Source organism: Dermochelys coriacea, chromosome 7, assembly GCF_009764565.3.
Source record: "Dermochelys coriacea isolate rDerCor1 chromosome 7, rDerCor1.pri.v4, whole genome shotgun sequence".
Taxonomy (NCBI): Eukaryota; Metazoa; Chordata; order Testudines; family Dermochelyidae; genus Dermochelys; species Dermochelys coriacea.
Window position 1 is genome coordinate 97,470,512 of NC_050074.1, and position 126,500 is coordinate 97,597,011.

At 40.1% G+C, this 126,500-nt stretch overlaps 1 protein-coding gene across 1 annotated transcript; it reads right to left on the reverse strand.

Moving 5' to 3' along the window:
• Positions 1 to 15,233: 15,233 nt before the first annotated feature.
• LOC119859252 (gamma-aminobutyric acid receptor subunit pi-like) lies at positions 15,234 to 83,556 on the reverse strand. The gene is made up of 10 exons (XM_038411119.2): positions 83,273 to 83,556; positions 67,422 to 67,507; positions 58,096 to 58,199; positions 40,490 to 40,557; positions 37,372 to 37,589; positions 34,919 to 35,001; positions 33,115 to 33,252; positions 21,662 to 21,814; positions 20,073 to 20,266; positions 15,234 to 15,688 (listed from the first exon to the last, which is right to left on the reverse strand). Exons 2-10 carry the CDS (start codon positions 67,472 to 67,474, stop codon positions 15,377 to 15,379), a joined length of 1,323 nt encoding a protein of 440 aa, XP_038267047.1. The 5' UTR covers positions 67,475 to 67,507; positions 83,273 to 83,556; the 3' UTR covers positions 15,234 to 15,376.
• Between the last annotated feature and the right edge of the window lie 42,944 nt (positions 83,557 to 126,500).

The window sequence follows — 126,500 nt, forward strand, 5'->3', positions numbered from 1 at the left end:
AAGGAGAATGCAGTAATTTCATTTCCACTGCAAACCCCCATCTAAATTTAGGCTTTAATTTTTATAAGAAGAGGGAAGCTTTTTCCAATCACTTCTAGGTATAGACCTTTTACTATACCCGTGGTCAGTTGTGATGCTTATTATTCTTGCAAAATATTCCGCTTCTAGCTAAGAACTCTGCACCCAGAGACTTTCCTGTGATTTCTCCATTTTATTCTGCTTTTCCTAGCCCCACAAAGTGAAAGGCTGCCTTATGCAGGCTTTACTCTGATCTTCCCTTTCCAGGTTGTATTCCTGGGATCTCTCTCTGGAACAGGGAACTGCTAATACTCTCTCCTACATCTTCTTGGAAACAATCTGTTTAGCTGATTCACGGTAGAATTTGGGTCCATCGGTATGTCGCTCTCTCAGTTCAAAGCTGCAGCAGCTGTGTCCCCTACTGGTGAAGGACAATAATCATGTTTATAAAGCCCATTACAGTAATAATTGCCTAGCACAAAGATAGGGAAAAGAGATAAGGAAATGAGAGAGAATTAAGATGAATAATGCCATGATGGAACTAGTGTCAATAGAATAACTTAACTGTGTGTCATAGACCTTATATTACTAAGCTCAAATGGAGGTTCTCCTCTAGCTCAAGTGTCCCAGTTCTGTGCTTTTGAAGCAGAAAAGTCTGTGTTCTATCCCAAATGCAGCAGTGGTAGGTGTCTGATCTCATGAGCATTTATCTCTATGTCCATCTCTTCACATGTACTTCAGGAACATCCACCATCTCCTCACTGCAACTGCCTTTTCGAAAGCTCCAGCAGAAAAACCTTCCTTGCTGAACAAGAAAAGCAAATGGAACATTTATCCTGGCCTCCATTTAAAATAACTGCTTAGAAATGACATCATCACTAAATTTCCGTTAGGAAACTATGAAAATTTTCTAGGATGCTATGGTAGATTGATCTGTACTTCTGCAATATACCTGTGCTCTATAACATAACCCACAAGGACTTTTGAAATCGCCCATAATCTGCTGATTCTGGTATTTGTTCCAGGATCTAAGCCTGTGAGGGCTTGCAAATTAGAGGCAGGCTCACATTAAAATGCTTTCTTGGCTACTCCCAATGCCCTTGTACTTTAATCTGATGCATTTTTTTTATTATGAAGGTCACTTTCTTTTGACAGGCCAAAGCAACAGACACTCACATTATGTTAAAGAAAACCAAACCAAACCCACAATTGTGGGGTGACAAGGCAAGTCATAGTGCTATAAGAGTGTGGGGAAGCTGGGATTGGTTCTGTCAAAGCAGTACATGCAGACTGGCTTTGTGAGGAGGTTGCTGGTGCCAGGCCACTCTTTCTTCACAGGGAAGGTAGTTACCTCAGAAAAGCAAGAGTCCATTTGTGGTAATATCAAAGGCGTTGTTGATCCCATTTGTTCAGGATTGGAGTGGTTACATCCACAGCACAGCTTGGAACAGGAGCCCAACAGCTTCCGGCTAACAATGGGGGTATCTGAATGCATACAAGGGTACAGAGGCCCCTGTTGGGAGGGATAATCCAGTGGTATACATGTGCTACACTCTTCCTGCTTATCACTTCCTTCAGGATCAAGAGAACGAGTCAGAGGCATTGGTGACTAGATGCGTGGGCGCAGTACTGTGCATTTGGCCCACAGATGCGTAGCCAGTTCTGGAAATTCACAGCTGGACTTCGGTGGTGAGGGAGCTCGGAGTTGGCATGAATGGAGGGACACAGTCTGCAGTCAGTGGATGATGCTCTTGCATTCTTTGGTCAGGGAGGGGCCATGTGAAGGGATCAGTGTATACCTGAATTATTAAATTAAAATTAAATTAAATATTAAATTAAATCCCAGGGTGGGAATTAGTAAAGGGGTGGAGTTAAGGATTAGGACAAGGAGTGATGGGGTAGTGGTGGAGCTTGATCTTTTTCCCAAGGGTAATTTTAACCTGGCCTGAGATGCTGCCGCAGAGGTTTCTGACAGGCCTGCCTGGCATTTGCAGGTGGAAAAGGCCATGAGAGGGTAGATCAGCTGGTGGGTAAATTGTGTGAACGGAAAAGGTTAACGTTTGCCTATTGTGAAATTGCATATCCTAATACTGGAGTTATTCAATGAAGGGCAGTACCCCTCTCTGAATGGGGTGTGGATAGGATTCTGGCTGCTATTCGGGAAGGAATTGTTAACATTGTGGGAATTTGGCAGGGGTGTTATGGTGACAGCCAACTAAATTACTACCATCGCTGGTGGCAGGTGCCCAGAGCAGGTAATCACTCAAAAGGGAGGGGTCTGGTAACCAGATAAACCAGAACATTAGGACACGGCCCCTCCTAAAGAAGGTGTAGAATGGAATCTGGGCACCTAATGTCTGGTACAATGAGGAGACAAACCCCTCTTTGCCACCCTTTTAACACTCATAAGAGGTCCCAGCAATGGTGGGGTTGAGGTGGATGGTAGCCCTCCAGTGGAATGGATTACAATAGGAAGGATGACCTGCACTGGATAAAGTTATTGCCTAGTAGTTCTCATAGAGTTTCGGCCTAGTTAGACCACATTCCTGGTGTCTTTTATCTCTTCCTGAGGTGTCTGGGACAAAAGGAGAGATGGGTGTGAGGGCCTGCTGTAATGTGCGTGGGGAGAAGTGTGACATGGCCAAATCTGAGCCAGGTTATCCAAAATGACAAACAATGAGCATGGGATCATCCATCTCCACTCTGGCATATTTTCTTGCAAGTTTGCTGCTATTTCTGAAACACAATGGATGCTGAAAGTAATAACATTATTAATACAAATGCAGGGGCTTGGGACATGTGTGCAGGAAATGACATTAATGTGCATTTCTGGCTGCAAATAAATCTTATAGATTCATCTTGTTGTGTTTTCTCTCTCTCTCTCTCTCTCTCTCTCTCTTTTTTTTTTTTCCTTCCAACTGGTGCAAGTGTCAGGATTGCCAAACCAAATTAGAGGTCAATGCTATGTCAGCTTGTGCTCTGACTCCCTCCCAAGACTCTTCGCCTTGGACTCCTATTTAGAATTCAGACCCTTCCATCACCCTTCAAAGGAAGCTATACCAATTGAATGCCCATGATTTAAAAATATTGTTATGGATGAGTATAGGCTGAATTTGGATTGTTTCATTTGAGAATAGGGCTTAATATTGAATCAGGCTATGGTTTGTGTTCAAATTTGATTATGCTAAAATCTCATGTGTTTTTTTTTTCTTCTAAGATTTTGGCTACATTTGAACTGGATGGTCACAATTGACCCCTTCCAGTCTGGAATCTCACACAGATCCCAAATCAGGAGCAAGTTCTTATCCAGGGATTCAAATACCAACAAATAGCCCCCACCCCTGCTGTCACCAGGTTGGAAAGATAGTCTGTACAATGGAAGTTGGGGAAGAAAAATGACTCCAGACGGAAACAGATGAAAAGTTGAATTTGGCAGTATTATTAAAGTGGAACCTGTTTCTTAATTATAAAAAAAAACAAGTAATGGTAAATACCTTACAGAGGCTTCAAATTCAGTATCAAGCCTATATGGCAATGTAGGATTGATCAGATGGAAAAGAGAACCTCTTGAATCAGATGTGAGTAACAAAACTGTTGGTGCTTTTTCCTTGTAAAAATTGCTGTAAACATCAGCAAAGACATTAAAGAATAACAATTTAGAGGGAACTAACATGAGTACTTGCAGGCATTTACAGCAGAGTTCATTCTAGTGTTCATCAGCCAGGTTGGGATAAGTTGTTCATGCAGTGATCTGTTTAATCAGCCTAATAGAATCCTGCTGGTCACACTCCCAGTGTTTCAGTAAGCTCTTCAAGTAGGGAAACGTTTCCAAAAAAATGTTGTTGTCTTTTAAAATTATGTTGATCCCAGTAGTGTGACTTGTTAGCTGTGATGCAGTGAATTACTTGAAAAAGTTTATTCGGGATTATTAAATCTTTATAGGAAAAACAGTATTGCCTGTAATGCAGCTACCAGACTGAACTGGAGAGGCTATAATAATAGTGGAGGCATATTGACAACCCATGGGAACAATTAGCCATGTTCAGAGTGATAGGGATAAAGAAAATGTCATGTTCACATCAGTAAATCACTAACTGTTATGGTTACGATGTCAGTTTATACTCGGGCAAATAGTGGTGAGCATATAGGTGCTTTAAACAATCCATACCTAGGTAGGGTAGTCTGGATTTGTAAGGAGGACCAAAACATCTGAATTCTGGAATAGAAAAAAGAGGCCCCAGTAGTCCACCTGACAATGTTACTTTGTTTGCTTTTAATTAATCTGTCACTGCAAACATGACCAAGTTGCCATAGTACAGATGTCAGCTTGCAACAACCTACCCCTAGAGTAATCCATAACTAGGATTTGACATTTATATCTGCTCATCCAGTCATGAAGAGTAGTTAATTAGCTCCATCTACTACTGCATGAAGTGAATTGTACCAACAGTAGTAAGTTCTTTAGTGGTCTCCTTGCGTTGCTTTCTTCACTATAATTCTAGTGAATTCTGCTTCACAACTGGCAAAACATTTTAGTGGGCAGAAGTGAGGGAACAGTTTAATTAGTTTTCTGTTTCTTGCAATCCCTTTTGGTTTGTATAATGTATCTTTTCCTCTGTGTGTGGCTTTTTTGATTGCTTGTTTTGAGTTTTTGGGTGATGTTTGTTTTTTCTTGGCTTTTCTTTGGCTTGCTTTTCCCCTAGTTTGAGAGTGATGATGGTGCTTCAATAGTAATTCTTGGGAACAGTGTACAGAAGAACAAAGATAAGTGAGATACTCAAGCTACTAGTGTCTTGAATGAAGCTGGTCCAACAGTTCTGTTTCATGAAAAATTTTGAGGTTTCAAAATTTGTTTTCCTTCTGCATCAGAACAAAAATGAAATTCTGGAATTTTTCAACAAAAAACAAGACCAAGAGGGTGACTCACCCTAGAATAGCCAATAGCCTAGGGGTTGGGGCCCTCACCTAGGATGTGGGAGACTCAGGTTCAAGTTCCTGCTCTGAATCACGCAGAGTAGGAACTTGAATCTGGGTCTCTCACATCCCTGTGTGTGCCCCAACCACCAGGCTATAGGTTATTTGGGGAGTGGCTCTCTTGATCTCTCCTCTTGCAGCTGTTCAATTTTGTATAGATCATTAAATAGTTATTGGGCAACAGAAAGAGAGCAATATTGACTCACTCCATAGGCTGGTGGTGCTCAGCTGGGCTGTGGGAAATCAAGGATCAGAACATACTGTGAATCAGCTATTGGCTATTCTGGGGTGTCAGTGTCTCTCTGACCAAAAATTCTATCCTGGATTTGAGAAGGCTTTGACTAATTGGCATTTTCCAATAAAAAATCATTTCATCAAAACATTTCCAGCCACCAGCTCTAGTTCTGAATACAAATGGGCTGTAACTGGACACCAGAATGCTGCATTTCGGTACTCATGCCAACTCCTAAGTAGATAGATGCCTGGGTTATACACCTATAATATGTGCCAATTTGAACATCCAAATGTGGATTTCAGCAACTGATACAGTTGCATTAAGTCACACTTGAAAATAAGTCTCCTTATACATATAGTTCCTCATATTGATTGTAAATATACACTTTGATTTATTAGAGAGATAATGAATGTCTGTTCTAAGACTCCTTCCTTCTTAGTATTACCTTTCTGAATTCTGATGAATATTCCAGGTACATCTAACAGAACACATCTGCTATACCAGTGACTGGACCGTATTATGTACTCCTTAACATTCCAGTGAATGTCAATCGAATGGCAGCAACTAAGCGGCTAATATGGAAAACTAGCAGAGAAAGGACTAATACTCCAAATGCCTGACATACACAGGAAAATTCATTGGTATAATGAAATGTAAAGATGACCTAGCAATTAGAGTATTTTAATAGTACACAGGAATGGGACCTTGTTAATGTCAGAGTTGTGTATCTAATGTATGTGATTAAGCAACCGTAGGGAGCTTGATACACCAGAAAAAAGGAATTGTGGCTCAATACCTTTCAAAATGTATGTGTGCGGGGAGTCATGTTTATTGCACTAAATGCTACCCACATGAAACCCATGGTCAGCTCCCATGAAAATCAATCGGAGTTATGCATAACTACCAAGGCAGAATTTTGCAATATGAATGTATACGGCAGGTTCAGTGCTACTATTATGTATGATTTTCACATTTGGTGTCCCTCATTATTTAGTCATCTGAAATACAGTAGCTCCCCAAATATGCTAGGTGCTTTCCAAATACTTAGTAAGAAACAGCCTCCTGTCCTGAAGAGATTACAATCAAAATACAGAATGCCACAATAAACAGACAGACAGACATATGAGCAAAATATCTCAGGTGGATCTTAGGTATATATCAAGATAGAACCTTCCTCCTTTACATCCCAGCACCTGTGAAAATCAGGCCATTTTTGTTTCTCTGCCTTAGACACCTGAGCTTGTATTGTGGCCTCTGGTCTTAGTACCAGCAGAGGCTTATCCCTCTCTACTCTAGACCTCATATCTTATCTTAAAAACTTCTTCCATATATTTTGTATATTTAGAGTTGCAGCCATTTAGCCAGGAACCGGAGCTCGTCACTTGTCACTGTAGGATAAATGCTGTGTGTGAGAGAGGGCTCATACAAGTTTTGCTACTAATTCTTCATGCAATGCACTGAAATCCAGTCCCATATCCTAGAAGATTACAACTGCTTCTACTTAAGATGCATTCATGCCAAATCAAGTTTTGTTTTTATGAATTCATCATTAATACAGAATTATGCAAATTATAATTATACATAAGATGGCTTTTCAGTTTATTCTTTCATGAATGCATGGGGAATTTCCATGTCTAACTCCCATTACTATTAGCACATCAGTGGGAGAGAAGATCCCATTATAGGATTTTGCACTTCAAATAAAGTCACTTTGACCGAAGACAGCTTTCAAAAAAGTACATTTACTGTTAATCGTCTCTAAATTAATTAAATTAAAGTTATATTACCCAAAGGGGTAACCTTGTGCTTCTAGCAAAAATACCCCCCCATATACAATTTACTATGTTAATGTAACCAATTTGCCAAATACAAATGGCTATTCAAAAAGATATAAGATGAATTTAAGCTATAGATTTGAAAATCCAAATACAGAGCTTTATTTTATACTTTCTGCTGAAATACAAGAAGGGAAACAAACCTGGAAGTGGATCCCAAATAAAGCCCAGTCCCATAGCTTATGCTCAAGTGCAGCTTTCTTGGAATCCATTGCATGAGTAAAGACTGGAGGGTCAGGTCCATAAATTCAGTATATTAAAGGAAAAAACAGTTACTTTCTTGTAACTGTTGTTCTTCGAGATGTGTTGTTCACGTCCATTCCACATTAGGTGTGCGCACGCCATGTGCACAAGCGTCAGAAACCTTTTCCCTTAGCGGCTCCCATTGGGCTGGTAGGCCCCCCGAGAGGCACCACTACACCCCGCATATATACCCCCACCAGCCCAACCCACTCCAGTTCCTTCTTGCCAGTGACTCCGACAGAGGGTAGGAGGGTGGGTGGTAGAATGGACGTGAACAACACATCGCGAAGAACAACAGTTATGAGAAAGTAACCGTTTTTTCTTCTTCGAGTGCTTGTTCACGTCCATTCCACATTAGGTGAATTACAAGCTTACCTCTGGAGGAGGGTAGGAGTCACGGAACAACTGCTCGAAGGACCGCTCTGCCAACTGCCGCATCCTCTCTGGTTTGCTGGTTGACCGCATAGTGGGTCGTGAAGGTATGCACTGAGGACCAGGTGGCTGCTCTGCAGATCTCCTGGATCAGGACCTGTGACAGGAACGCTGTGGAAGTCGCCTGCGCCCTGGTCGAGTGGGCCGTGACCGCTGGGGTCGGAACATCTGCGAGCTCATAGAATGCCCGGATGTAGCTTGTAATCCAAGACGAAATCTGCTGCGCCAACACTGGGAGGCCTTTTAACCTCTTGGCCACAGCCACAAACAGCTGCGTGGACTTGCGAAAGGGCTTGGTGCACTCCAAATAGAATGCCAGCACTTGACGCACATCCAAGGTGTGCAAGCTGCGGTGACTCGGGTCCATATGGGGTTTCGGGAAGAACATTGGCAGACAAATGTCCTGGCCCAGATGGAATTGGGACACCACCTTAGGGAGGAACTTGGGGTGCAGCCGGAGTTGCACCTTGTCCTTGTGAAATACTGTGTATGGTGACTCAGAGGTGAGGGCCCTCAGTTCAGACACCCTTCTGGCTGAGGTAATGGCAACCAGAAATGCCACCTTCCAGGAAAGGTGGAGGAGAGAACAGGTAGTAAGGGGCTCGAAAGGGGGTCCCATGAGTTTAGAAAGGACCAGGTTAAGGTTCCATGGAGAGACTGGGGGGGTGGGAGTATGGGAACACCCTCTCCAACCATTTAAGGAACTGCCCCACCATTGGGTGGGAAAACACCGAGCCCCCCGAGAACCCTGGATGGAAGGCAGAGATGGCTGCCAGGTGCACTCTGAGTGAGGACGGGGCTAGCCCTTGCTGCTTGAGGTGCAGGAGGTACTCCAGAATGGCCTGCACCAGGGCCTGGCCTTGCTGCACCTGTCGGGGTTCACACCAACATGAGAACCTTTTCCACTTGGCCATATAGGCTGCCCTGGTAGAGGGCTTTCTACTGCCAAGCAGAATCTGCCCCACAGGATGGGGACACTGGCTCTCCAGGGTGTTTAGCCACAGAGTCTCCACACCGTCAGGTGCAGTGACTGCAGGTCGGGGTGGAGAAGCCGCCCACCATCCTGTGTAATGAAATCCCAGTGTAGGGGCAGGACTACTGGGTATCCACCGACAGCTCTAGGAGCTATGTGTACCAGTGTTGGCAGGCCCAGGCTGGAGCGATGAGGGTCACCGCCGCCCTGTCCTTGTGCACCTTGAGCAGGACCTTGTGCATACATCAAGCCCCCTCTCCACGGGATCACAAACATGTTCGTGAGTGAACCACAGGCACTGGGCTTTGGCCCTGGTGGCAAACAGTTCTACCCGGGGAAACCACCACCTGCGGAAGAGCAAAAGAATGATGTCCGCCCTGAGCATCCACTCGTGCATGCAGTACGACCTGCTAGGGCAGTCCGCCAGCTCGTTCCACACCCCTGGGAGATAGGACGCCTCGAGGTGGATCGCATGGGCTATGCAAAGGTCCCAGAGGAGGAGTGGCGAGGAATAAGCCCCACCCTGCTTGCTTATATAAAAAATGGCAGTAGTGTTGTCTGGCGTGAAAGGTCTGGCAGGCGAGACGAACCACCCGAGCTCCTTAACGTTGATATGGAGAGACCGCTCTGCCACAGACCACAACCCCTGCGTTATGAGGTCCCCCAGGTGAGCCCCTCATCCATGGTCTGATACGTCCGTCACCAGCGTCAGGTCTGGAAGTGGGGTGGCAAAGGGGATGCCCTCGCAAACCACAGGCTGGGACTGCCACCGCAGCAGGGAGTCCAGCACATCCCTTGGGGCAGTCACTACCAAGTCCAGGGGGTCCCTGCATGGGCGGTACACCCCAGCGAGCCATGCCTGCAGAGTCCTGAGTCTCAGTCTGGCATGCCTGACCACATGCATGCATGCTGTCATGTGGCCCAGCAGCCGCAGGCAGCTCCTGGCCATTGTTGTTGGAAACTGGCTCAGGGAGGCCACTGCTTGTTGGATAGCCTGGAATCGGGATACCTGAAGGCTTGCCCTGGCCTGCACCACATCCAGGACTGCCCCTATGAATTACACTCTCTGCGTGGGTACAAGCGTGGACTTGGGGATATTGACCAGGAGCCCTAGCTCGCAGAACAATCTCAGGGCCACCTCCACATGGCCCCGCACCTCCGCCTCGGATTGGCCTGCCAGGAGCCTGTCATTGAGGTACGGGTACACCGGATTCTCTGCCTCCATAAGAAGGCTGCCACCACCACCCTTTGTGAACACCCTTGGGGCGACGGCTAGACCAAATGGGAGAACTGCAAACTGATAATGTTCTCAGCCCACGGTGAAGCGTAGGAACTGCCGATGTGCTGGGAAAATGGCGATATGAAAGTACGTATCCTTCATGTTGAGGGCGGCGTACCAGTTCCCTGGATCCAGGGAAGGGATGATGGTGCCCAGAGAGACCATACAGAACCGGGCCTTGACCAGGAATTTGTTGAGCCCACGCAGTTTTAGGATTGGGTGAAGGCCCCCTTTGACCTTGGTAATAAGGAAGTACTGGGAGTAGAACCCTTTTCCCCTTAGGCCATGAGGCACCGCTTCTACCACCCCCGCCCGTAGCAGCGAGCAGACTTCCTCTTCTAGGAGATGCTCGTGAGAGGGGTCCCTGAAGAGGGACGGGGAAGTGCAAGTGACAGGGGGGGAGGGAGACGAACTGCAGCGAGTACCCATTCCGCACCGTGCGTAAGACCCAACGGTCCGACGTAATGGTGGGCCACACACGGGAGAAACGAGACAGGTGGTTCAGGAAACAAAGGGACAGATCCAGTGACTGGTCTGGTACGCTGTCCTCGAGCGCACCTTCAAAAGCCTGGCTTAGTGCCCTGCTGGGGTTTGTGCTGGCCTTGGTTCTGGCCCGGCACATTATTGTTATTATTTTTGTTGCGCAATCACCCATTATCCCTGCCTCGCCTACGGTAAGGCTCATATCTATGGCGAGGCTGGTACTGGCATTGGGGGGGGGGCTGCAGCTTAAAGGGCTTCCTCTGGGTCACCGGGGTGTGCATACCCAGCGACTTGAGCATAGCCCGTGAGTCCTTGAGGCTTTGCAGCCTCGCATCTGTGATCCAAGAAGAGCTCGGACTCTTCAAAGGGGAGGTCCTGGAGCGTATTCTGGACCTCGGGGGGCAGGCCTGACCCCTGAAGCCATGCTGAGCACCTCATGACCACCCCTGACATGATTGTTCTAGCGCTGTGTCTGCCCAATCCAAGGAGGCCTGGAGAGAGGTCTTGGCTACTGCCTTGCCCTCGTCCACCAGAGCCGTGAACTCCTGTTGGGAACCTTGCGGGAGGTTGTCCTTAAACTTTCCCACCGCCACCCAGGAGTTGAAATTGTGCCTGTTGAGAATGGCCTGCTGGTTAGCAATCCTCAGCTGAAGGCTCCCAGATGAGTACACCTTTCTACCGAAAAGGTCCAGGCAGTTCGCATCCTTGGCCTTAGGGGCCGGAGCCTGCTGTCCATGGTGCTCCCATTGTTCATCGCCAAAACCACTAGGGAGCATGGACTCGGGTGGCAGAATAGGAAGTCATAGCCCTTAGATGGGGCAAAGTATTTATGCTCCACTCCTTTAGCCGTTGGGGCGCTGGAGGCTGGGGTCTGCCATATAGTCTTATAGTTAGACTGAATGGTCTTAATGAGTGTGAGCGCTATTCTGGATGGCCCTTCAGGGCTCAAAATGTCCAACATGGGGTCCTCCTGCTCAACCATCTCCTTGGCCTGCAACCCCAAATTTTGGGCAACTGCACAGCAGTTCCTGGTGGACTCTATGGTCTATTGGCGGAGGGCTGGATACCTCTGTACCCACCACCGCCTCATTGAGGGAAGACAAGGAGGTTAGCTGCTGCTCGACCCCCTCTGGTTGGTCCTCCTGCTCCCCATCTCTCATGGCAGGGGCCCCCAGCTCAGGCTGGGGCAAGAATTTCCTGGACCAGGACTGTCTGCAGGAGACCTCTGGCAAGGGACGTCTCAACTCCTCCCAGTGCCGGTCTCTGGGCGGTGCCAGAGAGCGGTGTGTCCTTCCTGGCACTTCTTCGCATCAATCCACTGCCAGTGCAGCAACTTCCTTCTGGGCCACTGGCAAGTGCAAGTCGGAGCTCGACCGGGACGGTGTCTTTGAGCAACACACCATTGCTGGCTTACCCTTCAACGGCGCTCGAGGCATGGGTGCTGGAGAGTCCTCCCCATACGGGAGGGGGCTCGCCGCCAACAGCTCAATGAGATCCTTAGCAGCCTCAAAGGTGCCAGGCATAGAGGGCTGATCCATTATGCCCTCGAGCCCATCATCCGCACTGAGCTCACTTAGGTCTGGGCTCGGTGGGGCTTGTGCCGCCAGGACTGCCTGTGTCAGCGCCCGTACCGAGGCCTTCCCGCTCTTGTCAGTGCTCGGTGCCTTGGGAGGCGCCAGCCTCCTGTGCGGGGAACGACCACGCCTTCCTTTAGGCTGCACCGTGGGCCGCACCGGGGAGGATGATCAGTGCTGGGGCCTAGCCTGGCACTCTGGGGCTGACAGTTTAAGGTGCTTCGCCAGTGCCAGGTCTCCTGACGGCTCTGGGACACTATGCACCGAGGAAGCCTGAGCCGGCATTGGGCGCTCCGGGCCCAGCAGCTGCAACGCGGCCTCCATCAACAGTTGCTTCAGGCAAAAGTCTCTTTTTCTCTTTCTTGTCCTTGGCTTGAACGCCTTGCAAATCCTACACCTTTCAGTTTGATGTCTGTCCCCCAGGCAACGTAGACACGAGCCATGGGGGTCACTAACAGGCATAGGTTTGCGGCACGTGGTGCAAGCCTTGAAGCTGTGGGCCTGCGGCATGCCCCGTGGCCTGGGGCTGGTGCTGGAGGCCTCCAAGCACCTAATCACTTAAGTGTTCACAATCTATATGTAAATGAACTGATAACAGCTACTCTAAGATGGTAAGAAGGAATTGGAGGGGGTCAGGCCAGCAGGGGTATATATGCGGGGTGCAGTGGCGCCACTCGGGGGGCCCGCCGGCCTGACAGGAGCTGCTAAGGGAAAAAGTTTCCAAAGCTCATGCACGCAGCGTGTGCACACCTAATGTGGAATGGATGTGAACAAGCACTCGAAGAAGAAAAATTGTTCTAGTCGACATTATCATAATATATAATTATTGAGACTATTCTACTGATAGACATCCCAGAACATGAATTAGAGGTCTTCTTTTTCTTGTCCTTAATGCAAGTGCTTGTACCTTGGTTTATCATTTCCTCATTCTTTTATATGAATGGCAGGAGAGGTCATGCTGAATTCAGAAACCCTCAGACCAGAGGTAGGCATTCCCTATTCCTTCAAAAGGGTTGGGAGGAGGAGAATCTGGAGTTGCCCTTCTGCAGTCCCTGTTGACACAAAAGCCTCTGAGGCCTTAGAAATCAGGCACTAAGGCCAAGATCCTCAAATGTACTTAGGGGCCCAACTGATTGTCTTTTTCATTGGCTTGTTTTTTAAACAAGCTCCATGCTATACATGGAACTATATCAAATATGTTCTAAATAACAGCTTACACCTGCTGCTATTGAACTGATGGTATCAGTCCCATTGACTTAACAGGGGTGCGGAAAACCAGTGCCATATTAAGAACATGGGAATTTTCCTCCATAATATGTAGTGATGTCTTCCCTCACAAGTAGAAAACAGATGGGTGGATATGATCCCATCAGTGTCAGTATTCTGCACAGGTACATATATGTGTGCATTATAATGTAAAATACTTGTCAGATCACTGCACTTTCTGTGATATACAGTATACACACATGTGAGCTGCTCAATGAATTCTAGTTAGCTGATGAGAAACACTATTTCTGAACTTTTGTGTAGCAATATAAAAATGGGTCATATACCCAATAATTTCCATAATATTACTAGTTTCAGAGTAGCAGCCATGTTAGTCAGTATCCGCAAAAAGAACAAGAGTACTTGTGGCACCTTAGAGACTAACAAATTTATTAGAGCATAAGCTTTCATGGGCTACAGCCCATTTCATCGGATGCATAGAATGGAACATATAGTAAGAAGATATATATATACATATAGATGAGTTGGAAGTTGCCATACAAACTGTGAGAGGCTAATTAGTTAAGATAAGCTATTATCAGCAGGAGAAAAAAACTTTTGTAGTGATAATCAAGATGGCCCATTTAGACAGTTGACAAGAAGGTGTAAACGGCAGTATAAATGGCCATGTTCTGTTAGAGACTGGCCAACACCTAAACACCACATCTAAACATCTCTTCACTTGGGAAGAGTACAGATCTGGATCCAAGCTCTTTGGCTTTGGGAGTTCTATGTGTTTTTAGGGGCCAGTGTTGCTAATTATTTGCGATGTTGCAAAGTCTTAAATGTGGTTTTGGATTGTGTTAATAGTTCAATCTCTCAAACCTCTTATTTGCTATTAAGCAAAAAAATTTTACCCTCCAGTGATAAAAGTGTTGTTACATAATATTCTTGGAGATGTATGCATTATTGACAAAGCCACAGGGAACATAATGTTGGAAACATAACAGAAAAATAACTTTACTGATTTTATTTTTAAATGTATTCGATACAGTGCAGAAATTAGTGTTATATAACTCTCTCATTTTACAAAATTTAACATGTAAAGTTTAAAAACAGAACTTTTTGGCTTTCGATTAATAGTACACAGAGGGATAGGCATGCTAAAAATTAGGTCAATTTTGGACTATAGTAACTTACAGTAACAGATCTTATACTACAGTAATTTAACAGATGGACAGTAATTTAACCTGAAACTCAACAGAAGTACTATTTGATAAAATGGCAAGCTTTTACCATAATTAGGGCCCTACCAAATGCATGGTCCATTTTGGTCAATTTCACAGTCACTGGATTTTAAAAATAGTTAATTTCAGGGTTTCAGATGTTTATATCTGAAATTTCACAGTATTGTAACCTTGGGGGGCTGACCCAAAAGGCTGTCATGGGGAATTCCCAAGGCTATTGTAGGGTGGTCGTGGGATTGCCACCCGTACTGCTTACCCACCAGAGCTGGTTAGCCAGAGAGCTGCAGCTGCTGGCCAGGTGCCCAGCTCTAAAGCCAATGCCACCACCAACAGCAGCACAGAAGTGAGGGTTGCAGGATATGGAGGATGGGTTACCATACGTCCGGGTTTTCCTAGCAGCTTCTCAGCCCAGGTTTGGGGCTGACAGCTGGGGCCCCAGCCTCTCCGCCCGGGTCGGGGACAGAGAGCCACCTTCCCTTTTGCGCTGCCTTCAGAGATAGGCTCACAGCTAGCAGCTGTGGAGCTTCCCAGAGATGGGTCTGACCTGCCTCCAGGACCAGCCCCTGCAGGGGAAGAAGAAGTCAAGTCCTTCACCAGCCTAGGCCAGGACTAGCAGCTGGAGCCTGGCGCATGGTAGGAGCCCCGAAGCTGGGGAGCCTCCACCTCTGCTCCTCTCCTATAATAGCCAGATTTCACAGAGAAGATCAGATTTCATGGTCTGTGATGCATTTTTCATGGCCATGAATTTGGTAGGGCCCTAACCATAATGCATTGTAGAATAAAAACGTTACTCTGACAAAACCAATGCAACTTTCCCAACTTTACTCATTATGTCTCACCTAAGTTTACATGATGACTGTTTTATAGTTTAAAATACTTAGAAATACAAATAATACACCCAATAAAATACATTTATTATGATAAATGATAATGGGAAAGAGAGTCTGGCATAGTTGTCTATGTGGTATGGGTTTTTAACATAGAAGCAGTCAGAGATACAGAAGAGTCTTTTCATCACTGTCATTGGTGAACTACACCCACTGTGTTTACTTTTGTCGTCTTTTCTGTTACTGCTGGTATTGATGTTTTTCTTTGAATCAACCTTGTTAATCTTGTCAGAGACATTACAATTGTTTGCAATTCTTGCCAGTACTTCATTAATCTCTTCTTCAACCTCTTCATCCTCATCCTGACAGGAAACAAGACAGCAGGAGAGAGGCACTTAAGCATATGTTTCATTGCATATATTTACATTTGCACTAAACTGAATGATTAGGTTTCTCTATGACTCCTCTTTGTAGTTCACACCTGATTTTAGTGGGTATAAACATACATGGGAGCAACTACTGTCAGTTTTCAAAGTCTCCAAATACAGGACAACACAAGGACTTACATGGCAGCTTTTGGCAAAAGTTCAAATCTGACTATAAAGGAAAACTAGATTTGTACAGAAATGTTCCATCAAACATTGAAGTGAGCATGAAATCTGTTGAATGTATCAAAGGGGATAAACAATCTTTTTGTTGGAAAGATCAAGTTAATTGTCAGCAGCTAGGAATTGTTTAGGGATATATCATTATTTTAGCAGAAGATCAGTGGAGACGCAGCTACCCTTAGGCCTAGTTAGCTAGTTCAAGCACCTCAGAATTTGAGAGTTTCTTACTCTTTGTACAGTAGGCAGACTATTCTTCAGCCTTTTAGGCTCACGATGAAGGTTGATCTATCCTGACAAGGATGAGGAAGAGAAACGAACCCCACCGCTAAATTAATACCTCATTATTTCATAATCCCTTATTTCAGTTCCTGGTCCAGCAAAGCACTTGAAACACATGCTTAAAGTTCAGTAGGTTAAAGTTAAGCACATGCTTAAGAGTTTTGCCGAAACAGAGCTTTGTTAGCCCTACACAAATATTTCAAGGGTTTTTCCTTTGCTTTGATTGGAGAGAGCATTGAGCCAGAAAGTTCATGGCTAAAGTCCTGACCCTTTGAAATATGGAAGTTCTGCTGTTGACTTCAGTGGAGTCAGAATTCTACCTCAGATTTAGAAGTAAAATGCAGTGAGTCAGTGAAACAGAATAGAAGGAATTGGAAAAATTATCATATTTGTTTTTCAGTTTGCTTGAAAAATCTAGTCTCTTCCATCTGACAGAGATAAACCATGCACAACACGGTGGGTCTTCCCAGAAAATGCACTTGATGGGAAATATTCCTTTTGTCTGCAGTATAGCTTCTTGCAGCAATGTCAGTAATTTGAAATCAAAAACTGAGATTAAAAATATGTTTATAAACTACAGATAAGATTAAGCCATAAAATTCCAGTCTGGATTTTAAGCATTGCCTGAGGAAATGCTAGCTATTGAGTTCTACTTGAACCTATCTACTACACTTTTCAATTTCTGAGCTAGTTGACTTTAAAAACTGTACTCAGCACAACATCGTTCTCATGATGCCAGAGAAAATCCTTCTCAGCGGTGTCTCTGCCACTTTAAACAAAGCATCAATGCTGAGTCATAATGATTGTAACTGGCACTTCAAAAGTTAATAAAATCAAGAAACCTGCCAGAAGAAATCTGACTATTCCCAGGTTCTCATTTATTAGAAAGAGAAAAGGAGCAGAACAACATCTGTGTTTTAAAAATGGTGGGAGTTAGTGCATTGTTCAGTTTAAAATTTGATTTCTCACCCAAGTAAAGTCAAATAAAACTTGTACAGAATTACGGTTTTATTGCACAGCAGGAAAGGACACTGCCTATGTGCCATTTTTCTTTTCACACAGCTGCACGGGAATGATTCACAGGTGGCTTATACTTTATTAGGCTATTCTTAACTTATTTATTTTCCCTAGGAAGCCCTTAAAACGTGAGTGGAAAATGCTGCCAATGGCATGGTGCACGTCTCACTCCTGTTGCTGCATTACAAGCCACTCTTTTTTCACAGAACATAAAAAGATGCATTTACAGCACAAGTTTGATTATCCTATTGCACCTGTGAAAAGAAGAAAGAGAATCTACAACAGAACTACAAATAGCTATCTGCCTTACAAATCAGGGATGTTGGGGGACTTCAGAAAAAGAGGGGCTTTGGGGAACTGTATGAGAAGAATAATTATGCTGCTTTACATTATGAAAACCTTGTATTTCAAGAGAGAGTTCAACTGCAGCTGTATTTTTTAAAGGTGATACCATTTACTCTTCTCTCACTCTCCACTCTTAATGAGAGAATAGCAGATGGCACGATAAAGGGATTTGTTTGAATACAAAAAATCAGCAGCATCCATGAAAAGGTACTGTATGAGAGCTGAAAAGTACTGTATATGTTATCTGCTTTTGCTGTCTATATAAACTGAAGTATTTGACCTCCAGCAGCTGACAGGAGGAAAGGTGTCATTTCTGCTGAAAATTATAGATTTTTCAAGATTAAGTGTTTCATCCAAGAGTGTCCTGGTATCTGGTGCAGCTGGTATCTGGAGATTCCTTTGCCAAGCCAATTTAAAATGTTTGTAAAGGCAACATGATGCTGTGCATTGTAGCTGCAGCAGGTGTGACCAGTAGGTATAAGAAAGAGTGTTTCCACTACTACCTCATTTTCAATTTGTGGCACTTTCCCCTTTCAGGATGAAAATTTCCAGGCTTTCTCTAGCCAAATTTCTCTAGCCAAAGGTGAATTTAAAAAAATATGCTAAAGGAGGATCCCTTTCTTTTATGCAGGAGAAAGAGTCAAAAGGGTTTCTTTAGTCATAAGGGTGGGTTCTGTTCTTCATACAGAAGAAAGTAAGGTGTAAGGCTTTTGAAAGGTAACCTGTTGGTTTATTCAGACTGTTATGCAGTGGGCTAATTGAACTGAAATGAATGGGATATCGTGTTTGAATTCCCATGCAGCAGGTGACTCATCAGTTTTTGTCATCGACTTTGATGTTGTCTGTGCTGATCATGGCTCACGTGGAGCTTGCTAGTGCAGGTGTCTGTATATGGCTAGCTATTTCACAGTTCATATTATAAACCGTAAATCCCCAGTGCATTAAAGAACTAAAATGTGCCAATTTAACCAATACTGGCTCTTGAACAAACCCATTTAAATACCAAAACAGAGTGTAACACAGATCATTCTTACTCATTGTTTAAGGCTACCACTACAAAATGGTTTCTACTTTGTCTTCTGAATTTTGATTCTGGAATTTTGTATGCAAAATTTCTCTACTCAAAATCAAATTTGTGCACAAAGCCCTATTTTCCTGAAATTTCCTTGCTCACAATTTCTAAGTCTGGTCCTTCAGTCATTTCTGTGTCCAAGGAGCTCTATCTTTGCTCCATGCTCACGACTGCTTCTCTCACTTTCAGATGGCTTTCTCTTGGCTTTATGCCTCTCTCTCACCCACACCCAGCTTGCCAAACAAATCCTTAGCCACTGCATTTGCAACCATTTCCAGAGAATACCCTCAGACTACATGTCTTAGCCTTGCTCAGGCCTTGTCTATACTACAAAATTAAGTCAACCTAAGTTAGGTTGACATACTGCCATCACAGTAATTACTGTGATTTTTCATGTCCATACTAGCTTTTTCTCTTGGTGTGCATGTCCTCACCAGGAGCACTTCCACCGATGTAACCAACAGTGTGGGGCATTGAATTGTGAATGTAGTGATTGCAACTGCTGCTAAGAATGGGGTTGTATGGGAAACAGACACTTTGAACTAGAGACCATAAAAAGGTCAGGATATCATGTAACATGTGTCCCGGACAGGTTCAAGGGATGGAGTAGATATCACGCTTAATACCTGGGCAAGCAAGTGGAAGACAAGAAGTTACAAAAATAATTTCCTAAGCTATAAGAGGAAATGCTAGCATGTGATTGTGACCCAAATATGCTGCCCTTGGTTACATCTAAACAGTACTGAGAGTTTTGTGGTCATGGCAAGAGTCAGATTATGAGTGGCCTTTGTAGAGACAGCTCAGAGGATTGCCCAACTCTTGGGTAGTTATGTAAGGGCCTCCTGTAGTAGCAGTCCCTTCATTTAAAACAGGGTAAGGCGGAGTCAGAGCTATGACCCTGCCCCACTCACTCCATGCCACTCTGCAGAGCAAGGAGTATTCATTCGGGGAAGTAATTTTCTCCATCTTAATGGATACGACAGATTGCTTATCCCCTTCTGTGCATGGAACAGCCCCAAACTCTGCCTTTCCTCCTCCAGGGGTAGACAATTCCATGCCTTCTCCCACATACACCTGCAATATAAATGCCACAGTAATAGTGCCAAAGACTTCAGTGATTCATGAACTATTTTTTGTTACTGTCATTGGGTTGTGTGGATATAACTGAGAGACATAAAGTGTCCTCTAGTAAAGAGGGCCTGAGCTGCAAAATTCAGAGCTGGCTTTCTAATACCCCAAAGTTCAAGGGATATTAGAAATCCTAGTTTTTGTCAGACCCATAGTGCCTTTTAGTGTCTTTATTGTAAGAAATGTTTCCATTAAATGTATGTATAATTCCAATTAGTGCTAATGCAGGTAATGTACTCTCCTGACAAGGAGTTCCTGAGGTATTTGTTCTACTCAAATATTTAAAAATTTAAATACCTTTGTGAGTACCCTCAAATTGGAACGATGAAGAGTGCAGAAATGAGCCACAGCATACTCCAACAAAGCCCCAAAGATGAAACTAAAACAAATACCAAGGTATACATCAATTGCCTTTATGAAGCAATTAGCATTAGGAAGTGAAGTCCTAGCTCCCATCATGAGAGTTGTCATGGTAAGCACTGTTGTGACACCTGCGGAACACAAGGAGTGAGGTAAAAAGTGGTGTTAGTTATGGCATTCTATGCAGCATTTGGAATAGCTGCAAACTAGTGTTTTCTGAGCTTTATAGTCACTGTGAACTGTTCAGTGTGTGCAACCACATTTCCCAATTTAATGCTGGGTGTTCTGGAAATAAGACTTTTAAATATATTTAAGATTTTGAATTTCTGTGTTTAAAAGAAATAGAAAAACAAGGTTAATAATCCAGAGAGTCTGTAATCTAAAATGAGAGGAACTGAAATGACTCATGCTGTGTATACTTGTGATTATTATGGTATTATGCAAACAGTCTGGATATTCCCTGACTACAAAGATGGTTCACAATGATTTTTTCAAAAAGAAAAGGAGTACTTGTGGCACCTTAGAGACTAACAAATTTATTAGAGCATAAGCTTTCGTGAGCTACAGCTCACTTCATCGGATGCATTTGGTGGAAAAAACAGAGTAGAGATTTATATACAATATTATATATATATTGTGTATATAAATTTATATATATATTAATTTATATATATATTGTGTATATAAATCTCTACTCTGTTTTTTCCACCAAATGCATCCGATGAAGTGAGCTGTAGCTCACGAAAGCTTATGCTCTAATAAATTTGTTAGTCTCTAAGGTGCCACAAGTACTCCTTTTCTTTTTGAGAATACAGACTAACACGGCTGCTACTCTGAAACCAATGATTTTTTATAACCACATTGTAATTATCTTGTATCTCTACTGTGTAGCATTGACATGAAAGTAGGTACAGTGACCATTTCTATGAAGTTACACACATAATGCTAACACCACTCCATTCAATTGTGTTCACTCTTTATGGACACCTTTCCTTCTTACAAATCCAGAAGCATGAGGCTATACATCTTATAATTGTTTCTCCTCTGCTCTGAACATTTCAGTCTTGTGGCAGCTGTTTCTTTTTCTTCCCAACTCCACATCTCTCTCTCTCTCTCTCTCTCTCTCATTTAAAATGTGTTATTTTACTCTCGTACAGTACTTTCTCTTCCGTTATTCATGTGTTAATTAGTATGTATTGTTCATCCTCACAAACACCTCATAATTCTTTCTTGTGTGCAACACATTGTACTTGAATGTTTTGAAGTGAGTTCAGGAATGACTGAATGTTCTTTGTGTTTGTCTGCCATCTAGACTCCAATGGCTTCCCAGAACATCTTATTAAATAATACACAGAAATAAAAATCTGAGGGGAATCTACATGATGTATTGCATGTATGGCAAACCAAAGAAGTAATTGCCTAAAATACAGAAGTCTTTGCACCTTTTGGAAATGAATGCTATATACCATGCAACAAGGAACACCTTTTAATGTTTTAACCTTGGTTTTGTCTTTTTAGTTACTCACCTATGCAGATTCTGGCTGGAACTGATGATTGGCTTATCCAGAATGATACCCAGGAGAGTACAACTAGCAAGATGGATGGTACATATGTCTCTAGTATGAAATACAAGATGTTCCTCTTGAGTTCAAAATGGAATACTAACTTTGGATAGCGTCCTGTGAAAAGAGCAGCAAACAACCTTTTGAAACAAATAAACAAACAATTACTTAGTATAAGGTAATGTTAGATGGTGCCGCTTACCACAATTTCTTGCAAATGTTAATTTTTAACATTAAAAATGTTTTTTCTACGTTTGTCTTGCATAAATCTGTTAACTTTCCATTTCTGATACTTTGGCAGTAAAAGCTCTAATTAGGTCCAAATTGATAAACAAATATTGTAATTCTGGTCAATTTTGTTTTGCTAAAATTCCAGCGTAGAGAGGAGAGCCTTTCTTAAAATAAACCTATATTCAGTATATGTGAGAGTCATCCATTCTATACATTAAACCTGAGTAATTAGGTTTTGTGCTGGGTATTAAATTGGGAGTAAGTGGAGTAGGAGGAGGGAACAAAACTCCTAATCTATGGGGAAATCAATTAACTAAATCAATCTACTTTCTTAAGGTTGCCTTGTGATAATTTGACTTTTGGAAACATATTTAAATGTAGCTATTTGCAGCATATTAGCAATTGGCCTCAACAAATATTATTTAAACTGACATGATAATTATATTTTTATAACATAGAATTAGCTGTAGTGGCTGCATCCATTCAGGTTCATTTGTTCATGGCTCTTTTATTTATTATTCCCCTACATGTGGGTTACAGGTACTTTCACAAATCTTGTTGGACTACAGTTTGCATTTCTTTTCAAAAACCATAACTACAGTTTCTTTGTATCTTCATGGTCCACTCTTTTTAAAAAAAAATATATATTGCATTACAATGTTTGTATTGTTTGTGGTACAACTGTTCCTCTTATGTTTACTGCCTTCAATAGTAAGACATTCAGGGTCAGATCCTCAACCACTCTAAATGATTGTAGATCTGAAGAATTCAGTGAAGTTATGCTTATTATCCAACAGGTTCTTGGAATGTATTGGAGACTTTTTTTTATTTCAGAAGTTGGAGAAAGCCACTAGAAAAAAGGCTGTTCTAGATGTGATTTTGACAAATAGGGAAGAACTGATTGAGAATTTGAAAGTGAAATGCATCTTGAGTGAAAGTGATTCTAAGGAGTGTTAGGAGTATTGATTCTAAGGAATAGTAAGAGGGAAAATAGCACAAAAAAGACAATGGATTTCAAGAAGGCAGACTTTAGCAAACTCAGGGAGTTGGTAGGTAAGATGCCATGGGAAGCAAGTCTAAGGGAAAAAACAGTTCATGAGAGTGGGTAGTTATTCAAAGAGACATTATTAAGGGCACAAGAGCAAACTATCCCACTGTGTAGGAAAGATATGAAGTATGGCAAGAGACCACCCTGGTGTAACCAGGAGACCTTCAATTATCTGAACTCAAAAAAGAGTTCTACAAAAAATGGAAACAAGGTCCAATTGCAAACTATGAATATAAATAAATAACACAAATATGTAGCGACAAAATTAGAAAGGCCAAGGCAAAAAATGAGATTAAACTAGCTAGAGACATAAAGGGTAATATTTATATACTACAAATGCATTAGAAATAAGAAGACAACCAAGGACAGGGTAGGCCCGTAACTCAATGAGCAGGATGTGTGTGTGTGGGGGGGAACAATAACAGAAAATGTGGAAATGGCAGAAGTGCTAAATGAGTTTTTTGTTTTGGTTTTCAACAAAAAGTTTAGTAGCAATTGGACATCTAACTTAATGAATGGCAGTGAAAATGAGGTAGGATCAGAGGCTAAAATAGGGAAAGATCCTGTTAAAAATAACTTAAACAGGTTAGATGTTTTCAAGTCACCAGGGCCTGATGAAATACATCTTAGAATACTCAAGGAGCTGACTGAGAAGATATCTGAGCCATTAGCGATTATCTTTGAAAAGTCATGGAAGACGGGTAAGATTCCAGGGGACTGGAAAAGGGTAAATATAGTGCCCATCTATAAAAAGGGGAATAAGGACAACCCAGGGAATTACAGACCAGGCAGCTGAACTTCAGTACTCAAAAAGATAATGGAACAAATAATTAAGAAATCCATTTCCAGACAGCTAGAAGATAATAAGGTGATAAATAACAGTCAGCATGTATTTGTCAAGAACAAATCATGTCAAACCAACCTAATAACTTTTTTTGACAGAGTAACAAGTCTTGTGGATGGGGACGGGGAGTGGAAGATGTGATATATCTTGACTTTAGTAAGGCTTTTGATACTGTCTCGCATGACCTTCTCATAAACAAACTAGGGAAATACAACCGAGATGGAACGACTATAAGGTGGGTGCATTACTGGTTGGAAAACCATTCCCAGGGAGTAGTTATCAGTGGTTCATGGTCAAGCTGGAAGGGCATATATCAAGTAGGGTCCCACAGGGATTAGTTCTAGGTCCAGTTCTGGTCAATATCTTCATCAATGAGTTAGACAATGGCATACAAAGTACACTTATTAAATACCGCCCCCCAAGATGGGAGGAGTTGCAAGTGCTTTGGAGGATAGGGTTAAAATTCAGAATGATCAGGACAAACTGGAGAAATGGTCTGAAGTAAATATGATGAAATGCAAACTATTCCACTTAGGAAGGAACAATCAGTTGCACACATACAAAACGGGAAATGACTGCCTAGGAAGAAGTTCTGTGGAAAGGGATCTGGGGATCATAGTGGATAACAAGCTAAATATGAGTTAACGGTGTAACACTGTTGCATAAAAAGCAACATCATTCTGGGATGTATTAGCAGGAGTGTTGTAAGCAAGACACAAGAAATAATTATTTTTCTCTACTCTGCGCTGATTAGGCCTCAACTGGAGGCCTAATCATGACCCATGAAGGAACATTGAAAAAATTGTATTTGTCTAATCTGGAGAAGAGAAGACTGCAGGGAGGGACACACATGATAACAGTTTTGAAGTATGTAAAAGGTTATTACAAGGAGGGAGAAAAATTGTTCCCTTTAACCTCTGAGGATAGGACAAGAAGTAATGGCCTAAAATTGCAGCAAGGGCATTAGGAAAAATTTCCTAACTGTTAGGGTGGTTAAGCACTTGATTAAATTGCTTAGGGAGGTTGTGGAATCTCCATCATTGGAGATTTTTAAGAGCAGATTAGACAAACACCTATCAGGGATTGTCTAGATAATACTTAGGGTCCTGCAATGAGTGCAGGGAACTGCACTAGAAGATCTCTTGCAGTCCCTTCCAATCCTGTGTTTCTATGATTTGCACAAGGATCTAAACCTTGAAGCCAAATGCAGACTTGGCATAAGTAGCAGAATTACACACCCTTATGCTAAGTCTGAATTTTGTCCTTCATAGTCCCAGAGTCCTAAGTGAGCTTTTGTACATCTGTGCAATTAAAGTTCAGGATGTGAATTTGCCTTTCCCTTATGTTCCCTCTTGGCTATAATGCATGAAAATAAAGAAACAATCTGATTTTTTATTAACATAACTTGATCTACAATTAATGTTCAGTACAGACTTTATTTTGAACATTACAAAATGATGATAATCTTTAACTTTTAAAAATTCCAGTTTTTCCAACCTCTGTAATTACTACTTCTACCAGAATATCAATGAAAGGGTGAAATTCAGGTATTCACTGTGGTCAGTTGGCTTGAGCTATTTTATTTGACTAAGTGAAGTTACGTGTTTGTTTCTAATATTGTGTGCCATGAGTCATGAGTGTGCTTTATAAATATGGATGCACTTTAGCTGTAAGCCACAACAGAAATATCTGCATTAATAGGCTATTTGTGCATCCCTCAGGTGCATTGTGAAGTACGAGGTTCAGAGTACTTTTTAACAGCGTGAAGTGCAACCACAGACTACGAATGCACACGCTAGTCTGTCTTATTGCTACCAGACTAGAATATGGCTGCTTACATTTAAATGTTTACAGTATTTTTAAAACATACAAAAAACTGGTCTAAAGAAAGTTATTAAGGTTACAAAAGGCTTGGCTATATTAGAAAGTTGTACTGCTTTAACTATGCCAGTATAGTTGAGAGTTCAACATCCTTAATTGGGTCAGTTATATAGTACAATAGGAGATTTATACAAAATCATAGAATATCAGGGTTGGGAGGGACCTCAGGAGGTCATCTAGTCCAACCCCCAGCTGAAAGCAGGACCAGATCCCTAAAAGGCCCCCTCAAGGGCCGTTGAACTCACAACCCTGAGTTTAGCAGGCCAATGCTCAAACCACTGAGCTATCACTCGCCCCCTCCCCCAGGTAGTAGCTATTCTTACAGGGAAAAGAAAACTACACTGACATAAATCTCCTTTATACCGATATAACTGCATTTATACTAGCGTTTTTGCCAATATAACTACATATCTTTTAAAAATCACTTCCTTAACAAAAGAGTTATTCCAATAAAATTTTCAAGGGTAGATCAGGCCAAAGTCAAGCATTCAAAATTTTAAAAATGTAAAATTTATGGTTTCTTTTGCAACACTAATTCTTCCCCTTTCTTCATCCATGTTGTGCATTTAATGAGGCAAAGGTGCTGGGGAAAAATACTGTGCAATCATGTAATGACAGACTGAAATATAAAGTATTACATTTGTGCAAACAACTGTAAATCTGGCATTTTCTAACTTACTTTTGCAACCTATATAACATTCTTCTAAGCAATGATTTCCACGCAATTTCCTAGGTTTTTTAAAAGGAAAAAGCTAAACACAAATTCTGTTATGTACATCTGTAACAATCCCCCCATCACATCATCAGAAGAGTTTGATCCCTGAAACTTCAAAATTGCAGCACAGCTTGAGCTACAGAACTAATGGTATTAGCTGACAGCAGGGGAATGCTGCTGTCCTCGAGTGTAGGGGATGGGCCACTGGCACTACATGCTGAGACTGAATGGTCTCTTCTCCAGGACACCAGGAGCTCATGCCCTATTTTGTGACCCTAGAGTTTTTTAACAGTTTGTAACTCAGAATAGTCCACATAGCAAGCCTCAGTACCCAGGTCAACAGACTTAGCTTCTGTTGAGACACTAAAAATAGCTGGGTAGATAATTGTGGCTCAGGCTGGAGCTCAGGTTCGGAAGACCCACCCCATCCCTGGGCTTTAGAACCCAAGTTCCAGCCTGAGCTGCATGTCTACACAACTATTTTTAGTGCTGCAGACCAAGCCTGAGTCTGTCACCCTGGCTCTGAGACTCACTACCACTCACTGTGTAGACCTACCCTCAGTTAATCTGCATGGAATTGCATGTCACAAAGAAAAGGCACTCTTCTAGTATGAAGGCTTTCTCCCTGACAAATTTCAAAGACCTGCTGCATACAAGGAAACAATGGAGGTGACACAGCTTTTCAAAAAAGGTCAGAAAAATCTTCTATAATGGAAAGTATTAGGCAATCTAATAAAACTGCTCTCCTGTGTATAACTGAAAGAAAAATGAGATATGAGATATAGTGATTGTCTTCATAGTAGAGTTAACATGTGCTATTTGCATGTTGTCCCTAACTTGAGTTCTTTCCATACCCACAAACCTGTAACTTGAGAGTTGTGGTACTTTAAACTTGAATTGTCTGGCCTGAGGGGGCAGAAGGTAAAGCTTGAGGTAGCACAATTTGTCAGCTGATAGCAATCACTCTGTGCAAATCAATTGTTATTTTGCAGTGACTCTCGCTCAAGCCAGGCTAACTCAAGAGGAATAATTCAAGTATGAATCACTCAAGCTAACTCTGTAGTGAAAACATAGCCTTAGACTTCCTTACACTTAGTTAGATACCCTTGCATATACTTACGTTCATAATATTGTTACATGAAAATAAACAGGTGTAACATACACAGTGAAGAGCAGAAGGTGTAAGTAAAAATGGTTCTCATTCAACATAGCTTATGCCTTTTCTGGCTCAGTGGCATATCAGCTATACCAATATAGACTCCCCTATGCAATGATAAAGCAGGTGTAAAGTCTAAGGAAGTCTGAGTGTAAGGAGATCTGGCTTACCCATTTTATAATTTGTCTCTGAATTTGGCTTTTGGAGTCCAAAACCAAATGCTAGTCTCCAACATTGATTCTGATTCTTCAAACAGACATCACTATCATAACCATGGTTTTATCAATATGGAATGTCACTGTACCACATGAGAAATATACCCAAGATTAAATAAACAGGTTTCCTTCTCAAGCTATAACATTTATCTTTGGCAGTTAATAATCATCCTGTATATCCAATTGTATAATAAAGTTCTGGTCTATAACTGACTGAAATCCTTACTGTGCGTACTTCTGGCTGATGAGAACGTGCCACATAGAACAACTTCTCCCACATCTCTGCCCCCAACAATCAGAGGCAGTGGGAGGGGCTTGGAGGGGGAACCATGCTACAGGGATGCTGCTTTTAGCTTTCTGTGTTCCCTTTCTCATTTCTGCTCAGTGTAAGTGGAGGGGAGAATCTGGCCAATGGCTATTTCCTGTATTCTTTCTGGTGAAATTTACTCTAGATAAAGTGCTACACAGAGCTCTTTATATAAGATGCACTTTTGTTATCACATGCAATTCCACAAAGAAGTGTGCATTCAGGCACAAAGAACACAATCTGCTCTCCCCCATGAAATATGTATACTAACCCCTTGGGTGCCAGTTGAGATGTATGGTGTACATCCTGCACAAAGGCATTAATACAGCTTTAGCCATGTATCCCTTGCTTCTCCTCTTGTGCCTTACAAGGTGTTGCTTTTTGCATAAATAAGGGCACAATGAGAAGAGTTAAATAAAATTTGAAAGGGTGCCTCAAACATAGCTGATTACAAAAAATTGCAGTATGTGACCAAAATGGGCTATTACTGTTTAGGATGAAAATCACCCTTCTTGAATAAATGAAATTGGGGAAGGAGTAGTTTCTCCATTCCTCTTCCTGGCAACTGGGTTGTGGGACTGCAGTGCAGCTCCTCTATGGCTGTTCCACCTATTGTCCAGAATAGCAGTAAGTACTGCTCTGTACTTCCTATGCAGAGTTTCTGGTCCTTTTGATGTGCATAATGCATGGATCTGCTCTCAAACCTCTCATTTAACAGTGTATGTGAGTTTGCTGTACTTTCCCCCTGCAAGGCATGTAATAAGTCCAGAGACTTCCCTCCACCTATGCCATTCACTACCACTCTGTCCATGGTTCCAAAAGTTTTGCATTGCCTCTCTGCCTCAAGTAGAATCAATGACGATTTTCATTCCAAACCAAAGAACATAATTGTAGAGAAATACAGCTCCTGTTTATCTAGACATTGTTACTTTTGAATTCTGTTTTAAGAGGAATACTGAATACACTGAATACAATACCTACATTTTCAAACATGTCCATTCACTTTGGATGTCTGCCCAGCCTGAGACATGCAGGGCCTGCTTTTCAAAGATGTTCAGCATCTATATTTCCTATTCAAGCCCATTGGAATTGTAGGTGGTCAGCCCATCTGTAAAGTTAGGCTCTACGTGTCTCAGGCCAAGCACTCAATGTTGAAGCCACCCTAAGTTAATGGACAATGGAGGCCTTTGACTTTTCCCCCCACATCATTACACATGTAGTTTGGCTAAGCTGAGGTATGGTTGTAACATGCTTTCACATTTAGTTTAACTGTGCTGTTGTTGAGATCTGCATGGACCTTCTACAAAGTTATTTCTTTAGTAGCCAGTCTACTGGATCATAAGAAGCCGTATGGTGTGGAAACACTAAGGTCCATGTTAAAAGAGCCTGGCTCTCCCCATGTTGACTTCCTCTTCCTGGGCAACCCCAGACACCTATACTGCCAGCTGAAAGACATCATCCTCTTCACAGCAGTGGGGTGGGCTTGTATCACCAATAGTGCAACAAGAGCATCCACTCTCTCAGTGGCAAGTCAAAGTGAGAACAGCCACAGAGCAATGGGAGAGAGCACACATCTAGTTCACTCAGTGGAGAGACCTAATAACTGTTGCTTCCCCTAGTAGCAGCCGTGTTAGTCTGTATTCGCAAAAAGAAAAGGAGTACTTGTGGCACCTTAGAGACTAACAAATTTATTTGAGCATAAGCTTTGTGAGCTACAGCTCACTTCATCAGATGAAATGCATCCGATGAAGTGAGCTGTAGCTCACGAAAGCTTATGCTCAAATAAATTTGTTAGTCTCTAAGGTGCCACAAGTACTCCTTTTCTTGTTGCTTCCCCTGTGTCACTAATACCTCAGCTTTGCCTTCTGCCCTGTTCATATGTGGGGCATTTGATGTTAGGATAGCAGGACCAAGTACAGAGTCCTGGGCTGATTCTGTAGGTGCAACCCGCTGTAGTCCGTAACTGATGTAGATCTGTGTGGATATTTTATTAAACATGTGCTTGTGCGTCCTAACCCTCAACATCCCCATCCCCACCCAAGCCAGCTAATGATAGCTGAACATGGTACTTGTGTGAAATTTCAGATGTACCAATATTAACATTTTAAAGCAGAATTGGATTTCTTCCCCAGTTTCAACTATCTCTACTATAGTTTTAAACAATTTTACATCTGGTTTAGTCTACTTTTCTTTGCATAACAGAATTTCATTCCTTGTGTTTTCTAGATGAGGAGGAACAGCTGGTATATGGGTACAGTAGGTATCAAATTAGCATTCTCTTCCATGACCTTGTTTGTTGTTCTGTGAATGTAAGAGATGTCTCTAATCAATTAAAAGAATCTAAATTAGAATAATAAAACCAAATTATGTCAAAAAGGCTAGAAATATAAATCCACCCTTCGGGCCTGATCTGGCAAACATTTACACCCATGCTTAACTTTACTCACATGACGATGGTCACAGAACTCAATGAGCCTTCAAGGTAAGCACGTGCATGTTTGCAGATTTTAAGAAGTATTGACCAAAAATCTAGCAAGTGACTGTAGCTCAGAATATTCCTATTTCCAAAATTAAACTTCTCTCCACTCCAACAAAACCAAAAAGTAAACTCCAATGCTATTAACATCCTCTTTGACTTGTTTATGTAATTTGCTTTTGTTGCTTGATATACAAATTGTTTTCCAACACTTCATATTTTGCTGCCCTTTTTCTTTCTCTCGGGGAAAACTTTTCTTGTGACAGGCTTATAGGTTTATCTCCTCCTTAACTGCACAGTTCTAATCTTGGTTTTGCCAATGACTGTCTCAGCTTATCATTGGATGATTTAGTTGGGGATTGGTCCTGCTTTAAGCAGAGGGTTAGACTAGATGACCTCCTGAGGTCCCTTCCAACCCTGATATTCTATGATTTGTAAGAAGAATTATACACAGCTTTTTGCCTACTCTCATAGAAGTCTTTATGGCACAATTAATATTTATAAGATACTTTCAAATATATGTTTGTAATTAGCTATATAAGTATTAATTTTGGTTTCTGTGTGCTCTTTTATTAATACTGTGTATATGCATCTACAATATTTTTTGCCTCTAATTTTTTAAATAGAGAATAGAGTATATATTGCAATGCTTCCATGAAACATGGTAGGGAAATTGAACAGCCTCTGTATATAACACCATATTCATAAAGGTTTAAAAGAGAATTCAGTGGGTTATGGTATTATTTCATAAGCTTTGCTGTTAGAAATATACTGCATAGCACTTCATAATGCTGTGTTCTTAAACAGAAAAATCCCAAGTACAATTAGGTATGGGAAATTCTAATAAATTTAAGATATATTTGTTAAAGTAAAGAAACAAATTTGCAAAGTCAAAGTCTGTTTTAAATGTTCTACAGCTAGCACTGAAACCAGGGGGAGAGGGTCCACAAGAGATACTAATTGAAAAGAACACGGTCCATGTGACTGTGCCTCACTTAAGTGGGAAACTGCCCTTATTCCATTTGAGGAAAAACAATGCAATCCATCTTGCTCTTCTGATACAGTTTGGACCCTCCCAACATGCGATAGGGGAAGGTGGTAAGAATTAAACAGATTTTTTTTTGAATGGTGAGCAGGTCCTGCTTCTTTTCTGGACTGAACAGCACTAAAGGATTATTCTCCTTTGACTGAGCCTGCTGCAGTTTATCTAGGGGCTGTGGAAGGGAGGAAGGGAAACAGATGCCAGTTATATAAGTAGCAAGACTCTTTGTGATCATGAAGCCTGCTATTCTGTGTTTCATCTGTATTTTTATATCCATTTGGAAGACTTTGATCCTTTAACCTGAGTTAATATTTCAGGTTAGATCATAATGTTTCCTTCTATGCTGTGTTATTCAAGAATAAAATCCCAACAATGCAATAGAGGAAAGAAGTTGCAATCTGTGTGCAACTGAGGGTCAGGAAAGCATGCTCCAGAGTCCCGAATTACAATGTAAATGGGTGCATTAGGAGTCCTTACATAAAGAAAATCCTTATGGTTGGCATGGTAGGTTGTGCATAAGACAAAAAGTATTTAATATGTATCATAAAACAGGGACAAAGAAGAGTCAATAAATAACTCAAGGAGGATAAAGCATGTCTGATAGCTCTTCTTCCCTTTGAAAGATCCTTTAGCATCTCCAGAATAGCCACCATAACTTATACAGTCAGAAAGTCAAATCTCACAGCTAAAGAAATATTTTCCACCACTTTGGTCTATGATGAATCAAAGTTGCAGAAGTCCTATGGAACTTCTAATATGATTATTTATAGTACCCTAGATATCTTAGTAGGGTAACTCGCAGTTTTGTTTATTCAAGGTTCTGCTTATCAAGGTTTGACTGAAATTGCCAAAACCAAATAGCTGTGGTTTAACTTACAAGCCCTCTGCATTTCTTGTAAGTTGTACAAGTCTTTAACACTGTGGGATAAATATTGGTTTATGTTTTCAGAAGTGACTAGTGATTTTCCCTTGCCCAATTAAAGAAACCTGAAAGATACCTGATTTTCAGTGGTCAGGTTATTTAAGGTGTCTTAAGTTGAGCACTCAAAATCACTAGTTACTTTTGAAAATTTAGATGCATATCTTTTAGAATTCCCTGTCATGTGAATGTTTCACTTTACAACCTCATTGTTACATTAAACATTTTTCCTCCTTCTCTCTCTTCTCCATGTATGGCATACAACATAAGCTTCAGCTAAGAGCTGCATTAACAGAACTTTGCCTGAAATCAGCTTCTTCAAATTGTATGCGACTTTCCGAGATGTTACCATAGAAGTCCAATAACTGTAAACGTTTGAACAGTCGAGTGCATTTTCTAAGAGGCTACAAATTCCCTAAAGAATATCATACAAGCCATATAGCTTACATGAATGAAATTGGATGAGATTTTTCATTTTTGCAAATACTAAAAGAAAGGCAAATTGTTTAGTTCCTTCACACCGTTCTACTTTCATCCCCATATTCTGAACTTCAAGAGGAAAGTTCTCAAAGGGAGTTCCTACCTGTTTCATAGACTGCTTCAGATACTGAAGTAAAATGATCTTCTACTGTATATTGTGCCAATTGGAGTGTCTCCAAGCCTCGAACTGAATCATTTCCTCTGGTCCAGTAGAACTGGACATCATTGATATTATAGCCCCCTGTAGTTATAGACAAACCGACAAGTGAATGTTTTTGTTAAATATAATAAATAGTTTGTGCAGAACATGTTTATCTATGATCCTTTGCCATTTGTAAAAAAAGTAAAATTGGATTATAAATAATGCAATTTTATGACAAAATTTGACAATTTAATCTGAGTGCATAGTCTCAAAAGAAATACTATAGGTGGTGTAGAAAAATAAAAGCTGGTATAAACTGATAAATGAAAGGATGAGTTGTATAAGACTTTTAAAGGCAAAGCCCATCAAGTCCAACAGGAAGAGGGAAAATTGCTGGAGCTTGGAAATGTAGAGTTTATAAACAACATATGCTATAAAACTGAGACTTCTTTACAGGCATACCGGTTGTGCATGCTCTAGGGAAGACTTCTCTTAACTGGCATAGATGATTGGCACCCAAGGTGGGAGAAGTATCATATAACAGGCGGCAATTGTGCTGTGTATACATTAATCAATATATGGCTTATACGTCAATAAAAGACCTTTGAAAGGTATTTTACATTAAATTAGAGGGTGTCCACTTTATACATGAATATATATGGTCCAGCTGAGAACATATTGATGTACACCTAGGTATTAAAAGCAAGCATTTGAATATCTATTTTTGCTTACATAGATCAATCTTTTTTTTTTGACAGACACTGATTCTCATTATTGCTCATTCTACAGCCCTGTGGAATAACTCAATTCCAGTTGACTGCAAAGTGACATTCACACTGATGTCCAAAATAGTTTTGAGTCACTGCTAAAATGCAGATGTTCATAATTCCAGGTTTCATCTAACTTTATGAACTGGCAGTGGATAAAAACAATTCTTGAAGCCTGAGAAAGGTATGAGCAAGCACACTACAGAAAGGAGACTTTTATTTTCTTTAATAGTCTCCATTTTTTGGAAAGGCAAATAGTTCTATTTGAGCAATTCACTGATTTAGAGCATATTTTGGTATCAAAACATACTCAAAATATCAATCTTATCCATTACCATTTATGAAAAACTTTGGGGGGGCCTTCATGAGTATCAGGAAAATTAAATTTTTCATAGAAATATTACATTGTTTCCCCACTCTAACGTTATTCTTTGCTCAGCTCTACTAAAAAGATCATCTGCTTGCAGAACTAAGTCTATGGAGTTCTGCATGTGGTGAAATGGAGGATCAGCTCATTGTCTTTTATGTTTCTCTTTATTCTTTGACCTTGTCTACACTGAAAAGGTAATTCAATCTAAATTATGCTAGTTAGGTTACATAAATTATGTAACTTAAGTCGACGTAGCTTAGCTCTATTTACAGCGGTGTCCACACCATGCTTTATCGATGGGAGACACTCTCTCATCGATTTATCACATTTTCACCAGACCTGCTAAATCGACGCCACTGCATTGATCACAGCAGCGCTGATTTAGCCAATAGTGATGACAAGCCCTTAGTGTTTCAGTGTTCTGGGGCTGGACTTTCAAATTATCCTAAACTTGAGAGGTACCCAAATCCCGTTGAAATTCAGTAGCAGTTGGTCACCCAATTCTCACTAGTCCTTCTTCGTAAATCCCAGCCCTCTTTCATAATGCTATACATTATCTAGCAGCCCTTAAAATAGATCACAAATATTGTCCTAACTATATAAAAGTAGCAGTAATAAAGTCTCTTACAGCTTTCCAGTTGCAAGGTACATGTCTGTTTGTCCATAGGGTATTTGGTCAAATCCATACTACATGCAACAGTTGTAGTTATCCTTTAAAAACCAAAAGCCAGATGGTTATTAACTATACATAATATTGTATGTACCATAATTAGAAATGGGTTGTCCTACTTTCTTCAACTGATATTTGTGGGCTATACATATGCCTAGGAGAAGGTAACTGATGCTTTATGTAAACAAGGAACAATTGAGTTTAGGTTCAATAAAATATCTCGCACTTGTTATGTAAACCTCGGCTTTGTAAGTATCTATAGTAAAATACCAACAACTAAAAGTAATGGGCCATATCCTGTGATCATTTGTAATGTGCAATGATTGGAGTTGCCCAAGGTCTAATTGCTGAATTTAGTCTCTGCACCTAAGCAAGCTGATCTACTTAGAAATCAGTTAGTTAATATGTTAATTGCATTGGCTTTTATTTTCATAGAATCAGAGTTAGAGGCCAGAAGTGACCATCAGATCGTATAGGCTGATCTCCTGTATAACACAGGTCACCAACCCCACCAAGCCACCCATGAACTAATTCCATAAACTGAAATTAGACCAAAGTACTAGAATCCACAGGAGACTACGCTATTGTGCACCACTGGCAGAGAACAGGAGGGACCAAGGTGCACCAAAGCCCAAGGCCCCTGCAATGTCAAAGAATTTATATTGATATTAATATCTACAAGTGGCGGGTACCAGTGACTGCCCTGCACCTGTATGCTGAGGAGGGGAGTGATATTTGGCTGACTGGTCAAATGAAGGGAACAGTCCTTTATGGTCGTGGGGGAAGAGATGAAAACTGTTGCAAAAAGGTCAGCGTGGTTGCTGACTCATCCCCTGGGAATGCAGGGTTTAAAAGGGATATCTCTGTGCCCAAAGCCTCCCTTTTACATGGAGCAGGCCAGTTGGCAACCAAGGTCCAGTGATGGGGTGAACCTATGTTGGCATGGAAGAAGAAGCATGTTATTGGACCAGCTGATGCCACTGCTGTGTGCCATCGAGGCCAGTCAGCAGTCACCACCATGATGTGGCACACCTTGGAAAATACTATTTGGGAATGTGTAAAGGGGTTCAATTATAGCCCCGAACAAGAAGGGACTTGATGCACCTCTGTGTTGTCAGACATGCATTAACACAGGGTTTGTCTGGGAGCCGTGGAATGCCACCCGGGTGGACAAGGCATGACAGATGCTAATGCGGGGGATGGCCAAATCCCTTGGGATCATAAAAGATTCAGCAATTTGGGCATAGTGGGGCACCAAATTATTCAGGGAGGATAGGGTTCCTCTTTAAAGCTTTAGAGCCCATTTGTTTTGACTGATATAAAAGAGAACAGTGAGACATGTCTGGAAATCCGACTGGGTGTGCGGGGGAGGCAGGCAAGCTAATTGCTGGCACCTCCTTGTGGCAGATACTCCATAGGGAAGGTATACAGTGACTAAAAAAGAACTTAAAAAGAGGTGTTCACTAAAGAAATGAATGGGGGGTCATTGGGGACTCCTATGATTGGTAAGGCAGAGAGTCAATTCCCCATTCTAGCCCACCTTAACACTCCTATGCGGGGCAGGAGGGTAGATGGTAAGGTCCCAGGCAATGGATTTGCTGGAAGGACTTGGATGGAAAAAGAGTGGGAGCTGGTGGAAGCCCCCATGGGTATGGTCAGGTCCCAGCAATGGATTTCCTGGGGGAACATAAGAATGGCCATACTGGATTAGACCAAAGGTCCATCTAACCCAGTATCCTGTCTTCAGACAGTGGCCAATGCACCAGAGGAAATGAACAGAACAGGTAATCATCAAGTGATCCATCCCCTGTTGCCCATTCCCAGCTTCTGGCAAACAGAGGCTAGGCACACCATTGCTGCCCACCCTGGCTAACAGCCATTGATGGACTTGCCTCCATAAATTTATCTACTTCTTTTTAGAACCCTGTTATAGTCTTGGCCTTCACAACATCCTCTGGCAAGGAGTTCCACAGATTGACTGTGCGTTGTGTGAAAAAAATACTTCCTTTTGTTTGTTTTAAACCTGCTGCCTATTAATTTCATTTGGTGACCCCTAATGACTCCTGACCTGGATGGAAAAAGAGGGGGAGCTGGTAAAAGCCCTCTGGGTAATTACATAGAATAAACACGTTACCTGCACTGCATACTTTTATCTGCCAGGTAGTACCAGACATCTAATAATAAAGTTGCAGCCTGATTAAACCCATGTCAGATATCTCCTGTCCTTCTTTCAGTATAGCCAGACAATACCTGCATTTATATAGAACTATAAAAATATATATATATAGTAGATGTCTACAAACAGAAAAATTTCTAAACTGGGACCAGATTAAGAGCAAATCATGCTAATCTGAATTATTTAAAATGTAAATAGAACTTATGTGTAAATATGGCTTATAAAGTATACATACCGTATGGCATAAAGGACTGTTCCATTGGCATATATTCTTATTAGACGATTTTCAACAGTGATATCATGAAGGAAAGATTTCTTTGAGTCTACTATGAAGGTGTCTGGTATCCAAAGCATTTCTACAAGACGACCATCTAAACTTAAACTCTTATTACCCTCAAAACAAAGTCGTTCATCAGTCCATCGTTGTCTAAGAAATATGGTAGCTGTGTAATCCTGAAAGAAGATACACAAGATGTCACAATGAACAAACCATTATTCTTCTGTTTTTCACAAGTAATTAGACAGAAATTTTGTCCCTTTTCTCCTTTCCTAAATGCATGGAAACAGAGCTATGGGTCACTCAAAACAGACTGTGATTCTGCAATTCTAATTCTTAATTATTGGAATTAAAGTAAGCAGTTGTACTAGCTTGCTTGTTGTTAAATTCTCCAGCATTTGAGAATTCTTGTCATTTGGTGCAAGGCTGACATCATGAATAAGTATTGTCTCTAATGGATTTAGTCTCTTATGACTGACAGACTCTTATAGCAAACATTGTGGGCCAAACTCTCTGCTGACATAGCTGCCTTTGTAATCTATGGTCTTCAGGGTAATTTATGTAAATATTACAAACATCTGTTTGCAGGGCCGGATTAATGTTTTGTGGGCCCGGCTCCAAACTTATTTGTGGGCCCCCATGGAGGCAATGGAGCATGGTGAGGGGAGGTCAGTCCCCAGAGCGAGGGGTCAGCCAGAGTCAATGGGGCATGGCATGGCAGGGGCGGCCCGCTTGTCCAGCCCAGTGCAAGCGCACTATTTACAAACCAGCAGTTGCCAGATGCACACTGGCCCGCCTGGCCCTGTACTGCCAGCATGCCCCTTCCCCTCGGGGGGCAGGCCCATGCTGTGCCACACAGCTTCTTTGCCCAACATGAACACCCCCACCCCAACTCTCTATGGCAAGAGCCCCCCCCTGGACCTACTATGTCCAGTGTCCCCAGGCCTCCTCCACAAATGCACAGCACCCTGCACAACATCACCCCTGCCCAGTGCCCCCCCTACCCACAGCCCCACCACAAGTGCCCAGGACCCTCCACAGAACCCCAACTCCCTAGTGTCCCTGCCCCCTCACAGCCCAGCACCCCACCCCAGACTCCCAGAGACCCACTCCCCCATGCCCTGCCTCCCGGCCGCACTCACCAGCTCTGCTGGGAGGCAACTGTGTCTGCCAGGCTGAACTGGCAGTGCAGCCAGGGCTGGTCCTGGGGCAGGGAATTGCTCCGGCCCCTCAGGAGTGGCCAGTCCCGGCCTGGCCCAGCCGGGCTCCCTCAGGACCCACTTGCCTGGAGGGGCCCAGCAAAGCCCCCACTCAGGCTTCTGCACTGGTCCCAGGCAGCTCAGCTCCGGGGAGACAGGTGGGACCCTGCAGGTGGTGGGAAGCAGAGACTGCCCGGAGTCGGAGGTGCACTGGGGTCTGGCCAGGGGGGCAAAGAGGAGCCGACGGGTGAGGCCAGGGGGTGGAGAAGAGCCCTTGGCCAGCCAGTGGGCAGGCCAAAAGGAGCAAGTGATGGGTGAGTGGGAGCCAGCAGGCTGTCAGGGTCTCAGGATGCAGTGCGCGTGGAACAAGCTGGGGCCCCTTCTGATCATGGGCCTGGCTCCATGGCAGCATTGGAGCCATTGTAAACTCGGGACTGCTGTTTGCTCATATAAACTACTAAAAATATTCATTTTAACATAAGGAAAGAATTGTGTACATTCAAATGTATAAGGGTCAAGGAAGAAAGTCAATACAGATTATAACAAACATACACAAAAACTTTGTCCAGCAACTGTAGTGTTTACTGATGGAAGACTTATTTACTATAGTCTTGTTTGGAGCTTTTAAAATATTGACTCATGACTGGTACTTTTACAATCATTATAGCACAAGGATAAAACTGGGTTAACAGAGGGACATGTTTGTCAAATGGAAAAAGACCTAGTTAGTGGACTAGTTAGAATAAAATTACCATCTTCATGCTTCAAGATATGGACCTCTGCTATGGCAGTTTCTATGAGTTTAGGGTTTAACACATTAGCATGCCAAGGAGATACAGATAGTACTGTAATTGGAAATCAAAGGAACTCAAGCAATCGATAGCACAACTTACACCTTCAGAATGACCAGGGTAACTTAATAATGCCAAAGACATCAAGACCTTGCATTTCATCAAGGGCTCAGCTCGCCTTTAGCCCTGATTCAAATATGTCATTTTACTTTGTATATCAGTCATGCTGGTCATTAGCCACTTTTAAAAACCAATGCTTTTGTGAATGCTTTTACCATTATATTACATTATCTTTGCATTGTTTCTAACTCTTTTGAAATACTGATACATGTAAGGAAGTGTGTACTAATACAAAAAGGATTTTGATATTTATTTTCTGTAGACAGATTCAAATCTTGAATGGTCAAGTGATAATACACAGCAGTAAAAAGTTAATTAAAAAGGTATATGTAATTTTAATTCTGATTGTGAAAAAATTAGTAAGTTCCTAACTTTGGGCCCAGACTAACTCCTTTTGAAGTTAGAAAGTTTTGCCATTTACTTCAATGGGAGCAGGATTAGACCTTTTATTAATAGATAAAGTAAAAAGGTATACTCTACTTGTCTTTATTTTTTTCAACGTTTGTAGGTTTTTTTATAATGAAATACAGCTAGAATGAATGGTTGTTTGAAACACATGGTAAGAATAATAGTATGATTTCTGCTATGGTTAAATACAAGGAGATTGGTTTCTAATGGTCATATGTGGCTAGTTTTCTCAAATGCACAGGGACTGTAATGTCTCATTCAGGAGATAACTGCTGTTATGTCTGTCATCCATTGGAATGGCAGAATATTGTGTAAAGTACACATCTAACTGATGATGATCTATGGGAGACATGATTTGCACTTGTACTTACAGAAGGCACAATCTTATCATAAGGTAACTACTGCATGTCCTTTAAATATAAGGCTCCATTTCTTAATATCCAAGGCATGAAGTCGGTTGAACAAGAAGGAAAGCCATCTGAAAAGTACACTACTGGGGTCTATAAAACAACAGGCATTAACTTAGATAAGATAAAAAATATTACAAAGCTACTATACCATGTTTATTTCTGATATTGTATCAATGCTTGCTATATCCATACTCATTCCTACTGAGACAGGACCATCTGAAAAAAATTGAAAATCAGAACATTGTTTAAATTAATTGTATTTAAATATTCAGTTTTCATCATTTACAATAGACTACAAAATTATAGTAACTTCCATTTTAATTGAAGTTGATGTTTAGCAAGGCAGCTATTTTCAATGAAAATAAATTAAACCAACAGTACAATATCAATATTGTAATTATTTAATGATACAATGATTTAATATATTTAGATTACAATTTTTGTTCTTTAGATATTTATTTCCAAAGCTTTATAAAATGTTAGGCTTTTTTAATTGTAATGAAAGCTGTAGGGAATACATGATGCAATAAGGTGCTGAGGGTACTGTTCCCACTGTATATCACACCCTTTTGCTTCCAGATGCACAGCCATGGAAAGAATTCTTCCTGTTACAGAAACCGGTTCCTCAGATTTCAGTCAGCTATGGAGTTGCTTCTTGGTCTGTCACATGATTAATCTACAGATGGCTATATGAGCTACCTTATACAGTGTCTATTTAGGAGATTACTGTCTATTCAGTGTCACTGTATCTTGACATCACTAATTGCTTTTTGATCATTAGCAATGAATCATTTGTGTAGTTGTGAATAATTATGGTAGAAAGTGAGTTGGTCATTCCATTCTTCCCCTAAAAATACTACAGCTTTAGTGAGAACCTACACATCAAGAACCCTTATATAACAATGTGATTAAGCACCTTAGAAATATATTAGTTTAGACAGAAAGAGATACAGTATTGTCATTGTTCCATAGTGATGCTTGTAGGGCTAAGCTTCTGATGCCCCAAAGGAGTCTACATTTACACAGTGTAGAGAGAGGGTGACCAGTTGTGAACTGAAGTATTCAGGATTGTGAAGGGCTCCCATGAGATCATAGTATACAGTTGTCCTGGCTGTATGTGTGCATAATGATTAAAAAAAGAGAGCACCTACTAGGAAACCAACATTGAATATATGCACAAGTTTTTAAAAATAATTATATGTTGAGCATATTTCACCTAGCAATAAGGGAAGGTTTAGATAAAATGTATCTAGTTTACATGACCCTATGCTGCTCCTTCAGCTCTTTGCAGTGCATTAATATCTCGTATACGCTACCAGAGTGACATATAGAGTCCAGAAGCAGTCCCACAGAGTATCACATTTTTTGTGTAGCACTTGAAGTTACAATATATATATAGGTTTCAGAGTAGCAGCCGTGTTAGTCTGTATTCGCAAAAAGAAAAGGAGTACTTGTGGCACCTTAGAGACTAACAAATTTATTAGAGCATAAGCTTTCGTGAGCTACAGCTCACTTCATCGGATGCATTTGGTGGAAAAAACAGAGGAGAGATTTATATACACACACACAGAGAACATGAAACAATGGGTTTATCATACACACTGTAAGGAGAGTGATCACTTAAGATAAGCCATCACCAACAGCAGGGGGGGAAGGAGGAAAACCTTCCTCTGATATTCTTGTTAACTGCTGGAATTAGCCTACCTGCTTGTCACCATGAAAGGTTTTCCTCCTTCCCCCCCCTGCTGTTGGTGATGGCTTATCTTAAGTGATCACTCTCCTTACAGTGTGTATGATAAACCCATTGTTTCATGTTCTCTGTGTGTGTGTATATAAATCTCTCCTCTGTTTTTTCCACCAAATGCATCCGATGAAGTGAGCTGTAGCTCACGAAAGCTTATGCTCTAATAAATTTGTTAGTCTCTAAGGTGCCACAAGTACTCCTTTTCTTTTTGCGAATATATATATAGTGAGCTGTCGTTCACGAAAGCTTATGCTCAAATAAATTTGTTAGTCTCTAAGGTGCCACAAGAACTCCTTTTCTTTTTGCGAATACAGACTAACACGGCTGCTACTCTGAAATATATATATGTTAGTATAACTGTAAAATGTTTTCTTGGAGTAAGATCTGGATGGAATGGCAGGGTTCTATTTTCCAGCATCCTGTACTTTTAAGAGCTGGATCTCTGCTGAAGAGGTTAGAGGAAATGTAGCTCTGTTGAATATGGTATGATCATGGCCAAGTTTGCTGCTCTTGGAAGACACTCCAGCAGTGGTTAGCTTGGGATTCTGTCAAAACTTTTAATACAATGCTCCAGTTTAAAGTAGCACACTGGTCTATCTGTGTAACATTTCTTTTCCCTGTACATTGTACACAATATTTAGGGGTGGAGGCATTGTTCCACTACTCAGACTAAACTTTTGAAGATCCAAGCAAATTTTGGAACTAAATTACTTGATTGAAGAGTTCTCAGATACATCACTGATGTCTTATCTTCCTGGTTTCTACAGGTTTCTACAGTAACTTCCATCATCTTCAGCTCCTAATAAGCCAGGAAGAGGGTAAGTTTTTACTATGTCAAATTTGCCACAAGAATTGTTCAGTTCATGTTTATACCATTTTCCATTCTTTTCTCCTGTAAATTGTCATGAAAATGGATTGCATTATTAACACTGAACAACCCCTGCATGGTCATTTATACAAACCAGAATCTCAAAGTCTAGTTATGGGATCTGGCAACTGAGTTGTCTTTGCTGCTTCTTCAAAACCTGGACTTTCATGAAATTCAATCCCTTTCCATCCAGGATGCAGCAGTGCCTACTGAAATTAGCGTACACTGATGTATCATGTGACAGAGCAATATTGCAGTTACAGTACTGTCAACCTCAAAAGTTCAAAAATCATGAATCAGACCATGCAAATCCTGAGATTTAAAAAAAAAGATTAAATCATGCTTTTTGATCTCTCTTCTCCTTTCTGAATCCCTGCCTGCATCCCAATGTGTGTGTGACAATTTAATAGTGTTGCCAGCTTTCACAAATTTAGAATGAGTATGGTGATTTTGCTCCCTCTCTGCAGCTGGATCTCTCACTCAAGGCCCTAAATGAATTTGGGGCACCGTTGTGTGCTAGGCACTGTACAAACACAAGTCAGTGTCCTGAAGAGCTTACAATGTAATGCAACGCATAGGTGTGGGTTTGTGATGTGGAAGCTGGAACTGAGGTTTACCAAACTTATCATCAAACTTCCATTAGATGGAACATCTAATCCCTGCAGAGGTAAGCAGGATTCAAATGAGTGACCTACAGGTGAAAGGCTTTATAGCTTATTAGCAACACCCTGAGACAGCCAGTCCCAATAAATGCTAATGTTACACATTCGAGAACTAGCCTGATTTTCTGGAACAATTAGTTTATGGATTGTTTGTTTGTTTAGTTGACATAGGCAGAATCTTTGACTTTCTGGGAATGCAGGCACAATCTTCCACACCTGGTTCTAAGGGCTTGTCTTAATTGCAATGTTAGCTCAGTGTATAACTCAAGTATTCCCCCTAACCTCACTCCCTCTACACATCCAAATCTCTAGCTCAAGTTAACTGATTATTTACATTTGAGCTAGTTGGCCCATCAGGGGCATGGGCTGAAATTCAACCAGTGCTGATGCTCAAGCTAGTAATACAGTAGGTTACAGCTACCCTGTGCTGCTAATCCAATCACTCTGCAGTTTAATTGCTTTTCACAGTGTGGTCAAGCTAACTCAACAGAAGTTAATTCAAGTTTATATCATTTGAGCTAACTGCAGTGAGGACAAACAGACTCTGTTAGTCACATCCTGTTCTTAAAGGGCTGAGCCCATAAACCCAACTACAAACACTAAAAATGCAATAGTAAAAACAATATTAGCACAACATCCAAATTCACTCATAAATGCTATGATTTGCAATCTGGAATTACTCCAGGATCCATCCCTACATGGGTTAATAGCTGGGTCTGAATCCACAACCTTGTAGTCTACAGCACAGACCACTTCCTCTTCAATGGTGAAGGACAGGAAATAAAGACCTATCTTTTAACAGCTATTTTGTATATCAAACCCTTATGATACAAAGCACTCCTTCTATCCTGAAAGGCTTATAATATCATAGAAATGTACGGTTGGAAGGGGCCTCAAGAGTTAATTTAGCCCATTCCCCTTGCTGAGGCAGGATTAAGTATATTGAGACCATCCCTGGCACATGTTAATCTAATCAGTTCTTAAAAACCTCCAATCCCCCAAAGTAATGTTTTGTTTTAATAATTTATTATTTTTATATTTAACACAATCATGAACGATACTTTTTAAAAATATAATTTATTCTTATTTAATGATATAATTATGTTTTCCCATCCCTGGTTTCAATCTTGTACCATATTGTGAAAGAACATAAATTTGTTAATGATCAGAGAGTTAGCCGAAACAGTGCAAACACAATCTCTTTGTTACCCTTTGGACAAATGTATACTAACACATCCAGAATAGGATAAGCTATTTTGCACTGTCTGTGTTTGCAGATGCCATAAGTTCACATCATCATGTCAAGTGAAGACTAAGGAGGCCAATTGAAAGAATATCAACTATTCCAGTAAAATATAAAATGAAAATTGGGTGTATGAAGAGGAATTTTGAAGAGCAATAGCCCTAAGATATAAAATAAACAAGTAATTCTTAAAATATATCAGAAGTGAGAAACCTGCAAGAGAATCTGTAGGTCTGTTGGCTACCAGGATGTAAAGGAAGCCATTAAGGCGGGTATGGATATTGCAGAAAAAGCTAACTGATTTTCTTGCCTCAGTGTATACCATAGAGGATATTAATAGGATACTTACCTATGGACCTACTGTTTTCTGGTGATAAAGATGAGGTACTAACAGAGTCTGAGACATAAAAAAAAAGTAATGGAACAAACTGATAAATCAAAAAACAAACAAACCCAAGTTACTAGGACAGGATGGCACACATCCAAGAGTTGTGAAGGGACTTAAGAACGAAAGGGCTGAGCCTCCTGTAAAAATATGCCATTGCTAGTTAAAATTGGCTATTGTTCAAGATGGCAGAAAATGTTGAACCTGTTTTTAAAAAGGAGTTAGGATGATCCTGGAAATTACAGACCAGTAAGATTTACCCTAGTACCAGGTGAATTGGCTAAACAAATTAAAAACAGAATTATAAAACAGCTAGGTGAATAACATGATTGGGACAAACCTGCACAGCTTCTGTAGAAGAGAACTGTGACTCTAAATTATTAAAGTTCTCTGAGAATGTCAACAAAAGAGTCGACTAAGATGAATGGGTTGACATAATTTGGATTTTCAAAAAGATTTTGACAAAGTCCCCCCACAAGAAGCTATCAAAGAAACTGAGTACTCGTGGGGTGATATGGAAAGAACTATTATGAATTGTAAACAAGGAAAAAAACGGGAAAAAAGAGTACACATAAATTGTCCATTTTCAACGTGGTAAAAGGTTAACTGTGGCATGTGTCAAGGTTCCATATTAGAACCAGTGTTTATTATATTTAGTAATGATCTGGGAAAGGGTTAAAAAGTAGAACAGTAAATTTGCAGATGACACAAAATTATTCAGATTAGTCAAGACTCAAAAAATCAGAATTTCAACTGATTTAACAAAAATGAGTGAATGGGCAGAATGATGGCAGATTAAATTCAGTGTTGACAAACACAAAGTGATGCCCACTGGAAGGAATTCCTGTTCAATGTGTAGTGGTATTCTAACACAACAACAACAACAGCAACCAAATTGCTATGGTGAATAAGGAATGGGATAGATGATAATACTGGAAATAATATGATGCTATTATATAAATTAATCCTATAACTTCAGCTGGAATGCTGTGTTAAATTCTGGTCAGTCTTTCTCAAAAAAGGTAGAGCAGAAATAAGGGGGATCAGAGCGGGAAGAGTGAAAGTGAACAGCGGCATGGAAATATTTCCTTATAAAGAAAGATTGAACAGAATAATACCGTTTCATTTAGAAACAAGATGAATAAGAGGGGACATGTTAGAATTATACAAAATAATGAATGGTATAATGACGATAAATTATGCATTCCTTGTTTTTGCATTATGAGAAAGGATACATAGGAATTATTCAATTATATTGACAGCAAATTTCCAACTGATATAAGCAGATATTTTTATAGAAAAAATAACTTATGTGTGGGACTCATTGCCACAAGGTATCATTGAAATTAAGAGCTTTGTAGGAATAAAATAAGGAATGGATATTTATATTGAGGAGAATATTCACAGTTACATATAGAATGTTTTGTGTTTGGGGAGGCAGGTTATAAATCATCAGTCCTTAGAAAATAACTGACAGAGGTTAGACAAAATGTCTACAAGGAAGTTATTCCATAATTATCCACTAAAGAGTTCCTCTAACTTTCTTCTGAAGCATCTTCTACTAGCACTATCAGAGACAGGACACTGGATTAAATGGGATGCCGGACTGATCTGATATGGCAAATTCTTAGGTGCTTTGCAAGCAGCATTAGCAAATATATGTACAACCACAGCTTGTAAATAATTTACATTTACATATATTCTGTTCTTTATTACTGCAAAAGGTATTGCTGGGAATTTATTCATAGCCCCTGGATAAAATGTTGTAAATATAGCAAAGAAATGCCAAAGAGAGTGAGTGTCTTACTGTGGTGATTTGCGCACAAATCTAGTTAACATGCATTGTTATTTTTTAATCTAAACTTTCAATAACTGTTAAAAATTTATCCCTCCGGGCAATTTTTTAAAAGCTCTAATTATGGTCATTGTTTCAGCTGATATATCCAACCATGATGTTGTTATGATGATATAGTGCACACACCATGCTTCAGCAATACAGGCATCTTGTTTGGTGGGACTACATTTACTGCAATGTAATTCTATATTTGCCGACAGGACAGACATTTTAACCTCATCTAATTTTTAGGGCAAAATTCTGTCCTGCTTTGCATAGGTTTGCTTGTTGAAAAAAAAAGATGAGGGCACTTGATGCTTCTCCCTAATCCCCCTGCTTCTAAGGCATATGTACATAACCAGCACAGAATATGAACCTGGTGCTCTCTTGAAAGCTAGGATTGGGGGTGGAGGAGTGTTCTTGGCTAATGGTGTACTCCATGTTCCATGGACATAAAGGAGCAGGCCTCTGGGCCCCCTATCCTCTTCCTGCTATTGTCACTGCATTATGGGGAAATGCACACTGATCCTTGTAAAGCAGCAAGGAGCACTGCAGAGTACATTGTTACACTAAGCAGGCAGGATGGCCAAGGATTCTCTGCTTGTCTCTTAGCACTCCATGCTTCCTCTCTCCGGTCCAACCCCAGGCACGCTACACTAATAAAGCCAGATTTATCAGTAACAGTCATTAACCTTATCTGCATTTGATTTGTCATTTTTTGCATAAAATGCAAGATTCAGAAATATAAATTGAAACTGATTATTATTGTGATTAGCCATTCTTACTTTAAACAGAGGATGAGAATTATGCAATAAAAATAACTGTCCACACGGAAACAATAATTATTGCTCATGTATAAAACTTTTACTAACCAAAGGCAGAGTGAATAAGCACTTTGAAAGCTTCAGGACTGTGTATACTAGAGAAATTAGAACATTTAATTCACAATAGAATTCTCTCTAAAGAGTTTCTAATTGAGGAACATTACATGTTATTGACATCTACATGTAGATAGTGTTGCTCTCTAGCCCAAGAACACTAATTGGATTGTGGTAACAAATGAAGAGAGAGAAACAATTCTGAGGGAGTGGATGCCTTAAGTTTATTTCTACTTTATAATAATGTAAATAAGTTGCATATTTGGATTTTCTTTGGAAAGAGGACAGACAAGAGGAAGTGAAAAGAGGAAATCAGATGATGATGAACTAAACTGAAAAACTCCCCTCACTTAGAATAGATTTATAAAAAACTTTGAGAGTGAGACTATTCCAGCCTACAAATATTTTTAAGAACACATCTTTGTAGGAAGGGGGGATAAAATACTCATCCTAGTTTAGGCTGTGGCTAACTTCAACACAGAGATTTGGAGTCACAACTTTTACCCCGAATTTGAGAGTTTGGGGAACACACAGGCCTGTATCAAGTTGAATTGGAGAGTGGGCATGGGGTTTGGGGCTAATATCTGTCTGGAATACTGGTGACTGGAGGAGTAGAGGGGTGTAAGAGTGTGAATTTAGTGTAAAAGTGTTAAGCATGTTAAATAGGAAACATACAATTATTTTTAAAAAAACACTGCATTACTCAAACAAATTAGCATAATTAGTAGGACTGTCAATTAATTGCAGTTAATTCACACAATTAACTCAAAAAATTAATTACAATTAAAAAATTAATCATGATTAATTGCTGTTTTAATTGCACCATTAAATAATAAAATACCAAATGAAATGTATTAAATATTTTTGGATGTTTTTCTACATTTTCAAATATTTATTTCTATTACAACACAAAATACAAGGCATACACTGCTCACTTTATATTATTTTTATTACAAATATTTGCACTGTAAAAATGATAAAAGATATAGTATTTTTCAGTTCCTCTCATAGAAGTACTATAGTGCAATCTCTTTATCGTGAAAGTGCAATTTACAGATGTAGACTTTTTTTTGTTACATAACTGCATTCAAAAACAAAACAATGTAGAGCAGGGGTGGGCAAACTTTTTGGCCTAAGGGCCACATTGGGGTTCCGAAACTGTATGGAGGGCCGGGTAGGGAAGGCTCTGCCTCCCCAAACAGCCTGGCCCCTGCCCCCTATCTGCCCCACCTACTTCCTGCCCCCTGACTGCCCCCACTCAGAACCCCCAACCCATCCAACCCCTACTGCTCCTTGTCCCCTGACTGCCTCCTCCTGGGACCCCCGCGCCTAACTGCCCCGCCGGGACCCCATCCCCTATCCAACCGCCCCTGCTCCCTGTCTCCTGACAGGCCTCCTGGGACTCCCACACCTATCCAACCACCCCCTGCTCCCTGTTCCCCTGACTGCCCCCCGGAACCCTCTGCCCCTTATCCAACCCCTCCACTCCCCGCCCCCTTACCATGCTGCTCTTAGCACCAGCACTGGCAGCCGCACTGCCTGGCCAGAGCCAGCCACGCTGCCAAGCAGGAGCTCACAGCCCCGCCACCTACAGTGCTGGTGGCATGGCGAGCTGAGGCTGAGGGGGAGTGGGTACAGCAGGGGAGGGGCCGGGGGCTAGCCTCCCCAGCCAGGAGCTCAAGGGCCGGGCAGGATGGTCCCGTGGGCCACAGTTTGCCCACCTCTGCTCTAGAGCCTACAAGTCCACTCAGCCACTCAGTCTTGTTCAGCCATTGTCTACTTCTTATTTACAATGTCACCTGAAAGTGAGAACAGGCGTTTGCATGGCACTTTTGTAACCGGCAAGGTATTTACATACCAGATATGCTAAACAATCGTATGCCTCTTCATGCTTCCATGCTGACAACACTTGTTAAAAAAAATGTATTAATTAAATTTATGACTGAACTCCTGGTGGACAATTGTGTTTCCTGATGTTTTACCCACATTCTGCCATATATTTCATGTTATAGCAGACCTGGATGATGACTCAGCACATGTTCGTTTTAAGAAAACTTTCACTGCAGATTTGACAAAATGAAAAGAAGGTACCAATGCTGGTAAAGATAGCTACAGCACTCGACCCAAGGTTTAAGAATCTGATGTGCCTTCCAAAATCTGAGAGGGACGAAGTGTGGAACATGCTTTCAGAAGTCTTAAAAATGCAACACTCTGATGTGGAAACTACAAAACCCGAACCACCAAAAAAGAAAATCAACCTTCTGCTGGTGGTATCTGACTCAGATGATGAAAATGAACATGCATCAGTCTGCAATGCTTTGGATCATTATCAGCATGGATGCATGTCCTCTGGAATGGTGGTTGAAGCATGAAGGGACATATGAATCTTTAGCATATCTGGCATGTAAATATATTGTGATGCTAGCTATATCAGTGCCATACGAATGCCAGTTTTCACTTTCAGATGACATTGTAAACAAGAAATGGGAAGCATTATCTCCTGCAAAGATAAACAAACTTGTTTGTCTGAGCGATTGGCTGTACGAGAAGTAGGCCTGAGTGGACTTTCTAGGCTCTAAAGTTTTACATTGCTTTATTTCTGAATGCAACTATTTTTGTACATAATTCTACATTTGTAAGTTTGTCATTAATTTTTTTAATCCTGGGATTAATCACAGTTAATTTTTTTAATCGCTTGACAGCCCTAATAATTAGAAAAAAAATCTAGATTCACACAAGACAGTGGTAATTTAAAGTGTTGTAACCATGTTGGTCCCAGGATATCAGAAAGACAATGTGGGTGAAGTAATATCTTTTATTGGACCGACTTCTATTGGTGAGAAAGGCAGGCTTTCGAGCTTACACAGAGCTTTTCTTAAGGTCTGGGAAACATACTAATTTGACTTTTTGGTGTCCAGTTCCTTTAAGAACTACAAAAAAAAAATCATGCAGACAGGTATGAAGGTTAAAACTTTCAAAAGCCCCAGTGTGATTTGGGAGCCTAAGGCCCATTTTCAAAAGCACTTAGCACAGGACTCTCAAAAGTGCCTAAGCAGATTAGATACCTAACTCCTATTGACTTTTAATAGGAGGTAGGTGCTTTTGGAAATCCCCCTATTAGGAGTGTGTCTCATTGAAAGTTAATGGAACTTAAGCTTCTAAATCACTTAGGGCTGTTGAAAATTTTACCCAAAGTTGCTATGTTGGAGCATGTGCACCAGCTGACAAAAAACTTTAGTAAAGTGTCTACTAGTTAGTTACAAAGCTAAAGAAAATGATATTTTCACAAAAAATATGGTTTTAAGGTTGAGAGTGGCCTTAATCATAGGCTTTTTCTTTCCCATCTGGAGGTAGCCATTATGTTCTTGGGGAAGGATAATTTTGTTGTTAGGGCACAAACCTAGAACTTGGGAGACCCTAGTTTAATTCCCTGCTCTGTCATAGACATCCTGTTGGACCTCAGGCAAGTCACTCTGTTCCTCAATTCCTCATCTGTAAAAATGGAGATAATACTTCAATACCTCATAAGGATGTTGTGAGTATAAATACAAGCATTGTCAAGAAGTCAGTTTACCACCAGATAGTTCAGCAAGAATGACCTGATGTAGGTGGCAGCCTACCTTTTTCATTGCATCATAGTGACATCTGTTAGCTAGCCTACTTAAAAGTCTTGATCAGTCACTTGAATACATGCTAATGCCACCCGTTGGGGAAAAGGTGAACTAATTGATTGGCTAATCTTCAAGAAAAATATTGTATGTATGTATATCTTTGTTTGTATACTGGGCAATCAATGTACATGGTGGTTTACAAAGCAAATTAAACAAGTTAAGAGATAGGTTCCCTGCCCTGACAAGTTTACAATCTAAACCAACTAGACAAACATACATAAATTAACTCAGAAGAGAGTGGGGGGAAGGAGAGGAGAGTTCGCAGTCATTAAACATGAAAAGTAAGATACATACAGGAGTCACTCTACATTAGGGAATTTGATTTTTCAGTAATATTATCACCCCACTCCCATCCTTTGAATTCATTCTGACTTGACCAATGAACTGCTGCAAAAGAAAGACATTGCAGTAGGATTGTTAGGAAATGTGAACATTATCGTTATTGTTAATAATAATAATAAAAATTAATTATATTACAGTAGCACCGTTTAGGAACAAGGTTGGTGTTCTGTTGTGTTAAATACTCTACGAACCTCTAGTAAATGAGAGGAGTAGATATGTACTTAAACAGATCTGATATAGACAAACCTAAAATCCCTTGATCAATTTTACATCTGCAAAAAGCTATGAGAGATTAGATTCTATTAACTACATGGCTACTGCACTAAACAAGAGGGATAAATTACCATTTTTCTATTGCTGGAGAAGAATGTATCCGGGTTCACTATATTCACAAGAATAAATATCTTCATAGTCTCTTCAATGGTGATTCTAGCTTGATTTTTTTTTAATTGAAAATAATTTCCAGTCATCTGTCTACCTCAGAATAAATGACACATGTAAAGGAACTGGCAAGATGGAGGCTTTGCTGAAACAAGAAATTATGCCTCCTTAAAATGTATCATTAATTAATTATAATGGTACTTGTCTCTCCCTCTTGGCAACAGCAATGGGGAATCCACAGTATCTGTCTGATGCCAATCTGTTAATAAATGATGTTCTCTTTTGGGGGTTAGAAATCCATTTGCTAAATATTAAAGAGAATTTAGTGTCAATTTTATTTGATAGTGTATCCTTGCATACTAGTATCATTCCAAGAAATTTCGTGTCCTGCCTGAAGCAAAACCTCAAATATGAACATCTCTGAACTATTGGGTTTCAAAATTCAGGATAAAATCTGTCCCATTTTTCACTAGATTAAATCATATTACTAGATCCCTTTATACCTAGTTAATACTAAACTCTAAACATTGTTGATGCCAGCAATCAGCTCATCTAAACAAGATTATCTAATCATATGACAAACTAATTCCTTTGTGGGAGCATATTTTTTCTGTAAACATCTTTCCTGGGTGTATAATTAATAGCAAATCAAACAGAGAGCAGATACAAACAAGAATATGCACACTGTGTGTTGCATTCCAATGTCAGTTTGTATAAGAAAATTAATGAAAACAGGAGATGATTTTATTAAATCTATGAACTCCTTGATAAATTGAATTATACAATCTACAGAATCTCCTGATAATGTAAGCAGCATTATGGCTCAGATTTCCAAATTCGCAAGCACACTTTTATGCGTATCCAACATACATACGTACAAGTACTTGCATGTGTTTCAGGGATTGTACAGGCATACTTTGGACTCATGCCAGTGTACATATATGCTTATGTGCATATGCTGGGGGTCTATATGTTGCACTTAGGACCAGATCCTCAGGTGGTATAAATCAGCATAGCTTCAGTGACTTCAATGAAGCTACACCCATTTAAAGCAAAACAGCCATTTGCATTTGGTCAACGCTTTGTCTTTTTCTGTATACAATTATTAAACAACTAAACAAGAAAAAATAATTGAGGTACCCATAATAATAAGACCCGAGAAGAGGTTTATGTGACTACAGTGATCCAGTGGCTTAACCCTGCATTTAGGGGTTGTGGACATAGTTGCAGCTCTGAGTAAAGTCTGTTATACTTTGGGCTTGGTCTACACTTAAAAGTCAGCATAGGTACATTGGTCGGGAGCATGGGGAAAAACAACAACAACAACAAAACCCACTAAGCTATGCCAGGAAAACCTTCAGTGTAGATGCACCTATATCAATAGAAGGAGGCTTCTGTTGACGTAGCTAATGTTATTCAGGGAAGTGGTGTTCCTGCATATACAAAAAAATGCCTTTGTCAGTGTAGGCTGTGTCTACATTAGAGAGCTATGCTGCTTCAATAACTTCCTTACTAAAACCCATCATTTGGTGCCACTGCTGCCAATATGTTATTCTCACAAAAATACATAAAACATTACATGGTGCCAAAACACTAATGCCAGTCACCTACATTACTCCCTGATAAATTTCTTCTCTCTCCCATCATGATTAATCCTGTTGTAAAAATTGCCACCTGTAAAATGCATTTCCTTTGGTCTCACCCCACCTCTTCAGCAGACTTACTATAACCAGTGAGCTGTAGCTCATGAAAGCTTATGCTCAAATAAATTTGTTAGTCTCTAAGGTGCCACAAGTACTCCTTTTCTTATAATACAACTGAGAGATAAGAAGCTCTGGCCAAACTCCAGTAGCTGAGAGCCATTGCTAAAATGTGCTCATGTGTTAGGTCTCAACTAAAGTGATTTTGCTGAGGTGCTTTAGTATTGGATCTCAACAGAAGTGCTTTGCTATTGCTCTGTGTCTGTCTCTGTGCTGAATCTCACTCAACCAAAGCACATTAACAAATGTGTACTAGTAGTGGACTAAAACTAAAGTCATTTTCTGCTGATCCAGCCACATATGTATGTAGTGGCCCCAGCAATTATTATGCCTAAAAACGAAAGCCCTAATGGTAACCACTATTAACCTCTCTTATTGTGTATTGTCCTAAATTAGATGGAATGTACTTAGCACTCCACATTTACTAACTTTGTCTGCTATTTGCTAGCAAAAGATTATCTCCCCCAACATACTACATAAACAACCCTTTAAAGCAGCTGTGTCAGCAGTTGGGGCACTTAGAATAAAAGAGAGCAACAGATGTAGGTATTTTATGCACTTTTAAATACAATAGAGTAATGGCTATTCATATTTTATAAAATTGCTCTAAAAATTACATGTGGTGTGACATGCTCTGGCTGGTAAACTGACGAATAGTCTCACCACATGTGTTCAGACATTAGGAGATAATTGCATGATCTAAGAACCACTTAAGCCAATGACTTAATGTGATTACATAAAAGGAAATAATTTTGTCAGAGAGAATGAAGCTTCTGAACTCCTAACTTTAAAATTATTGCCTCCTTTCCCTTCTGTACATTTATTTTACAATGTCATACATGACCTGCATATGTTTTAAAACTCAAGAACTTCAGTTTCAGAGTTTGCATGTTATTCAAAGAAGACAGATTTTATACATGCTGATCCATGCAAAGAACTGATCCGTTATTAAGCCTGCAGATTAATAGCTATCACATGCAAGTCAATGTACCAGAGCTTTAAAAAAAAAAGTTTAATATATAGTTGTTACTACTAAGTGTGTTATAGCTAGGACCCCATAAATCTCAGTGTCAAGTTCAGAGGCAGAAGTGAGATTTCTGTTGAGAATATTGATAGATGCAGTAACATTTCTGTTGGCAGTAATCCTGAGGGTCTATAGAAGCTACTGTTGGTTTCACAATACTAAGACACCTCATCACTTTTTATTGTCTGTGCATCTTACCTGTGTGTATGAGGAAATAAATATATTTATATTTATAAAAATATATTTAGGCCAAAGTAAGAGTAAAAAAGTCATAGCTCACTAATCCCAAGAGAAGGTTACATTTTAATACTAATCTCTTTTCTTCCGTTACTCTGTCAATTTAAGTACAAAAATTGATGCTGGTTACATGTTTCTACTAGCACTGGCTTATGATTGCATTTATTTTAAATTTATTTTAAAAGGTTAATATTTAACTTTACCAACTAGAAACCTTTAGAAATATGCAAATGACGCCGACTGTGGTGATTCTCAGGTAGCTGGCTTTCAAGCTGTTTTGTACCTGCAACACAGAAAAATTCAGCCCTGATTGCAAGGGAGAATCTGGGTCTTCGTGTCTGATGGGGGGGCCGTGGGCTTTGGAATGAACTTCCCTTAGAACTCTTAGAATGCATCCGATGAAGTGAGCTGTTATGCGCTAATAAATTTGTTAGTCTCTAAGGTGCCACAAGTACTCCTTTCCTTAGAACTCTGTCAGAGATCAAGTTCAGTGAACATTAGGGCACAAATGCAAGATTTGCTTATTTAATATTTGATTTGTTGTGACCTTAGTTTTATGTTTCAATTTCCATATTTAAAGCATCTAACTTCCTGGGTGATAAGAGCCATCAATTAATAGTAGTAACAATATTTGTCTCCACTTTTGTATAAGCAGCTTTAGAATCATTGAAATGAGATGTAAAGCTCTTCTCATTTCAAATGTTACATTCTAGTAGTCATAGATTATATTACATTGTTTTATGTAAATACACAGCTTAAATAATTACTTTAACTGATGGTCAAAGCATGACCCAATACCTGTGGGTGTCTAATATAAATAAATGAAATATTGGAAGGCTTGTTTATCATTGTTTGGTCTTTATAAACCCCACCTTGGTTCAAGAAAGCCATTAGGTTATTGGTCACATTCTGATATTATAGGCAGCATACATCTTCAAATCAATGTGCCACTGTCAAATCCAGAAAAAAAGAGGTACAGAGAATAAGGAGATCTGCTTTCAAAGCTGGGCTACGTCTTTCAGATGCTATGTTGTGTTACAGTGCACAAACGCCAACTCCGTGGGTGCTCTGGGGCTCAAGCACCCATGAAAAAAAATAAGGGGTGCTCAGCACCCACGAGACTTAGTGGTTCCTGGCCCCCCTGAGTTTTGTACTTGAGGTCTGCTCACAGGGCACGCCCTAGCCCTAGACAGAGCTTGTGTGTGGAATAAGAAAAGGAGTACTTGTGGCACCTTAGAGACTAACAAATTTATTAGAGCATAAGCTTTCGTGAGCTACAGCTCACTTCATCGGATGCATTTAGTGGAAAAACCAAATGTGTGTGGAATGTGATCAGTTCTTTACTGCTAACAGCTTCTGCCCTTGGGACAGGGAGTTTGTTTATAAACAGAAGCAGAGTGATTAAGATAACAAAAGGCTTGTCATTAAGTTAAATTAAATTAAATTAAATTAAGGATACTGACAGGATTCTGAAAGCATTACCAGGCACTCCAGTTAAAAGATAGGAAATTCAGGGCTTGTCTACACTGGCACTTTACAGTGCTGCAACTTTCTCACTCAGGGGTGTGAACCCCCCCTCCACCCGAGCTCAGCAAGTTTCAGTGCTGTAAAGCACCAGTGTAGACAGTGCACAAGTGCTGGGAGCCACACTCCCAGCACTGGTAGCTACACCCCTCATGGAGGTGGGTTTTTTAAAGCACTGGGAGCTCTGCTGCAATACACAAACCATGTTAAAGCACTGTTGTGGCAGCACTTTAATGTTGCCAGTGTAGACTAGCCCTAAGATTAGGAATAAATGGTCCATTTTCAGAATGGAGAGAGGTAAATAGCAGTGTGTCCCCCCCGGGGGCCCGTCCTGGGATCAGTGCTGTTCAACATATTCATAAATGATCTGGAAAAAGGGATAAACAGTGAGATGGCAAAATTTACAGATGATACAAATTTACTCAACATAGTTAAGTCCAAAGCTGACTGCAAAATGTTACAAAAGAATTTCAGAAAAACTTGGCAACAAAATGGCAGATGAAATTCAATGTTAAATGCAAAGTAATGCTATTGGCAAAATATAATCCTAACTATATATACAAAATGATGGAGTCTAAATTAGCTGTTACCATCAAGAAAGAGATCTTGGAGTCATTTGCAGTATTCTGAAAGCACTCTGCTTTCAGACTACTTCAAATTTATATATTTTTTTCACTGTGCTTGTACCATCCTGAACTGCAGAACACTCATTCTCCAGTTTCAGAATGCTTAAAAATCATCTCCAGTCATCAATGGGACAGGTGCAACTGAATAATGTAGCTGTCCTTAATGTGCATCAAGACCATACCAGGGAACTAGATGTAAATAAGATTGCTGACAGTTATCCAGAAAGCTACAGTGAGATACCTAATGTCTTTAAACTGGGATGCTAGTGAAGACAGTTTGTAGGTGATTGCAATTATGTTAATATACTGTAATTCATGATAATGTAATTATCAATTAATTAGTAGTTCATACAATTTAATCATTATTGAAATAATAAAGATACCAAGGATAGACACATTCAATAACTAGAATATGAAAGAAGTGTATAAATATGCTAAAAATAGCCTCCCCCCAAAACTGGCAGAGCCCCACTCCCCCACCACACACACACCTCTTCAAAAGCTCCCACCAGCAAAAACAAAAGTCAGCGCCTACATTATGGCATAAACTTGTCCAAAACAATTTATATACTTACTATCAAAAAATGGACGTAGGTACTTGTTGTATCCCTTAATGATTTTCTGAATAGTTGGAGGAAGAATTTCACCTTTTCCTTCAGCTGTGGACATTTTCATTAACCTAAAGGAAAAGAAAAACATGGAGGAAGAGTTTTATAGAGACAAAATTGAGTTTCTTGAAACTGGTACTTGTGTCAGGGCCATAAAGGACTGCTTGCCATTAATTTACATAACATGAAATGTTTGTGCTTTTGTATTTCATAAAGCACTTATCTACAGAAAAATAATATCCTAGAGAATGTCAGACTTCATGAATCTTGTTCAATCCCTAATTTACAGAAACTATCATTTTTAGCCTTAAATATTTTTTTAGACTGCACTAATAACTGAACAGCTTGAGGAAACAACTCAGTTTTCTCTAGTGCTGAATGTGTAAAACATACATTACCATATATCCTTTCTGGTTTGTTTGTTTTTTTGTTTCCTCATTTATAATGATGCTTCTTTTTATACTGCAAAATCCACTTAAAGTCCCCAGGGAAAAAAAGGCAGTTTTTTAAAAAGGAATATTTTTATACACTAAATCTCTCAAAATCCTGCTTTTACTGTACCACATTTTAAAAGAGAGAGAGAAATAAATATGTTGGATAAATCAAGTAGAATTATAGTGTACAGCTCCTATGTACACAAACTTGCTATGAGTACAATATAGGAAAGTAAAACAAATAAAACTAGTGGTATAACACGATTATTCCAGTGACTTAATAGTAGAGGTTTATGTAGAAATGGGGGTGGGAGTCCCATAGATAGGATACAGGACTGGAAATCAGGAGACTGTTGTTTTATTCCCCAGTTTGCCACTGTCCTACTGTGTGAATCTGGGCAAGTGTATTTCCCCTCACAATCTTTGTTGGGAGCTAGCTGTATTTCATTGTCAGTTGTAAAGTTCTTTCTCCTAGAATCACATAGACTATATGAATTCTTCTGTCTCTGGAAGTTGATTTATTAGGCAAAGGTATTTCATTGATTTACTCCATTTTCTTTTAAGTATGCTCTTTTAACAATACTTGGCCACAATTAGTCTGTTCACTATAAGATTAATGATCTTCTAAAGAAGAAAGAACCTTTAAGTCAAGTGTATATTTTAAATATGAATGAAATGTAGTATAATTACTTGCTGTGTAAGTATCACCTTTTAATCTGTTACATGGAGGCCATGCTTGCGGTAGTTTTTCTGTCTCTCACCCAGTAACACATAATTACAGCTAAAATGTCAGTGAGTTGCATGAATTTAACCACATAGTTTTAATGTGCTGTGGATGAATATATTTCATGTAGTTCTAAAAAAACCTGGGAAATAGCCAGAAAACATTCTTTTTCATCACATCACACAACATTGTTCTTCTGATCAATACCTGATTGCGGATTGTATTTCAGTGGTCTGGAGTGTCAACTTTGTTATAACTTACATAAGCTGTTGCATGATGTGTATGTCCATTAAGTAATTGGTGTTTTGAAACAATTTCTTTGAATCACTTTAATTATCATCCAGCTCTACGCTATTCCAAGATAATTCTGGATTTATGTAATGAGCTTCTAATGTGCAACCTCATTCCTCTTGTTTTTGATTAAATAATAACTAAGGGTCCTATTCAGTCCACAAGACCTCAATCATTTGTGCATTAGGACAACCCATTGTATTCAGGTGGCTGGAGAAGGGTACATTACACCTCTTCCATAAGCAGAATAGCACTAACTCTTCAGTTTCCAAAACGCAAGTTAAATAAGGCCCTGATTCAGCAAGATATTTAAGCATATAGCCAACCATCCAACTTAAGAGTTTAAAATTAGGCTCCTTGCTTAAGTACCATGTTTCTTTTGGGGCCAAAAATCTGAGCCTACCAAGTAGTCCTATTCTGTAATAGGGATGCTGTGTATTTCCTTCTTTACCCCACCTCAAAAGGAGCAGGAGTAATTACTGTGATAGGGCATCTTGTACAGCTATAACACAGGGAATTTTAAAAAAACAAGAACTTTTTGCTTTTCCCTTATGCATCTCCTCCACATATGTACCTGAGTTTCCTTTGCCTTGGTACTTAATTTTTAAACACATCTACCTCCTAAAGTAAGTTTTGTTCCTAAATGTTCTTAAGGAATTTGTCCAAAATGCATTAGCACTCATCAGAATACAAAATTACTTTGAAACAGCTGTCTCAGGCTACTGTCTAGAGAATGTGTTTTAGAAAAATTATGAATATGTATTTATCCAATAGACTGGAATGCCTATTTTTCTGGTCTGTCAGGTGTATAATGCATATTTTAAAACATTCTATATTTAACAAACCACAGAAGCTTCTACACAGAAAAATAATAATACTTCAAAATATACCAGCAATTGAAATGAAACTCTCTGTTACTTCAGTCTATCAATAATTTAATATGTATGTTAATTCTTTCCTTATTAAAAACCCAATGATGAAATATGGTAAATGCCCTCAAATCCAGGTGAAGGCTGTTAATATTTCACAGAAGGTGGTTGGGTCAGTTCCTGAAAACCCAATCCAACAATTTTCCTTAATCTTATAAAACTCTCATTGTAAGATACTTTGAGCCAACAATCAACAGAATAAACTCAATGGCCAAATTATTCTCAGATTTATTTGCAAAAGAGTATAAGGGTAGGATTCTATCAGGATAATCAATTATTCTCCCAATTTCTTAGAGAGATTTTATCTATAAATACATGGTATTATGAAACAAAAAGGCAAATAGAAAGGAGTTCCTGATTAAAGTCCACAACATACTAATTTCAGAGAAAATATTTGATAGTAAAATAGTGGGCATAATTAAGCAATTAAGCAGTATGGGTAAAACTTTCCATGCAACTAGCTCCAAAATAATCAAGATTCTGTATAGTGGGGTTCACTTAGGGTCCAGCAAGCATAGTCAGCAGGCCACAGAAACAATCCCCAAAGTAAAACAGCAAATAATGTTAATGGCTTATTGAGGAAATGCACACAAGCCCAAGGATTACCCCAGGAACTGTGTACAATAGAAACCTCTCAGAGACAGCACTACACACTGGGACCTGTTTGAACCAGACCACAGCAAAAGCGCTTTCCAGCAAGTGGAAAGAACATATAAAAGTAGGACAATGACATCATCATGGAACCTCACTCTCCCTGCAACAACACACCTGGAAACGCCTGAGGGGCAAGGACTGAAGGGGAAGTGAGGATCTTTAGCCTGTGGTATGAAAACCTGGGAAAGCCAAAGCAACTTGTGTCTTAAAAGTCTGCCAGCCTGTTTATCATTCAGAATGAGAATTTGCTAATTTATATCCTACTTATCTAGTGTGTTAAACTCAGTTTGCAGTTTTTGTTCATTTACTAAGGTAATCTGCTTTGATCTGTTGGCTATCCCTTACAACAACTTAAAATCTACCTCTTGTACTTAATAAACTTGTTTTTGTTTTAAACCGAATTTGTGTAATTCATAACTGGGGTGTGGAGGGGGAGGGGGGTGCAAAAAGCTGTGCATATCTCTCCACATTAAGGGAGAGGGTGAATTTCAATTACCTTACCCTGTACAGTTCTCTGTGCAGTGCAAGACAACACAATTTTGGGTTTACTCTCCAGAGGGGAAATGCACGTGAGTGCTGGACAATTCCTTAGCTAAAAGCTTTCCCATGCAGTACTGATTTCAGTTTCTCTGTCTTTCTGCAGCTGAATGTGTCCCTACCTGTGTGTGTGCTAGAGGAGGCTTGTGGGCCTGGCTTAGAAAACAGGGTAAAGGAACCCAGGCTGGTGGAACATGCAGGCTCAGTGGTGTCCCAGTACATCAGGTGGCACCCCAGAAAGGGGGCAACCTGTCACAGACCTCTTCAAAATTATTTTGTTCTTTAATGTTTTTTAAGAGTTCTTTTTGTCTTTGTTTTTTGAAAAGTTATATCCTTGCAACCCTATTCATTTCAGCAGAATTACACACATTTAAAAGGTCAGAATTTGGCCCATTAGTTGGGAGTCACAAAGGGAACTGGATTTCACAAACATATTGTAACCCAGGAAAAATGTTTTCAAACTCCTTCCCTAAAGCCTTTCAGTGGTGATCAGATCAAGATGATTCAAGTTTGCAGGGGGGTTCACAAACTCCTGACACCTGGCCCTTCCACAGTGAGAGGGAGACCCTGGCACACTTCTGTGTAGGGTGTGTCAGGTTACAGGCCCTCTTCTGGCTCCTTCAGAACCTCTTACTGAGGTTCCGGCTGCACTTCTCCACACACTTCCTGATCTGTGCACACCCCATCCATGGTCCCACAGAGTCACGGGATCGCCTCATCAATCTCTTTTCCTAGCACTGGACAAGATGGTCATCCATCACACCAGGAGGAGGAAACTTGAGGAGGTGCTCTGCAACTCTGGGAGCTATTTTTGGTCCCTTCTCCACTCACATCTCAAGGCAGAGTTCCCCGGGGCAGTGTCCACCAACTCTTTTGTCCTCACTCCTGTGCCTGTGTTCTCCTTTGTTTCCTGTAATCAAATGGAGACTGCACTTAGTGGTTCCACCCCCTTAGTTGTGGGCGAGATCTTTAGTCATGGGCAGGCCTAGACCCACCTGCACCCAGTACTTCTAATAGTACCTCAAGCTTGTACCATCACCTGTTGTACTATGTGTGGCTGAACTGCTTTTTCTGAAATAAACTGTATTATGCTTCAGGCAGGGACCATGTGTCCGTATAGATTTCATATTCGTATATCACCTAGCACAGTGTTCACTCTACACAAATAATAATAGAAATTAAATAATATCATTTGGCAAATGATGTCATGTCCACTTTATTTCTGAACAAGTTCGACTGATCAACAATATACTTAATATAAAATATTATGGATCACTTAAAACAATGAAGTTACACCAAGGGTGAGTTCAGCTCTATATTTCCACTGCTCTTAGCTGAAGTGGGCTTATTTCTGCAACAGTGAGGTAAGATTCAGGTAAGATTCCAATGAGTTCTTTAAACTTCTTCCTTGCAGACTCTCAGATGCGTTTGTTACATGGGCAAAAATAATGTTCTGACTAGAGAGTAAAATTTCGAACCCTGAAGAGAGGGCCTGGACTAAGTAATGTGGTTTATCTAAACCAGATGAAGGATCTGTTAAATAAATGGGTCCCAGGAAGGGGTGTCACTAGCTTTGATGGAATGTGTGATTTGATAGCTCAGGAGCAATTCCTGAATATGTCCAAGGAGGAAAAAAAACAGTGTTTATGGGCTAAGAAAATGGACTCAGCAGAAAGTCTTGCTTCTTATGCTGATTGATACGAGCAGTCCCAGACCACCAGAGAGATGGGGCAAGCCAAAACAAAATGGGTGGAGGGAGGAGAGAGGAACAACCCTGGTCGCAGTTGGTGCGGATACCAGAAGGGACACCCTCAGACCACACCCTACTACCAGGGACAGCCCAAGGCCCCAACTACACACCAAAGAATACTCCAGACACCTTATCGTCCTGCCACACCATTCTCCAGCAACCCAGTGGCCCGTCAGCTAGACGATTTTTAAATGTAATGAGCCGGGGCATGTAAAGGCCAACTGCCCCAAGAACCCCAAAAGATTATAGTTCATTGCACCGGAATCACACCAGAGGTCCTCAGGCCCAGAGCGGAGGGAAACTGTGAGTGTGGGCGGGAAGAAGGTCACCGCGTGGAGGGACACCGGAGCACAAGTGTCGGCTATCCATGCTTCCTTAGTGGACCCAAATTTAATCGACCCAGAGATCCAAGGGACAATTCAACCCTTCTTTGATGACTCTTTCAATTTGCCTACAGCCAAGTTGCCTGTCCAGTACAAGGGCTGGTCAGGAACGTGGACTTTTGCAGTCTATGATGATTATCCCATCCCCATACTCTTGGGGGAAGACTTGGCCAATCATGTGAAGCTAGCCAAGAGGGTGGGAATGGTCACCCGCAGCCAGGCTAAGCAAGCCATCATGCCTAGCTCTGTTCCGGAAATTTCTACCAGGACCCGGTCAGAGGTGATGGAACTGGACCCCATGCCAACTTCAGTAACAGCAATAGTGAATCCAGTCCCAGAGACCCAGACAGAGCCAGACCCAGAACCGGAACCGGCGGAACAACCAGCACCAGACCCACTGCCAGTACTGAATCTAGTACTTGCAACCCCAACATGAGAGGGCCCCACCGAACCTGAACCGGCAGCAGCCAATAACCCTATACAAGAGGCTCAGCCGGAGCCTGAACCCCAACATAGTACACCAGTGGAGTCACACACACACAGTCAACGGAAACAGCCCCATCCCCTACATCACTTCCAGAGGGACCAAGCCTAGGTCCACAATCCAATGAGGAACTGATGTCTCCAGCAACAAGGGGACAGTTCCAGACTGAACAGGAAGCAGATGAAAACCTCCAGAGAGCTTGGACGGTGGCACAGAGCAACCCACCGCCTCTCAGCTCTTCTAATTGATCCAGGTTTGTTGTTGAAAAAGGACTTTTATACAAGGAAACTCTTTCTGGTGGACACCAGGAAGACTGGCATCCTCAGAGACAGTTGGTAGTTCCAACTAAGTACCGGGTAAAGCTCTTGAGCTTTACTACATGATCCTAGTGGCCATGCTGGGGTGAACAGGACCAAAGACCGTTCGGGAAGGTCATTCCACTTGGAGGGAATGGGCAAGGATGTTTCTACCTACGTCCGGTCTTGTGAGGTATGCCAAAGAGTGGGAAAACCCCAAGACCAGGTCAAAGCCCCTCTCCAGCCACTCCCCATCATTGAGGTTCCATTTCAGCGAGTAGCTGTGGATATGCTGGGTCCTTTTCTGAAAAAGACACCCGGAGGAAAGCAGTACATACTGACTTTCATGGATTTTGCCACCCCTTACCATCATCAAACAAATGGCCTGCTGGAGAAATTTAATGGAACTTTGGGGGCCATGATACGTAAATGAGCACTCCAATGATTGGGACCTAGTGCTGCAGCAGTTGCTCTTTGCCTACAGAGCTGTACCACATCCCAGTTTAGGATTTTCACCATTTGAACTTGTATATGCCCACGAGGTTAAGGGGCCATTACAGTTGGTGAAACAACAATGGGAGGGGTTTACACCTTCTCCAGGAACTAACTTTCTGGATTTTGTAACCAACCTACAAAACACCCTCTGAACCTCTCTAGCCCTTGCTAAAGAAAACTTACAGGATGCTCAAAAAGAGCAAAAAGCCTGGTATGATAAACATGCCAGAGAGCGTTCCTTCAAAGTAGGGGACCAGATCATGGTCTTAAAGACGTTCCAGGCCCATAAAATGGAAGCGTCATGGGAAGGGCCATTCATGGTCCAGGAGCGCCTGGGAGCTGTTAATTATCTCACAGCATGCCCCACCTCAAACCAAAAGCCTAAGGTATACCATATTAATTCTCTAAAGCCCTTTTATTCCAGAGAATTAAAGGTTCATAAGATTACAGCCCAGGGGGGAGATGATTCTGAATGGCCTGAAAGTGTCTACTACAAAGGGAAAAGTGCTGGTGGCGTGGAAGAGGTGAACCTCTCCATGATCCTTGGGCATATGCAGCAACAGCAGATCAAGAAGCTGTGCACAAGCTATGCGCCAACATTCTCAGCCACCCCAGGACTGATTGAATGGGCATACCACTCCATTGACACAGGTAATGCTCACCCAATTAAAGTCCAAACTTACCGGGTGTCTCCTCAAACTAAAACTGCTATAGAACAGGAGATCCAGGATATGCTACAGATGGGGGTAATCTGCCCCTCTGGCAGTGCATGGGCATCTCCAGTGGTTCTAGTTCCCAAACCAGATGGAGAGATACGTTTCTGCACGGACTACCATAAGCTAAATGCTGTAACTCACCCAGACAACTATCCAATGCCACGCACAGATGAACTATTAGAGAAACTGGGAAGGGCACAGTTCATCTCTACCTTGGACTTAACCAAGGGGTACTGGCAGGTACCGCTAGATGAATCCACCAAGGAAAGGTCAGCCTTCACCACACATGTCGGGCTGTATGAATTTAATGTACTCCCTTTCGGGTTGCGGAATGCACCTGCCACCTTCTAAAGACTTGTAGATGGTCTCCTAGCGGGATTAGGAGAATATGCAGTCGCCTATCTTGATGATGTGGCCATATTTTCGGATTCCTGGGCAGAACACCTGGAACTTCTACAAAAAGTCTTCGAGCACATAAGGAAGGCAGGACTAACTGTTAAGGCTAAGAAGCGTCAAATAGGCCTAAACAGAGTGACTTACCTTGGACACCAGGTGGGTCAAGGAACTATCAACCCCCTACAGACCAAAGTGGATGCTATCCAAAAGTGGCCTGTCCCAAAGTCAAAGAAACAGGTCCAATCCTTCTTAGGCTTAGCCGGATATTACAGGTGATTTGTACCACAATACAGCCAAATCGCCGCCCCACTGACAGTCCTAACCAAAAAGAAACAGCCAAATGCCATTCAGTGGACCAAAGAGTATCAGAAGGCCTTTAACCAAATATCAAGGTTTCCTCCCCACTGTGAACTCTAGGGTACAGATGTGGGAACCTGCATGAAAGAACCCCTAAGCTTATTCTTACCAGCTTAGGTTAAACGCTGCCACCACCAAAGTGTTACACAAAGAACAGGGGAAGTGACAACTTGGAAACGTCTCTCCCCCCACAAAATATTCCCCCAAGCACTACACCTCCTTTCCTAGGGAAGGCTTGATAAAAATCCTCACCTATTTGCATAGCTGAACACAGACCCAAACCCTTGGATCTTAAGAACAATGAAAAGCAATCAGGTTCTTAAAAGAAGAATTTTAATTAAAGAAAAAGTAAAAGAATCACCTCTGTAAAATCAGGATGGTAAATACCTTACAGGGAATCGGATTCAAAACATGGAGAATCCCTCTAGGCTAAACCTTAAGTTACAAAAAGACGCAAAAACAGGAATATACATTCCATTCAGCGCAACTTATTTTATCAGCCATTTAAACAAAACAGAATCTAACACATATCTAACTAGATTGCTTATTAACTCTTTACAGGTGTTCTGACCTGCATTCCTGCTCTGGTTCCTGGCAAAAGCATCACATAGACAGAGAGAGCCCTTTGTTTGCCCCCCCCCAGCTTTGAAAGTATCTTGTCTCCTCATTGGTCATTTTGGTCAGGTGCCAGCGAAGGTAATTTTAGCTTCTTAACCCTTTACAGATGAAAGGGTTTTTCCTCTGGCTGGGAGAGATTTAAATGTGTTTACCCTTCCCTTTATATTTATGACATCCAACTATATTATCCACAGATATCAAAGGGATACCAACAGTTTAGCTTCCTTACCTGCAAAACATTAATAGAAACAGGGCTTTGGAACACCAGAAAAGAGTGCACATTGTCAGAGATGGCTTCAAGAGTTCTTGTATTTCCTAAAAGCAAACATGGGAAAGTTTAATAGTAAAGTAAAATGATAAATATATATTCTAAAAAAAGGTTATAGTAGATCAAACTTCAAATCACATGAAGCTTTTTATATGGTAATGGTATACAGTAAAGCAGGGGTGGGCAAACTTTTTGGCCCAAGGGCCACATCTGTGTGGGAAAATTGCTTACAGGGCTGGGGTGCAGGGGTGGATTGCAGAGTGTGGGAGGGGATGTGGTGTGCAGGAGGGGGCTCAGGTCAGGGGGTTGAGGTGCAGGAGGGGTGCGGGATGCGGCAAGGGGCTCAGGACAGGGAGTTGGAGTGCAGGAGGGGTGTAGGGTGCAGGCAGGGGGCTCAGGGGGTTGGGGAGAAGAAGGGGTACAAGGTGCAGGCAGAGGGATCAGGGCAGTGGGTTGGGGTGCAGGAGGGGTGCAAGGTGCAGGCAGGGGGCTCACGGTGGGGGTTTGGGTGCAGGGTGAAGCAGGAAGCTCCGCAGGGAGTTGGGGTACAGGAGGGGTGCGGGATGCGGCAGGGGGCTCAGGACAGGGAGTTGGGGTGCAGGAGGAGTGTGGCAGGAGGCTCAGGGCAGGGAGTTGGGGTGTGGGGTACAGGATGGGTTCAGGCTCCAGCCCCGCACCACTTACCTAGAGCAGCTCCGGAGCGACAGTGGCGCGCACCAGGGCCAGGGCAGGCTCCCTGCTTGCGCAGCTCCATGCCCAGCCACCCCAGGAAACGGTCAGCACCAGGTTCCTGCGCGGCTCCTGGGAGTGAGGGGGGCACAGAGGGCTCCACGCATTTCCCTCGCCTGTGGGTACCTCCCCCGAAGCTCCCATTGGCCATGGTAACCCATTCCTGGCCAATGGGAGCTTTGCGGGAGATATCCACAGGCAAGAGCAGTGTGTGGAGCTCTCTGCCTCCCCACCCCGACCCCCAGGGGCTGCAGGGCCATGGTGTGGCTGCTCCCCGGAGCGGCGGGGCTCCACGGCGGTGGCAATGCCACGGGTCAGATCCAAAGCCTTGAGGGGCCGGATTCAGCCCGCGGACCGTAGTTTGCCCACCTCTGCAGTAAAGCCATGCTAATTTATCCTGAACAAATATTGCCACATATTTATTAGCAAATGTCTAAAACAAGCAAAAAAACCCACATTTAAAAAAAAAAAATTACAGTTTTGAAAGGGCAGCAGTATTTGATTTAACTCAATAATAGATTTGCTCTCTAGTGAATTCAAGCTCTGTGTCCTTTTTGAGGACCAGTCGTTATTTATTTATTTTATTTGTATTACTGTAGCACCTAGGAGTCCTAGTCATGTACCAGGACCCCCTTGTGCTCGGTACTGTAAAAATACAGAACAAAATGACAGTCTCTGCCTCAATGGACTCCAGAAGAGTACAAGGAAATAGTGAATCAATATTGGTCAGTATGATAGGCTGTTGTCACTGTACACCAGCAGCCTAACTTTTGTTGAATGTTTTGTGTGTCTCATGGCAAAGAAGAGTTTTGAGGTGGGATTTGAAGTTGGATAATGAGGTAACTTTGCAGATATTCCTGGGGAACAACTCCCAAGCATGTGGGGAGCAATGGAGAAAGGATGCAGGAGGCTGGCATCATGGGGTGATCAGAAGTGAGCACCAATAGCTTGATAGAGAAAATGGGGTGGGACTGACCATGAAGGGCCTTGAAAATGAATAAAAGTATCTTATGTTTGATGTAATAGAGAATGGGGAGTTAGGAGAGGGATTCAATAACATCACCAGATGGGCTAGGAAAATTTGCAGCAGCATTCTGAATGCATATGAGTGGGGCAAGACTGCATTTGTCAAGGCCAGAGAAAAGGACATCACGAGGTGACGAAAGCTTGAATGAGCATTTTAGCTGTGTGGATGGATAAGAAAGGCTGTATCTTAGAGATGTTATAATGAGATATGGCCTGGATGTGAGGCCTGAGAGAGAGATCTGAGTCAAAGATGACACCCAAATTACAGACCTAGGTGACAAATAGGATGATGGTGCTGTCCACAGTCATCAAGAAAGGAAGTAGCTGGGAGGGCTTGGTGGGGAAAGAACTTAGGAGCTCTGTTTCAGCCATGTTTAGTTTGAGCTGATGGCTACACATTCACAAGAACATGTCAGAGAGACAGGCTGAGATTTTAATTTGGACAGAGGAAAACAGGTCTGAAATAAATAGGTAGCTCCGCGAGTCATTAGCATGGAGATTTGTGGTTTTTTCATGTTTTAACTTTTTAATTTTAATATTTTTGGAAAAGTGGCATTATAATTTAAAAAGAACTGCATACTTTTGGTAAATTATAAACAACAAAAAGTTCAAGACAGTTTTAGCCTATAGTATCACTGCGCACACACCCACACTCACAATCCACAGGTGACTAATCTGTAATTTCTTTTGACTGTATTTTTCTCACATAGCAGTTTTAGGGCCCATTGCTATCTAAGAATAAAATTCATGCTATATATGCTGTAGCTATATTTGTTACACATTCCTAGCAAGATTTTTGTTAATGGACAAAAGTTTAGATGGCAGTTGAAAAAAATGAAACTATGTTTTTCTACCTCTAGCCAGAAATAATCCTTGAACTGAAAAATACAAACGTCCACATTCATCAAAATGTGTCTGGTTGGGGGCAGGTGTTTTAGTTTTAATATGGAATTTCTTGCTTTTGTCAGATTGATTCACAACCATAATGATAATTTTAAAGCAGTTTGTATGATCTATAATCCATTTCCTGACTTCAAGATAGAGAGTAAATCATTCAAAATGATTTTGTGCAAACCCACACTATAGATCTGAAATTAACTATTGATCATCAAGTCCCTGATAGGAATAGTTTTGCAGGCATGCTTTAAAATATTAAGAAAAGACGTAGCAGAGAAATATTAACAAAAATTCTGAACAAAAGATTTATCTTGGATTGGAAGGGTAAAAGAAAGTTTTAATACAGAATCCATGTTAAATGCTGTGAAAGAAATATCACATCTGACATGATTTTCAATTTTTAGCATGTATTTTGCAAGAGCACAGACTCTTGCACTTTGCAGGTTCATGGAAAATTTAGTAATAAAAAGAATTTGTTCAGGCTTTGCACAGGTTTGTCCCCATCCTTCAACTGAGCAGAGTGTGAACTGCTAGCAGCTTTTTTTACCCCAAGGTAACTTTTATGTGTATATACCAGTATATAAATAAATAAATTAAATAAAAGAAGTATGATTGTATTTTTATTTGTTGAATTACCAGAATCTGAATGGTATGTTACTTCATTTGAAATATTAAAGAAGTAGTGAAGTGACAAAAGTAAAGGTAATAGTTATTACTGTCTCCTGTGAAAAGGAAAAATTATTTCAGTATCTCCTTTAAAACAATTCAAGAATTCATTAACTTTGGTCATTGAATATGGTAGTAGATATTGATGTTAAGATAAATTATGTACATACACACATTGTCCTCAGTGCAAAAACATGCATAAGACATTATGATGGCTTCTGTTAGGGGAATCTGGCTTAGTGCAAATGAGCAGATGGTGTTATCACAACATTTCCCTCTGAATTTTGATTGTTTCACTCCTACTTCAGGTCACAGTATGAGTGTTGTAATATTTTTCATTCTTCTTTTGGATGGATGCTTTCTGATTCTCCATGGTTCATCCTTTGAGCACATTTTCCTCATATGTGAGAGTAATGACTCCCTTATTTTTATTTTGATCTTTCATTCCCAGGAAATTGTTTATTGTCTTTATAACAGGCTCACAAGCCTTCTTTTAAATGTAGCCTTTGTGTTGTTGCTATGGGCTTGTGAACATGTTTTAGGAAACATAAAGTGGAATAAGGGAGTTTGCAGAAATTTCTGTGACTGTATTTCTGTCCTTGGTTCATGTCCATGAGCATTTGAATCAGTTGCTGATCTTTTGTAAAGCAATCATCTTTATCTACAGATATTATTGATTTTCTAATGTAGAACTTTAAGGGTTGAAAAGATAATTTAAACTTATTGTAACCAAAGGATCACTTTATGCTAGCTGGCAGAGGGTACAGGGATACATAATCTTTACAGGGATCCCCTGGATCTGGTATTTACATTCTAATTCTCTAAAGAGGGTCATGTATTGTTTCTGCTGAAAGCTTGTGTTACACTGATCACCATAATCTTTGTGAAATGTATGTGCATATAATATGTAAGGAGAAATATATATATTAGAAATTATGTTTCTAGGGCCTTGTAGTTAAAGGCAGGTCATCCAGAGGTAGCGTGCTTTCAGTGAAGTTACACTATACAGGAGATGGGATACATTTATATCCCTGGCCGACCATTGTGTATTGTGTGTGTTACAATGGGGATCTATTTGCAAACTGAATCAAATTCTAATGAAGAGATTGTGGGGACTTCATAAGGAAAATTAAGAAGTAAAACAGGTGGGGTAGGGTCCTGTTTTAAAGATGAAGAACAAGGACTGGTCTGGTATATCTTGGGGTGCAGAAAGATGCTTTGGCATCCTTCACTGAGGGAGACAAATTGCCATCAGACTTGCCATGAAAGAAGAGTCTCAGCCATCCTGGTTAAAAAGTGCTCTAAGAAGTACTGCAGTACCTTACTAGACAAGAGGGCATCTTGTGAATTGTGTTTAGGGTCTAGAATGCATGTTAGGATTTTATTTTATATGTAACTTTTTATACCTGATTTCTCCATAAATAAATCTAAGCGTTATGTATTAAGTGGAGCTGTGTTCTAAGGTATAACTAGTAAGCTGCAGGGCACTGTTCCTTTGGGAACTGCAGGTCTGGTAATTTCTCACACTAAGAGTCAGTGGTAGCAAGTTGCCACACATCCCTGAGTACTCCTGGGAAGCTCATTTAGCGCATCGTGTTTTCTGCGCAAAAATGTCGGATTAAATCATGCCCTGTGCTAGGCGGGTGTGTTAGTGGGAGAAGAAGGCATGCTGTACCCCTCACAAAGCAGCCACCATGATTCTGCCCTAAGCACTAGTGACGAAGACTGCTACTAATAGGCTGGTGCACCATACCTGTAAAGGGTTATGGTCTGCCAGGTGGGGAATAGTACTGGCTAGCCATTCAGAATGTAGGTGGCTTTGGGTAGCATGTTAGCCAGAAGAACACACTGCTTCTTTTTTTTTAATTAAAAAAAATTAAGGGGCTTATCCCAAACCATTTTACCCTGTGCCAACAGGATGGCTCCTGCACAGGTACATCTCCCTTCTTCCTGCACTTCTTTGCCAGGTGCTGCACACTAATAGGAGGATTTCTCTCTTAAGTGTAGATTTTGCTCCAGCCATAGTATTTAAAATGTTATGCAGAACCTTGTAATAGTTTGCTTACAGATTCTGATGGAAATTCTCTTTCTATGAGTGTCATAAATATAGGGGGAAGAGTAGCAACCTTTATGTATGCAGTAGCATAAAATCTCTCCTTGGCAGCTGTATTGGATTGCTTTACCTGTAAGGGATATAGCAGTTCAAATAACCCAGTTAGCACCTGACCAGAAGGACCAATGAGGAAAGAAGATCCTTCCCTCCACAGATTTGAAAGTATTTATTGTTGTTCTCTTTTGTTGTTCCCTCTCTGGACAGAGAGAGAAGCCAAGCAGGTACAATATCTCCTGAAAATATACCTGGAATAATCCATCTAAAACCACAGAAATTGTGAGTAAGGCAAGGAAATGCATTAGGTTATTTTTTGTTTTGGCTTGTGAATTTTCCTATGCTACAGAGGTACTTTTATTCCTGTTTTTGTAACTGTGAAGCTGGCCCAGAGGGGAATCTTCTGTTTTAAATCTTTTTATTACCCTGTAAAGTTACCCTCCATCCTGATTTTGCAGGTGTGATTTTTTTATTTCTTTTTTATTTATAAATAAAGTTCTTCTTCTTTTAAGAACCTGATTGATTTTCAGAGTCTTGAAGACAAAGGGTCTGGTCTGTGTTCACATGGCTAAGGCAATTGGTTGGTACATTATTCTCAAGCCTCCCCAGGAAAGGGGCTGAAGGGGTTTGGGGGGATATTTTGAGGGGATAGGGATTCCAAGTGACTCTTCCCTGAATTTTTGTGATTGTGATTGGGGCCAGGAAATAAAGTACAATTGCTTACCAGCACTCCTGAGCACTCCAGTCTTTATTATGTGGTATCAGAAGAAAACTGAATCTTTCACAGAAATGCAGTAAGCTAAATCTCCCAAACCCCTGAGGATAAAAGTGAACCAGGAAGAGAACTGGAGGAGATGGTTGCAGCACTTCTGAATTTTCCTGGGAGCAAGTGGTAATGCAGAGAAATCAGAGAGGGTGAAATCCCTCACACCGCTACAAGTGGCTTGTCCAGCTGTATTGGAGGTCTACAAGAAACTCCAGAGAGAGCATGAAGGGGACTGAAAACTAGCAGGCAAAGGTCAGTATCCCTGTCATATAATAGCGGTCAATATGCCACAATTTCATTGGCTATTATAATAATCTCTGAAACTACAGGTGATGCTACCCACAGGGTACTACATTCACTGTTTTGTAAATGGCATGAGCTGGGCTTGCATTACTATGAAAATGACAATTGGATTTATTTGACTTCTGCATCCAGATTTTCTAAGTAGGCTTGGGTAGCTAGAAATTCAGCCAAGAAGCCAATGAAGCGTGACTAGCCCCACATTTTGTGAAGCCCTATGTACAGCAAGATGTATGGATTCCTCTCCAGCTTTCATCTCTTCCTGTAACTGCCCAATCCCCAATGAACAACCCAAAGGGATGCCAAGCATCAGACATTGTGTGTGACAGTCACACTGTTGCAAGCCCTATCACACCTGCCTGCATCTCAGCTGCCATCTCATGCATTCAACTAGGCATTTGCAGTTCCTCTTCCCAGCTGGTGGGATATGCTCTGGAATCAGGTTTTTGCTATCAATTGATCTCTGTCTCTCCTCACTCTTCTCCCCCAATTGGTATCAGATCCAGGGAGCAGGAAGTAGTGCCAGCAACAGCACCTGGTAGTAAAAAAGTGTGTGTGTGTGTGTGAAGGGATAGCATAGTGCTGAGGTCAGGAGTGGGTAGGCTAATGGAGAGCGGGGCAGAATAAGGAAGGCTGCAACAGATTCCCTCATATTTCCAGCAACCCTGCAGTCCCCAGGATTCCACTGCCCTAGCTCATTCCTCCACAACAATCCTCCAGGCTCTCCTCCTTCCTGCCCATCCCTATTCCCATACTAAGCTCCTCCCAGCAGCTCCTGCTTCCCTTCATTAACCTCCCCATTGACTTCTCTAGAACCCTGGTCTGCCTTTGGTTGCTCTTGCTTCTGAGTGGTGTGAAAGATAGCTTCCTGCCTCCCCTATACTTACTGCTACTGCACAGGGAGACCCTGAAGGGAAAAATGAGCGACTTTTGCTCACTATCAAGAAAGGTCACATGTGAAACTGCACAAAATTAGGCCTCTATGCAATCCATAAATACTGATGTACATTTCACTCATTTTTATATAATTATGCAATATAATTAAATAGCTACCTTCTAACTTGACTACCTGCAACCTCCCCAGTTCCTTCACTTGTTTGTGAACCCCTAGGAACCAGAAAAAGATGAAAGGGGTGAAAGGGGGGGGGATAATTAAATGTATTTTCCATAAATTCAGTCTAGCTAACACTGCAGATAGGAAGGGCTGGAATGAAAGCCAGCTGTGGGGATTTTATTTATGTATTTATTTAGTTATTTATTGAGTGGGGCAAATAGGGGAGAAGAAAGGACAAAACCTGGCAGGCAGCTATACTCCAAGTCTGATTGACTGATTCATTCTCTGAATACAAGCAATTGATGAACGTGGACCAACACATGTCTGCATTCCATTATGAGCCGCAGCTTACTCCCGCATTTGGCTGACAAGTTAGTTCTCGGCATGTCACTCAGGCTACTTCTAAGCCCTGGCAGCATTTGTGATTCTTGCCTGTAAAAGACCTGCACCATGCAAAGGCTGCTGGGGCATACAAGAAAGTGCTATATAAGAGCTAAGTATTAGTACTCTGAAGTCCAGAGAAAGTAGCTGATGCTTACCCTCTCTACCGAGACTGCCAACAAGATGCCAACGATGGTGATATTTTTTAGGAATTGGACTAATACCATTTGCTGAGTTAGTTCTGTTATTTAAAATATCTGGCATTAGTTTACAAAATCAAGCAATTGATTATTACATACACTCAGAGTCACTTTTCTATTTAAAAGAAATCTAACACGGCATTTATGAAATTGCAGAAACCGAATTTTACCTGTTTTCTATTTGAATTTATTTTAAAATGACTTTTTTATAATTACTTTGTACATTTTTACCCTTCCATTAAAACGTTTTTCTTGTCTGACATAATTCCCTCATTTTCTGTCACAATTGTAGTAACCTTTTTATGCAGCTAGTAAATATTTTACTACTGTTTCCCTCAAAAATATTCTAGATATTTAAAAAGCTTTGTTGTGAAGCAGATTTAGGGTTGTCATAAGCATAGCTTACCTAACACAACCTCACAAAAGCAAGTCAATAAAAGGTTAAACCACCTTATGATACATATACTCTGCTCATCTACTCACAGACAAACCTTAACATTATCACATCTGCCATATAGCACAGACCAGACATCTCAACCTTATTTCTGCTCCCCTTAACCTGCTGTTCTACACACACCCTTCTACCAAACTACCTTCTCCCAATAAAATTAATTGTGGATGTTTGGTGTGGTAGGATAGGAGGGTTTGATTTGTTAAAGGTAGTGATGGAAGGCTGTATACTTAGGAGACAGAGTAATGGTCAAGGTGTGCTATCTGTGGTGTATTATACAGTTAAGCTGTGTGCCTATGGGTGGAGGAGAAGGGGATATCTACTTGTAGGTGGCTTAACTTTTCATGCCCTTGCTTTTATGGGATTATGTCAGGTATGTTGTGTATCTAGCAACCATAACTTCTTCACAACAAAGTTTTTTGTATATTAATTTCCTCGGATTTTTAAAGGATTAACCAATAGTGGTAGGTTATGACAGGTATTGCACATCAAACATCAGTAGTATAACATCTGACAGAAAAGCATAGCAGGTGCTGGTGCATAAACTTTCAGCTATGATGAATAACAAGTAAAAATGAGATCCACTTTCCCCCCAAAAAACCCTACATATTACATCAGATCTACGCAAGATACACTGATGTCTCAAATGTTGTGCAGAGAGACAATGTTTTTTAAAAGATATCAGTCAACAATGAAAGGTCAGACTGCCTTTGGTCTGACCCAGTATGGCCATTCTTATGTTCTTAAGAACAAAAATAGCATGCGTTTCAAAGACTTCTTATTAAAAACTTATAAAGAGAAACCAGCAAAAACTGAATAGAAAATTCAAAGGTCATAGTGAAATTTCACATTGATAGGCCACTTATTTTTAGAGAAAAAACAGGAATACATCCCTCATTTAAAGTCCATTTTATAACACAACCCTAAATATGATGTCACTATCAGGCAACACCATAAAATCTATTTGTGTGTATTAAATTGGAACATTACATATAAGTGCTAAGAACCTGGTTTCGGTTTATATATGAAATGTGTAACTGTCCTTAAAATCACCAATTCCATTGGATAAATAAGTATCTGCAGTTAGATACCTCAGTATTTGTAGTATTCAAGGTATTTCCTATGGTTTATCCATATATTTTACCTCTGTGTAGGAAGGTCAAAATAGTCCCTACATGGGACTTAAGTGATGCATGGCTGCTTGTGCTGATTTTCCATACTGGGATGAATTTTACCCATAGTGAAGAGTATAGGCTGGACCCAAGGTATCTATGATTCACCAGGTTGCTGCAGAATTCAAGAATCTTGTCATACAGTACATGAGGCTTTCAGTACAGGGAGCTACTTGCAAATACTGAGATAACCTTATCTTACATAAAAATTTCAAGCTTTTAAACACTTTTTAAATGTGCATCTGTGCATTATCATGGGAGATGCTGTGAGCTTTAGTTTGACTGCATAATGTTTTCAATCCTGATGCCCTGTTTATAGTTGCTCATAATGCTGAAATTTTCATTTTTCAGAATGAAATTTTCCAAGCTTGGAGTCTGTCCAAAGATGAAATTTTTTGAAAAGATTGAGCAGAAATAGTTCAGCCATTTTTGCATATGGCAGGAATGGAAACAAATATACGTTTCTGATTATAAAAACCTCTAGTTACCTGTTTTGAACGCTCCTACAGCTGGGATTAGAAATTTGAAAATTAACATGGAAACCATTGTATTTATGTCTTCAACTGTTTTGGCAAAACTTGTTTTTGTTCTGACACTGTGATAATCACAGGTTGCTTATTTTTGCTAACACACAAAACATGTATTTTAAGAAGGTGAAATAGACATTCATACATGGCTGATTTAATGCTCAAGAGAGTACTGATGTGCACTTAGGCGGAAGCAGACTCCACTGGGGCACTAGGCTTGATCCCTGCAGACCTTTTAAGGTAGAAAGGGGTTAGGGAGAGTTGCTATGCACTTTGGAAAATTTCTAGAAAGATGCTGTGCCAGAACTTCACTCCTTTCCCAACTATGCAACTAAAGTGAGGACTGCATTATAATACAGAAAGTTTTTTGGATGCAACCCTAATATTGGCATTCCTGATTTTTGAATTTTTAATCAAGCAGCCTAAATGTTTCCTTAACCTAGGTTGGTTGGGTGGTTCTTTTTTTTAATATTTAGAGGGTTTTTTAAGATAGCCTAAAATACTTTTATGGATCTTAACTTTTCAGTTTATTTTAGATATCCTTTAAAGACTATAGACTTTAACATATTAGACTAAATAGTCTGTTGGTGACTTTTGTATATCAGGAACATTAGTCCTGATTATGAACAGAGTACTTGAATTTGACATGGCTCTGCTTTAGGCTGCAATATAAAGAGGCAGTGTTGAGAGGACTGTGCAGTTACGTAATATGAACGATTTATGAAAAGCAGCTTTTTTCGTTTCCAGGGAGTGAGATGAAATTTCTTCCACAACATGAATAGTCTTGGGCACGAGTATCAAAAATTTTGAAATCCTGTTGGCCCTTTAGGATTATGTTTTTTAAACCTTATTCTATTTTAAATTGAAAAGTAAATGCAGTTGGATAACAAAGAAAACAGTATTCCAAGTTTGTGAATAAAATTCTGGCCCCACTGAGATCAAAGCAGTTATGCCAAATGCAGCCAGGAGTTCACCATGTGTAACAATGACTCATACTAACATATTCCAATTTCCCCATGGATAAACAGTTAACATGCCTCATCCCTGTATCTCCAAAACAGATGTTTGGTGGCCTGAACCTAGGTGAAAGATTTGGACTTCCCAGCCTCACAGAAATGATTGTTATTGTCATGTTGTATTATGCCAATCCTTCCAGTGCTGTCCTCAAAAGTAGACTCATAGACTTTAAGGTCAGAAGGGACTATCATGATCATCTAGACTGGGGTGGCCAACCTGTGGCTCCAGAGCCACATGCGGCTCTTCAGAAGTTAATATGCGACTCCTTGTATAGGCACCGACTCCGGGCCTGGAACTACAGGTGCCAACTTTCCAATGTGCTGAGGAGTGCTCACTGCTCAACCCCTGGCTCTGCCACAGGCCCTGCCCCCACTCCACCCCCTTCCCGCCCCCTTCCCTGAGCCTTTCAGGCCCTCACTCTTCCCCCTCCCCCATCCCAGAGCCTCTTGCACACCACAAAACAGCTGATCAGGAGGTGTGGGGAGGGAGGAGGAGGCACTGATCGGTGGGGCTCCCGGTGAGTGGTAGACACTGGAAGCAGGGTGAGGGAGCTGATGGGGGGCTGCTGACGTATTACTCTGGCTCTTTGACAATGTACATTGATAAATTCTGGCTCCTTCTCAGGCTCAGGTTGGTCACCCCTGATCTAGCCTGACCTCCTGCACATTGCAGGCTGTAAAACCTCACCTACCCACTCCTGTAATCAGGGTCAGCGGAAGCTTCCTATCACTGGGTGGGGCCACCAGTGCCCGAACGAATCATGGCCCCACCCGCCACACTATCCCTCCTCCCGCCCCGTGCCACCCCTTCCCCCCAAGAGCCCTGCCTCTCTTCTCATCACTCATCCTGATGGCTGGTTAAAAAGGGGCTGGCCACCTGGGACCCCGTTCCAGAATCCCTGCCTGTAATAGACTCCTAACCTTTGGCTGAGTAACTGAAGTCCTCAGATAATGATTTAAAAACTTCAACTTAGAAAGAATCCACCATTTACACTAGTTTAAACCTGCAAATGACCCATGCCCCATGCTGCAGAGGAAGGCAAAAAAACCCCAGGGTCTCTGCCAATCTGACCTGGGAAAAAATTCCTTCCTGACCCCAAATATGGCATTCAGTTAGATCCTGAGCATATGGTTAAGACCCAGCAGCCAGATACCTGGGAAAGAATTCTCTGTAACTCAGAGTCCTCCCCATCTAGTCTCCCATCACCGGCCAATGGAGATATTTGCTGCTAGCAGTTGCAGATCAACTACATGCCATTGTGGGCAGTTTCATCATACCATCCCCTCCATAAATTTATCAAGTAGCACATAAAGGAGTAAGGTGTTCATACATTTCATTTCTATCTAATTACCAAATATATCACATATTTTGAACCCAGATTCACATTTGATTCACACTTAAATTGTCTGGTGTTATGTCACTGCATACTGCACATTGTTAACTTCATAAATGCTAAGGTTCTAAAATATGTAAAATTAATTAATCCTACCCCATATTATGGGATATTTTCTCCTGTATTTGTTGTTATGATTTTCTATTTTGAGTCTTTATCTTAAATTGTAAAAACCTATCCAACACATTTGGTCCAGAGCAAGTGGACTGGTTGCAATATTCTAATGTATTCCAGCACTGATTGGCCAATGCAATGATTTATCTTCTGGATGCATTAAGTCTTAGAGATGATATTTCTGGGACATAATATATGGGATTGCAACCGCCTTAGTTATATTGTATTATGTGCATGTTTACAGTTCATTTCCATGATAAGGGGAGGGGGAGGAGTGTTGTAAATAGCAAAATGGAGTAATTCAGTGCTGTCAAATTTCTAAATAATGTGTGCTAAATTCTGCCCACATGCAACTTCCATGGAAATCAGTAGAATTTGCCTATGCCTGACTTAAACTAGCCAGCTTTAAACTAGCCACTGCAACACAAGCTTCAGTGTAAGCTAGCCCTGGCAAGTAATTTCTAAGGATTCCAGACAGGCTTGTACGTATGTGCTGCAACTTCACTTCTCCGGGACCAGAGATAGCTAGATTAAAGCCTGGGTATGTCTTCTCAACACCTTGTGATTACAGTATAGACATACTCTAAAAATAGATTTTGGCCCAGTATATTTTTCCCCTATACACTCAATTGTTCTTTTTTTTTCTTCCAAAAATCAATAAAGGTAAAGGTGATCCATTAAATTTAATTCAGAATTAGAGCTGGCTGAATACTGTACACATTTTTCTAAAATATTCACTTTTAATTTTAAATGGATTCAGACACCTTTTGTGTTTACCTTCCAGGAATAGGTTTCAGAGTAGCAGCCGTGTTCGTCTGTATTCGCAAAAAAGAAAAGGAGTACTTGTGGCACCTTAGAGACTAACAAGTTTATTTGTGCATAAGCTTTCGTGAGCTACACGAAAGCTTATGCTAAAATAAATTTGTTAGTCTCTAAGGTGCCACAAGTACTCCTTTTCTTTCTTCCAGGAATAGCTCAGGAAATAAGAAATTTCACATTTGTAATCACGAGTACTTGAGATGGAAACCCAAAAAGAGTTACTCTTATGAAATTAGGGACAGAAGAATGTCTGGTAACACATGTCCTATCAGAACAACTCCACATGTGAATGTCAAAAGTTCAAAATTAACTGCTTTCTAATAATCTACGGCAGTAGACTGTTATTCACAGAATAGATTCACATTAATTATTCACCAAAAAGTCCAGGACACAGAATCATAGTCCTCAAGACCCATTTCTCCCATGATGCCTCCTGGTAATTATCCATTTAATTAAGGGTTGGTTGGGTGGGTCTCTTATATTTAGTTGATTTTCATTTAATTATTTTTTAAAAATATAGTGTATTTAAATATGTATTTAATGCAGGCATAAATAGATATTTTACATATTTTAATTATATCCCTAGCCTCCACCCTGCCTGTTGTTATTTAAGATGCAGTTCTGCTATCCTTGCAGTTGGACCCCATGTGACTTCTGTGCTGGTGGAAGGGTCCACCCTTACAAATTGCAGGATTGGCCTTTAGATGGAAATCTCCTTGGGCCATTGATTATGGCTTTCAATGTTTCTACAGCACATAGCACAATAGGGCCAAAATCCTGACTGGGACATCTGAGCACTATCAAACTAGAAATAATTCATAATAATAAATGATTGAAAGGCCAAGCCGCAAAAACGATCAGAATGTTTGCTGGCTCAGGATGACAAGAGGGCAATTATTAGATTTGATAACTGTTTTGTTAATTTAGGCAGAAATGATTTTACTTTGATTTTTAAAGATTTTTATAATTTCAGCTATCATTAATTGTGAAATGGACCAATAGATTCTTTCAGTTAACATATTTGAGAAACAATAGTTTAAGCCTGCACAGAAAAAGCATGATTTTGCTTGGAATTTTAGAGTTAATAAATAACTTCCTGTCTGTTGAGATACAATTCTTGAAGACATATTCTTGAATATACATGCATACACAGAAGCTTGAACATTCTGAAAAAGAAAGTTTAGGTACAACCTTTGCACTGGGGCTCAGTTTTCCATTTCCAACTGACATGACTAGTCAGTCCCACTGAAACCAAAAGGGCTACTCATATCATTAAGGAATGCAGAATTGAGCTCTTAATAAAATCATTGAGAGTTTTGTCTGAGTGAGGACTGCAACACAGGGCTATGAAAGTGAATGTTTTTATGCAGTAAAATGAATAATTCATCATTTTCATTAGTGCAGATCAAATTAGTTTGCTTTAATTCAGATCTGTATGGTATCATGTTCCAGGATTTTAGTATTTTAAGTTTTATAACAATGTGGCTGTGATCTTTAGATTTTGGGAGATTTGTTAGAATTGGCTACAGTTCTGTAAGGATGGAAAAGGCAGCATCAGCAACTTGTATACAAAGTTAGAGCTGACCTTTAAAATAAGAATAAATAACATATATACTGTGCATGAGTAGAAAAGAATTGCTAGTGAAATAAAAATATAGATATTTACATTTTCCATTTTCTTCCATAAATTTCCAGTGACTAAAAGTGCAACAGTTTTTAATAAATACATTCAAATGTTTTCATTCATATTGCTGCATATTTTAATGAGTTATATTATATATTTTTCAAATAAAGTCACTATTACACAGATAATTTATATAGCTATGTTTAAAGTAAATTTTCAAAATGACAGATTTGGGGGGATTAGGAGCTTGGCTTTCTAAATATCTTTCTTGGAGCAGTGTCCTGTTCTATCAGTTCGGTTTTCAAAAGCAAATTTTACTTTTTAAAAAGAGCTTCCTCTAAGTTGACTTTTTTCATATCTTAATAAATAATAATTCCCCAGGGAAAAAAAACTAACATGATTTTTCTATAGTTAAGTATAAGGGACAAATAAACAGAAATATTAACAATGTTTCATTTATCTGAAGGAAAAAAACAGCCAGGGGCACTTCTGGATCAAGGTACTTGGGTATCTTGTAAAGCTCCTGGAGATAAAGTTGTGCCTTTATAGAAAGGATGCTCCAAACTTACCTATATGAAAAAGATTTTGCACATCGTTCTTCCTTTGTGCTGGAAAGGGAGAAGCTAATGCTGCCTGCTGGTCACCTCTAATCCGGCTTTGCAGCCCTACGCTCAGTTCAGGGATCAGGAATCATGGATGCTCTTCTTTGCTGGAGTAGTGCACTCGGGTTAGTGTGTGGGGGAGCCTGACTCACTAGCGCCTTACTGAGCGTGTTTGGAAGGGGAGGGAGCTGGCAAGGGGAACGGCATGGGGGGTAGGGGGGTGATGGTCTGAGTACACAGCTTCCATCTGCTGCGACCCATCTCTATCACTCGCAGTATATTGCAGGAATAGCCCGGGGCTTTGGAAGGAGCCTGGATTTGTTGGAGACCGGGAAGGAGGGGTGTGAATGGCTGGAGAAGGGAAGTCCGGGCTCGGGGTAAAATTGCACGTGTAGTGCTAGATTTTCCTCCCTGCCTTCTAGTAAGAACGCCGAAGTGATCGGTGCTGCTTAGTAACAACAGTGAAGCTGCTGCCCTAACTGTGCCCTCAATTGCCATCAGGATTTGTCCTCCACGGAAAACAGGAGTAAAAATGGGGCAGGGGGAAGAGAGGGGCAAAAACGGGAAGGGGGGAAACAAAAGTGAGGAAGATTGGGCAAACCTGACTAGAGGAGGGACAGAGCGGGAGGGAGCACAGAGAGGTACACTGAGGAAATGAGGGCGAGGGTAGAAACGGGAAGAAGGGATTAGTGGGGCCGAAATGGGGAAGAGGAGCGGGGTGTCGCTCCCCCTAAGGCTGTGCCCCCTGCTGCCTAAGCCGGGCTGTGGTGCTAAAGCCATAACGCAGCCCAGTGCCTGGCTAACGCTGCACTGATCAAGCCAGAAAACTGAGAGCTGCGGCCGGCGGGAGACTTGATTCATTGCCCTGCCACTACTCCCTGAGCCCGGCTAAGCCTTCGGAGACATGCTTGTGTGGTGGTTAAAAGAGTTCCCTGCCTGTGGCAGGGACAGGCTGGGGATTGGGGTGTCCTAATTGTCCGGTTGAAGGCACTGGCAGAAGGATGAAAGTGGAGGGGGAGCTTCTGGCACAAAGCACGAAGTCCCTCCCTGACCAACAGCCCCTTCTTTACACTCTGTGTGTGTTCCACATCTGGGCACAGCTAGAGCCATCAATAAGAGTTGATCTGAGCAAAGCGACAATTCCTTGTTCATGGCTCTAGCCACATGTACCCTGTGTGGTCCATGGAATCTAATTGTTGTTTTTGGTTTTCTGGAGGAGAAGGGGGTATCTGTCTTCAGAAATGTTCATTTAGTTTGAATTAAAAATTTGTCTGTTTGAACGTTATAATGAGGTAATATCTTTTATTGGCCCAGCTTCTACTGGTGAAAGAGAGACAGAGCTTTTCTTCACTCCAAAGCTTGTCTCTTTCACCAACAGAAGTTGGGCCAATAAAAGATGTTACCTCACCCACCTTGTCTCTAATATCCTGGGACCAACACAGCTACATAGCACAGCTACAACAACATGTTAACTTTATCATGGTTTTCAGGAAAATTATGTTCTGCTCACATGTAAAGCAGAAAGGATTTCTTCCAAAGAGGAATACATTTCAAAAGCTTGTGTTACCATAGAGGGAACAGTAGCAGGCCTTAAAATTGTTTGCCTAATACTTTCCGTTTAGAGCCTTATTTTCAGTCGTGCTTTATTTTTTCAAGCCGTGGACAGTTAGGCTGAAACTTTCCATGCATGCTCTCTGCCACTGGCTACAGTTTTCTGGAAAATTTCAGTTAAAACCATTCAAGTGTTTCTGAGAATTAATTTAGGGGAAAATGGTTGCTTTGCCAATACAAAAAAAATGTTTCTATAACCCTTACAAACACACTGGAGTACTGTTTACTGCCTGTGAGCTCTGCTCGCTACAGAACAAGAGAAAAGACAAGTGGGGGAAGCCATTTCTGGAGTTTTTCTTTTTTCCAGTCAGAAATTTCATCACTAGACCAGGTCTAAGGACAGGAAAGCATAAGCAATTTCTGACAGGGTTTAAAGTCAGCCAGAAATTGTTACTCCCGTCTGGAGCTAAGGCAGGGATGGCCAACCTGAGCCTGAAAAGGAGCCAGAATTTACCAATGTACTTTGCCAAAGAGCCACAGTAATACGTCAGCAGCCCACCATCAGCTCTCCCACCATGCTCCCAGCACCTTCCACCCACCAGCAGCCCCCTTAGATCAGTGCCTCCTGCTCCCTCCCCAACTTCCTCATCAGTTGTTTCATGGCATGCAGGAGGCTCCGAAGGGAAGGGGGTGGAGCGAGGGCATGGCAGGCTCAGGGGAGGGGGCGGGAAGGGGTGGAGTGGGGGCAGGGTCTGTGGCTGAGCCAGGGGCTGAGCAGTGAGCAGACCCCGGCACATTGGAAAGTTGGTGCCTGTAGCTCCAGCCCCGGAGTCAGTGCCTATACAAGGAGCTGCATATTAACTTCCTAAGAGTTGCATATGGCTCCGGAGTCACAGGTTGGCCACCCCTGGGCTAAGGAAAAGGGAAGGGATGTGATTTCAGACAGAATCACCACCATCTATCAGAATGTGCTATAGTTGGTCTGGGGGATAAGGAAAGGTTAGGGAAGTAAATTTTTACAGGGGTCATTCTCACCTGTCAGAATTTAATATCTTTGAACCAAGATGAAGAGATAAGGTGAGAGAGACAGTGTTCATTCTCAGCTCTCTGAAATTGCTGCCCGGGAGCCAAGATGATGACAACAGTTTAGGTAACAACTTCCAAGAGGCTCCTCGTCACCCACTAGAATTTGGTACTTGTGATCCAGGGAGGAGATGGAAGCATGTTTTATTATGGTAGAAAAAATGAATAGGTAGTTATTGCCAGTGTTGTTACTGGTAGCAAATTCTGACAAGGAGGGTGATTCTGACTGTGCATGCCTGCTAGCCAGTCACATAGTGCTGAAGAATTCTCCAGCTACAGAACAACATCAGCCACAGTGATTAAAGTTAAAAGTAGGAGGGAAAGAATAGTTCCCACTTCCACAGCTCTCAATAGCAAAACTGGAGCAGATTTTGCTGCTCTTTTGTTTTTCTGTTATTGACTGTTATTGCCTAAAGCCCTTTTTAAATTAAAGAAATGTAAAATCATACATATACTGCAAATGCTGAAGCCTGATCTGATTATAAACCCATATATGTTGAGTTTGCTTGCACTGAGGTACCCTTCCTATCTTTATAACTGGGACACTCTCTCTCTAGCTATGTTCCATGTACAGCATTTATTTTTCATTCATCAAATAAGCAGAAAGGAAGCCTTAAAACACACTGAAATACACAAAATCCCTGATTGTTTTCATCACAGAACAGCTGCCACTGAGGGAGACAACATATTTCAATCCCATGTGGTGTTTTATAAAATTAGAATTAAGAAAACAGTTTAAGAGATTATACCATTACCAGTGTGATGACAGCACCGATGCGTTAGTTTGCTCATTTTTTCTCTTTTCTATTCTGAGATTATGGTAGGATTTTGGAAAGCTAATGGGAAACACAGAAGGTCCTAACTAGTTTCAAGGATTATTGTTTTAGAGATTTCATAATATCTGGTTCTGTCAATGTTTCTGGTTCCCCTCTGAGTGTAGGACACACAGGAATTTAGTGTGAAAAAGAATTTGGCCAAGATTTTCTAAAGTGTTTATTATTACTGTGTGCTTCAGTTTTTAGTGCACCACTTGAGCTGTTCACCACATTCTGAAATTCAGGCACTTGTAAAGCATCTCAAATTGGGAATGAAAAATTGAAGCCCTTAATATCACTAGACACTTTTGAAAATCTTGGGCAGCTATAGCTCTTATATCACTATAGCAATATTGAATGACAGTATCCTTTGGTCAGCTTGAATCAGAATTTTCTGAAATAACATCTTTACAGTGATGAATGTGCCAGTGTCAATTAGAGCCATGCAGATAAAATAAACAATATTAGAATTAAACCCAGTTAGTGTACATTAAACTATTAAGGTTGTCAATTAACAGGTTAATGTAAATGTAAGTTCTTCCTCTCTCTTACTCTATTCATTTTATTATGATTTCGCTTGCAACGCACATAGGGTCAAATTCTCCATTAACATCTTTGTTCCAAGTCACAGACAGGTCAATTCTACAAGGTGTCCTCAGTTCCCATTGAGATTATTTTGTAGGACCAGAACCATAATCTGGCTAGAACAAGATGTATTTAATTGTATTGATATTGGGCTTGATTGAAGTACACTTATTCATTTTCAGTTGTGCCTACCCCTACAAATAGTCTCATTAAAGTCAATGGGACTTCTTGTGGAGTAAGATACTACTCACCTTGAGTAAGGCAATCACAATTTGGCCCACATAGTTATTATTTATTCTGGCTTCTTAGGACACATTCTTGTCTACTCCCCCATGCTTAATCATTCAGAGAGAAGCTTTACCCCTTCAATCTCATTTTTTCCTTAATCTAAATCCAGGAGACTTATTTTAAATTGTTATGAACATATGTTTGTAGCTATACAGTTTAAACATAATTATACAACAACTTTGCTATATATTTGCCTTATAATGAATAAACATATATATAATTTCAAAATAGATGTTTAGTATTCATATTTCAGATGAAAAAACACTTGTAACAATCTATAGAAATACAAAATGTAGATGGATAGTGGAAATTTATTGACCTATATGTTCCTAGTAATTTTCTGCTTGTGACAGAATAATTGGTGCTAAGGCCTATGCTTCCTTTCAAATCATTGGTTTGTGGTTGATGAGGCTACAGACAGGTTCAATTGCTAGTTCAAAGCTTTAGCCATCTGTAGAGCAATTTGTAGGATGGGAAAATCAGATGACTCCTTCCCCAGACTGACAAAGAATGATGGGATTGGTTCAAACAGCTTCTAGCAAAAGAGAATCTTTGTTATAGAACATGTGTTGTAAAACAAGAATTAAATGTACTGGATCAAATTCTGTGGTGCTCCACGACTGTTTTGTGCTACATCATAGGTGGAATCTGGCACTAAAGTCACCTTAACCAGCTCAGGGAGAATGACTACAGTGTAAAAGGGATCCTCCAGTGGTGTGAAGCTGATGTAGGAACTACCACTTATTTTTCTTGCTCCCAGTGTAGCAAGGAAAAGGAAATGCAGCCAGAGGAAACAGTATGTGTCTGGGGTATGTGCTGATCCTCTGCTGCAGTTTCACGTCCTTGTGGTTATTTGCAGCCTGCAAAGTTTGAATACAACCTGAGGGCCATTCTGAGTACTTGATCCTCCATTGCCATGCACCTGTATAGTTACATCGGTGCAAAGTGTGTGTAAACAGCTACCAAATCAGAATGATAGCATTTTACAATCATTTTGCCATTTCTGTAAGTGAATACACAAGCTGCAGAGCAATGGCAAGTCAGGCCAAGAGTGTTAAATTTTGGGAGGATTAATGCCTGCTTTAAATGCAAGTCCCATCTCCAACTTAACTATTGAACTATTAACTTCTATAATATTATGTGCACAGAGTATAGGGTGACCAGATGTCCTAATTTTATAGGGACAGTCCTGATATTAGGGCTTTGTCTTATATAGGTGCCTATTACCCCCCATCCCCAGTCCTGATTTTTCACTCTTGCTATCTGGTCACCCTAATAGAGTAATAGTCAAAACATATAAATCACAGCTAATGAAATACTGTTATTAATCATTACAATTATTGAATCTAGTAAAATATCACAAGAAACTGTACAGTTGCCATGCTACTCATACTACCAGTAGTAGTTCACTGAGATTTTTGGGGTTATTGAATATTGAGAATAGAAAACCGAGAGATTACACCCCTTTTTTAGAGAGTTATTCTGGTTTTCTTACATAGGCAAAACACCCACAGAGCTGAATGGGGTTGCACAGTACATCTGAGAGTAGACCTTAGCCCATGATTTATGTCTTAATAGTGTCTTTTTAATAAATTGTTTCCTGGGACATTCTGTTACTTAGAGTACCTGGATACATTCATCATGATACTTTCAACAGGTTTCATATAATGTCTGATTCTTACATGCAAGTGATATGTTTTTAATGAACAGAAATTCATGCTAATAATATCAGTGTTTAAAGGTAATTAATTAAATTACCATTTTAAATTAGAAAGTGAATGAATCATCACAGAAATTTCTACCTGTTTCCAGACCAAAAAAGTTGAAAAATGTCATAAAACTTAATATATGCCACAGTTGCAAAATGTTTCCCTTGTAGGTAGTCACATTTAAAACTAGTTATACATTATGCTTGAGGGCTCCAAATTCTTTATCTGCTTTTATACAAATATTCTAGTAAATTTGTTGTTTTATCTCAAAATAAAAGGAACCATCTTCTTCTGATTTCAGCAAGAGAAATACTTGTGTGGGGGATTTCTCATTTTATCACTCATGCAATTTTGTAGTAATTAAAAATGTCAGACTTCTCAGTCCCCAATTTATTACCATGGGCTCTATTGACTCTTTCATCTTATGTAACTTAAACCCCAAGTTCATACTGGTTGGTTCATAACTTCTGCTGCTACTATTGTCAAGAGATGCTTATGCACTTACTACTCAAAATGACAGGACAGGAGCAAAACAGCTATTATACTTGGAAAGTAAAAATGTATGTCTCCCATATGACTGTAGTTTCATAGACTCTATAAATGTGGATGTATTGCTGTAAAGATCAGTTTACATATTGTTTTTGCTGAATAGAAATGACTTGAAATGTTAGGATATCTTGGGGCATAAGATTTCTCAAGTATTTATACTGCGTTCAATGCCATCTTGAATAATTTGATTCTGAGAAGACTTTTTTTCACAAATAACTACCTTTAAAATCTAGATCAGAACATCTGCAGTGCTGATTACTAGTGCTATATGTCTGTTAGGAGCTGACAAATTGAGACTGATGGAAAACATGGCGAACCTTCAGTTGTGAGTAAATGGACATTCTGGAGAGTTACCAAGGTTGGCTGGACAGGATGGATATGCTGTTTTAGTCTCTAGGGCTATTTGTGTTACCAATTAAAATATTCTCAATATATTAATATATAAAATACTTAAAGGGACATGTCATATATTGTAGGCTAAACTTTAGTTGTTTGTTTCATTTTACATAACCTAATATGAATAATATATATTTAATCAATTTTTTTAAAATTACTGCAAAGATTTTGATATGGATTTAAATATTTACTTGCAGTATTTACAACCCAAATCTTGCAGAAATGTGCTACTGATTAAGAGTCTGAAAATGAGACTTGTATATTTTCATGGCTAAGCTGAATGAAATGCAAAAAGTAAAAACAGGATAACAGCTAAAATATAAAGTTGAAATCGTTCAGTTTTAATAATGTAATTATGAATAACAGTTAAGGATTTTAAAATTCATTTATTAAATAGTATCCATTTTAAATGTTTAATTAAAATGTACTTCACTATGCAGTCCAGTGTCTAAGTAAATATAATGGGATGAAAAAAAAACACTTTAAAAGTATGGTGTAATTTTAGAATTCAGAAGAACAAGTATATTTTTCTGATTATGATTATAAATTACATGAGAAGTAGAGGATGAGTCAGTCAGTGTTCCAGTACCTAACAAGGTTTACATTCAAATGTGAATGTTCATCCACGAAAAATCCACATACTTATACCTAATATAGGCTGCACGGCTAGTTGCATTTAAAGGATTATTACAATATTCAGTGACCCAAGGACTACGTTCTTCAGCAACTATCTCAAAAATTATGTAAGTGAAAAATGAGTAACATACACTTTTAAAAAGCTGGCTCAAAGATCCTGAGGATTAATATCTACTCTTCTTGTCACATCTCTTCCCTTGGCCCTCAGGAGGCAGCACACCAGATGGTTTCTTTATCAGGATTGTACATGGCCTGGATCACATTCATTGAATGAAATCACTAGCGTCTTATTCACAAAGCAAGTTTATCTCTTATCTGGTATATTTTAACAATGACAACTCTGATAATTAAATGTGTCTCTTGGAATATAAACAGTTTTAATAACCCCATTCGAAGAAAAAAATATATACTCAGTGCTTAAAAAATGAGACTGTTGACATTTCCATGCTGCAGGAGACACAGCTGACAGAATTTGAAAATTGTAAACTTACTAGACATTAGAAATTGAGAGGCCTACCCAGTTGTTTTAATTCTAAAGCAAAGGGTGTTGCTATACTAATACATAAAAAGTTGTATGTTAATATTCTGAACACAAAGGTCTGACAGTGAGGGCAGATTTACTATCCTCATGGCTGAAGTTGGCAATTCTGCAATCATCTTTGCCAATCTTTACAGGCCAACGATGATCCCAAATTTTTTCATCGTTTTTTTTTTCTGAGAATAAATGACATGGGCCACTATCCTGTTGTTCGCAAAAAGAAAAAGAGTACTCGTGGCACCTTAGAGACTAACAAATTTATTAGAGCATAAGCTTTCGTGAGCTACAGCTCACTTCATCGGATATATCCTGTTGTTGTAGCTGGAGACTTTAATGAAACTATAGACCCAGTCTTTGGTAAGTCTTCTCCATCTCCATATAAAAACACTAATACTTGTCAGTACTAATACTCATACTAATACTTCGTACATACATGGTTGATTTTGTGTTACAAGATGCATGGAGATTGGGTAATGCTTTGGCCAGAGACTATAGGGGGTTTTTTTGGGTTGCGGGATTCTGCAGCTCATTCAACATATTCAAGATTGGACTATTTCTTAGTGTCACAAGACTTGAGCAATTCTGTCACTGATTGTAGCATTGGTACTATTGTTATATCTGACTATGCTCCCATATGTATGTCTTTTAGGCTTCCCGGGTATGCACCCTGAGCTAAAATGTGGAGATTAAATACCTCTCTGCTATTCGATACATCTTTTGTTAACTCTATTCAGTAGCACTTAGAACATCTTTTAAAAACAAATGCCCCCACTGCTTCATCAGCTGCTACACTCCTGGAAGCCTTTAAAGCCTTCATCAGAGGCCATATAATCTGTTATGGCCCCTTCAAAAAGAAATGGAGAGAACATAAAATTGATATCCTTGAAAAGGAAATTAAGACCTTGGATACAGATTATGCTTCAGTCCCTACCCCAGAGAAAGACAGAACCCTCATCTATCTAAGGTATGATATCAACAAACTTCTGCTCCAAAGGCTGAGTTTGCTTTATTCTGTTTGAAGCAAAACTATTGGGAATCTGGTAAGAAAGCTGGAAACCTGCTGGCATATAGATTTAAGCAAAGGCTAACAAATAAGATTGCTGCTACTCACGATAGTAGCAGTAAATTATATACACCACAGCTATTAATAATTTCAAGAGCTTTATTCAAAACTATATTTAGCTGAAGAGGGATCACTGTATTTCTTTCTATTCATCAAAGTTATTTCCAGAAATTTAATAATATTTTCAGAACATTCCTTTGGAGTGCAAGTAAGGAACCTAGACTGGCTCTGAACAAATTATAGGTACCCCCATCTTTGTGGATTTAATTTTGCCAGTGTGGAAAATTAAATATATCTCCTTTTTGGTAAGCCAGACATTTTTATGGCTGTTAGATCTGACCCCACAGACCCGCACCTGGGTTTTAGATTGAATTAGAATTGGTAAACTAGCTCCCCTTTTCAGGAATTGTAAAGTCAAATTATTATAGCTTTGATGGCTCCAGATCTGCCACACTAATGTATGAGGCAAGCTTGGTCAAACTTGGCTGGAAAGTTCTGCTTCCATCCATTCTTCCATGTAGAGCAGAGGTGGGCAAAACTACTGCCCACGGGCCACACCCGGCCTGCGGGACCATCCTGCCTGGCCCTCGAGCTCCCGGCAGGGGAGGCTGTCCCCTCTCTCCTGCAGCCTCAGCTCACCATGCCACCAGCGCTCCGGGCAGCGGGGCTGCGAGCTCCTGCCGGGCAGCGTGGCTGCGAGAGCCAACAGATATAGTATATTAAATTGCTCCCTGTAGGAATGTGCTACTCACGGAGCACCAGGACTTGCAGCCATAAGTAGTACACCGTAAATAGCACATTCCTACAGGGAGCAATTTAATACACTACACCTGTCCTCCTTACAGTTTCGGAACCCCGATGTGGCCTTCGTGCCAAAAAGTTTGCCCACCCCTGATGTAGACGCAGTCTTGTGGAACAATCCTATCTTTAAAACCATTGGTAGAACCTTGATGAGGAGGGATTGGATGGACCAATGAATCATGACTGTGTCACAGCTAATTGACAATGATAAATTTAAACCATTTGTAGATCTTAAGCAACAATTTAGCTTACCTGGTTCCAGAGCATGGAAATATCTCCATTTAAAGCATTTACTCATGATATATTTGGACTGGGATGCCTCAGGAGCTCGAGAGCCTCCTCGACTTTTACTAGTTTGGAGGAAATTTCCTAGATTTACACAGCCAGCCTATCCTTTTACAATTAGAACTTTTTCTCTAAACCAATAATGTCTGTCCGAAACCACTGTTTCTTACAGGATTGTTTTGAGAGGCACAATTTTTTCAGTTGCTACTCTACTAGTCACATTGAGTCATATCAAAAATGGTGCATTTTATCACAAAATTGCTAGTTCTTGTTACATAGAAGAAAATGTCCAGATGTTTAATGTATTGCCGTGATTAACTACATAAATACGGAGAGGAAAAATACTCAGGAACTAGACCAAATGAACAAGAAGCCTGAGCAGCTGGTTTCAGTTGCCTGAAGTACTTGGCTTTTATTTCTTTGCATGATTGTCATAGGGTGGCTGGCTCCTTAAGGGAAGATGGGCCTCCAGCCTCCTGTGACAAGCTTAACTCAACCTCCCTGGGTGGGGAGAATAAAGATCATGGGAGAGGTGATCCAATCAGGGCTCCTATAAGGGTTAGGTCTGAGGGACAGTGGAGAGCTCACATAGGACCTGGTAACATTCCAGCTAAGAGGGTTAGGTAGGACAGAAGTCTGGAGAGTTGTAACTGGTTTGAGGAAGCAGCTGCATATGAGTTCTGCAGGGATCAAGACTGGCTCCTGCAGGGAATAAAAGGGACTGTTTGGATGATAACCCAGCTCTGGGAAGGAGGGCTGGAAACTCCTGACTCAAGGAGAGAGAACTGTTTGCACTGTGGAACCAGTGGCCAGCTGGGTGAAGACGGCATGGAGTAATAATGTGCTTATGGATTAAATTAAGTGGATCCCCTTTTCATCTGTCAGTGGAAAACAAACCCGATATGTGTGCCACTAAATCAGCAGGATACTGCTTTGACAAGCCCAACTTGCAAACATATAATTTTGTAGTTTTCAGAAAGGCCTCGCTACTGGACAACATGAGATCACTGGGTCTGGACACTGGACGAAATAAGATAGCTCTTTAGTTTAGTGGTGGTACTAAGACAAAATCTTATGCTAGAAATGATTCAGTTAAAGATATTTAAATAGAGGACAAACTTAGCCTCATAGCCCTCTTTCCAGATGCTTTGTCGTACAGATCAGGAACTTAAAGTTCTCCTGATGGAGATGGAGGAATCTGTAAGGTCCATAGAAAGAATGAAACTTTATCAATGAAGATAAAAGAGCAGTTCAGGATAACTCTTTAGTACCGCTGGGACTTGGAACCAACAGAGATGATAAACCCAGAGGATAGAACCCACTAAGGCTCTGTCCACAGCTAGAGAAAATTTTCAATAACTTCCCATTGTTAATAACCCCAGTCTGGTTCCATCAATGTTAGTAATTTTTTGGAACTTCATAGATGGACTGTGCCATCATAACAAGCACTGTGTCATAAAACTGCTGATAGTGGGTCTTAAAAAGATGGCTATCTATACAAGAGCTCCTAATATTGTTCATAACACTTGAAGTGTTAGTAAGAATGAAACATTTTTGAGAAAGGTCCCAATTGTAGGCATGGCCTTTGTACAAGTTTTGATTTCAAGAACCTTTGTAAGCTCCTCAAGCCAAGTGGGCCCAGAGTGTGGTTTTGGTTTTTTTTCTTTCTTTCTTTTTAGTTCTACTCTGTCTACTTTAGTTCTACTCTCAAATTTTAAACAAAACCATGGAAAACAGAAAACAAATAACTAAAAAGAAAATTTAATGTTAGTGCAGTGCTAAGTGTATGTAAAATATAATAAAGAAATTCTAAAAGTAAATATCACTCACATACTTGGTCAGGGTACCATACATATTGTGTAGCATTTTCTATTTTTGTATTTGTTATTAAATTAAATCTGTACAGCTTACGTTCAGCTCATTATTGTTTATTTTTCATGCATAAAGTATAGGACATATTAAAGTTGTCTGAGATGAAACAATATATACATGGAAGACAACTTAATTATATTTACAATGACCGCCTCACAGCTGTGTAGATCTGAGGTACTGTGACTTGCTCTGTTTAATTTTTGTAAGTCACTTATGAAAAATGGAAAAAACCTCTGCTTCTAATGAGCATTTGTCATGCTTCCATTTGTAATTAGGCATGAAGAGTTATAATCCGAGATTATAAAACAACAGCATTTAAAAGTCATTTAAAATTATGCTTTTTAAAATATGAGTTTTAAATGTTAAATTTTATTTATAAATGTCTGATTCTTAAAATATATAAAAAGAAAAGGAGTACTTGTGGCACCTTAGAGACTAACAAATTTATTAGAGCATAAGCTTTCGTGAGCTACAGCTCACTTCATCGGATGCATTCCGATGAAGTGAGCTGTAGCTCACGAAAGCTTATGCTCTAATAAATTTGTTAGTCTCTAAGGTGCCACAAGTACTCCTTTTCTTTTTGCGAATACAGACTAACACGGCTGCTACTCTGAAACTTAAAATATATAATGTGTGAACACCCTATAATGCAAGAATATTAACTTAAAACAGTATGAACACTAATCACCAGTATCAGGGGGTAGCTGTGTTATTCTGTATCCACAAAAACAATAAGGAGTCCAGTGGCACCTTAAAGACTAACAGATTTATTTGGGCATAAGCTTTCGTGGGTAATAAAATCACTTCTTCAGATGCACGGCCTAATCACCAGCACTCTGCTGTTCTTCCAAGAGTAACACTTTATTTAGCAAATATAAGAGATGACTGCAATGTCTGGTAGTATTGAATTCATCTTTTTCATTTGGACATAGAGCAAAAATCCCAGAGACTGGAAATTTTCCTTCCAGTGTTACCCAATTAAATTAACCTACAATAGCACTTCCAATTTAACTAAAAGGTAACAAGGTTGTGGCCCGCTCTCAAGGAATTGCCAGGATGTTACCAGGGGACTTGTCTCCAACCAAAAAAGGGCTTTCCAGACCAAGCCAGTTTTGCTAACCCCTGAAAGGACACAGATATAGCCTTCTACTCAAGGATGGACACACAAGCAGAAATTCTTTGAAAACAAAAGAATTATTTATTTAATAAAAATTAAAATTACAGCAAGTTTAATAAAGCAAGAAAAGATATATAGGATGTAATAAAATACAACAGAATTACATTTATGAATTATATAGTAAAGCAGTGCTGCAAAATAAAAGACAGGTTCTATGGAATAGTCCCATATCATATCTAGAGGATACAATAATTACAATGTAACTACATTTAAATGATATTACAATTTAATATGATCATTCCGTGAGCCGTGATCAGCCGGTCGCAGAATGGGGTGGGTAGATCTCACTCAAACACAGCCATCCAGCTTTATTGACAGACAGACTCAATCATTCCTTAGTAATAGATAGAAAAATCAGACTTACACTCCTTCTTAAATTCCCTCTGTTACATCTAATGGGCCTTCTGTTCTGTCAATAAGATGTTACACAAGCTGAAGGTAAAGGTGGTGCACTGAACTGCAGCTGCTGCTGCTACCTCAGAAGCTGTAGTAGTGGTGGTTGCTGCTTGTAGGTAGTTGCTTAGTTGCTACAGAAGCTGATGCTATAGGGACTTTTTAGAGTTCTGCAGCAGACCTTTTCAGAATCTTCTTAGGATGCTGCTGCAATTGTTTTAGCTGCTATTCTGATTGCTTCTTGAGGCTTTTGATCTTCACAAGCCCCAAAGGCCCAACCCTTAAGTCTGCTGGCTGCTGGCCTTATATACTGGCTACTCTCTCAAGGTCAGTTCATTAACATAATTCATTAGCCTGTCTCAGCCAATCAACTTCCAGGTATCAGCATATTTCCTCTTGCTGTGTAGATCCTCCAATTTACATCATCCTATTTTAGATAGCTAAGCTCCTCTCAATGCATCTGATGAAGTGAGCTGTAGCTCACAAAAGCTTATGCTCTAATAAATTTGTTAGTCTCTAAGGTGCCACAAGTACTCCTTTTCTTTTTGCGAATACAGACTAACACGGCTGCTACTCTGAAACCTAAGCTCCTCTCCTGACACATCTTGAACTCTAGATCTAAGTTCCTCCCCGTGATGCCATCTTGGATTCTAGACCTTTATAAGCTCCTCACCCTGACATCATCTTGGATTCTAGACCTTTATACTACCTAAATTTAGACTATCATCCTTGTTTCCAACATTTTGATCTGCCATGTTGGATTTTCTAAATTTAAACTATCATTAATTTTTACTTAATTAGAATCTTAATCTTAAAATAATTACTATTTTATGCAAACCAAAGTGTCCTGATACTGTCACCACCTAATTATGTCAATTGGGAGAAGTGAATTTTATGGTGTTTCTAAACCCCTTCTGAAGTTTTCCTGGAAGCCTCTGTTAAGGTGCTGCAAGGTAATTCAGAACATTCAGAGCAAAAATCTCTTGTTACACCAGAAACAATTTTGTAAAAGCAACAGTATGATAACTTTGTATTAATTGGCTTTCTTTTTGCAGTAGCCTTGTTAGGGAGACCAAGAGTTGAATGAGTATGCAGAAATAACTCCTTGAGTTAGATGCTTTGCTTTGTACATTGGCTTTGTACTACTCTGCTGATAAAAAGCTAGACTGCCTTACCTCTCCCCAGGAGTATCTTCCCTGTACTAGGGACTAGAAGCTCTGTAATAACTTGTATGCCATCCCCTCTCTGCAATCATTGTAGGAGGTGTGACTGGGGAAGATGGATATGCCTGGTGATCCCCAGCTGCCTGAATTGATCTTTGGTGGAAAAGCAACCATTGCAACACAAAGCAGCCATGAGGCTGCTATAACTTATCACAGCAGGGACTAGCCTGGCACAGATCCACCCAGGGTGGGGGGGAATAGAGTGATGCAACTCAAATATGACCTGTCTTCATGAAATTATCATTTTCGTATCCTTACCACTGTTATAACAAAATGTAATTCCTGAAGATATGCAGAAATCCCTATAAACAAATGGATTCACCAGTGTCTGGCTTTCTTCAGGTTGACACAGTCATAAGGATACAAGGCATGTATCTAAATCCCTACACAGCATCTTGAAAATTCTAGATTATGCAGATACTGGGTATAAAAGGATGTAATAAGGGTGCAATGTCAGGTGGAATTTTCTGTCCTTACCTTGAATATCCATGACTTATTCAGTCTGTGACAGACTGATTAAATTAATGTCTTATAGTTGCAGCTTAATCCACATGCACTTTGGTTTATTGTATCAGTGCCTGCTTGTGTTACCATTAAAGTCAATGGCAAAACTCTCATTTAGGAGCAACATTGGGCCCTAAATGTGTAGTGTCAGAACTGGAAGATTGTATTAAACATATTACTGCTAAGGCAAAAGAGTTTTGAATTGCCAAGGGACTGTGTTAAAAATTAGTAATTATGCTGAAATCCTATTTCATTTTCCTCAAGAAAACATCTACAGTCGCTTTGACTCAGAAGATAAAATATGTTAGATATATTAAATTTGAGGAAAAGAATAATCCTCAAAATGAAAATGCCAAAGGTGGCATAAATTTAGATTATAGATTTACCCAATTTACAAAACTCTCTCAGAAAAGCTAATGCAAATCAACATCTATGGTGGTCTGGAATGCCACATTGATTTGAAATCTTATAATAATTGATGGAACTAGAATGAATTCTCCTCAGTGTCTGTTTTAATGAACTCAACAAAGTATTCTAGCCTGATAAATGAGCAATGCCTGGGATATGAAGTGCTGGCATTTTATACCACGGTTACTTTAATATTAATGTACCCCAACAGTTTATAAGGCTCTAATTCTAGCCACAGTAGTAGTGTAAGTGTAATCCTAAAAACAAAGATAGAATAATTAGTTCTTGTTTCCAGAGCCCCAAAATGGAATTGCTCCCTCAATTTATGGACATAGTTTCACCAAAAACTATTCTTTTACCCTATATTATATTTTATATCCAGTTCTTTTTCTGTACTTCAGTTTCCCCTGACCTATGCATTGTATTCTCCCCTACACTTTCAGTGTGTTTCTAATTAAGATTTGCCATTTTGTTTATAAAGTTATTTTTATTTTTTATTTATAAATTATGTAACCATCAATAATCTCTGGGTCCATTCACAATACAAAGTTAAAACATTATGCCACAATAAGAAAAATAAACAAAATCAATGTAAAAAGCAAACTCCTCAGACATAGGAAGCTAGGAATTGCTATAATACCGTTTCTGTTAAGTGGCCAGCACCAGATGCTTCAGAGGAGTTGGGGGATAATATGCAATCTCTCCCCCCACACATCAAATCTTCTCTAATTTCAATAGTGAGAGATTGGTTTAATCCCTGACACATGAGGTTTAATATCACTTACTAAATTTGCTAATATGGATGATAATAGTCCAGATTTCAAAAACACATACTCTACTCACATGAGTTACCCAGGAAGGGCCGGAGGGAACACCTAGACTTTGCCTTAAAGGTCAGAAAATTTCTGCTTCGTTGAATCAAAAGGGATGTGAGGTCATCCTCACCCAGAGTTCAAATCTAGGGGATGCTAGCCAGAGTTAGGGTTGCCAACCCTCCAGGATTGTCCTGGAGTCTCCAGGAATTAAAGATTGATCTTTAATTAAAGATTATGTCATTTGATGAAACCTCCAGGAATCCAACCAAAATTGGCAACTCTAACTAGTATGTCCAAGCTGAATTCAACGCTCTGAGAGTACATAGCAAGGGGTGATTTCTAAGATAGCCACAACCCAAATTATATAGAGGTTTATGATCTAAAATCAAAATCTTTAATTACACCCAAAAACTAAATGTTAGCCAGTGCAGTCTAAAAACCAGAAATAGGTTTATAAAGTAATATTTATCTTGTAGGACTTTTCCCATAAAGAAAAAAATATATGTAGTGAAAGTCATATATGATAAAAAAATTATAAAATACTGATAAAGCTAAATTATACAGTGAATATGAAGAAATAAAGAGAACCTCGCAGAGCCACAAAAGGACTTAGGGTCCTAACTTTCCCCTTTAAGTGTCTAAGTCCAAACATTAGGTACTGTTGAGATCCTCAAAACCCATGCTCAGCTGTCGCCTACCTCTGGAGGTGCCTAAAGTTCCACTAGAGGTCTTAAACTGTTGCTCCAAGTACAGCACACTGTAGTCATTCAACATGGAGTTAAAAATACATAGACAATTGTGATCTGGAGACCTGGATCTGATAAGAAAGATAGCAAACTACTAGGCAGACACAAATGGGAAAAAGCACTCCTGACTAGTGCTGCTAATCCACAAGAAGCCAAGGATAGACCAAGATCTGAAAGGATCCCCATTGTCGAATTTCATTAATCTTAGTTAGATAAATCCTCTCACTAAGAGTAGACATTACACCTACTTGTACCTCTGGATAATCATTTCCATCTTGTCTAGGTTCAGTTTCCTCCAACTCATTCTCATACAAGCCCATACCCAAGTCAGGTACCAGGAAATCCAATATATTGCACCATTTGTGTTTGATAAAAATGAAGAATATTGGCAGAGCTGAGTGTAAGCAGTATACTGATTGCACAGAGGAGGCTTGGCATCCCTGTCAACCCCCATAGCCAATAGCCCTGCCATAGTGTAGTTCAGCATCCCCATCTCAGCAGTCTGGAGAGCTGACAGCTCCTCAGTAGGAGCCTGCAGCACACATCCATACTCCTCTTCAGCCACCCCCCAAACTGAGCCGACCAGTTCCCTTTTATTCGTTCCCTCCACCCAGAGTATGTGCAGCAGGAGTGAAGGGGTGTGGTTCCCTAGCCTGAAGTGATTGGTTAACCCCTGCTTTACCAAAGCAGGGTTCAGTCACCCCGCTGCAGCCTCCCAAAATTACCCTTCTCGTGGATTCATAAAAGAGAAAGAAAAGAAAAGAGCCACTTAAGCATGCTTCTGTTAGTGCCTACCAGTGCCCACAAGGAAGTAAACAGTATCTCAAGGTCAATGGTAACAAAAGCTGCTGACACATCTGAAAGAATGAGAATTGACATTTGCCCTTTTTTCTCACTAAAAGTTGCTTATTGACCCATGAGGCTAGTAGAATCTAAATAATAATGCAGGCTTAAAAGGAGAGATGTAAGAGACCAAAGACTCTAGATGACACCCAATTTACTTTGACACAACCTTTGAATAACATTTTCATGAAAAGGGAATGTTAGAACAGCGTGGTAATTGATAAACTGTCAATATTTCTTGAACAAGGTTATAGACAATCAATTGTTTGAATGATGATTGCCCTCCAAAACTAATTAATAATGATATCAACATTCTATTAGATTTTTACTCTTGGATCTCACAAGTTATGAACCTCCATCACTGAAACTGGAGGAAATTCACTCAGAAGACATTGCATTTGCTACTCCTGACATAGACCTGCTACCAGAGAGAGAAATAATTTTGTCCAAATTTAATTGATTTTATCTGCAATTTAAATAGGAAACTACTCACTATCAGAAATGTTGACTCTGTTTCCAAGCCAATGCCACCACAATTAAAAAAGGCTATGGAATTCTGAAGCAAAGTGAGGGGTGGTCTCTGGGACACTTCTTTGGATCTGAACTTTACAGAATCTAGGAGGGAAGAATGGAAAATGTTCTTGTCCTTCAGTATAACCCAGGCATAGGACTTCAAAATGACGGTTATAATACCATACAAGACTTTCATTCATGTAGTTTGGCACAGTGTTCCCCATCAAGAATTCTAGTACTCAACCATATCTATCACTCTCTGAAAAGTGTTTCAATGAAACAGAAACTGCTATGGGAATCCTGGCTGCAGCCTGAAGTAAGCTATTATCTGACCATCATGAGCCATTCTTACTCTCTTCCCATATCTCTTCTTTCAAATGAATCTGTGAAAAACTGTTTGTGTTTGAGCACAATGAAATGCAGGAAACATTTGGGGGCCCTTAAAATTTAATACTTTTTTTCATAATGATCACATTTTGAATTTGATTGTGAATATTTCACAAACTTTTACACCTAAAACCAAAAATGAGATCCTACAAATCATTTGGGGTAGTTCCACTGTTATCATAGTAGTAGTTCCCAAATCAACTTATTTGCGACATTTTCTGTATGGCTGCTGGTTTTACCCTCATTTTAGACGCCATTAAATTAGCCTAGGATAGCATTTTTAATTTAACAAAAATTACAACTACAAAGTTGTGGCCTGCCCTGAAGGAATTGTCAGGGTGTTACCTGGGGGGCCTATCTCCGAAATGCAGAGGGCTCCCCAGAGCAAGCTAGTCTTGCTAACCCCTGAAAGGACATGGGTACAGCCTTCCACTTAAGGATTGACACATATAAGCAGAAATTCTTAAAAAACAAAATAATTCTTTATTGAACAGAAATAAAAAAATACAGAGAGTTTAATAAAGCAAGAAAGATACATAGGTTTTAATAAAACACAATGGAATTACATTTAAGAATTTTACAATTAAGTGGTGCAGCAAAATAAAAGAGACAGACTGTATAAAATACCTAATAGATACAGAGAATACAGTAGGTTCAATGTAACATGCATATAAAGATCCTGCATGCACAAAGGCTTTTAGTCTTAGTGTTACAATCTAATTAATTAGAAAAGGAGTACTTGTGGCACCTTAGAGACTAACAAATTTATTAGAGCATAAGCTTTCGTGAGCTACAGCTCACTTCATCGGATGCATCCGATGAAGTGAGCTGTAGCTCACGAAAGCTTATGCTCTAATAAATTTGTTAATCTCTAAGGTGCCACAAGTACTCCTTTTCTTTTTGCGAATACAGACTAACACAGCTGCTACTCTGAAATCTAATTAATTGTAATTAATACAATGTAGTATACGTGGCCTCTATATACACATATGAGAAACCATCATCATATTCACAGATTAAAAAGAAAATATTTATTTAATACTAACATTAACACTTAACACTAAACATTTAACATCTAATATTTAACATTTTGTAAGCATTCAACTTTAACAACAAACATACGCAGGCACACGTAAAGAAAATAATTCATAAAATTACACTTACACTCACATAAAAATCCCTTTGACTCATCTTAGGTCCACCTGCTCTGTCAATATAAAAGATGAAGATCATAGAATATCAGGGTTGGAAGGGACCTCAGGAGGGACCTCATCTAGTCAACCCCCTGCTCAAAGCAGGACCAATCCCCAACTAAATCATCCCAGACAGGGCTTTGTCAAGCCTGACCTTAAAAACCTCTAAGGAAGGAGATTCCACCACCTCCCTAGGTAACCCATTCCAGTGCTTCACCACCCTCCTAGTGAAAACGTTTTTCCTAACATCCAACCTAAACCTCCCCCACTGCAACTTGAGACCATTACTCCTTATTCTGTTATCTGCTACCACCGAGAACAGTGTAGATCCATTCTCTTTGGAACCCCCTTTTAGGTAGTTGAAAGCAGCTATCAAATCCCCGCTTATTCTTCTCTTCTGTAGACTAAACAATCCCAGTTCTCTCAGCCTCTCCTCACAAGTCATGTGCTCCAGCCCCCTAATCATTTTTGTTGCCCTCTGCTGGACTGTTTCCAATTTTTCCACATCCTTCTTGTAGTGTGGGGCCCCAAACTGGACACAGTACTCAGATGAGGCCTCACCAATGTCGAATAGAGGGGAATGATCATGTCTCTCAATCTGCTGGCAATGCCCCTACTTATACAGTCCAAAATTCCATTAGCCTTCTTGGCAACAAGGGCACACTGTTGACTCATATCCAGCTTTTCATCCACTGTAACCCCTAGGTCCTTTTCTGCAGAACTGCTGCCTAGCCATTCAGTCCATAGTCTGTAGCAGTGAATGGGATTCTTCCATCCTAAGTGCAGGACTCTGCATTTGTCCTCATTGAACCTCATCAGATTTCTTTTGGCCCAATCCTCTAATTTGTCTAGGTCCCTCTGTATCCTATCCCTACCCTCCAGCGTATCTACCTCTCCTCCCAGTTCAGTATCATCTGCAAACTTGCTGAGGGTGTAGTCCACTCTATCCTCCAGATCATTAATGAAGATAGTGAACAAAACCGGCCCCAGGACCGACCCTTGGGGCACTCCGCATGATACCAGCTGCCAACTAGACATGGAGCCATTGATAGCTATCCATTGAGCCTGACGATCTAGCCAACTTTCTATCCACCTTATAGTCCATTCATCCAGCCCATACTTCTTTAACTTGCTGGCAAGAATACTGTGGGAGACCATATCTAAAGCTTTGCTAAAGTCAAGGAATAAGACATCCACTGCTTTCCCCTCAACCACAGAGCCAGTTATCTCATCATAGAAAGCAATTAGGTTAGTCAGGCATGACTTGCCCTTGGTGAATCCATGCTGACTGTTCCTGATCACTTTCCTTTCCTCTAAGTGCTTCAGAATTGATTCCTTGAGGACCTGCTCCATGATTTTTCCAGGGACTGAGGTGAGGCTATAGTTCCCCGCATCCTCCTCCTTCCCTTTTTTAAAGATGGGCACTACATTAGCCTTTTTCCAGTCATCTGAGACCTCCACCGATTGCCAAGAGTTTTCAAAGATAATGGACAATGGCTCTGCAATCATATCTGCCAACTCCTTTAGCATCCTCAGATGCAGTGCATCCAGCCTCATGGACTTGTGCTCGTCCAGCTTTTCTAAATAGTCCTGAACCACTTCTTTCTCCACAGAGGGCTGATCACCTCCTCCCCATGCTGTGCTGCCCAGTGCAGCAGTCTGGGAGTCTGCACCTAGAGAAGATGGTCATTACTAATGGGTCACAGTGGTTATCTGCCAGAGTTGCTGCAGTAGACGTGGTTAGCTAGCTGCTTTAGAAGTTGCTGCCCTTTAGAAGGTTCTACTACTGTTGCTCCTGCAGGTAGCTGCCTGATTGGGTTGCTATAGAAGCCGTTGCTGTGGTGACTTTTAGAATTCTGCTGCTGCTGCTTCTTCTTGCGGTTTCTGATCTTCACAAACTCCAAAACCCCCACACCTTCAGCCTGCTACCTGTCAGCCTTATATACTGGTTTCTCTCTCACAGTCAGATCATCTCAGCCAATGAGCTTCTAGCTTTTCTAGCTCCTTCCCATTACATTATACCTATTTTTAGATATAGAGCGCCTCCCTCGATGCCATCTTGGATAGAGCTCCTCCCCATCCTATTTTTAGATAGCAAAGCTCCACCCTATGAGTTGCTGGAACCTTCTGGAATTTTCCACTCTCTAAATTTAAACTATGTCATCCCTGTCTCCACCATTTTGAACTATCATGTTGGATTCTCTAATTTTAAACTATCATTAATTTCTACTTATTTAAAGCCTAAATCTTAGAACTAATTACAGTTTTATGCAAATCAAAGTGTCCTCATACTGTCATCCCCTTCATTTTGTAAATTGGGAGATGTGAATTTTATGGTGTTTAAATTCCTTTTCTTCAGTTTTTCTCTGCTGGTTTCTATCAGGGTGCTGCTAGGTTTTTCAAGACAGCTAAAAGTAAAATTCCTCATTGCACTGGAATCACCAAGCATTGACAACTCTAATTCCAGGCTTAGATTTCCTAAAATACATAACATGATCTTTTATTGTGTATCCTTATGTATCTCTCATTCTTATTATAGCATCTAATACTGAGTAGTGAGGATATAACTGTTTTTTAGAAGTATCACAAATTTTCATGTGCTATAAATTGCATTGAAATATGTGGCTCATTGTAATTTTCTACCAAAATATACCATCATAATTATAATACTCAGTGTTTTTCATCTGTAGATCTCAGAATTTTTCACAGCTCAAGGATCTTGGGCGACTTCTATCTAAGCACATGTAGGAAAACACTCGCTTTTGGGGTTTAAAAATAGAGATGTGGGAAATGGTCACAACAAAATTCAAAATGTGTGCATTTTACAAAAATGTGATATTTCAAGGGCCCAGATACAAGCAAAATGAAATGGAGAAAAATCCAGAGTTTCTTCTTTTCTCTAGTTTTGTCAACCATTTATTTTTAAAATAAGAGACTATGAAGAGAACTCTAATTTGGTTATTATGTGTAGTGTAGAAAAATGTTAGATCTTGAATTAATGGAAGTAGTCAGAGCAATCATATGATATTTCTGGCTCATATGCAGCCTAGTTGCCGTATTTTGGTTTTCTCAACTGGTGGCTCAGCATGATGAAATATTTGAAAGGTGGATTTAATAAGTTATTATTTAAAAAGAAAATCAGAATGTAAAATCCATTTAAATGTAGTGATCAATTGAAAGTGATCTTTGTGCTGGGAGAGAAGCTGAGCCCTGATTAGGGGGCGGGGCTTTTATGACTAGAGGTCCTATAAAGGTAGCTAGTAAGTCAAGCAGCAGCACAGACAGCTGCAGCAGCACAGGAACTAGCAAACAGAGCTGTAAACAGGGGAGTTTGTGTGGGAATTTGTATTGTGGTGCTTGTTTGGGGTTTACTTTTGCTGGGGGTCTTTTTGGTGTGGCTCCTGTTTCCCAGATTAACAGGACTTAGGTGGGAAGGCGATGACAGATACGGAGGCAGCTGTGGGAGTGACTCCTGTAGTAGAAGACACATTGAGGATGACTGGATGTGGAAGCTGTGGTATGTACATGATCCTGGAGGAGGGACCTGGTAAGAGATTTATCTGCATGAAATGCCATCTGATAAAGCTGATGGAGGAAAAGATCCGAGGTTTGGAGATGCAGGTGAAAAGTCTGAGTTTCAGAAAGGGTTTGAGCAGATGAAGGAGCAAAGATATGAGGTATCTGAAGGGAAAAGCTCAGACTCACAGATGGAATCAGGGCTGGGGAATTTTGAGGGGAGACTGGGTGAGGAAAGTGGTCAGTGGAAGCATGTGACTAAAAGAACTAAAAGGCAGAGGAAAAGACAGGCTAGTGAAGGAGAAATAGAGCTTAGGAACAGGTTTGCAGAGTTGGAAAATGAAGAAGGGTCTCAGCAGGTACTTGTTGAAGGAGGAAGGGTAAGGAAGAAGAGAAGAGAGGCTAGTCCTATAGGAAAAGCGGAAGAGTCAAGGGAGACTACACCAAATATGAGCCCCAGGAGGATATAGGATGGGTTGAAGAGGATTATAAGGGAAAATAGGAATGGAAAGAACTTGCAGCCAGAGGGAACAGGGGAGAGACTGGAGAATAGCACTGTCACCAGGAAAAGGCAGATCTATGTGATAGGGGACTCTTTTTATTGAGAAGAATAGACAGGCCTGTAACTAGAGCTGATCCAGAGAATAGAAGGGTGTGCTGTCTTCTGGGTGCTAAGATACGGGATGTAGACCTGAGGTTGAAAAGGATCCTAAAGGGAGTGGGAAAGAATCCCCTAATTATCCATGTGGGAACAAATGATCCAGCTAGATTCTCGCTGGAAAGTATTAAGGGAGGCTATGCTAGGCTGGGGAAGACGCTTAAGGAAATTGAGGCTCAGGTGATCTTTAGCGGGATCCTTCCTGTTCCTAGAGAAGGGCAACAAAGGTGTGACAAGATTATGACTGTCAACAGATGGCTTAGGCAGTGGTGCTATAAGGAGGGCTTTGGGATGTATGGCCACTGGGAGGCATTCATGGACAGAGGACAGTTCTCTCGGGATGGACTTCATCTGAGTAGGGAAGGAAATAGACTTCTTGGATCAAGGCTGGCACAAATGATAGAGAGTTTTAAACTAGGAATTTGGGGGAGATGGTTGGGAGATGTCCAGGTAATCTCCACGCCAGATTTTAGCATTGAGAGGGAAGAAGACGAAGTAAGAAAGGATACAGCTGTGGGTAGGAGAATGTATATAAGGAGCGAGGGCGGTGTGGATACTAGTCTAATAGGTTATACTGGCTGTAGAATGACTGTGCCTAATAGGGTATAAAATGTGAGCGAGGCCAAACAGCAAAAATTAAGATGTTTGTACACCAATGCGAGGAGCCTAGGTAACAAAACGGAGGAACTAGAGCTACTGGTGCAGGAAGTGAAACCAGATATTGTAGGGATAACAGAAACATGGTGGAATAGTAGTCATGCCTGACTACAGGTATCGAAGGGTATGTGCTCTTTAGGAAAGACAGAAACAAAGGTAAAGGTGGCGGAGTAGCATTGTATATCAATGATGAGGTAGAATGTAAAGAAATAAGAAGCGATGCAATGGATAAGACGGAGTCCGTCTGGGCAAAAATTACATTGGGGAAGATAACTAGTAAAGCCTCCCCTGGGACAGTGCTTGGGGTGTGCTATAGACCTCTGGGATCTAATTTGGATATGGATAGAGCCCTTTTTAATGTTTTTAAAGAAGTAAATACTAATGGAAACTGCATGATCATGGGAGACTTTAACTTCCCAGATATAGACTGGAGGACAAGTGCTAGTAATAATAGGGCTCAGATTTTCCTAGATGCGATAGCTGATGGATTCCTTCATCAAGTAGTTGCTGAACCGACTAGAGGGGATGCCATTTTAGATTTAATTTTGGTGAGTAGTGAGGACCTCATAGAAGAAATGGTTGTAGGGGATAATCTTGGCTCAAGTGATCATGAGCTAATTCAGTTCAAACTGAATGGAAGGATTAACAAAAATCTGCAACTAGTCTTTGATTTCAAAAGGGCTGACTTTCAAAAATTAAGGAAACTAGTTAGGGAAGTGGATTGGACTGAAGAACTTATGGATCTAAAGGTAGAGGAGACCTGGGATTACTTTAAATCAAAGCTGCAGAAGCTATCGGAAGCCTGTATCCCAAGAAAGGGGAAACAATTCATAGGAAGGAGTTGTGGACCAAGCTGGATGAGCAAGCATCTTAGAGAGGTGATTAAGAAGCAGAAAGCATACAGGGAGTGGAAGATGGGAGGGATCAGCAAGGAAAGCTACCTAATTGAGGTCAGAACATGTAGGGATAAAGTGAGACAGGCTAAAAGTCGAGTCGAGTTGGACCTTGCAAGGGGAATTAAAACCAATAGTAAAAGGTTCTATAGCCATATAAATAAGAAGAAAACTAAGAAAGAAGAAGTGGGGCCACTAAACACTGAGGATGGAGTGGAGGTTAAAGATAAGCTAGGCATGGCCCAATATCTAAACAAATACTTTGCCTCAGTCTTTAATAAGGCTAAAGAGGATCTTGGGGATAATGGTAGCATGACAAATGGGAATGAGGATATGGAGGTTAGATATTACCATATCTGAGGTAGAAGTGAAACTCAAACAGCTTAATGGGACTAAATCAGGGGGCCCAGATAATCTTCATCCAAGAATATTAAAGGAATTGGCACCTGAAATTGCAAGCCCATTAGCAAGAATTTTTAATGAATCTGTAAACTCAGGAGTTGTACCGAATGATTGGAGAATTGCTAATATAGTTTCTATTTTTAAGAAAGGAAAAAGAAAGTGATCCAGGTAACTACAGGCCAGTTAGTTTGACATCTGTAGTATGCAAGGTCCTGGAAAAAATTTTGAAGGAGAAATTAGTTAAGGACATTGACTTCAATGGTAAATGGGACAAAATACAACATGGTTTTACAAAAGGTAGATCGTGCCAAACCAACCTAATCTCCTTTTTTGAAAAAGTAACAGATTTTTTAGATAAAGGAAATGCAGTGGATCTAATTTACCTAGATTTCAGTAAGGCATTTGATACCGTGCCACATGGGGAATTATTAGTTAAATTGGAGAAGATGGGGATCAATATGAACATCAAAAGGTGGATAAGGAATTGGTTAAAAGGGAGACTGCAACGGGTCCTACTGAAAGGCGAACTGTCAGGTTGGAGGGAGGTTACCAGTGGAGTTCCTCAGGCGTAAGTTTTGGGACCAATCTTATTTAATCTTTTTATTACTGACCTTGGCCCAAAAAGTGGGAGTGTGCTAATAAAGTTTGCAGATGATACAAAGCTGGGAGGTATTGCCAATTCAGAGAAGGATTGGCATATTATACAGGAGAATCTGGATGACCTTGTAAACTGGAGTAATAGTAATAGGATGAAATTTAATAGTGAGAAGTGTAAGGTTATGCATTTAGGGATTAATAACAAGAATTTTAGTTATAAGTTGGGGATGCATCAATTAGAAGTAACGGAAGAGGAGAAGGACCTTGGAGTATTGGTTGATCATAGGATGACTATGAGCTGCCAATGTGATATGGCTGTGAAAAAAGCTAATGCGGTTTTGGGATGCATCAGGAGAGGCATTTCCAGTAGGGATAAGGAGGTTTTAGTACCGTTATACAAGCACTGGTGAGACCTCACCTAGAATACTGTGTGCAGTTCTGGTCTCCCATGTTTAAAAAGGATGAATTCAAACTGGAGCAGGTACAGAGAAGGGCTACTAGGATGACCCGAGGAATGGAAAACTTGTCTTATGAAAGGAGACTCAGGGAGCTTGGCTTGTTTAGCCTAACTAAAAGAAGGTTGAGGGGAGATATGATTGCTCTCTATAAATATATCAGAGGGATAAATACAGGAGAGGGAGAGGAATTATTTCAGCTCAGCACCAATGTGGACACAAGAACAAATGGGTATAAACTGGCCACCAGGAAGTTTAGACTTGAAATTAGATGAAGGTTTCTAACCATCAGAGGAGTGAAGTTTTGGAATAGCTTTCCAAGGGAAGCAGTGGGGGCAAAAGATCTATCTGGCTTTAAGATTCTACTTGATAAGTTTATGGAGGAGATGGTATGATGGGATAATGTGATTTTTGGTAAGTAATTGATCTTTAAATATTCAGGGTAAATAGGCCTAATCCCCTGAGATGGGATATTAGATGGATGGGATCTGAGTTACCCAGGAAAGAATTCTCTGTAGTATCTGGCTGGTGAATCTTGCCCATATGCTCAGGGTTTAGCTGATGGCCATATTTGGGGTCGGGGAGGAATTTTCCTCCAGGGCAGATTGGAGAGGCCCTGGAGGTTTTTCGCCTTCCTCTGTAGCATGGGGCATGGGTCACTTGAGGGAGGCTTCTCTGCTCCTTGAAGTCTTTAAACCACGATTTGAGGACTTCAATAGCTCAGACATAGGTGAGGTTTTTCATAGGAGAGGGTGGGTGAGATTCTGTGGCCTGCGCTGTGCAGGAGGTTAGACTAGATGATCAGAATGGTCCCTTCTGACCTTAGTATCTATGAAAACTTAGTAAAATAGAACCATTAAGATTTTGTCAGTGATCATACAATGTCTGGTCTCTTGACAATGTGGAATTTATAGTGTGATATTTATGTGGCTAGTATGAACACATTATCGAAGCAGCAGCAACACTGTATTTTACCAAACTCAAAAGTCCTGTAGGGATGATATTATAAAAATGAATCCAATAATGGAGACTGACCAGATTATTGCATTTTACCAACACATTGTACAGCTACAGCAATTTAAAGCAAAGAAAAGTTTTAAAAAGTTAAATAGTTGCTAGTCTCCTAGCATTAAAGTATTTATTCTAGAGGTGCTGTTAGTTTTAGTGGTGCTCAAATGTTTGCCAAACTGTTTCCAAAATTTAGGTATCTGAGAAATTTGGAGACTTCAAAATTTGCCTCCTTAAAACGAATGCTGAGTACAGAACTATTGTCTCCTTCCCAGTAATTAAAAAAATATGGATTGAAGGCTATATGGTAAATTATTGGCTAATTTCCAATAATGCAGCTGTGAAATACAAGGAATAATATACCACTTAGTGGATTATAAGGCTGTATTTTCATCAAGGTTTTCTAGTGAAACAATACAGCACAAATGTGAAACTCAAGTTTTTTAGCCCAAGTTGGAATTATAGCCTTAATTTATGAATACTTTGGGAGTGTGATTTATTATCATGTCTGGGAGTGCTGTCAAGGCAGCATAATCTGCTCTGGAGGGTAAGGCTAACCTCATGTCTGCCAAAAGCAGCAACAGCTAAGCTCTGTAAAGAGCCCTGATCAGCTAGTGTAAGCAGAAAATAACTATCCTGATGTGAAGCATATGTAATAAATAAGATGGTTGCCTAAGATGGAAAAAATGAAGTCTTTGTGAAATCACTCTTTGATCTTGTTCCCAGGCCATGGGTTTGATAAACCAGTTAAGTTATTCCCACCTGGAAGGCCCCCGCTGTGTGGGGCAATTGAGGTTGTGGAGCACACAGATACCTTAGACAGTGAGTAATGTCAGAGAATGTATATGTATGTTGTGGTGTTTGCTTTAAGGGATGAGACACCTAGCAGTGTGAGTTGTTTTACTTCAAAAATGTAATTTAGTGGATTGCAATAATTGTTCTCAAGTCAGGTTTGGGAGGTTAGTTATGGGCTGCTCCAACATTTTTAAATGTACATATTTTTACTATTAGTGATTCTAAAGTGTTATTTGTAACAGGAGTAATTAATACTTTGTATTATAATTGTAGTTATGATGATCATTCTAGGTGCATGAGAAAGTTGTATCAGTTTAAATTAATCAGTGTAAAATCATAAATTTAGTTAAATTTACTAATTTCTCTTGTATCTGTTTAAACCAATCTTACTACTTTAGTTTAGGTCAATTATGACTATATTGTACTCAGAAATGAGCCACTCTTAAACTGAAACAAGAATGTCTTCAGGGGATCTGGTGCAGCATTTGTCTACACTTGAAAGTTATACTGGCATAGCTATATTGGTCAGTGGTGTGAAAAAAGCAGCTATGGCCCAGTGTAGACATAGCTATGTTGATGGAAGAATGTTTCCATCAGTGTAGTTAATATTGCTCCAAGAAGTAGTGTTCCTACAGTCAGCAAAACCTATATTGTTGGAGTAGGATGCATCTACACTACAGGGCTATGCTGACATAACCATGCTGACATAACCATGCTGGTATATTCTCTGTATTGTAGACATACTTTCTCATTCAGTAAGACACTAATGTAGCTAAATCTGTTAAAATATAGTAGATTGATGACTTAAGCTAAATAAGTATAAGCAAATGTTAAAGTGGTTTAAGTATATCTATTGAGGGTTTGCACTTGTTTAATTAGATTTTTTTAAATTAATTTAGTTAAACCTATACACTTTCTTAGACTAGATAAGGTCTAAAGATACTATGCTTCAAATATAGCATGTGCTTAATTTTACTCATGAGTAAACCTGTTGAACTAAAGTACATGCCTGCAGGTTTACACTTAGTTCACATTTGAAAGGTCTTCACAGTCCCACTGGCTACAAGCTTTAGACACTGATTCAGCATGTATGTAACTTTAAGCTGAGTAGTATTTATTTCAGAAAGACAACTCACTCATGCTTAAGCACCTTGCTGAACTGGCCTTAATTTTTTTAATTAAAGCTTGCATTCCGGAGCACAATTCTGTAGCTAAGGGTGGATATTGACATGATTTCCATGGCTGCAGAAAACGGAGTGCATGGGATCCTGGATATCTGATGTATAGTATCTTATTTATATGTGTGTTACACAGTCTCAGAAAATTATCTTTGCCTCAAGCCCTGTTCAAAATAAGTACAAATAAACATTTTTCACCTTCTGCCTGAACTCATGTAAGCATACACTGTGAGAGAACCCAATTTTAAATGTCTTAGAAGTGCCTTCAAGAAAAGAAGTTTCCTCTAAATAAGATTAGCTATGTGGTGGAGCTCCAATAATTAGTAGTTATGTTTGAAAGAACATCAACCAAAATCTAAACCATGGAATTCACTTTCCCTAGAGCTTTAAACTGTCTTTTCATTACTATGGGGGGGAAAGTTAATTTCAACAATTTCAATTAAAGTTGAATAAGGTTTTAATGAAACAGTTTTTACTATATATATATTTTGAAACCCAGTTTCCTCAGAGCCTTTACAAATACAAAAATCTTGGACTAGTTCATTTTTATGAACAGCCAGCATACCACTCAATCAGCATTTCAAAGATAACATAACGGAGGGAGAATAGAGGGAGTTAAACTATGAGACTAGAGGAAGCCAATTACATATAGAAGAATGCAAATGCAACTCAAAAGAAATATGCCTAGTTATAGATAGGTGAATATATGAATTTAAAGACTAAAAGTAAGCAATCACTGAAAATTAAATTGACTATAATCTGTTGGCAGCAAGTAATACAAATAAGAAGAATCAGGTTATATACAGCCTGACCTTAAAAACACATCAGCACCCAGATATTGGATAAATTCATAATAGCAGCAATATCCCCAATTCCTCTGTCCTGCTACTGCACACACACCAACCTGTTTTTTAACAAAGGTATCAGAGGCATATTCTGTAATCCATTTATATGTACTACCAGATGGTGCTCAGATTTTCTCAATGACTGCAATGGCTAATGATTCTTCTTTATCGACAAGATCACTGGTGAATGTTTTTGCTTGCAGGCTGAGGAAATAGCCTTTTCTTTTGGTAGGTGAAGTTATCAGCCCAATTATGAGACTCCCTCCTACCCACTCGCTCATTATCTTTGCTACACTATTAATTACTATTTATTATTATACATTGGTATGAGATCAAGTCTCCATTATGCTAGGCACTGTATAAACATGTAGTAAGAGATTGTCCCTGTCACAAAGAGTTTGTTATCTAAATAGACAAGTCAAAGGATGGAAGGAGAACTCCACCATTTTCTTAATAGTCTTGGCACTGGTGTTTATGGCAATGGTAGGCATTAGTGTTATCCTCACCAAGCATTGCACATGCCCATGGTATATTATCAAATGACACAAGCATATCTGAGAGTAGAAACTGTCACAAGCAGTTATGCCACAGTGAGTAGGGGTCCGTACAAAGGCTTAAAACATGTTTGCCCCAAAGCAGTGATCTGCTGTAATGAGAGAACAGGAGTTAGTATACCGTCACCTGTTCAACAATAGTGGTATAACAAAGAGGTGATGTCCATAGCAATAGAACTAATGTATTAATTGGAAGAAATTTCATCTCCATAAGTGAACATAGTGTTTTAAGCCTTTTGAGATCTACTGATGAAAAGCACTATATAAGAGCTAGGTGGTATTATTATTATTAATTTTATTATATCTCTCAGTTCTCCAAAGCCCTTTTCTGCCCAACTGCAGAGGGTCCCGATACAGCAGAATTTCTGCTTTTCCATTTTGCAGTTTCTTTAGAAAGTATTTTTTTCTGCAGTGTGAATTCATTACAAACTCTTAAATATAAACCTGCAAGTTTATGTGCAGAGGCAGAAACCACTGAAGTCAATGGACTTCATGCAGACTCAGGGTCCAGTGCATTTGACCTTATAGGATTTTGCAGAAGGTTTGATACATTTGAGTTGCAATTAATTTCCCCATTTTTTCAGCAATTAATATTAAACAGTAAACACACTCTGTTGAAAAATGTGGAAGATTTTGATGATGATTACAATCATAGAATTAAATTATGGAATCTTTAATTGCAATCCTGATTAATTCTATCTTTGTACATAGAAAAATTGAGGCTATGGAAAATGTAATGACATCCTGAATTATAATAGTGATAAAAATAACACAGGAATGTTGAAATTTCTGATAATAGAGATGGTGGTGACATTTTTGGAAAAAGCTTATATTGTTAGATCCTCTAGATGTATTTGAACCACATGAATAAGTTTTCATGTTCCAATTAACAGTTTATCAAACACTCCAATATCTTGCTGTACTGTTTCTACTACAACTGTTGTCGTGGATTTGAGATTGATTCAGGCATGAACAGATTATGACTCTGTATAAGAATTTAAAGTAACATTCTGTTACAAGATAAGAATTTGTATTTTTCCAGAAGATAAGGCCACTCAGATACACAGAAAAAAGACTTTGAGCCCTTCAGGCAGACTTTTAGTCATTATGATTTTGTTTTTTGTTTCTTTTCAAAAAGTCTTAAACTGATTAAATATGATAAAACTGTTTTTCAAATTATGATCAAGCTAAAGATTTTCTTACATGGAAAAAAAGAGGATTTAGCCCTAAGTAATGAAACAAACATGCCTTCCATCTCAAAGCCATACAGTGTGCTTCTTGTTTCCATAACTATATGAGGAAGGTCTGGCTGAGTGGAAATAAATTAAAAATATTCATTTACATCAGATGTACATTGTACAATTGAAATGCAATGTATTCTATCCAGGTTCCTTTTAAGAGCAAGAGAAAATCAAAACTGATTGTGAAAGTGTTGGCAACTATTAAATAAACTACCTGAATTATAGAGGAATTGCCTTTCATGCCCCCCACACTCATACACATTTTGCATTTGACCATTCATTGTTAACTTGATCAGCTCTCCACATCTGCACCCTACTCTGTTTCTGCTTAACCTACTTTTATACTTGAATCAAATCAAAGTAAGGGGACTACAAAATTTATTATCCAGATTTACAGTGTGGTTATCATGTACACACAGAAGCCAAACTGGGGTTGTGCATAAGTAATTACATAAATTTCACCAGCAATTCTATTGATTTGACATATTTTTAGAATGCAGGTTTAAAATATAAGTTGTCGATTTTTTTTTTTACCCAAATGCATCAAGTAATCCTGCTTTTCAAGATAAAAATTCTTGCCCCAGTTCAGCAAAGCACTTACGTGCATGTTTTACTTTAAGCATGTGAGTATTCATGTTGAAGTCAATTGCTTAAACTTAAGTACATGCTGAAGTGCTTTGGTGAATTGGGGCCTCTGAAAGTAAATCGAAAATGTTATATCAGAAAGGTTCAGCAGGTTCCTTAGTAGTGAGGCCCAAAGGAAGTTGTTCATCATTGTAGTATCTGAACCTATACAGAATAGAATTCCTATATACACATCCTATTTCTTCTACACTAACAATTTCCCTATTTGTTGGATACAGAAAAGTACATGTATGGAACTGAAAGTGTATGCTGCACATGTTGACAATCTGTTGTTGCTCCTTAGATTATATATGTGGGGATTTGTGCTCCAGAAGAACTAATTCATTTCCTCCTGAAAGAGGAAAGGGCTAATGGTTGTAATACATGAAATTTATGAGCTCTAATACTGGCTTTGATGAAAAGGTGTTGAATGCCTCCTGAGTGGTACTGAGTACCGCCTCCCCCTCAATTATGTTGACATTAATTTGGGGGGGGATGGACTCAGCACTTTCCAGAACCAGGCCCTTAACCTTTCTGTTTCAGTTTTCTGATTTCTAAAATGAGGATAATCAATAATAATAATTGCATACTTAGCAAGGGTGTCGTGAAGACTAATTTGTGTTTGTAAAGTGCTTTATAGATGTAATTATGTAATTTCTAAGCATCCTTTTGACTGCTTCAGTTCACCAGAGCAGTTTAAATTAGGATAAGCAAGAAAGCAATGCCTTTTACCAAAGATCTGCATTTTTACTTTTACCACCTGAATTCACAGCTTCTCTGAAGAAAAATATGACCACTCTCTGAAGTAAACATTTCTGAAATGTTTCTAATTCATCTATATATCTGTAGTCATCTTTTTTCCTTAAATTACTTTCCATTCCATTTGTGTTAAAAAGAAAAGTACATCTGCCACCTAGAATTCTTTCAAACCAAACACAGAAGCTTTTAAGCTCAAGAGGTAATTACATTTTTATGAGCTTTTCAGGGATGTGTAATATGGTAAGTAAGTCTCAGGTGTTGCCCAGGAGCCTTTTAGAAATCACTAAACATAGTTTTGGTTAGGGAAATAGCCCTCAAATGTGATAATAATGAAGGAAAGTTATATCAAGAATAAATTTTAAATGTTATGAATTCTTTTCTCCTATATTACCCAGGTAGTACAGTACATTTCATCTGTACATTCAGAGAAACATAAACATTTATCATTTATTGGTTTGCTCCTTATAAACTAGATGCTATACTTTCCAGATTCAAAATACACACTGAGCCTGATTCACCAATGTGTTTCTTTTCCATTTTATGCCACTGTAACTGTAGTAATGTAAATGAAATTACACCAATATCAAACTGGAATAAAGCAGTAGGTCAGCAGGCTCAGTATGTTTTCCACAGTTGATTTAAGATCTAATTATGCAGGTGAAAATTTGGAGGAACTCTGAATACATCATAGTACACCCCAAGCCACCAGGCCACAGTCACTCTGGTAACGGGTGCAAAGGAAGCTGTTGACCCTTTACCATGATATCTGCAAGTCACAGTGGATAGCAGGACATAGCCTCTTTTTATGTGTCAAAATGCACATGCTGGTCCTCATACAGGACAGAACTGGCAGTGAAACAAACCAGAATGTGAACAGATGTCTCCAGGTATCTTGTTCCAAATTCTCCCACTCAATCTGGCCTCTTTGCACTGCTTAGCTAGCCAGCTAATATCCCTCTAGCTTAGGGGCATAGCCAAATTTAAGCCTATATGAAAGCAAAAGCTGATGTCTGTGTGGTTGTGGATCAGGAACTCCTGTCTGAAGAGTGGCTCTTGACCCATCTGCAGAATGCTATGGCCAGAATAGAGCAACCTGACCGGCCCTGCTGTTGCCTTCTCCCAGCCCCAGACAACTTTGGCAAAAGCCCTGCGCCACACAGGTTCAAACCATCCCCCCAGCTCAGCTTATTCCATACCCGCCTGTGGTGGTTGTCTTTCTCCAATGGCCTTCACTCCCTTCATTCAAATCCCTCATCTGAACCAAGCTAACCCCTGCATAATCCTTCCCACCTGGCATTCAAATATAATATGCAATAATATATAATGTTATGATACTTCCATCAACCTATCAATGTCTATACTGGTGCTTAGATTGTCTTAACAGCTCTCTGGGTATGTCTACACAGCAATTAGACACCTGTGGATGGCCCATGTCCGCTGACTCAGGCTCACAGGACGTGGGTTAATGAGCTGTTTAATTGCAGTGTAGAGTTCAGGCTCAGTGGGAGGGTTCCAGAGTTTGGGCTGCTGCCAGAGCCAGAATGTCTACACTGCACTTAAACAACCCCTTAGCCCAAGCCTGAGTCAGCTACGTGTTTCTTATTGTCATGTAAACAAAATGTAGCTAGGTCAGCAAAATGTAGCTAGGTGAACCTAACTTCTAGGTATAGACCAGCCCTGAGAGAACAAACAGAAACTGAGGACACAGACAAGAACAGAGGCGCAAAGGAAACAAGCAAAGCCTAGATGTAACCTCTGAGCACAGTTTGACCCTAGAAAAAGCTTTCAGGTCTGTTGGTTAAAGAGGCTTGAGGCAGTAAGCTAAGAAACTACTCCTTTTGTTTGTGGTTCCCTGTGTGTTCACAGACACAGGACTTTGTACATTCTTTGTACAAACAAACAAAACTGCATGAAAGAAATACCCAACTCCATCAATTCCTACTTCCAACTAGATCATCCCCAGGGCCCCAGAGTTTGCCTAGTCACTCAAGTCAAAAGGGGCAACACTGATATAATATGCAATACAAATTATTTGCTGTTAGACCTTCAGTAATTGCCCATCCACTATAACTTGGGGCTGTCAAGGTTCCTTCCCCACTCTGAACTTTAGGGTACAGATGTGGGGACCTGCATGAAAGACCCCCTAAGCTTATTTTTACCAGCTTAGGTTAAAAACTTCCCCAAGGTACAAACTTTGCCTTGTCCTTGAACCATATGCTGCCACGACCAAGCGTTTAAACAAAGAACAGGGAAAGAGCCCACTTGGAGATGTCTTCCCCTGAAGCCCTACACACCCTTTCCTGGGGAAGGCTTGATAGAATCCTCACCAGTTTGTACAGGTGAACACAGACCCAAACCCTGGGATCTTAGGAACAATGAAAAATCAATCAGGTTCTTAAAAGAAGAACTTTAATTAAAGAAAAGGTAAAAGAATCACCTCTGTAAAATCAGGATGGTAAATACCTTACAGGGTAATCAGATTCAAAACACAGAGAATCCCTCTTGGCAAGAACCTTAAGTTACAAAAAGACACAAACAGGAACATGCATTCCATCCAACACAGCTTTTTACTAGCTATTAAACAAAAGGAAATCTAATGCATTTCTAGCTAGATTACTTACTAATTTAACAGGAATTGTAAGGCTGCATTCCTGATCAGTTCCCGGCAAAAGCATCAGACAGACAGAACCCTTTGTTCCTCCCACTCCAGATTTGAAAATATCTTGTCCCCACATTGGTCATTTTGGGTCAGGTGCCAGCGCAGTTATCTTAGCTTCTGAACCCTTTACCGGTGAAAGGGTTTTGCCTCTGGCCAGGAGGGATTTTATAGCACAGTATACAGAAAGTGTACTGAAGGTGTTACCCTTCCCTTTATATTTATGACAGGGGCTTACCCAAATTTCCAGTCCTAGCTATGTCTGCTTCTCCGCTGGTGAACAGACCCTTGTAGACTGATGCCAGCTGCCATAGGTTACTGCTGCCCCTAAGTAGTTTTAAACTACGTCAGACCTGGGACTAGACCTGCACATAGCAGAGAAACAGGGAATTATAACTCTCTTTGATACTCCTCCCCTTCTTCGCTGAGCAGATGTCAGGTCTGAATACATACACTTGGAATTGGGGGGTATGGTGTAACAATCCACAAGTCCTACAACTCTTGCAGTGAGTGGATACAGTGTGTTGCATACACCTGAAACAGGGTGACTAGTGTGAAAACATTGCACAGTTGTAGTTGTATTTCTTTACTGTAGGCAATATTTGTATAGTGTTGGACAAGTCATGCAATTTCTCTGCACTTCACCTTTAAAACCTGTATAATATTTACTTGCCTACCTCAAATGGGTACCATGAGTGCTAATTAGAGGGAGTTTAGGAAATGGAAAGTGCTATATAAATGCTATGGGCTAGATTGTATTTTAAGGAACAAGTGGTAGTGCATAAATGCACTAACCTAGAAGTAAGCCTGGAAGACATAATGACTCAGACACTACTCTTATTCTCTGTGCCTCCCCTGCTTCCTCCTTGCCCTATGTTGATAGTGGAGACCCTAGGCTTGCAGCCTATACTAATACAGTGTTGCTAACTCTTATGATTATTGTTTTCCTTAAAGCCCCAGCTCCTGGAGTCAGAAGTGGATATGTGGTGATTTCAGCTTTCATTTTTCAAGAAAAAGTAAGTTTCTAGCTGGCTGTGAAGAAAATTTCAAAATGTGACCCCACCCCGTGCACCCTAAAAGCTCAACAAAGCAAAAGGAAAATAAAAACACCAAATCTATTTTTGCAAAATCTCATGATTTTAACACCAATCTCATGGGTTTTGGTGAGCCTGACTCAGGATTTTTTTTCTTATATTTGAGGTTGACAATACCAATAATAAATTACAGTACTCCCTAAAATGGCTTAGCTCAACTGGCCAGAAAATGTCAAGTCTCTGATAATTTTTCTGCCCTTCTCCACCTACTCTGGAGGGAGGGAAATAAGAAAGTATGCAAATAACCCATACAAGAATCTAAGGGGACCCACAGTCAAATTCACAATCAAGTTCTACCTTGTTATTTTTAGGTTTCCATTAAGAATCTCACAAAATATTTGCAAATAATACAGGTGAACTATTAAGTGTAGATAATTATCCATAGATAATTTTTTAAATAACACTGGTTCTCACAGCTCTTAAATATCAGTTTGTTCCAAGACACAGCTATACTTTTATATTGCAATTAGTCTTCTGAATAGATTAGAAAAGGAAATAATATAGTTAAGAAAATGTTGTTGAAACTGAGGGTCTGAGTGGTTTTTGGAGCAGAGCAGAGGCAGGACCAAGCAGCACCCTGCTACGCCCTGTTACACTACACTTATTATAAACCATGTTGTGGAGGGTTGGAAATTATCTTCATTTTCAGGGCAAACTTCTAAAAGTGTATTAGTGTTGTTGTTTATGTTCCATACAGTAGTTCTAGAAGTGAGCTAGGTGATCTACAGAGGAAGATAACAAGGTTCTTGAACTAACAAATTTAAAATCTAAACAAAATATTCAATTAAAGGGAATGGAATTCAATGACAAGTGCTGTGAATGGGGGTGATGATTAGCATGCATTTAGGTGGGTCTACATTTGGGGTTTTGTTTTGAAGGATGTCTTTTGATGTCTGTCTTGTTCTCACTTTCTTTCCTCACATCCATCCTGTTAGAATTCCTAGAGAGATAAGCTAGGATTTGCAGGCCTCTTACAAGAAGTGGGTTCCAAGGAGGGACTTGGAGGAGTAGAGGGTTAGTGAGGAGGCTACAGATGTAGGGATTGCACAGAAGAAGGCACAGAGATGAGAGTGGGAAGATACAAAAGGTGTGTAAAGTAGATTGGTGGAATGAGGAGGATGTTGCATAGTTTTTTTGCATTCCTTAACTGTAGCATAATAACAGATTGACTTTTTTAAACTAAAGCTGAGGGCTAGATGTAAACCTGACTGCACTGGGGGGTGGGGGGGGAGGGAGATAAGGAGAAGCCCTGCAACTACAGGACTGGTTGGCCCAGCTAGACAGTATTCTCCCAGAATTCTTCTGGGGATCTAGAGGAGCAAGAATTCCATCCCTCTGTGCTGCCTTGGCTTCACCACAGAGGGACAAGGCCATCAACCCACTCTCCCTGGACCTTTTGGGGATGCTAGTACCACTGCTAGTCTACCTCCTTGCATCCTCTCCTCCACCCCTTTGCACACATCAGAGCCAACCACATTCTGGTCCTGAGTATATACAACATAAGAGGAACTGAGCATTCTCCCTGTTTCCCAAAGGCCCAGAATGCTGCCTTTGTCTTGGTGGTGCTGCTGCTGCTATGCCAATGAACACCAGAAATTCAGTTACGGTCAGATAGTTATCATATTTGTTTTAATGTTATAGGACCTTTGGATTAGGACCACAATTCCTACGTTGGATTAGGCTGTGTGGCATCAAAGCAGTGTGCTGATAAATGTATTAAAATACTTTTCCCCACATCTATACATTTCAGAAGAATACCTGAAGAAGATGTTTGCTAACTCCATTGCTATTTCTAAAGAACAAATAGTAAAGGATTTCAGTCAGGGTGTGGAAAACATAAAACATGGATTTTTACAAATGATATTTTGCTCCTATTAGATGTAAAATATCTTGGAGTCAAAATTGTTTTCTGAGATCTTGGTGGGGGGAAGTCAGGTTTAATATAAATCGCAGACAAAAAAATTAAAAATCTTCTGCTGAATAAACTTATAAGAAAAGACTGAATACTGAAGACGTGTACTGAACCAAACTAAAATGGTAAAATATTTAACTTGCTGGGAATTTGAATGGAAATATATAACATCTGTGGGACACTGCTGATTAGATAATATACAGCAGTGACTCTCAGATATTAACACCAAATCTAAATTTGCAGAGACCCATTCACAATTAATCTAGATCATTATGGGGAAGGACTGGCATCATAAAGCTTCTCTATTTTAGGTTTATTTTGTATGTGTTCACTGTTACTTCCATTAAGATGGTCTAATGATCCCAAGTAAATTAAAAATATCCTTTCCATGATGAAGGAGCAAGGAGGAAATAGACTCAGTCAGTATAATTTGCTGCTTGTGTGACTGTGTAGAACTCCACTGAAATTAGTGGAGTCTCACCCCTTTACAACAGAGCAAAGGACTGAATGTGTTGACATTTTCTTCACTCTTCATCCTCTCTTAGGCCCCTATTCAAAAAATCATGTTGGCATGTGCTTAAGTCCTATTAACTGCAATGGGATATACCCACATGCTTAAAGTTAAGGTTTAGATTTTCCCATTTGGAAGTATTATCTCTGATTATGGTCTAACATTCCATTTGTATGCTGACAGCACACTAGTTTCCACTGTGGGTTCTTACTGGTAACTACCATCCAGTGCAGGGGTTCTCAAACTTCATTGCACCATGACCCGCTCTGACAGTAAAAATTACTACACGACTCCAGGAGTGGGGACCAAAGCCTGAGCCCACCCGAGCCCCACTGCCCCAGGTGCAGGGTGGGGAGGGTGGCAAAGCTGAAGCCCAAGGGCTTTAGCCCCATGTGGGGGGCCTGTAACCTGAGTCCCGACACGCAGGGCTGAAATCCTCAGGTGCTGGGGCTTAGGCTTCAGCTTCGGTCCTGGGCCCCAGCAAGTCATGTGAACTTGAACATCTAGTTGGTGGGTTAAAGATTAGATTATTTCTGGAATAACCAATAGCCGGTCAGAGCAAGGTTTTTATGAAAAACAAACTCAATTTTGCAAAGAACAGTTATTATTTACATACTAGTGAAAGTATTAACAAGCAGAGAAAGAATTGATGTGCAGCCAATTAAAAATGAAAACCAAGGCATGAGGCCAACAGCAAGGGATAAAGAAACGGGTGAGTCCAGATTTTTTTACTGCGGCTGCAGAGGCAGCCATAACAAAATTTAAAGGTGTCTGCCACAAATGGCTTGTATATTGTGCTTTCAGAAAACCAATTATCTTGTTGAAGTATTCAGCACAAATTTAAAATATGGGGTGTTACAGATGCATTGGGAGAAGAATGGGAAAGACTGGAAATTAAAGTTGTCAGGAAAAATAAATTTCGGACAAAGTGAAATATAAGGAAGTGAGCATTAGAATACAAAACAAAATGATCTTGTATATTACTCTTAGGTTTTTTGATACATTGTATTGTAATATTTTTATTTTATTGCACCCTGCCTAGAACATTGGATATGCCACTTATCAATATACATAAATAGAATTAATATAACTAGTGAGGGTAAAGATCCCATATTATCAAAGTCTGTAGTTGTATAACTATTGGAATACTAGCACTTAAAGTAAAAGCTGCTAAATGAAAACTATAAGCAAGTATAAGAATAAGTATAAGAAAACTATAAGTATCTGCTTGTTACAGATAACTACTTCCGTCATTTCATTAAAACAGCCTATATATCATGGTATATCAGAAATGAGAGCAAACATCTATTCATAAATGGATACAATCTGTGACAGACTTTCAGCTCATTAAAGAATGTCACCCACTTCTGACATTACATTTCAATAGATAAACATTTTAAATATATACAGTATGATTTCTAGCTGCTAAATTTATTCACAGTTTGGAGTTGGGTTAGACTAATAGTATAAATTATGTAGTGCTTTGGTTATGTCATACAGTATATTATCATCATTGCCATGTTTATGTCAATCCCTAGATTATACATTTAGGATAAATCTAATTTAGCAGAGGTGGCTTTTTTTGGTCAGTAAGACCATTTTTCTCACTTTAGGCATAGTTTATAAGCATTTTATTCAAAGCTAATCTTAGGCTTGCAAAATACAGCCAGTCACACCGGGCACCAAATTCCTATTATCCCTCTGCCAGCAGAGAGCCAGATGAAAGGGAAATACCTTTTTTTTTTTTTTTTTTTTTTTAATGGAAGCAAAGGGAAGAGCATTTCTCTTTCTAATAAAGAGAAAAAGGAGGAACACAAGAAAACAAGGGGATAGTTAAAATGGAGAAAACAAGCACTAAATGGGGGAAAACATCAGAAAATGAAAGGGAAATGGATGATGACAAAGGAGTTCAGGAATGGAAAAGGGAAACTAAGCAGGAAACAAACAACAAATTGAGGTTAGTGATTTGTATTTCACTTATTCCTACATATTTTTGTATTTACCTGGCAGGTGTTCCCATAGCACCAAAAGTTTGAGTGAAAGGCTAGGAGCTGATTCAGGAGCAGGGAGGGAAGGTTGTGGACTTTCAAGGAAGTCCCTGTGTGAAGTCCATGCATTTGGAAATGTCAGATTGGGCACAGCTGGGTGAGCAGGGGCTCTCTGCAATAGCATCCCATGGTAAAATCATAAGGAATACCCAGAGGTAATTCTGAATTCTCTGAACATTAATTCCCATGAATTACATATTATATTGTCATCAGTGATTATTTAATAAATACTAATACTTACCCTTCTGGACATTCCTGTTTCCTTGGAAGGGAAGCTGTGGTTCAGATGTCAGTAGGAGAGCATTAAGCCATGCTTCCACATAGGCAAAGAGTCAAGGAGAGTACTGGAAAAAGGTGTAGGGTTACACAGATGTATCAAGGTCCATAAGATTTCTCTGTAGGTCTCAGGACATCCTCAG

Bases quoted from the DNA above. Each gene is read 5' to 3' on its own strand.
- LOC119859252 (XM_038411119.2), bottom strand. From the start codon at position 67,474: ATGTGCACTCTTTTCTGGTGTTCCAAAGCCCTGTTTCTATTAATGTTT. The intron at 33,253-34,918 runs GTAAGAGACTTT...CTATAACTACAG, and splicing joins TACCTTGCAACTGGAAAGCT to GGGGCTATAATATCAATGAT. The intron at 15,689-20,072 runs GTATTTAAATTT...GTTTCCTGTCAG, and splicing joins ATTTGAGGGTACTCACAAAG to GATGAGGATGAAGAGGTTGA.